Genomic DNA, 144,179 nt, shown 5'->3' with positions numbered 1-144,179 from the left:
GGGAATGCCAGAATTGTTTCCTTTCAGAAAGGTTCTTCCTGTATATATTGTTCCTTTCTCTCTTCCTATTCCTCATCTGGGTAGGTTGATGATGAACATTTGCTTTCGGTTTCGGTGTCTCCTTGGCTGGTTCCTTTTGAACTGCAGGAGTTTTACTTTGAGCTGAGGAAGTAGAGGGAATGTCTTCCTTTGCCGAACGATCATCCTTTCGAGGAATATGTTTTGTACCACTGGTATATGGCTCATCAAAATTGTCCGGCTTATTCAAGGGTTCAGGTATGTATCTTCCTTTGCTCTTCCAGGAGGTTCTTTCAGATAAACCAATAGTTTCATTTGCATTATCTATTGGAGCTTCCCAGAAGTACTCATTGCAGCCATCAGCATTGTCTTCGTTTACAATAGCTGTGAGTTCAGCTGTTTGATGTTCGGTAACTCCTGTCACCTTGTATACTTGATTCGGAGTGGTCCTAACCTTTTGATACACAACCGCTTTCTCAACTAATAATGGGGACTTCTGATGGGACAACCGAGCAAACTCTACTGAATTTTCAAAAATAAGATTCTTGTGGTTTTCAGGTTCGTTTTTAATGAATTCTGAGCAGTCAACCGTGTCCTTTACAGAAATTTCACTCATGTTTTCGTCTTCGTTAAGCTCAGATGCATTTTCAACATCAATTTTGTTTTCTGAGCTTACGTTGGCGTTTAAAGAGTCAAATTTTTGCATGGTTTCGGTTCTCAGTTTAAGTCTGTCATTTTCATCCAAAAGATTTTTAAGCATGTCCTTGTGGTCTTTGGATTTAATGAAGGACTCAATTTTGTCCAGTCCATACATGTAGGTCGGATTGACATCATCAGACGATATCACACTCTCACAATTGTAGGCTTCGGCATCGATTTCATCCTCCTTAAACTCTAGGAAGGGCAAAATCATGCGATGGATCTTTTGTCATATTTCACAATCCAAGTGAAGCTGAGTAATATTAGAGTACAAACGTTTAGCAATTAAACAAAAAACATTCCGCTGTTTTAACAATTTTAAATTGTCTCTTTGCAAATAAATGTTTTCGTCTTTAACTTTAACTAATTCTGACTCCTTTAACTCGATCCACATTCTCCGCTCCTCACTTTTCAACGCCACCCTGCTCAATTGATCAGTTAGGTTAGAATTGGTGACTCGAGTTTGAGTTAAGCTACTATCTAGATGAGAAATTCTTGTATTAACGTTTTTTTAGTTCTTTCTCATATGAGGATGATGGTACTTTGCATGAAATAAAAACAGATTGTACCTTCTTTATCAGTTCATCGAGCTCATTGAATTGCTGGCTGAGAGGTTTGGCCGTAAAGCACATGTCCTCCTTTACCTTCGGTCCATCGCTTCCTCCATCGGTGTTGTATCCCCACATTTGAGATACATCAGTTACCATGAAGCATCTTCCTCCACTTCTTTCCTCCTTAGCCACATAAGCCTGTCCATGGGTAGGCTTCCTCACTTCATCGTCTTCTGAGTCGGTAGACCAAACTTCCGTACTACCGAACTCATCACCTTTAACCGAACCCTGCACAATAAGAGCATTAATAGAAGGGTTAGCGGTAGACTTCTTCTTTCTCAACTCGTCCAATCTTTTCTGCAACACAGCTTCCTCATCATTTCCATCATCCTTTTCAGCCATCTTCTTAAGGACACAGTCCTTGGCATAGCGGTTTTTCCCACCACAGTAGAAATAGCTTACTCCGGAATCGCCATCCACCTTCGGTTCCTTCTTGTGCTCCTCAGCCTTCGGTTCATTGTTCACCTTTTCAGAGCTGTAACTCCCCTGCCAGTTTCGGTTTTTGTTGCTGGGGAATCTCTTCTTTATGAACCTCTTGGGATTGGACACCATCATGGCATAATCCTCAGACGTGAGATCATATTCCTCCAGGTTGAGGTCTTCATCCTCCATCGCAGCTTTACTTTTAGATAGGAGGGCCAACGAACCAAGACTAGTAACGACATTCTTTTCTTGCACCACAATCTTCTCTTGGGACTTAAGAATACCCACCAGTTTCGCCAAAGAGTATGATTTAAACTGCTCATGAGCTTTGACTGTGGAAACTACTGCTCTCCATTCAGACCTCAATCCGTTCAAGAAAGTAACCTTCTGTTCGATAAGCTTCCTTTCAATATCGTGTTTAATCATCTTGCTGAGAAGATGATTAAAACGATCAAACGTCTGGGTCACCGTTTCTTCGGCTCCTTGCCTGAATTCTCCAAACTCAGATAAAAGCAAAGTTTGAATAGAATGTTCAAGATCCTCGTCTGTAGAATACAGTTCACGAAGTCTATCCCAAACTTCCTTTGCCGTCGTGCATGAGCTAACCAACCTGAATGTGTCGGACTGAAGGGCGAATCTGATCAACCTTAATGCCTTGATATTGCACTGGAATTTATCCTTTTCATCTTGTGCAATATCCTTTACGTCCTTTAGCAGATCATTGTACTACTTTTGTGTCTTGATGATTCTGGACGATGCAGAATGAGAAAACGGTCCACTGGTGATGGCTTCCCATATGAGATACCCATTATCCTCCGATCCAATCACGTAGTCTTCAAAGTGATGTGCCCATACTTCATAGTCATGGGTGTATAAGATTGGAATCTTTGTCGTCGAACCGATGCTATTGGAAATATTAATGAGGATTGATTGCGTTGCGTCCATTATGATCGTAAAACCTGTTCAAAGATCAGACTTGTAATAAAGCAGATTAGGGCAAAACAATAAATATCAAGATACGTCAATAAAGAGATGACGGCTCAATAAATATTGATAATTGCGGAAAAACCCTAATGGAAATCTTTTTCACAGAAAAGATGTGTATCGATTACACAGCCTCCTGCTCTGATACCAATTGATGAGATTAAACTAACCTTTAATCTATAAAGATCGATTAGATCTTGAACAAGTATATAAACATAAACAATATGAATCGTAATAAAAAGAATAAGCCAAGATGGAATCAAACGTGTCGAATGATTTAAACAAAATCCTCAGAAGAGCTCGATTATGAACATCAACTGTAGAGGATTGGAAGGTTACAGGAACGATCAAAGAAACCTGTTATCGTCTAGATGTATCGCTATTTTCAGATCTCTAAAAACCTTGACCTAATATGCATGCAAGCGTAAACTTATATACAAAACATAAAAGGTTCACGGTTGGACAGGCCCAAACCGGAATACAAAGTAACATAATCTGTCGAGCCCAAAAGACGCAATCTTCAAAATAATTTTCAGCCCATCAATACGTCGTGCTCATATCTAGTTTGGTTCCAAGGGCTTTGTGAAGGGATTGCCAGAATCTGGAGGTAAACCTACTATCTCGATCAGAGATAATGGATACAGGTACACCGTGTAGACGTACTACCTCCTGGATGTAGATTCGCGCGAGTCTCTCCATCTTGTATGATTCTTTGATCGGGATGAAGTGAGCGGATTTTGTCAAACGATCGACAATTACCCAAATGGTATCGTACCCACTAGAACACTTGGGTAGTTTGGTGATGAAGTCCATGGTAATCATCTCCCATTTCCACTCGGGGATCTCGGGTTGTTGGAGCAGACCTGAAGGTTTCTGATGTTCGACTTTGACTTTGGTGCAAGTTAGACACTTGCCCACAAATGTAGCTATCTCAGCTTTCATGTTTGGCCACCAGTATTGTTTCTTGAGATCCAGGTACATCTTGTCTGAACCCGGGTGAACAGAGTATTTGGTTCTGTGTGCTTCCTCCATGACTATTTCCGTGAATCCACCGGATTTGGGAATCCAGATTCGATTCATGAAACAGTGAACTCCGTCACCTCTGATCTCAAGTTTCTTTTCCATCCCTCTCAAGGTTTCATCTGACACATTTTCAGGTTTGAGGGCTGTATACTGAGCTTCTCGGATTTGCATGGGTAGATTGGAATGAATGGTCATCGTCTGGTTCTTCACTTTGTGACCTGCACTATCCTTTCGGCTAAGGGAATCTGCTACCACATTGGCCTTGCCGGGGTGGTAACGGATTTCACACTCATAATCACTGAGTAATTCTACCCATCGCCGTTGCCTCATGTTTAAGTCTTTTTGATTAAAGATGTGTTGCAAACTCTTGTGATCAGTGAAGATTGTGCACTTGGTTCCGTAGAGATAATGTCTCCAAATCTTCAATGCGAAGATCACTGCTCCTAGTTCCACGTCATGTGTGGTATAGTTGACCTCGTGTGCTTTCAGCTGTCTAGAGGCATAGGCAATCACCTTTCCTCTTTGCATAAGCACACAGCCTAAACCTTGATTAGACGCATCGCAGAAGACAACGAAATCCTCTGTCCCTTCGGGCAGAGACAGAATAGGCGCGCTGCATAAGGCTTTCTTTAATGTTTGGAATGCGGTTTCTTGTTTATCACTCCAACAAAAGGGTACACATTTCTGTGTCAGAGTGGTTAAAGGTTTGGCGATTTTGGAAAAGTTCTGAATGAATCGTCGATAGTAGCCGGCGAGACCCAAGAATTGACGAATTTCTGTGGGTGTTTTCGGTGTCGATCAATTCTCTATCGCTTTAATCTTGGAAGGATCTACATGAATACCCTCCTCGCTTACTACGTGACCGAGGAAAGTTACCTTCCGTATCCAGAATTCACATTTGGAAAATTTCGCGTATAGCTTTTCGGATCTAAGGGTTTCCAACACTAGCCTCAAGTGTTGCTTGTGGTCTTCTTCGCTTTTGGAGTATACGAGGATGTCGTCAATGAACACGATAACGAATTTGTCTAAGAAGGGACGACACACCCGGTTCATCAAGTCCATGAACACAGCTGGTGCATTGGTTAGACCAAAGGGCATCACTACGAACTCGTAGTGTCCATACCGAGTCCTAAAAGCTGTCTTGGGAACATCATTCTCCTGGACTCGTAACTGATGGTACCCTGACCGAAGGTCTATTTTTGAAAAATAGCTGGCTCCCTGGAGTTGATCGAAGAGGTCATCTATTCGTGGAAGAGGATATCGGTTCTTAACGGTTAACTTGTTCAGTTCATGATAATCGATACACATCCGAAAGGATCCATCTTTCTTTTTGACAAACAGAATCGGAGCTCCCCAGGGTGAGGAACTCGGTCTAATGAATCCTTTACTGAGCAACTCATTGAGTTGACTGGATAACTCCTGCATTTCTGCCGGAGCTAAGCGATACGGGGATTTTGCTACGGGAGTAGCTCCAGGAATTAGGTCAATACGGAACTCGACCTGTCGTTCGGGAGGAATTCCTGGAAGTTCTTCGGGAAACACATCGGGAAAGTTACAGACTTCGGGGATGCTCGCGAGGTCTCTAACTTCTTGTTTCTCGTTGATCACATGAGCTAAGAATGCAACACACTCCTTTCGAAGGAGCTTTCGAGCTTTGATGCAAGAAATGATATGAAGGTTGGAACTGGGTTTATCGCCATAGATTACGAGAGTTTGATTCGAAGGAAGATTGAGACGGATAGCTTTTTCGTAACAAAGAATGTCAACATGATTGGGGCTCAACCAATCCATGCCAATGATAACATCAAAGCTCTTAATGGAAACGGGCATGAGATCTATAAGAAATGAGTGATCGTTTAAGGTAAGCGTACAACCTACGAATACATCGTCAGCGCTTTCTTTCTCACCGTTAGCCATCTTGATGGTAAACGTTTCAGTTAGTGGTCGAGGATTTGGTTTTAGATTATGTTTGAATGCATGACTAACAAAACTCCTTTCAGCACCGGAATCGAAAAGAATACTAGCATATGAGTTGTCGAGAAGGAACGTACCCGAAACAACAGTGGGATCAGCAACTGCTTCCTCCCGTCCCATGGTTAGAACCCTTCCAGTGTTATCGGCAGTTGACTTCTTGGGACAGTTCCTTTTAAAGTGTCCAACTTCTCCACAGTTGTAGCAGGCTTGACTAACACCTGCTCCCGATGATTGGTTGGCTGATTGGGTAGGAGTTCTGCAGTATCGAACTGTGTGCCCTTTCTTACCACAGTTGGTGCAAGACAATTCTCGACAGGGACCAGGATGATGATGGTATTTACACTTATCACACAGAGGGAGGTTACTAGCATATTTACTGGTAGGAGTTGAGGCTGTGGATCCCATGACAGAAACAGTAGCAACAGGGGTAGTAGTAGCAGCATGGATTGCTACCGTCTGTTGTTTCTTGGATGATCCATGAGAAGATTGACCCTTCTTCTTCTTCCAGAATTTCCTCTTTTCACCACTCCTTTGAGTCGGCCCAGAAGTGGTAGTGATTTCCTTAACATCGTCGTTGTGATCAATCAGAATTTGTGCTAAGGTCTTGGCACTATCGTAGGTATCCGGACGAGCAGCCAAAACGTGACTCTTTATTGGTTGAGATAACCCCCAAACGAACCTTTCGATCTTTTTGTTTTCAGGAGTGACTAATCCCGGGCAGAGAAGTGCGAGACCATCAAATCGGGAAGTATATGCAGCAATGTCGGAACCTTTCATCTTCAGGTTCCAGAGCTCGTGCTCTAATTTCTGCATTTCACCACGGGGGCAGTACTCGGCAATGAGAAGTTCTTTCATGGCCTCCCAGCCCATGGCATTGGCTACGGGTAAGGTTAGAGATTTGACTCGGCCATTCCACCAAGTCAAGGCTTTATCAACGAAGGTACAGGCCGCAAATTTAACTTTATCGAACTCCTTACAAGCACATATTTCAATGATGGACTCTATTTTCTCGAACCATCGAGATAAGGAAATGACACCTCCAGCGCCATTAAAGGATTTTGGTTTTGCGTTCATGAAATCCTTGTAGGAACCCCCTCTTTGGTGTCCCTGGCTACTTTCAGGGTTTTGAGATTGAGGACCACCACTTGAACCACTAGGGTTCATTTGTGACATAGCTGCTACCATTGCAGCTGTCATCATCGTCTGGAGTGATGCTAGGTCAAACTGGGGAGGCGGTGGCGGCGAGGAAGGATTGTTGTTGTTCTTTGAGCTAGGTCTCTTTCGGGGAGGCATCTTGATCTAATAAGATCAAGAAAGAGAGGATGGTAAGTCCTCTATATTGAATCAATAGACATGACAGTTATATGATTCGAGTAAGCGATAAAGCAGGAAAAAGTTATCGAACAGATAATTTATCGCTAAGAGTAATCACAGATAGCCACTCGAATAAGGATTACTGCAGAGGATTTGGAATTGAGAAATACTCCTATAGTATTTCCTGAATTGTTTACGACAATGATTCGATGTTTGGGGATATTAGGGTAAGTTTTAGGCATGCTGCATACCACAGTCACTCCCAAGCACATGTTGGCCGTGTCTCGAATGAATATAGTTGGCCAGGCCATATTGACCCTAGACACGACTACATAACTGCCCAGGTTTAACCATAGCACACAACACCCAATTACTTATGTTCGGTTCTACTTGTGGCTACGGATGTCGAAGGTTCGGTATACTTGTATACTTTTGAAAATACTTGTAGTTTGAAGATACTTTTAATTCAGAGCACTTAGGCCCTTTAGTGTTTATAGTTTTATACCATGTAAGGTTTGGTATACTTCATTCTCTATAAACAAGGGCTCTGATACCAATCTCTCACACCCCGAAAACCGAAGGCGGAATACATTCCCGGGGTTGACTACCACGTTGAGTATCAAATCCAATGCACATAGTAAGTAAAGTAAAACAACCAATACATTACATAATAAAAGTTTTACAGTTGTTTCAAAAGTAATGTTTGTACAATTTTGATACATAGTATATATAGGAAAAATGAAATTGGGTCTTCATGTATTCCATCTTCTGATCAAAAAGGAATCTTCGGGTACCTATTCTAACGCTGACCTGAGAACACAAGCGGTTTGAAAATCAACATAAAGCTGGTGAGTTCATAAGCGGTTTTTGTTTGTGAAAATGTTTCGAGTTTCCTTTCTGTTTCTGAAATGTTATATGCACCAAGAAAATCCCATATTTTCTTAATAGTTAGTTATTGTTTCCCAATTGTAAAGTATAGTAAGTTTGTACACTGAAAACATGTTTATTCATGTGAAAATGTATAGTTGGTTATCTGACTGGTTAAATTGTTCTGTTTACTTATCATGTGTTACCAGGAAAGTCCCATACTTTCCTTATTGTATGTTACAAATTGTAAGAGATGTAATGTTATCCAGTTTGTTACTCTTTCTAGTTATGTATGTGTTACCCAGGAAAGCCCCATGCTTTCCTGCATATAGGTTTCTAATGTAAACGATGTTAAAGATGTAAAAGACGTAATCGTGATTAGGTTCTATGTTTTCCCCAGGAAAGTCTCGTACCTTCCTGAATGTTAGTTACAGTAAGTGAAAGATGTAAAAGATGTAAACGATGTATAAAGTAATTACTTATTACTGTAAGTAAATCTCTGTTATCCTAATTGCGAGTTCCATAACCATACAATAGACTGAAATCTGTGGCAATAAGTAGTCCTTGTGGCAATTAGTCGTCCACATACTTATGACTTTCGTCACCCTTGAACCATTTCGGTTTGGCTGTAGCTAGCAGCCAGGTGTGGGGTAGTCAGCCCCGTATAGATCCATACACTCAAGTCACGCTCTCTAAATACCAGAGATTCTGGTTATGGGTGTAGTCCTCCACTCGCGTAATCTGGGTGGAGTGTTCTCCGAGGACGTGTCTCCAAGCATACATGAATAACAAATTTACTAGTAATAATATGATAGTCCTCCACTCGTGTATGTGTGTGGAGTGTTACCGAGGACAAAACAGTGTACAGTTATTATGTTCAAATGTTTTAATGTCATGCTTTTAACTGATAAAATGTGGAAAAGCCATTTGTGAAATATATGTAAAACATACTAGTTTAAATACCTATTTCACAAATATATGTTACGTGATCTGTATGTTCAATCTATTATCAGTTGTAGTAATCAGTTATAAAATCATAAGAATATGAAACACACATTTGAAAACATGTTTTAAGTACAAGAATTCCCTTGTACTTTGCTTGTGTTCCCCCCTGAAAACAGTGAAAAAGGGTAGGGGTATGAACTCACCGGACTCGGAAACGTGTCGGCTTTGAATGCTAGACGTTGGTTTGGGGTTTGATTACTCGCGATGTCCCTATGTAAAATGAAATAATGTCCATATATATGAAATTAGGGATACATTCACTAATCATATGGAACATTATACTCCAATGAGGTTAAACACCTCAAAACGAGCGTTTGGAGTGACCCGGGTGACATCTTCGGACTTGTAATGGCACTAGGGACTTGGGACTTGAGTTTACTCCCCAAGAGTAAACATTTTAAAGAGTTTACAACTATGGAACACACACATACATGAGTTTATGGCCGTAAACTCATGTGGGTGTGGTTTTGATGGTTTAAGGGCTCAAATGGACATAGGGATTGCTAGAATGGATTATCTAAAATGCCTTGGAACACTTTGAATGAATTTATACCATTTAAAACATGAGTTTACGGCCACACTCATAGAGTTTACGACCGTAAACTCACCCTTGGCTAAGAATGGTTAATTTGAACTATTTAGGGCAATCACATGTGATTCAAACTAATTTTCTAAGCATTGTTATGAATTTAGATTACCATTTTACAAACTTATAGGAGTTTACGGCCTAGGAGGAGTTCTTTGGCCGTAAACTCACTTATGTAGGGTATATGTTGTGCTTAAGGTCTCCAAACCATTTTTAGATGAATCTAGGATTTACCACAAAGCCATTGGTTGAGTTTGAAAACATTTTGACATGTTTAAGGGCACTAAATCATCATTTAAGAGGATTTTACGGCCCAAGAGTATGTCTTGGCTGTAAACTCATTTTTATTACTCAAAAATCAAGTTTAAAGTGTTCCAAGTCTAGATTAGCAAGCCCAAAGGTCATATCTAAGTCCCAACTATGATTTGGAAGGGTTAATTGGCTCAAAAACCCTTTGAATATGAGTTTACAGCCCAAGAATGATCCTTGGCCGGAAACTCCTTCAAACCTCATAAAATTCATGTTTTAATTGTTTAGAGTCCATATCTTGAAGTCCCTTGGCCATATCTAAAGTCCAAATGAGTTTAGGAAGGTGTTTAAGGGCTAAAAACCCTTCAAATTGGTGTTTACGGCCTAGGCATGATCCTGGGCCGTAAACTCACATATGTTGTCCTATTTTGTGATTAAATGTCGAATTTGGAAGCCAAACATGCTATAGATTAAGGCTAGGAAGGTACCTTAGAGATTTGAAGCCTTAAATTTGAGTTTTGATCTCTTAAACTTGGATGAGGAGAGAGGTGTGTAGTGTTTAGTGGTAATTTGACCAAAGGCTTCAAATGAAGTCTTAAACACGTTTATGTAGTGTTTAAGTTTTGGACACGATGGAATTCTACCCGATACCGATGTTAGACAAGGCTTTTGGTCGTACCCGATTGAGTTACCGTAACCCGATACGGTAATTTCTAGAAATATTCCGATCAATAAAGTTGGGTGTTAAAATGATTTCTAAATGTATTAAGACACCCATTAAGATATTTTAAATGTGTACTAAAGAATGACTTAATTAAACGGAAGATCGGAAATCGAAATTGGAAACGACGATTGGTTGCGCGAATTGTACTACGAAAGAGTTACAATAAATGATATGGAAATTTCGGGTTGTTACACCCTTATGAGCCTGACAAACCCAAGTTGTGACTACACACCTGATGACGTCCAAGGTCATTAGGTGCGTAGTCGCAACTTGGGTCTGTCTACCATGATTGTTCACGGCGTGAAAATTGAAAAATCAACCATATAAATAAAAACCAAAGGGCAGCCTACCATGGTTGCTAATTCCTTCACTCTCTTACTCCCACATACCCTATCTAGCCCTCTTAAAGCACCCCCGAAGCCCCAGTATCATCCTGATACCAAAAATAAGTCCCGAAGCACCGAAGATCCCAAGAAGAAAAGAGTTTCCAAGCCAAAGCTCTGCCCGCAAGAAACCCGACGTGTGAAGATATCTCAAATACATCGAAGAGTAACTATTTGAAGAGTTGTAGTGTTGTCTGATAAACATCTTATCAGGTGAGTGCTTAGTCTCTTTCATATACATGATTTTAATACAAGTATTGATTAATGTATTAGATATATAATATGAGTAAGTGTGTAGCTTCTTTCTGATAATACACATATATGAATTATACTCTATGAATATGTGCTATGTGATTATATACTATTTGTTATGTGGTATGAGTATTCAATGAATATGTTATACAGGTTTTCATTTGTATATAAACAAGTATATTTTATCTACAAATATGTTGGGTAGAACATGAGTAGATAGTGATGTGTAATGAAATAAAAATGATGAGAGGCCTCGATGCGATTGTGATCTAGTCGTCCAGTAGAATATGGATGACAACAATGGATTTTTCTAGACAGTTTAGTCGAACGCTGGAAGGCTCATAACCTATAGGTGTAATGAAATTGGGTGTTCATTTGTTGTATTCTATCCCCCTCATGGTTGCCTTAGGACATTCATTGTTGAGGAAACCCCTTTGCAGTAGTGTCCGTCCTGATTAAAATCCTAGATTAGGTCCCTTGTAATAATTATTGTCATAGGGACGTAAAGTGGGGATAACGAGAACGGGTAATCGGGTTATTGTTGGTTGGTGAAATTAAATATAATTATTTATTGTGGGTTGAAAACCCTATATGCTCACCAGGCTCCCAAGCCTGACCGAATCAGTTTCTTTGTATTACAGGTAGTGGCACGAGAACATAAGTTGGAGAACTTGTGAATATATTTTTTTTATAGACCAGTAGTTGTATGTAACTGTGTAAGGTCTATGTTTTATTGTTTATGCTTTTGTGTCTGTATCAGAACATGATATCTCGAGTTTTGATATATGATGAAAATACATTTCTTGAAGAAAGGCTTTGATAAACTTTATTTTATCATATTGTGTTTTGGGGACAAAATTCCAAAACTCTTTACATCAATAGACTTACTTTGAAATTATTTTAAAAGCATAAATGAAACCGGTCTTTTATGACCGTGATTTATGGAATGTCACATAATTATGTGATGTGTTAAGTTACGAATTGATATGTAGGTGTAAACCAAAATTTAATACATAAAAAAAGTTGTAATTAATATTTGAATTGGTAATTCACGTATTTTTCCAAACATGAACATTTAAACGTCCATTTGGTCCACAATCTTCAGAGGAATTGTTTTTACCTTCTACACTTTCCACTACAAATCCAATCATGGTTGGTTGTGTTGGTGATGGGATGATTCTGGGATAGTTGTTGTTGATGGGGTATATTTTGGGGTATGTGTTGGGATAGATGTATATGTTAAATACGTGGTAGTTGCTTTACTTAAGGAGGGTGTGGTAGTTATTGTAGTTGTGGCGAATGGTAGCGTAGATGCAGGTTTTGAGGTTGTGGTAGTAGATATAGGTGTTGATGATGTGGTAGTGGGTCTTGGTATTGAGGATGGTTTAGATGATGTAGGTGTTAAAGTTTTGGTTATTGATGTTCGTGTTGACGATTGTATTGTTCCAGTTTCTGAAGTTTTAAATGTTTTTTTCTAAGGAGGATGTGGATATTGTATGTGATGTTGAGGAAGTAGTAGTCATGGGTGATGTTAATGATATAGATTTAGGGGTTTTGTTGGTAGATGTTATAGGTTCTTTGGATGTGGTTGTTGGTATTAGGAAGTCTATTTCTTCATCTTGTAACTGTTCGTTTATGAATTTTGCAACAGAAATCCAGTCGCATTTCATAACTTGTGGTGCAATGAATTTAGTTGGCTTCACACCGGATGCTCCTTTTGCTTTTGAGGTCGACATCTTTCTAACACAAACAATAAAAATAAATTATATATGAAGGCATTACTTTTCATGCAAACTATTGAATACAATCAAAACCAATTTACATGAAGATGATCAGAGAACAAAAAATGATCGATCATCACGACAATAATAAATTAAATAAATATAAATTTTAGATGAGTTACAACCTGTATCACCAAAGTCAGTGCACAAACGTATAATGAACAAAGATTTCGATCAATAAGCCACCAGAGATGATGATTACAGAAAATGTAAACACTCTTTCAAATCGGTAAACTTAATTACCGTAATATGTAGCATAAACGTGTGTAGGTTAGAAGGAAATGAATTGTGAAAAACTTTTAACCTTCGCTAATAAAAAATTTAAACTGTGCTAACTACCGCTAAATATTTAGTAATTGAAATTTATTTAAAGTAGTTACAGATTGATAGATAGGGTATATACATATAAATAACGTCAAGAAAGAACATAGAGTAACGTTTTGTTCATAGTATAATTTTAACTTAAAATTATGTACAAGGACTAAACATTAATAAACTATACATCTTTATGCTTTCTGTTTAAACTGAAATTTCTATACAAAAGACATACTGGTAATGTCAATATATATGATAGTGGCTTATGGTGTCTATGGATGACATATGGGCCATTGGTCGAAATGGTAGTGGCTTATTGTGTCTATGGATGACATATGGTTGATGGGTCCACATGGTAATGGCTTATGGTGTCCACGGATGACATATGGATGATATATGGGCCATTGGTCCACATGATAATGGCTTATGGTGTCCATGGATGACATATGGTTGATTGGTCCACATGGTATAATGGCTTACGGTGTCCATGGTTGACATAAGGATGACATATGGGCAATTTTTCCACATGGTAGTTGCTTATGGTGTCCATGGATGACATATGGGTCATTGGTCAACATGGTAGTCGCTTATGGTGTGATGGTGTCACCCATGGATGACATACGGGTCATTGGTCAACATGGTAGTTGCTTATGGTGTGATGATAAACACCATGGATGACATACGAGTCATTAGTCAGCATGGTAGGTGCAAATGGTGTGATGGTATCACCCATGGATGAAATACGGGTCATTGGTCAATATGGTAGTTGATTATGGTGTCCATGGATGACATATGAGTCATTGGTCAACATGGTAGTTGCTTATGGTGTGATGGTATCACCCATGGATGAAATACTGGTCATTAGTAAACATGGTAGTTGATTATGGTGTCTATGGTCATTAGTCCACATGGTAGTTGCTTATGGTGTGATGGTATCACACATGGATAACATATAGGTCATTGGTCAACATGGTAGTTGCTTATGGTGTGATGGTATCACCTATTGATGAAATACGGGTTATTGGTCAACATGGTAGTTGCTTATGGTGTGATGGTCTCACCCATGGAAGAAATACGGGTCATTGGTCAACATGGTAATTGCTTATGGTATCCATGGTTGACATATGGGCCATTGGTCAATATGGTATTTGCTTATGGTGTCCGTGGATGAAATACGGGTCATTGGTCAACATGGTAGTTGATTATGCTGTCGATGAATGACATATGGGCCATTGGTCAACATGGTAGATGCTTATGGTGTGATGGTATCACACGTTGATGACATATGGGTCATTAGTCAACATATATTATTTGTGTCGGCTGTGTATTAAAATTTAAAATTTTTAAATACTTAATTTTGTAGGAAATATTGATTTTTTTAAATAATTTTATTAATAATTTTGGGTCCCTGATTAATCGCCGCTGAGTCTGATTAATCATTTATCGCCAGTAAATCGTCGAGCGATCGACGAGCGATTTTTACAACCTTGATTAATGTAGAAATTGATTTTTCTTTTAAATATGACTTTTTACAAAACTACCCTTACTATTTAAATACGAGTCATTGTATGTATTAGGACAATTTGGTCATTTTACAATGGAACATCTTCTAGGCGCCAAAATGTTTTCCGACGAAACACATTGTTTCAGTTCTTCACTCTTATTTCAGTCACTTTGAAACAAACCCAATTTAAAAATTACGATAGACAAAAAACCCTAAAATCAATTTCGCAGAATCGTTAACTTAGTGAATGTTTATTATTATGGAAGCCAATACTTCTTCTAAGATTCAATCAAGAAATTAAACGAAATAGCTAACAGACATGCCATTTGAAGTGATGGAGAAAATAATAGTCGACTTGGCAAAAATTTCAGCAGTCGAGGCTACCAGGATGAAGAGTGTGTAAGTTTTGCCTTTGATAATTCTATTTCACAATTCACAAGTGTATTTAAGTTGTCTTTACATTATGGAGTGAATATTGTGTTTCGTTTGCAGTTGCAGATTCTTCAATGAGGCAGGAAAAACGGATGAAGTGTATAAAAATATGGAGGTAGATGGATTACAATTTCGTGTTTGGTCTGATCCAAATATTCTTCAACCAGAAACATGAATTTGTCAATAAATGCATAGAGATGAGAAACCCAAATATTCTATTCAGTAATGGATTGGTACGTTGTTATATATATGCATAGAAGTAATTAATCTGTTACTTGTTTTGCATAACTTTAACTAGAAATTATGTGTTTAATGTTTTTTTTTCTAGATAAAGTTATTTTTCTTAGAAGTTGAACATGAAGGGAAAACGATGCTTGAAGAAGCATCTGCATTGGGACATCTGGATTCAACATTTGTAGTGGGAATGTTGCTGATGGCTGAAGGGAGACATAGGAAGCAGAATGCTTTGGAAATGTGATAAGTCTACTTTATGAATGTACTAAATTGTCATAAATTTGTTGAATTGATGTATAATTGTCCAAGAATGGCACTACTTTGATGAGTTGTTGGAATTCATATGCAGGTCAATATATTGTACTAAAAATGTGTAGAACCCGCAAGAAAACTGAGCAAAAGGAAGCTAACGAGCATCGGAGACGAATTGCTAAAGGAATGAAGAAAAATGCTACTGAGAAATTTGAGCACTCTTTAATGTTTTGATCATATATCAAGATCTATAGCTCTGATTGACATGAAGGAATAAGTTTCAGAAACTAGACAAAATTTTCTAAAACTTTCATGTTTTGTGTTTTTACTGATTCTACAGTTTTCATCACCAAAATGGAGCGACAAATATGAGGGACGTCCTAGAACGCGTCTATGACGCACCCTAGGATGCCTAACCGTTTTAGGCCATTTTCAAGTGCAAATAAAGGATGGCAGAAAGCCTGTAAAACACCAAGAAGGATGCCCAGACATCCTACAAGACGTCTAAGATGCCTACTATGACATCGATGCAGAAAACAGCTCCGAAAATCAGTTTTTCAGCACCTATTTAAAGGATATTTAACCCTAATCGAAATGGGACTTCTCCCCTGCGATTTAGCCCAGTTTTGGAGGGTTCCATATTCAAACCTTCTCCAAACACTTTTTTGATCACTCCAATATGGATTCGAGATGAGAAATCATCAAGTTCATCAGGATTCAACATTAGAAGATTGTTCAACCAAGGATCTTCATCATCTCCACTACAACTTTAGAATTTCCTTAGTTATCCCTTAAGGTTTTATTGTCTCAAGCTTTGATAATGATTAGGTTATAATTGTTTCATGATTTAAAGTTTGTTATTAGATATCATTATGCATTTTATTTATTTCATCCAAGTTATTTGTTTTATGAAATCAATGGAAGACTAAACCATTAGGGTTATTTCCGAGGATGTTAGGACTTTTGGATGAACACACTTGATTATTACTTGATTCTAGTTAATTTCAATTGTTGTTTTATGCTTCATGTGATGATCTTTTGTAATGATAATTGAAATTGGGCTTTATGAATTTGTTTGATGTCATACATAAGATAGTCCATTGTTAATTCATCATTTGTTCCAAGTTCAAGTAGTTTATGAATAAAGAGAAGTGATTGCATCAACATATATTATTCCAACTTATGATATTGAAACTTAATATGGTAATTGGTAATTGTAAAACACTTTATTGCTAATTCAATAATTGTTCCTAATCCATTTAGACATAAGGAGTAAGACAACTAGTTGAATGAACATATTCTGTGCCCAAAGTTATGTGTTACAAGATAATAAACCCCAATTGCATTTAAGTAAGTGAACTAGGATTATAGGGAAGAAAGTATGTGAATCTAAACTGTCCATAACTGAGCCAGGAGTACCTTGCCTTTCTCATTGAGAGTTTCGTTTTTATTAATAAATTTCCAAGTTTTTGTTTGATCTTTGTTTAAATCTTTTTCGTCATAATTGCTAGTATTAGTTTTTCGTTAACTATTTTAACACAAAGTTTGACCACAGCCTCCTCGTGGATTCCACTCTTACATACCCTAGCTATCTAGTGTGTGAGAGGTTTATTTTTGACCGAGACAATGACCTCGATCAAAATTTGGCGCCGTTGCCGGGGAGATTGTGCGCTTAAACTATTGTGTTGAAGTAGTCATTACATTTTCTTTTTATTTTTTAGTTTTCTTTTTAATTCAGAATCTTCACTCTTTTACTAGTTTTTGTGTAGGGAAAGTCATGAATGGAGGAAAATATTTACATCAATCAAGACATATGGTGGGGGAGCGAAAATTGGAGCGAATATCAATACAATAAGGATCAATACAATGAATATTGTAATAATGATCCATATAATGATGATTGTTGGTGGACTGGTGATTCGGCTCAAAACCAACACCATGAATCACTTTATTTCTCGAAGGACCAAGAATCAGATGAATCTTCATTCAGCAAGAAGTTGGATCAAATGTTGTATATGTTAAATGAAATCTTCATCAAAGAAGAAGACAACTCCAAATCAATTTCGGCTATTGAAAAACAATTAGAACATATAGCGGAGAAATTAAATGAACAACCTTCAGACAATATTTCAGACACTACCCAAGTAAATGAGGTAAGTTTTCTCTGCAATGAAAACGTTGTGCATAATCCTACACCACCCAAACTTGAGGTTGTAGTGGAGGATGATGTACCTTTAAATGATAATGATACCCAAAGGATGTTCGAAATTAAAGAAGCTGTAATTGAATTTGAAAAGTCTAATGAAGAGTTTCATGAGTTGGAAGAGTCCAAAGTTGGGGAGGGGTTTGTGGAGGCTAATACCACCCCCTACCCAACAATTTTGAAAAAACCTGAAATACAACTTCTTGTTGTGATAGTTTCTTAAAAAATTTCCAAATACAAACACACAAATGTAACCATCTATGCTCCGATTCATTGTCGGGAATATGCAATTAATATGATATTTGGAAAACATACATTGAGACTCCTATTATTTGGATCTACTAATGATCCTCCAATCAGTGGTGACCTGTTTGTCATCAATACTATTGATGATTATATCTACGAGCATACCGGAAATATGCTCTATGACACCATCCACGATTTGGAGAAACCTTTACCTTGTCACAGATTAATAGAGTTGAATGAGATCGGATGTTGATGTGCACGAAAGTACCCATTAATTTTAATATTTATAACCTAACAAACTTAGACTAACTATGCACTTATAGGCAGTGTACCTAGTCAGATTATAGTATAGCTTAGGTAAGTCGGGTGTCGATCACAAGGAACGGTGGATTAATTTAATATATTTGATTATAGGTTACAGGTCACTCGAAAAGAATAAAAGAAATAAATTAATAAATCTCAAACTAATAATTAATTAACAACTCTCGATAAACTAACAGGAAAAACAAATCTCTTCAGGTACTTTGGTTTAGACAAACTCCACCTTAAAAACATAGACAATTGCATACACAAATTCATTTATTCATGTTCACCGATTCCTAAAATGATTAGATTCGCGTTCACTATAACTAATCCTTTAGCAAACAAGTCAATTCAAACAGTGATCAATTGGTTAAACTAACATGCTTCCTAGTGTTCAGTTCGTATCAAGCAAGACTTGCAAATATAGTTAATCAAATTAGACATTCAATTAACCTCTTGTTGATGGTCATCAAAAAAGGCTCACACATTAACTTACTTATTCCCATGTTAATCCTAGTTTCACATTCGTTATTCCTAGACTTATAATCTCGATGGTCATCAAAATCATAAGAGACAAGCAATCAAGCATATGTTCATACAACTCAATTCACTTAACAATTAACAGCAAATAATTATCATTAATACGTAAGGATCTTCTAACAAGCTTGGCAAGATAAATTAAACATAAACAAATAATTCAATATAGCAATTAGTCTAATAATCAAAGCTTCATTCAATCATAAACGCAAAGTAAAAGGTTTTTACACCCAAATCAGAAACTAAATACAGAATAGTAACACAATGGAATGCTAAACATGGTCACGTTAACAACCCATATGATTACCGACACGTATCCGCTCTCCAACCCTTCCGATCTCCGCTCCCGTTAGCTTAACGGCCTTCCGGCCACCTCCTAGACCCTCAAAACGGCAACTATGAAGTTTTCTTGTTGCACAAGTCGAAGTGGAATATCATAAATTATGAAAATGGTGGAATGATATGGGGTATTTATAGTTGATGGAGATGGAATTATATGGAATATTAGAGTTGGAATGGAATAAGGAAATTAATGTGGCTTAGGGATTAAGCAAATAAAGATAAGGAAAGCGGTGCTTGGGGAATAAGTAACTTGGAGGGAATTTCCGTCCAGCTTTTATGCTTCATGTTCAAGGCCGATTTTGGATAAGATAAGTGTCGAGTTAGCCAAAAGTCCCTCTCACATAAGTCGTAGGAAATTTCGTCTAGTTTTCAGAACATTTTGAATCTCGTCAATTGGACTTGTGACTCATCAGATATATCCGAAACACAGAAGAGGGGTCAATCTGCCATTAATATCCTTTTTGCATCTTTTCAGCTCCATTCTCTTTCTTTTGCATTCCTTCTCCCATTTTAACTGTAATTAAATATTTCAAAGCATATTAAGTTTATTTTAGTTCTAAATAATAATAATAAATGCGAAAATATTAAGATATGTTATACATAAATATATATAAAAATATACATATCAAAATACCCCACACTTAGCCTTTGCTTGCCCCCAAGCAAATTTACTTTTATTTTACCAATATTGCACTAAACAATCCATTTAAAACTCAGCCATTATGCCAAGACCTCAACGCATGCATTTGTGTCTAAAATTTTCCTAAAGTACCCCCCTATACTTTAAATACTCACAATCTTCATAAACACTTGCCTACTTTTTCCGAACAATGCTCATTTTATGCAACCCTCCGAATCCATCCATAGAAAACCTCCTAACCTCAAGGTATTTTTAGTTGAGCAACCTAAGCATACATAATCTAGAATTACAATTTATGATACCACTATGGAGCTTTTTAGGAATTCTTTACTTTCTTAACAATTTGATCTTTGATTTCTTTGAATTCACCACCTTATTTGATTTGATTTCTTGGTATCTTCAACTTTTTGAATTTCTTGGAATTTTGGAATTTTGATCTTCACTTTATTTGCTCCAAAATTCTTCAAACCTTTTCGTAATTCTCTCTTTTTTTACATGTACCTCTCTTTTTTCACTCAAAACCTACATGCTTAAGCAGAGGCGCTCAACCTCAACCTTTATTGGTTAATGATAATAATTTTTCTGGATACATTTCAGGTTTAGGCTGCTAAACATATTGTATCCTTCAAACCAAGCGGGGTTATGTTTTTGTTCCATGATTTCACTAAAATAAAGGGAAGCCACAAATGCACTATAACGTATATTGGCTCAACTAAACATTTGAGTTCTTAGCGGATCATCTCATACAATATTAGCAAAATTTTAAATTATCACTAGATTTTTCTAAATTTAACTATTATTTCAAGTTTGCTTTTAAATTTTTAAATTTCCCTAAATCTGGCAATTTCCAACTATTATTTCATTTTTATAATTTACTTTTACCGACCCCCTACCCCACACTTATTTCATACAATGCCCTCATTGTATGCTAAAACAAATTAAGAACATAAAAAGGGAGAAAAAGGAACAGACTCCCCTGGGTAGTTGTGGCGAGATCGAATGGGGCTGCTACAGGTTGCTTCAAATATTGCTGAAAAACTGAAAACTGGAACTGTTGCTTCTGAATGTGCCGTAAAATACAAAAGAACATTGACTTATGAAATATGGTGCGAACGATTGAAAACTAAAGCAATGTATAGTGACCATGACGTGGGAAAGTGTCAACCACATCGTGTCGTCGAGTGAGGAAAAATCCATATCGCGAATAATAGCATGGCCAGGACGTGGTAAGTGGTGGTCACGTCGTGGTATGTAGAATAGCAGTCTCCTCTCGCGATGAAAAACTCCCCCACGATATAGGAAAGTGTCAACCATGTCATGGCAGCCGGGATGATACTTCTACATCGCGTCAAAATAAAACTCCATGGTGTGGGAACAGCTCATCCATGCCATGGGAATCAATGTATAGTTAGAAACGCCACTCTTCGAAATAATAATCCCTCCAAATATCAACACGCACCCCACACTTATTGAAAGTCATGGCTCTCAAGTGTCAACTTCAAACCCTCACACAGTTTTTTCTCTCGTGACAAATCAACATTCGACCCCAATTATTGAAATTTCTGAAAGCATCTGGAGGGTAAAAGTTTTGCAAAGATCTGAAACATCAAGAGCATCAACATGGAAAACAAATTTTAAACAAACTAAAAATAAAAATTAAAACTCACTAAAATAACTAAAAAAACCAAAATAACTAAAAAGGATATCACGATCACATGTCTTCGCCAAAATCAAACTACAATTGTTGATTAAATCCCTTGCATGCAAGAGGTGGTTTGCGAAAACAAAAACTTTCGGGACCTGTCAGACTATTTCCTTTGTTTTCTTTGCACCATTAACTAATAAGTAGAACAAGAGTTGACCCAACTAGTCAAGAGTAGCAAGAGTTCAGTCTTCCACTTAACCACCTCGATACGCCTTGCTATACTACGCCTCGTGGATTGAGTTGGACAAATCACCAAAGTAGTAGACTAAACAAGTCAAGAATTCCCTAATCGCTTGCAATCACGAAACCCATCCAAAAGGTAAAGCCAATCGATGTGTATGATCACAAATTCCTGCAAATAACAACAAGAACCTTCCCGACAAGCGAAATGATATCAATGAAAATAAAACTAAAAAAATAAAATAAAATAACTAACTAAAAATAAATAACGAATAATCAAATAAACTAAATTAATTGAAAGCCGTTCCCCGACAACGACGCCAAAAACTTGATGTGCACGAAAGTACCCATTAATTTTAATATTTATAACCTAACAAACTTAGACTAACTATGTACTTATAGGCAGTGTACCTAGTCAGATTATAGTATAGCTTAGGTAAGTCGGGTGTCGATCACAGGGAACGGTGGATTAATTTAATATTTGATTATAGGTTACAGGTCACTCGAAAAGAATAAAAGAAATAAATTAATAAATCTCAAACTAATAATTAATTAACAACTCTCGATAAACTAACAGGAAAAACAAATCTCTTCAGGTACTTTGGTTTAGACAAATTCCACCTTAAAAACATAGACAATTGCATACACAAATTCATTTATTCATGTTCACCGATTCCTAAAATGATTAGATTCGCGTTCACTATAACTAATCCTTTAGCAAACAAGTCAATTCAAACAGTGATCAATTGGTTAAACTAACATGCTTCCTAGTGTTCAGTTCGTATCAAGCAAGACTTGCAAATATAGTTAATCAAATTAGACATTCAATTAACCTCTTGTTGATGGTCATCAAACAAGGCTCACACATTAACTTACTTATTCCCATGTTAATCCTAGTTTCACATTCGTTATTCCTAGACTTATAATCTCGATGGTCATCAAAATCATAAGAGACAAGCAATCAAGCATATGTTCATACAACTCAATTCACTTAACAATTAACAGCAAATAATTATCATTAATACGTAAGGATCTTCTAACAAGCTTGGCAAGATAAATTAAACATAAACAAATAATTCAATATAGCAATTAGTCTAATAATCAAAGCTTCATTCAATCATAAACGCAAAGTAAAAGGTTTTTACACCCAAATCAGAAACTAAATACAGAATAGTAACACAATGGAATGCTAAACATGGTCACGTTAACAACCCATATGATTACCGACACGTATCCGCTCTCCAACCCTTCCGATCTCCGCTCCCGTTAGCTTAACGGCCTTCCGGCCACCTCCTAGACCCTCAAAACGGCAACTATGAAGTTTTCTTGTTGCACAAGTCGAAGTGGAATATCATAAATTATGAAAATGGTGGAATGATATGGGGTATTTATAGTTGATGGAGATGGAATTATATGGAATATTAGAGTTGGAATGGAATAAGGAAATTAATGTGGCTTAGGGATTAAGCAAATAAAGATAAGGAAAGCGGTGCTTGGGGAATAAGTAACTTGGAGGGAATTTCCGTCCAGCTTTTATGCTTCATGTTCAAGGCCGATTTTGGATAAGATAAGTGTCGAGTTAGCCAAAAGTCCCTCTCACATAAGTCGTAGGAAATTTCGTCTAGTTTTCAGAACATTTTGAATCTCGTCAATTGGACTTGTGACTCATCAGATATATCCGAAACACAGAAGAGGGGTCAATCTGCCATTAATATCCTTTTTGCATCTTTTCAGCTCCATTCTCTTTCTTTTGCATTCCTTCTCCCATTTTAACTGTAATTAAATATTTCAAAGCATATTAAGTTTATTTTAGTTCTAAATAATAATAATAAATGCGAAAATATTAAGATATGTTATACATAAATATATATATAAAAATATACATATCAGATGTCAACAAGTGAAGAAAACATGCTTGCCTACAAATCAAAGATGAAGATGTTTCATGATACCAAACATCAAGTCAAGAAGTCCACTAATAAAAGTTATGCTTTGCTGTTCAAATCAAGGTTTTAGCGTCATCATGAAAAGATTAAACGCAAAATTGTTGATCTACACATGGCCAAAAAAGGCTTGCAACATGATCTAGTTCCTCAATATAAGGTGAGCAACCTCATGATTGGCTTTCAAGGAAGTCAACGAACATATGATCCTCCATAGTCATTGGTCGAGGTAACTTGTCCCGCTAATGACATTAAACTTGGCAGTTTTGGAACTTTGTGGGTGTGTTCATTGCAAACCCTCACGAGACGTCACTCCTCCATTAAGGGTAACCTAGGGGCTTAAAAGGCTTGTTGAACGTGCCAAGTGCAATCGTGGACCTGAAGAAATTTAGGGGGTAGTTAGATTAGTTTATTTTATATTTGATTTTATTTGTGTGCTTGTAGTTTTTTTTCTATTATTATTTTAGAAATTTATCTTTTGATGCATCGATGACGATGCACGAATTAAATTTGGGGAGGGGTGTACACATGAAAAAGACAGAGGATTGAAGAAAAGGTGATTTTTTTAAAGAAAAAAAAATCATAATTCTTCGATGTTTATTCGGGAATAACGAAACATTATGCAAATACCTCCAACTAGTGAAGTTTTTTGGAAATCAAAACCGTCTCTACTATTAGTACCATCAAGTGTGTCGTCCTCCATATTTTTAATTTCTTTTACATTAACTTTGAGGAATTTTTTGGATAATCAACTTAGGATGAATGTACTGCTATCTTAAAGTCTATCTTAAATTATCTTATCCTGAAGTTGGTCACTATGAAATATGTGACGAGTTAGTAGCTTCTTTATAACTTGAATGTAACTCATGAAGATGGAATATGATAGGAGTTTCTTACATCGAGTCGTAATGTCTATTTAATATTGATTTTATGGGTTGCTCATCCGGTTTGGAAATATTTATATTGATTTAAAATTTTTTATGTGAAATACACAAGTGTTTGAAAAATGAAGGTTTTTGGCTTGAGACTACGATCTTTCAATTGAGGACCCAACCGAACAATATGTGTCATCATGCTTGGAGTACTTGGTCTTACTTACTCCTGCGCTTTTGGGGTTAGGAGGGGACTATGATTGTTTTCACACAAAAAAGCATCATAAAACATTGAAGAACTTCCAAGTATATATACATATTGAAGCTCAAGTCAAATACAAAAATGATCAAATCCGATGAAGCCATCAAAGAACTTGAAAAATGCACAATCAAGATAAATATGAAGAAAAGTTCAAGTTGAAGATATTTTGTGAAGTAATATGTGACCCCTTGATAGCGGGAGTGTATGGGTTGGTCCATTAAGTGTTACCGACCACGCTAACTATGTTAGTGAACCTTGAAAACGAGACTTTGGCAACGAGTTCAACTGATTACTCATGAGGTTGATTATTGGAAAGGGTTCAAATTAAAAGTGGATGGTTTCAAACAACACAGTAAAATAAGCATAACATGTGTTTTGAGTTTAAAAGTTTGGACAAGAAAATAATAATCACCAAAATCAATATGTTGTGCTATCGAAAATATTGTGATAAAATGTATGGAATACGTGATTCCATTGAGTTTTTCTTAGGATGAGAGATTAAGCCTACGCTGATATTTCAGACCAATCTCGGGACGAGTTTGGAATAAAGTTGGGGAGGTTTGATAAGTCTATTTTATGAATGTACTAAATTGTCATAAATCTGCTGAATTGATGTATAATTGTCGAAGAATGGCACTACTTTGGTGAGTTGTTGGAATTCATATGCAAGTCAATATATTGTACTGTCACACCCCGCTAAAGCGAAAACGCAAGGTATGACAGCGATAACGGTTTCATTGCAAAAGATAAAGATACATCACCATAGCAGTATTTAAAGTTTACAACCCATCGCTGCAAAAGAAACAAAATACAAGTTTTTCAAATTAACATTGTTCAAAATATAACTTCATAATAGCTTCAATACGATGCAACATGCTCTATGATGATGAATCTTTACATCCACTTACTAATTATTTCCTGAAAAAGCATGTAAAACGAGCGTCAACTATGAAAATAGTTGGTGAGTTCACAAGTTTATAAAATCGAGCAAACAATGAGGCTTTTCGTAAATACAGGTACATTGCTTCAATGATAAACAAGTTGATTGCTATTAATGAATACAAGTTTATTGCTATAACGAGAAATGAGTTTATATGTGTATGAGCAAACAATGAGTCTCAACCAAACCTATGACTGAAGCCCTATCGAGATCTATGCTTATCGTTCCATAGATGAAATTATTTTCGTTTTGTGATTTATTATGTCCTAAACAAAAGAAAATCGGAAATCGTATTAAATAGTAACAAAAATTGATTAAATTTGGTGAGGATTCATTATTCACCATAAGGATCATCCATGAATTTATTCAGGATTTATTGACCTCTGGAAGTATTTTATGTGATTTATGCCCTTGGTTTTAGTAATAATTTTAATAAATCAAGGAAATAATAAAAGCTCTTGACATTTTCCAGATTATCTCATGCATGTGAGGGATTTCAAAAGGAAAAATGTTAAAAATGTATTCAGAATAGAAATGAGGGTAATGAATCTAAACAAATTAAGAAAGGTTGCATGCAATGATGCATGAAATGTAGATGTAGCTGAAGTTCATGAATTTGTGTAGCCCATTCAGTGAGTTTTTAAGCCACGAAATTTCAGCCATCACTTACTAGATATGTTAAGTTTCTAAGGTATTTTTCCTCAGATTTATGGTTGGGTTTAAGGCCATTGATCATGCAAGGCAAAAATGGTGATCATAGAAAAAGAGCTGTTTGCGCAACCATTTTGTAAAAATTGATAAAAATCGGATATTTAATATTTTATAGTGAGACCAATTGGGTTTGAAAGTTAGATCGTGAAACTATTCAATACAAAAAGAATATCATGATTTGGTTAATAAATGACCGAGTTATGGCCGTTCAAACTCGAACAAAGTAATCTAACAGATTGCATGTTTGTTTTTGTGCATTATTAGGGTATTTTGACAAGAACATCATGCATGCCTTTGGTAAGATCCGATTTCTAACACATGCATGGAGTGAATGAACATCCAAGATGTACTAGAAATGGTTTAAATGCTTTTGGTCATGCAAGAACACAAAAGAAATGGAGAAGAAGATGAAACATTCGGTTTTTATGTCACATGATCATATGTGCATCTTTTGACTCCTTGCATGGGTTTGATCCCGGATTTTCACCATCTCAAACACATGCATTGTGTTATGGTTAGAATCTACAAACCACAAGGGAAAAATAAAGATTTCTAGCCATGGAAAGGTATAGAACCCGAAAAGAAGAGAATACTAAGAAGAAAAATAAGCTTAACCATGAAACTATGGAAGAAGATGATGTTGTTTACCTTGGTTATGATCTTGAGAGAAGTAAGAACACTTCAAGGTCTTCAAAATCTCGAAATTTTGCAGAGGAATGAGAGGATTTCGTGAGTTAGAGAGAGAGAGAGAGAGGAAGCGAGTGAAGTGTGTGAAGAGAGTGAACAAAGAAGAGGTGGAGTGAGGGAATAAGTTTAATCATTGAGTTTTGGGGAAGAGAGAGTGCATGGGGAGAGGGGATGGCCGGATTTTTTGAGTGGGTTAGGCCTCCTCTCTCCTAATTCAAATTTTATAAAATTATCTCCTTTATTTTTTTTTATAAAAACACTAACTTTTATAAAAGTGCTTAATAAGCAAATTTGATTTATTTAAAAATCTTGTTTTCAACAATTAAATTATGATTAATACTTAATAATTTAATTTCTATTTCATTGATTATAATTCACAATTTGATTAATAAAAATTTGATTTTAGGAATTTTATATTCAAATTTTATAAAGTTTTTAAGCTTTATAATTTATAAGTTTGGATTTGTGGCTCTTTAGGGTTTTTGGAATATTGTTTGATGTTCATCAACATGTTGAAGTATAATTAGAATGTTTTAATTTATTTTTAGGGTTTTATACCTTATTTCAATTATAACAAAGCTTGAAGCTTTATTCTAATGATAGTGTTGGCATTTCCTATTGTAGCTAAGCAACTTACTAGAATTGTAAGTATCAAGTATATTAGTCCTAGATCTTAGTTGGATCCTAGTTTATGCAAGAATTTTAACCTAATTTATACTACTAGGTCATGGCATGTTGTGCATGAATGGTTTTTATAAAGATGCATGAGTCCGAGAATGACCTGAATTGACAGTTGTCACATGTACTAAAAGTGTGCAGAACCCGCAAGAAAAATGAGCAAAATGAAGCTAATGAGCATCAAAGATGAATTGATAAAGGAATGAAGAAAAATGTTGCTGAGAAATTTGACCACTCTTTAATGTTTTGGTCATATCTCAAGATCTACAGCTCTGATTGACATGAAGGAATAAGAAACTAGAAAAAATTTGCTACAACTCTCATCTTTTGCGTTTTTACTGATTCTACTGTTTTCATCACCAAAATGGAGCGACAAAGATGAGGGACGCCCTAGAATGCATCTAAGATGCCCCCTAGGACGCCTAACCGTTTTAGGCCATTTTCAAGTGAAAATCAAGGATGACAAAAAGCCTGTAAAACGCCAAGAAGGACGCCCTACCAGATGTCTAAGACACCTACTATGACGTCGATGCGGAAAACAGCTCCGAAAATCAGTTTTTCAACACCTATTTAAAGGAGATTTAACCCTAATTGAAATAGGACTTCTCGCCTGTGATTTTACACAGTTTTGGAGGGTTCCAAACATATTCAAACCTTCTCCAAACACGTTTCTGATCATCAATTTCTGAATCGGAGACTACAAATCACCAAGTTCATCATCATTCAACAATTGAAGTCATTTAACTGGTGGATCTTCATCAAACTCTAGATTTGGTTACTTCTTCTCCAAGGTTCAATCATTCCATGATTGATTGATCATTATATTTTATTAGTTTTATGATTTCAAGTTGGTTTATGAATTTTATTATGAATTACATTGTTTTTACTCAAGTTTTATGTTTTGTAAATTCCATGGAAGGCTAAACCACCTAGGTTACTTTCGGGAATGTTGTAGGATGCTAAGATGAACATACTTTGATTATTACTTCTATTCCAATCAACTTTGGTTATTATATGTTCTTAAATTTATGATTTCTATTAATAATAATTGAATTTGGGTTTTATTCATGTGTTTAATTTTACAATTAAGATAGTTTATTGTCAATTCACTAATCGTGTTGGATTAATATAGCTTAGGAACTAAGACGATCGGTTGAATCAACATATATTATTCCAAACTTGTGATTTTAAATGCTAAACATTGTAATTGGTAATCATAAGACACAATATTGTCAAGCCACTCATTCTTCCTAATCCATTTAGACATAAGGAGTAAGACAATTAGTAGGAATAACGTATTGTGTGCCCAAAGTTATTTATTGCATGTTGATTGAGCTTAGTTATGTTTTCATAATTAACTTGGAAATTAAGGGAAGATAAACATGTGAGTCTTAATCATCCGACAATAAACCTGAAGTAACCTTATTTTTCTCATTGGTACTCATTTGCAATATAAAGTTTCTAGTTTCTTTTATTAAAATCTTAGTTTAAATATTTTTTCTGACAATTGAAAGTATTAGTTCCTTTCTGTTTACTACTATAACATAAGGTTTGACCACAAACTCCTCGTGGATTCTGTGACAACTGCCAATTCAGGTCATTCATGAACTCATGCATCTTTATAATAACCATTCATGCACAACATGCCATGACCTAGTAGTATAAATTAGGTCAAAAATCTTGCATAAACTAGGATCCAACTAAGGTCTAGGACTAATATACTTGATACTTACAATTCTAGTAAGTTGTTTAGCTACAATAGGAAATGCCAATACTATAATTAGAATAAAGCTTCAAGCTTTGTTATAATTGAAATAGGGTATAAAACTCTAAAAATAAATTAAAACATTCTAATTATACTTCAACATGTTGTTGAATATCAAACAATATTCCAAAAACCCTAAAGAGCCAAAAATCCAAAGTTATAAATTATAAAGCTTAAAAACTTTATAAAATTTGGCTATAAACTTCCTAATATCAAATTTTATTAATCAAATTATGAATTATACCAATGAACTAGAAATATAAATTACAAGTATTAATCATAAATTATTTGTTGAAAACAAGATTTTTAAATAAATCAAATTGCTTAATAAACATTTTATAAAAATGAATGTTTTTATATAAAATATAGGAGGGAAGTTTATAAAGTTTAAAATTTAGGAGAGAGGAGGCCAAAATTCATGCAAAAACCTGCCATCACCTCTCCCCATGCCCTCTCTCTTCCCCAAAACACAATCATTAAGCTTAAACCCTTACTCCACCTCTTCCCTCTTCACTCTCTCACTTCACTCTCTTCACACACTTCACTCTCTTCTTCCCTCTCTCTAAACTCACGAAAATCCTCTCATTTCTCTGCAAAATTTCGAGATTGTGAAGCCCTTGAAGTGTTCTTACTTCTCTCAAGGTCAAAACCAAGGTAAACAACAACATCTTCTTCCATAGTTTCATGGTTAAACCTCTTTTTCTTCTTTGTCTTCTCTACTTTTCGGATTCTATGCCTTTCCATGGCTAGAAATCTTTATTCTCCCCTTGTGGTTTGTAGATTCTCACCATAACACAATGCATGTGTTAGATATGGTGAAAATCCGGGATCAAACCCATGCAAGGAGTGGAAAAGATGCACATATGATCATGTGACATCAAAACCTAATATTTCATGTTCTTCTCCATTTTTTTTGTGTTCATGCATGAACAAAAGCATTTAAACCATTTCTAGTACATCTTGGATGCTCATTCATTCCATGCATGTGTTAGAAATCGGGCCTTACCAAAGACATGCATGATGTTCTTGTTGAAATACCCTAATAATGCACACAAGCAAACATGCAATCTGCCAGATTACTTTGTTCGACTTTGAACAGTCATAACTCAGTCATTTCTTAACCAAATCATGATATTCTTTTTGTATTGGTTAGTTCCACGAGTTAACTTTCAAACCCAACTGGTCTCACTGTAAAATATTAAATATCCGATTTTTAGCAGATTTTACAAAAAGGTTGCGCATACAGCTCTTTTTCTGTGATCACTATTTTTATCTTGCTTAAACAATGGCCTTAAACCCAACCATAAATCTGAGGAAAAATACCTTAGAAACTTAACATATCTAGTGAATTATGGTTGAAATTTCGTGGCTTAAAACCTCACTGAATGGGCTACACAAATTCATGAACTTCAGCCACATTTACACTTCATGCATTATTGCATGCAACTTTTCTTAAATTGTTTGAAATCATTACCCTCATTTCTCTTCTGAATACATTTTTTTACATTTTTCCTTTTGAAAGCCCTTGCATGCATGAGATAATCTGGAAAATTTCAAGAGCTTTTGTTATTTCTTTGATTTATTAGAATTATTGCTAAAACCTAGGGCATAAATCATATAAAATACTTCCAGAGGTCAATAAATCCTAAATAAATTCATGGATGATCCTTATGGGGAATAATGACCCCTCACCAAATTTCAACAATTTTTGTTACTGTTTCATATGATTTCTAATTTTCTTTTATTTAGGACATGATAAATTACAAAACCACTTTATAGGATGTGAAAATTGTATCTAACAATTTTCGCATACCTTACCTGTGATGGGTGACTCCAGAAAATAATTTCAAGATTTTCCATCATGTTTTACTATTTTTCCCAATTTTTGGTAATTATAGTGGTCTAAAAATGGGAGAAATAGTTCTGATTATCCAAAATTCATGAAAATTTACCAGGATATAATATTATAGAGTAGGAGGTTACATGAAAATTTTGAATATTTTTCTCTACTGTAAACTATTTTTCTCTTATTTTCTAAAGTTAATTGCACTAAAATACACTTAAATATACATAAATACCCAAAACCAGTTTATACATTATGAAAACCACTTTTGATATTTTTCCCAGGATATTTATACTGTAAATGATGTTAAAAAAATTTATGGTGATTTATTTTAACTGTTTAATATTATTTCTTTAATTAATGACTTTTTAAAGGAATAAAGCAAGAAAAAAAAGAAATACCCACTGAAAAATATCTTTTATATTTTTCCCAGCTTATTTATGTATAATAACAATTAAATAAAAAGTTTGGGTAATTTTGGAAACTGTTTTCTATTTATTTCAATTTTTATTGAAATAAATGCTCAAAAATCATAAAATATAATTAAACAGCTTGGAAATCCATTTTTATAATTTTCCCAGCTTAGTATTGTGTAATAACAGTTAAATAAAAAGTTTGAGAATTTTATCCCTCGAATGCTATTTTCGTGAATTTATGTTGTAATAAGGACTTAAAAATTTGGAAAGTTTATATTCCAAGGTTGTAATTAATCGCCCGATATATAGAATTTCATTACTTCAGAAAAAGTGTAACTAATTGATATAAAATCCAATACTAAAACATAAATTGGCATTTCCCTATATGTAGAGTTTAGTATATTAGCATTAGATATCGACATGGAAACTCACTAGTGCGTGTGTTTGATGTCGTAGGATCCCGGTAGTAAGACGTTGGTGCATCCCGAAGTACCGCTTGTGTCTACACAAAACATCGTGAGTATTCACGCACTCCCCTATTTTCGGTTTTTATGTTTTGGGGTGGAAAAGCATGTCCAGAAAAACTACTGTTTGCATGTTGTATTTAAATTGAATTGTATCAAACATGATTGCTATTGTATTGCTATGTTTCTTTATGTATGTCTATGCAACACGGAACATGAGAACTTATCGTACTAAGGCCCTTCCCTTATCTTTAACCATTAACTCTTTGAGCCAATGGTCGTTATGGATAGCGCTATTAGGAATTGACAACTCCTCACTCGCCTGAATCATTGGAGTGCATGATACCATATTCATCTATGGAACGATAAGCATAGATCTCGATAGGGCTTCAGTCATAGGTTTGGTTGAGACTCATTGTTTGCTCATACACATACAAACTCGTTTCTCGTTATAGCAATAAACTTTTATTCATTAATAGCAATCAACTTGTTTATCATTGAAGCAATGTACTTGTATTTACGAAAAGCCTTATTGTACGCTCGATTTTTATAAACTTGTGATACTCACCAACTATTTTCATAGTTGACGCTCGTTTTACATGCTTTTTCAGGAAGTAATTAGTAACTGGATGTAAAGATTCATCATCATAGAGCATGCTGCATCGTGTTGAAGCTATTATGAAGCTATATTTTGAACAATGTTATTTTGAAAAACTTGTATTTTGTTTCTTTTGAAGCTATGGGTTGTAAACTTTTAAATACTGCTATGGTGATGTATCTTTATCTTTTGCATTGAAACCGTTATCGTTGTCATACCTTGCGTTTCCGCTTTAGCGGGGTGTGACAGATTCGACCCTTACTTACCCTAGCTATCTAGTGTGTGAGAGGTTTATTTTTTACCGAGACAACGACAATGCTTACCGCAGAGCAAAAGGTAAGTGGAATCTTAGAGCAACTTGTTCTAAGGTTCATCTCCACTTAAATACGGAGGGGAGGAAACATGTACCCTTCCATGGCATCCATAGATCTTATGCATTCCATAAGTCTGTAGTTAGTGTGTCAAACGCTTTTGTGAAAGGATACAAATGGGTGTTTATGTGTGAAATTTGTTTATGGGATGCTTGTTTCGTTAGGTTTTCTAGGGAGTTTGGTATAATTTATGAGTAGTTTGTTCATATGTATTTTCATATTATGATAATTAATGCTACGTAGATTCTTTTGGTTTAATATACAGATATATAGTAATTTACTTGATAAGTAATTATTTGATGATGTTACTTGATTAGTAAATATGGCGTGTTGTTAATAAGAGACTAAAAGAGTTAAAGTTTTGAATTATGTTTGAATGGTGTTTAAATAATGTTTGAATAATGTATTTTGGACTTTTAATATTAGTGTTTATATTGTATTGTGATTATAGTTGTTTGTAGAAAATATTTGTTCTTTCCTAGTATTAAATACATATAAAATACAATTGTAAAGGCATAAACAAACATGTATTTTATTTTGGACTTGGTAATTTGGTTTAATAACAACTAGTGGAGAACCCATGCTTTGATGAAATAAACATCAACTAATGAATGTATATTTGATGAAATAAAACTTTATTTGTTTATTATTTACTGTGTATTTTAATTTTTTTAAGTTCAAAGAAGATGTATGAAGCAGGGGTTGATCCTCAAGTTTACAGAACAACATGCATTGACATGCTTGAAGGAATGGGTCCCAAAAATCTGAAAGATGATTTATTTATACGCACATGTGCATTGCATAATAACATTGAAGCCATGTTCAGACAAGGAATTATATGTGTAGTTTCAGTAATTATATGTAATCTATACAATTTATTAATATTTAGTATCATTGATGTTATATATTGATATTGTTATTCTGTCAACAAGATGAGTGCTTTTATTATGACAATTTTGATTTAGGAATGACTTTGTTGAGACAAGCAGCAGATGAAGATCATCTTGAGGCAATTTATTTGCTTGGAATGATCTACATTTCAAGAGGACCTCATCAATGTGATGAAGGTATGTATATATGGTATATTTGTAAATTAAATTATATATATAGTTAATTAAGGCATGTTTGTAGTTTGGGGTTAGTATTTAGTTGTGTTGTGCTGTATAATATTTAGTGTTTTATTGAAAAGGATACATTGGATTAATTGATGGATATTTTAATGTGTAGTATTACAATTACTTGATGCCTATTTTGGCTGGGCAGTTCTGGATGATGGGGAGTACACGGGTGTTGTTGATAGTGCCAAAGAGTTGTTATAGGTTGTTGATGTTGTTCATAGACTTACAACAAATAACATCACATTCCAATGTGAAGACCCACGTCATTCTGTTAAAGGTGCATTGGCAATAAGCCATGAAGAGGATGAGCATTGACAAAGATATTGCACGGTTTGTCGTTGGTATATAGAGTATGGTAGGTTTTGTATATTTCTTAAAAATATTAATGGTTGATAATAGAATGGATATTGAATATTAGTGTTCTTATTGTATTGTATATGAAATTGTATAGTACTACTTTAATTATATTTTGGTTTTGTGTTTACATCGTTCTGTTAAAAGGGCATTTTAGTCATTTTTGCTTGCTATGTTGTTTGATTAAGATGAAGTATACGTAAAACCATTGTTATTTTTGTGATTAAGTATAGTTAATGTAATTAAAAATAAGTTTGTAATGAATTCATTATTAAGGAAAATAATCTACATAGATTATATATACTTTAACATGTCCGATTAATGTAAATAAAAATAACTTTGTAATGAATTCGTTGTTAATTATTCATTATATACTATGTTTTCAAGAAATTATATACAACTTGATTAACCAATTGGCTTAACCGTGCCCTTTTCTAGCATAAACTTAAGTTTGAGTCTGTTTGCCAGCAATATCTACTTTATAATTCATTTTTTACCTTTATAGCCATTAGTTTATGCCACATATTACCAATTCAAAAGCATTTTATTCAAACCATATATTACAAATTCCAATGATCATAATAATAATTCATCCAGAGTATAACAAAATTAATTAAGCATACAACATCCCAACAAATTTCGTCACAAATTAGCTATGTGTTTTGTTCCATAGCAAAACAAGCAAACGAAATCATATTCCATAGCAGAATTCCCTAGCAAATACCTACGAAGGCTACTTCCGTAGCAATTCAACTATGGAATTGGTTTACGTCACAAACTCCGTTGCATAGTAACCATGATGATGAATTCCATAGCAACAGTACAACGAAAAGTGATTTGGTAACAAATGTCGTTGGAAAATTGCTACGCATTTTTGTTCCATAGAACTATCGGTAGCATAATACCAACGGATATGGAGTTGGCAGCATTTTCCCTATCAACCCCCACTCTTGCTACCAGAAATAAAATTCGTAGACAATTTGGTAGCAACATTGCTATGGAACGACATTCCATAGCACGATCCATTGCAGATTAACAACAAAAAAACGTTCCATAGCGATCCTCCTTAGAAAAATCGCGTTTTTCTTATAGTGAATCTAGATGATGCATATGAAATAAAAGGTAGAAGGAGATTAAAATTAATGGGAGAAATGGACTCAAAATCCAAGTTTATGAAGGTAGATCTAGACCATCCCTACGACCCTATCCATTATCACTCGATTTCAATTTGTTAGAGATGAGGAAGGGCGACAATAACGTGAAGATGTGTAACACCTAACCTATGTAGGAATTTATGTGTGTATGTTGAGTTAAAAGAGTTGGATTTTTAGTGCATTTGCCTAGTCCACGATATATGTTAGGATGCAAAGTTCCCATTAGATGTGATGTATGCTTACCCTCTTCGGATGTGTAATAGGTTTACCATTTCCTATAAATAGGAAGTGTGTGGCTCTCATTTTAAGTAAGAACCCATTTTATGTGGATTTAGTTTAGCGAGAGCGAGTGCTTGAAATTTTCAAGTAATTGATCCATGATGATATTTTTGATTTGGTGAATCATTAATCAAACTCCACGTTGTAATTTTCTTTCTTTGAGATGGTTTTTGGTTATAGAAATCGAATTAGTTTTTTTGATCTTGATTCAAATTTGATTTTCCCTCTCTAAAATTCATGTGATTTTCGCTTTCTCTCTTTATAATTCATGTCGAAATCATTTTCTCTCTCTAGAATTTCGATCAATTTTTCTTTGTCTCTCTAGAAGTTCATTCAAATTCACTTTCCTTTTATAGAGATTTCTTTCAAATTCACTTTCTCTCTCAAGAAATGTCCAAGTTCTTGTGATCTTTTTGTTAATTGATCAAATATAGTGTTTTTGGATTATGATTCTTGGATTGTGATGATTGTAGATGTCAAGTACAAAGTCAATGAAGAACAATATTATGGATTATTTTTGAATGGTGGATTGATTACATGGAACTCTTTAATTTCTTATGGGAATAAGAAAGATGATTCTGGAAAATTGATATTTCAACCTCTTTGTAAGAATGAAATTTTGATTAGAATAACAATGAATATGTTAGTTTGGGATGGAAATAAAAAGGAGGGAAGAGAAAAAGAATTGTTTAGAAAGCAATATGTTTCTCTAATTGAAGATCCAAGTGGTCTTCAAGCTCTTGAATTTGTTGATGTTGGTCTTGAAGAAGTTCATCACGTTTATGATGTTCAAGACAAGGGAATTCAATGTGATTCTCATGAAGTTGTGAAATTGTTTTTGTTCAATTGGAGTTCAATTCGATGATTTTTGTGTTCTTGTGATTCATTGAAGGAATGATGTCTTATAGAAAGTCTTCAATCCAAGATGTTCAAATATATCAAACTCCAGAAGATTTCATTTAAAATTGTAGAGTTGAAGTTGTCAAGAATGATGATGTTTTATATTTTAAATGTTAAAGATCCAAAAAGAAGAAGAAGAAGAAGATCAAAAAAAAAAAAAAAAAAAACAAAGGTTTTTAAGCAAAAAATTTCAAATGTTCGTTTGATGTTGAAATTTATGATGAAAATTTCGGTTCCAAAGAAAAAAAATCGTAAAATAATATTGTGGAATTGAATTCCAAACCAAAATTTTTTGAGGATTCTCAAATTCTACATGATGATGTAGTTAGATTTTGGAGAAATGAGATGGAATTCCATGGATGGTACAATGTGCATCCTGGGTGGTACAATGTGCAATTTGGAAATTTTCTAATTCCAACTTGGAAACCTTTATCTCCATGTTTGATTCATGTATTACAAATGGGAAAAGGATTTTCAGGGGGATTTCATAAATTCTCAAATTGATTCCGAAAAATTCTTGTTGAATTCAATACCTCGTTTATTGAAGAACCGATGTTGAAATGAAGATGATGATAAAACGAATTCTTATGGTATCATTATTATTCATCATGAGTTGAATAACTGATCCATTTAATTTTCGAGCCCCATCTTCGATTTATTATTGTTCATTGATCCATTAATTTAAGCCAAATATATAATTTTCTAATCATTGATCAACCTCAAGCCCAGTAAAAAATAATCGATTATTGTTCATTAGTTAAGCCCAAATAGAACTCGGTTTCTTCATTTATTTGTTGTTCTCGTTACTGTTCATCGCACATATATTACGTTCTTCAATAGAAATAAAATTTCAAGTTGAACTTTATATGTTTTGGTGTTGATTCTCGATTGGAAAGATGAACTAGAATGAAATTTGATTGTAATGTTACACTTGATAATTGAAGTCGATTCAATTAAAGAAGTCAAACTAAAAGTTAAAATCAAATTTTTTTATTGTGATTCAGTGACTAGAATTCAAAGTTGTTAGTTGAATGCTTGAATCAAAACCAGATGATGAGAGTTTTATTCAAAATAAAGGTTATGATTAAAAAGATTGTGGAATCAAAAGTTGATTTTTGGGATTCTAAGTTTGGAGTCGAAAGAGAATGTAGTTGTATTTGGTTCTCGCAATCAATGTCAAGTTTGTATGATGATCTAAAGTGTACTTAGGTTGACTCACAAGAGAATATTTCGAATTGAGAGTTGTGGTCATGATTTTGGGGTGTTGGTCATTCGACTATTACAATAACTAGTTTGAAGTCGATAGTCTATTTTGATGTTGATGTTGAGTTTGGATGACTAGAAAATGGAGTTTTAAGAATGAGATTTTTGATAGGAAGATGAAGTAATTGATGAGAATGGTTGATATTAGAATTGATACAGTAAAACTCGATCGATTTGGATTGAGAAAGCTTGGGAATGAAAGTCAACATTTAATAGTCGAAAGTTTAAATCTTAGTTCGATTGTTAAGGAAAGTGAGCACAAGTCGAAAGTGATTTAAACTTGGATTTCGGTTGATCTTAGTTTAAACCAAAACTTATATTGTTAAGGAAAGTGAGCTCAAGTAGAAACTTGGATTGTTAAGGAAAGTGAGGTCAAGTCAAAAGTTTAAATCTTAGTTCGATTGTTAAGGAATCCAAAGTTTTTTTTTGAAAGTGAAAGTGCATGGCTAGAAAAAATCAAGAGTTGATGTATCGATTTTGTAGAGAATGCGAGTTCGACTGTTATAGGATTTTACATGCGATCGAAAGCTAAAGTTTCGAATCGAGAGTAGGATTCTCGATATTGTGGTTTTAGTAGTTTGATTGTTACAGAAAATTGATTGGAATCAAAATCGAGTTCAATTTAATTTTGATTGGAAGTTGTTGTAGTCGAAAGTGAATTGCTTGGATTTGAAAGCTCAATGATGCTAGTAAGTCAAAATTGAAAATGGGTTAAGTCAAATATATTTAGGGATGAAGATTTGAAAGCCACATAGCTTGTGAGTCAAAAGCAAATGGGTTGGGAATCAAATTAAGTCTAGATTGAATTGGGAAGAAGGAATTTAAAAGCTTCGCATTTAGTCCCTAATCTTTCAACATTTTGACAATGTATACCCAGTTTTGAGTCAGGGGTATATTTCTTTGAAGTCGCAAGATTTTTCGAATTCAGTCTCTAAAGTTTATGTGAAAATAAACTTTATACCCACTTTCTCATTTGGGGTAAAGTTTCACATTTGAAGCTGATTATTCGTATTTGGTCCCTGAAGTACTTGCGAAAATGGTTGTTTGTACCCATTTTTCGAAATTCTTGCAACATTATCCAAAAGTTAAAATTTTCACAACTCTTGAGAAACTTTCTTGGATTTTGGTGATTGTTTTTGGTGCAAGTTGTTTTGTGGTTTATGAACAATGTGTGTTCATTTTCAAATCCTAGAATTCAAATATTTGAAAACATCGGTGTATTTTTTGGATTTTCTTCGATTGAAGAATTTCTTTTTTGTTACACATCGAGGGGTAGTTTTGTATGGTTTATTCCTCAAGTGTTTCTCATAGCTTTGTGGATTTTATAATCATTTGTTGATTATGAAAATCGGGAGAAATTTGAAATGGGACTTCGAAGATTATTGAATATTCTTTTTCAGAGCGAATTTGAAGATCGGTGTTAATTCGAGGGCTTCTTCGGTGTCAAGATAATCGCGATGAATAGTCTGCGGGAGTTGATTTTGATCGCTTGAAGCTTGTTTGGATTTTAAAGTCGGGACATTCAGTCATAACTTTGAGGGGGGAATGTTAGGGTAAAAAGTTCTCATTGGATGTGATGTAGGATTACCCTCTTAGCATGTGCTCTTTTACAGCTTTGATCATCTTAATCGTGTTCTTAATTAATCTCTAACTCACATCAGTGTGGTGATTGGCTTACCAGGGCATGGTAATGTCTCGTCACCATGTTGTGGCGCTATTATGGGATCAAAAACCTAGGCCTCGGATCTTGATCCATATTTAATGAATGATGGGGCTAGGGTTTTGTCCAACCCACCCTCCATCTCTTGTAACGACGAGATTTTCAAAACAAAATTTTCATTTTTCAACAACAAAATTTTAAATATAAAACATTCTCAAAAAGTATTCCACAACTGTTATCAAATCAAACATATCCCAAGATCACAAATCAAATCTCCTCTTTGTGTGTACGGTTCACGCTGACGCCTTTCCATGGTCCTCGCTAGTACCTGAAACACATAACACAACAATTGTAAGCATAAATGCTTAGTGAGTTCCCCAAAATACCACATACAATACATACACCACTCGAGGCTACTGTACGACCCTTCGGCCGATGTGTCTCAGCAGGACCCTCCAGTCCCGTAGCTCGTTGGACCCTCTGGTCCGGTTATAGCTCGTTGGGCCCTCCGGCCTTGTCTGAATCCTTGGACCCTCCGGTCCGGTCTATACAATTATATATCATACTTACGTCACATAGCACATAATCTCATACATGGCACACAATCTGTGACAACCTGAAGTTGTTCCATCGCCACAACCTGTTCCGTCCGTAAAACTCGTCTTAAGCGAATTATTCCGATTTCGTTTTTTGATTAGGTCAATTAAGTTAAGACTTTTATTTTGACCTTATAAGTATCCAAACATGTTAGAAAAACATGAAAACATCCCAAACTAGTAATTCGAAAAATTTTAGTTTCGATCATATCGGATGACGACAACTTAATCCGGTGCGACCAAAAGCCTTGGTTAACGTCAGTATCGGGTAGAATTCTACCATGTATCAAATCCAAACCATATTTAAAGTTGTTTAAGCCTCATTTGAAGCTTTACATTCTCTCTCTAACCTCTCTCCTCAATCCAAGATCTAGGTCCAAAAATCACTCATTTCAAGCTTCAAATCACCAAGGTAACTATCCTAGCTTCTAGTATAACATCCTTAGCTTTCAATTTCGAGTTCAAATCATGATTTAGGACCATAAACATGTGTTTATGGCCATGGAACACTATTGGGCCGTGAACACATATAAAATGGGTTTTTGAGCCTTAAAACCCTTCCAAACCACCATTGGAGCTTAAATATGGCTAAATGACTTATTGGATGGGACTTAGACCACATTAAACTCAAATTTTGGGGAGTAAACATGAGTTTACTTCCCAAGAACATGCTTGGGCCGTAAACACCCTTTCATGGGTAGTAAACTCCTTTTTAGGTATTAAAATGCCATTTACACACCTCCTAAGCCTTCAACTAATAACTAGAAGCAACCACAAACGAATTAGAAGCCTTAAACTTGATGAAAAACCTTCCCTTAGGTGTTCACGGCTGTAAACCCTCTAGGAATGGGTTCTTGGGCCGTAAAATCCTATCAATGGACTAAATGGTGGCCTAAATTCACCCCTTGGCTTGTAAAAATGAGTAGAATCACATGTGATTAACCTATGACCTTCAAAGCACATAAGAATTGAGTGGGTGATAGTTTACTGATGTAAACTCATAGTTTACTGTTGTAAACTCATCAAATGGTCCATATGATTGATTAAGTCCCTTTCAAATGCCTTATAACCAAACCTAGCATCATCCCTTAAATGATATAAGGCTATTTAGCAATTAAGAACACCATCCATGAGTTTACGACTGTAAAATCATGGGGATGTGGTGTTTAGGGCCGAAAACTCTTCTAAGAGTTTACTCTTGAAGAGTAAACTTCAAATCTATGCCCTATACGTCCATAAAAGTCACCCGGGTCACTCCAAACACTTAATTTGAAGTGTTTTCGCGTCTTGGAGTGTATAATCACACCAAATTAGTGAATTAAAGTCTAATTAGATACATTTGTGTATCAACCCATATTACATAGGAACCTCACGTGTTATCAAGCCCCGAACCGACACATAGCATCCAAACCGACACGTTTTCTCGTCTGGTGAGTTCATACCCCTACCTTTTTTCAATGTTTTTCACTGTTTTCAGGTGGAATACAACAAGGAATACTAGTACTCAAAACTTGTTTTATATGTGTTGTGCTTCATATTGCATATTCTTTTAACACTGACAGTCATAACAGATAACCGTTTGAACTTGCAGGTCACATTATCGTATTATTTGTGAAAAACGTTATAAATTGTTGTACTTTATATTTTTCACAAATGGTTTTCCACATTATAGTAGTTAAAAACATAACCTTTGAACTTTGAACATGAAACTTAGTATATTGTTTTGTCCTCGGTAACACTCCACAGAGATACGCGAGTGGAGGATAGTCTTTGTAGATAGAACTTAAACAGGATATTCCGCATTATTGCTTGTAGATTTGTTATTCCTATAAATTGGAGACACGTCCTCAGAGAACACTCCACAGAGATACGCCAGTTGAGGACCGCCCCTGTAACCAGAATCTCTTAGATAGGGAGCGTGACTTGGGTGTATAGATATATGCGGGGCTGACTACCCCACGCCTGGCTGCTAGCTACAACTGAACCAAAAGGTTCAAGGGTGACAAAAGTTATAGATGATACTGGCCTTCCTTTGCCATATCTATTCTATAGTATAGTTATAGAAGTCGCAATTTGGATAACAGAGATTTACTTTTTAGTAATAATGGATATAGATAACAGAGATTTACTTTTACCCGTCTTAAGGCTCAAATACTCTAAAGTTGACCAAACCATAAAAGTCATCACAAGTCAACGGTCAACCCTTTGACCAGACTCGTCGAGTGCACAATTATGACTCGACGAGCTCAATCATGAACTCACGTCCTCTAAAACCCCAATGACCCACTGAGTCACTTTCCCAACTCAGCGAGTTACCATCTACATGATTTATGGGGGAAAAACCATCCTACTCGCCGATTCTGCTCTTGGACTCGGCGAGTTCAAGCCATGCTCAAACTCAAATGACCTCCTAAGGTCAGATACTTTCCTCTAACCCATAGATTTGGCCTCCTTAAGCAAAATAAACATGGAAAGTTTGGATCTTGATGCCCATGCAAAGACCTAATGGCTCTTAATTGAAGAAATGACCACAATATGCCATCACAAACTCTTATCTCCTAAAGACACTCATAAAGATCAAGGAGTTAAGGTCTTTGGACCACTTTGGATCCAGATCCAAAGTCTCAACACAAGAAGGGACCAATTGCACCACAATCCATACTCTAAAAGGGCTAGAAACCCTAACTCTCAAAGGTTAACACTAAACTGAAGAAGGATCGAAATATATACCTTAGAACAAAGTCCCTAGCCTATGAAATTCAGAATATATAACCCTATTTAGTTCCCTCTTGCATTGGACACCTTCTTCTTGCAAAAACACGCACACAAAGATCAAAAATGACCCTTCTTCCTCACAAACGCTCTAGGTCTCTTAGGGTTCCTCTCAGGGGTATGGTAGCTACAAATGGTGGCTATAATCCTCTTTAAATAGGTCCCAAACCCCTCAGGGATTAGGTTTTATTAAATAGCGTGGACTCGCCGAGTCAACGAATGGACTCGCCGAGTCCGCCATTAAATCAGTTCGACCATCCGCGATCCTACTTGGCGAGTCTGAGCGACTACTCGCCGAGTATACCTCCAAAAACTAAATATAAATGCATGGAAACAACTTCGGATGCTACTCCTACATCTATGAATCCGGCTCCCAAGTCAGCTCGGAGCCTTTTCGATGTTGCCACTGGACCTGCACCAGGGGGACTTCCTTGCTCCTCAGAACCTTGATCTTCCGATCCAAGATTGCGATCGGCTTCTCAGCATAATTCAGACTCGCATCCACCTATATATCCTCTAATGGTACCATTGCCAACTCATCGGCTATACACTTCCTCAGCTGCGACACATGGAAGGTATCATGAATCTGATCCAACTTCACAGGTAACTCCAAACGATATGCTACTCTGCCCACCCTCGCGATCACCCAAAACGGACAAATATACCGGGGGCCCATCTTGCCCCTCTTCTTAAAACGGATCACTACTTTCCAAGGAGAAACCTTCAGGAGCACAAGATCCCTGACCTGAAACTCGAGCTCCGATCGATGCCTATCCGCGTAACTCTTCCGGCGACTCTGAGCTGTCAATAACCTCTGTCTTACCAGTTGTATCTGCTATGTTGTCTGAAGCATTATTTTTGTACTACCCATCACACGTTGCCCTACCTCACCCCAGCAAATGGGGGTCCGACACCTCCTTCCATACAACAACTGAAAGGGTGGCATACCAATGCTCGAATGATGGTTGTTGTTATTGGAAAACTCACGCAAGGTCAAATACGTGTCCTAACTCCCGCCGAAATCCAGTACACATGCCCGGCGCATGTCCTCGAGCGTCTGAATCGTCCACTCGTTTTGTCCGTCAGTCTGTGGGTGGTACGTGGTACTAAAATGCAGCCTCGTACTCAATTCCTCATGAAATTTCTTCTAGAATCTAGAAGTGAAATGCACATCTCGATCTGAGACGATCGAGATCGTTACTCCATGTCGTGATAGCACCTCCGTAGCGTACAACTATGCCAGCCTCTCCGCGGAAGAGCTCTCACTGATGGCAAGGAAATGAGTGCTCTTCATCAACCTGTCCACAATCACCCAAATTGCATCGACACCCCTAGTAGTCCTTAGAAATTTGGTGATAAAATCCATGGTAATATGTTCCTACTTCTAATCGGGAATCTATAACGGCTGCAACTTACCATGCGGATGCTGGTGCTCGGCCTTAACCTTGCGACAGGTCAAGCACCTTTCTACGAACCATGTAACATCCCTCTTCCTACAGGGCCACCGATACTCCTTATTCAGGTCCAAATACATCTTAACGGCCCCGGGGTGGATCGAGAACTTCGATCTATGCGCCTCCTCCATCAAGATGGTACACGTTCTGCCCACAAACAGTACCCAAACTCAACCCTAAGAGGTCATAAGTCCTCGACTATCGGTAATGAACTCCGATACCTACCCGATCACTCGCTCCCTTTTGCGGTACTCTGGTTCCACGGCCTCCGCCTAGGCCCCTCGAATGGTGTCCCAGACCGGAGTCATCACTGTCAATCTCATGTAAACATCTCATATTGGGGCGCCCTCCGCCCTACGACTCAGGGCATCGGCTACAACATTAGCCTTGTCCGGGTGGTACAGGATATCGTAGTCGTAATCCTTTACCACATCCAACCATCTCCTCTGGCGCATAGTCAGGCTAGGCTGATCCTTCAGGTACTTCAAGCTTTTGTGATCCATGTATATGGTACAACGAACCCCATACAGATAGTGACACCAGATATTGAGGGCGAACACCACTGCCACCAACTCCAGATCGTGGGTGGGATACCTTGACTCATGAGGTTTTAGTTGCCTCGATGCATATGCTATCAAATGCCCCCTTTTCATAAGCACTGCTCCCAACCATGATATCGATGCATCACAGTACACCACAAAATCCTCCATCCTTTCCGGGAGTGCGAGCACCGGAGCTTCGCACAATCTCTGGCGAAGTGTCTCAAATGACGTGTGCTGCTCTGGACCCCATGAAAAAGAAACACCCTTCCAGGTCGACTTGGTGAGTGGCACTGCGATCTTAGAGAAATCTCTGATAAATCTCCAATAATAACCAGCCAACCCAAGGAAACTCCTGATCTCAGTAGGTGACCTCGACACCTCTCAAGTCATCATCGCCTCGATCTTTTCCGGATCGAACAATATCCCCTTCTGGTTAACGAGGTGCCCTAGGAACTGGACCTCCCGTAACCAAAAATCACACTTGGAGAATTTGGCGTAAAGCCTCTCCGATCTTAGAACTTTGAGGATCTCCCTCAAATGCTCCTCATGCTGCTCTCTGGATCTCGAATACACAAAGATATCATCGATGAATATGATCACCGAACGATCCAACATCGACATGCACACCCTGTTCATGAGATCCATGAACGCTGCTGGTGCATTGGTGAGTCTGAAAGGCATCACCACGAACTCGTAATGCCCGTAACGAGTCCTGAATGTTGTCTTCTGGATATCTTTATCCCGAACCCTCATCTGGTGATATCCTGACCTTATGTCTATCTTGGAAAACCAAGACGCTCCATGCAATTGATCGAATAGATCGTCGATCCATGGTAACAGATAACGGTTCCTGACCCTCAACTTGTTCAACTCCCGGTAATCAATCCTTCTTCTTGACAAAAAGGAACGACGCTCCCCAAGGTGAGCTACTCGGTCTGACAAACCCCTTTCCCAGCAACCCCTGAAGCTGCTAGGATAACTCCTGCATCTTGGGTGGTGCAAGGCGATAGGGTGCCTTGGCAATAGGTGCCACCCCTGGCACCAAGTTGATGCGATACTCCACCTGCCTCTTGGGAGGCACACCCGGCAACCCCTCGGGGAAAACATCAGGGAACTCCCGCACAATCGGGACCACATTAATCGAACTTGGCCTCCAAGCGGCCACTCGCGTGTCCATCACATAGGCCACAAATCCCCTACAGCCCTGCTGTAAACTTTGCCTCGCCCTAGCAGCCAAACAAAATGCTAACTCAGGATGGGTACCCTCACCGTACACTGTAAGTACTCCCCCACTAGGGTCTCGAATCGTCACCAGCTGATGGTCGTAGTCTATAATAGCTCCAAATTGGCTCAACCAATCCATGCCCACTATGACACATATGTCCCCCATCGCAATCGAGACTAGATCGATCAGGAACCCTACACCGAAGATCTCAAGTCTACATCCTCGAATCACCTCCGTGGCATACACTGCTCGCTCATTAGCTATAGAAACTCATGGAGGTCGACACAAAGCCTCTCGAAAAATACTGATATGACGACTAAAAGCTAACGACAGAAAAGATCGACTCGCTCCCAAATCAAATAGCACTAAGGCAGGTAAGGAATTCACAAGACAGGTACCTACGCATAACATAATATAAGCATAATATCTCAGACTCAAATAAATAGAGAGAAGAATACAAACCAGCCACAACGTCGGGTGCTGCGTGGACCTCCTCCGCTGTCAACTGGAAGGCTCTCCCACGAGCCTTTGGTGCCTCGGGGTTCACTGGCCGAACCTTGGTACCCCTAGTAGCAGGTGCAGATCCCTACACTGATCCCTGATGTAGCTAAGGGCATTCGGCCTTCCGATGGCCGATCTAGTTGCAATGGAAGAAAACAGAAAATCCCTTGGGGCAATCCCTCGTGATATGCCCTTCCTTCCCGCACTTGTACCATACTCCTACCTTGCACGACCCCTCGTGACTCTTGCCACACTTCCCACAAGTGCGGCCCTTCGCATTCCCAGATCTCGAATCAGCGGGCCTGGCCTGCTTGGCTGTTGGCTGAGACTGAGCCGGCCGCTGATCCATCCTCTGTGACTCGGCCTCCTCCCTGGCCTGAGTCTCCAACTTAATCTCCCTCTTCCGGGCATTTTCCTGGAGCTCAGCAAATGTCTGGTAAGTCAAGTTCGCCATGAACTCCCGAATATGTCTCCTTAGAACACTCAGATACGGGCTCATGCGAGCCTGCTCGGTAGACACCTGCTCAGGGTAAAACATCGCCCTCTCATAAAACTTTCGCGTAATCACCGTAACTGAATTCGTACCCTGCTTGAGGATCAAAAACTCCTGAGCCAGTCGTTCCCTTTCCACAGGGGGAACCTACTCATCTCGAAACATGGTCGTGTACTTTTCCCAGGTCACCTTAGAAATCTCTGCCAGAGTGAAGCTCGCCGTCACGAACTTCCACCAATCCTTCGCCCCCATGCGAAGATGGTTCAAAGCGAACCGTATCCTCAAGTGTTCTAGACAAGAACACATGTAGAAACATACCTCGATATCAAAGATCCACCTCATCGCAGTAATTGGGTCCTGCATCCCATCCAACTCTGGTGGCTTCGTGTTGCTGAACTCCCGAAACAACAACGAATCACCTCCCTGAGGTCTGGCAACAGCAACAGCAACAGTAGCTGCAGCAGCAACAGCCTCAATCACTGCTGCATACCTCTCGTCAATGGTCTTAATCAATGTGGTCTTAATGTCTCCGAACATCTTTAGAATCTCGGCCCGGATGGCAGCAGCCACATCTTCATGAATCAATCGACGGATCTCCTCGTCGCTGACACCACTGCTCCCAGGCATGTGTCGTGTCCCAACCATGATGTCTCTGAAAATACAAAATATAAATATCAGAGACTCAATCGAGCACTCGATAACGCAACCCTACTCGTCCTCCAATATCCAAAGGATTCTTACTTGGACTGCTCACTGATCCGGTGTCTTTAGTAGTACGGGCCATATACTACTGACCACACCGCATCAGCATCCACCCCAAGTTCTCCTCCTTGGATCCCGGATCGCAAGTACTATACTCTCGCTATGCATTGGCTACCCTCTGATAGACCTCTCATGAGCTCCTAACTTCTACCTACTCACTCTCAAGGCATCTCATAGCAGCAGTAATCTCCTAGGCTAAGGCATCACAAATCAGGCCACTCTAGTCCTAATATGAGTACATAGCCTACTCTAGCATGCACAACATAACAAATCTCATAACAAATAATGTAAGGGTATTTTGGAGATTCACCGTCCGGGCGTTGGAGAACCGTACACACTGCTTTGCTCTGGTTGTTTCAAAACCTATTACTCTTTTTAGGAAAATCAGTTCTTATTGGTTGAAAATTTCTCAAATCCTCAGTTTGAGTTCAGATACGCCCGAAGGTGCATCCGAGTCCCTCAAACAAAGGCTCTGATACCAACTTGTAACCACCAGATTTTCAAAACAAATTTTTCATTTTTCAACAACCAAGTTTTAAATATAAAACATTCTCAAAAGTATTCCACAATTGTTATCAAATCAATCATATCCCAAGATCACAAATCAAATCTCCTCTCTGTGTGTACGGTTCACACTAGTACCTTTCCACGGTCCTCGCTAGTACCTCAAACACATAACACAACAACTATAAGCATAAATACTTAGTGAGTTCCCGAAAATACCACATGCAACATATACACCACTCGAGGCTACTATACGACCCTCCAACCGATGTGTCTCAGCGGGACCGTCTAGTCCCGTAGCTCGTTGGACCCACTGGTCTGGTCATATCTCGTTGGGCCCTCTGGCCCGGTTTGAATAGTGGGACCCTCCGGTTTGGTCTCTACAATTATATGTCATACTTACGTCACATAGCACATAATCTCATACATGGCACACAATCTCATACATAGCACATAAGACCTTCCGGTCAACTTATAATACCACTATAGGTAACGTATAGTGAGAAGACTCACCTCGTGTAACTTGGTAACTCGGAAATCTCGGACTCCGTGAAATAGGATCTAGCCTCAGCCTAATGATACGAAAATAAACAATCGGCATCAACACATTTCCCAAGGCTAGACCATTCCCTCTCTTAGCACTCTCAGAAGGGTAAAAGACCATTTTACCCTTCTTAAGGCTCAAATACTCTAAAGTTGACCAAACCCTAAAAGTCAACAAAATCCATTGGTCAACCCTTTGACCAGACTCGCCGAGTGCACAATTGTGACTCGGCGAGTTCAATCATGAACTCACGTCCTCAAAATCCCCAATGACTCATTGAGTCACTTCCCCAACTCAGCGAGTTACCATCTGCGTGATTTATTGGGGAAACACCATTCTACTCGCCGAGTCTATTCTTGGACTCGGTGAGTTCTAGCCATGCACACACTCAAATGACCTCCTAAGGCCAGATCAGCTCCTCTAACCCATAGATCTGGCCTCCTTAAGCAAAATAAACACGTAAAGTTTGGATCTTGATGCCCATGCAAAGACCTAATGGCTCTTATTTGAAGAAATGGCCCCAATATGCCATCCTAAACTCTTATCTCCTAAAGAAACTCATAAATATCAAGGAGTTAAGGTCTTTGGACAACTTTGGATCCAGATCCAAAGTCTCAGCAGAAGAAGGGACCAATTGCATCACAATCCATACTCTAATGGGACTAGAAACCCTAACTCTCAAAGGTTAACACCAAACTGAAGAAGGATCAAAATACATACCTCAAACCGAAGTCCCTAGCCTCTTAAATCCACACAATATCACCCTCTTTAGTTCCCTCTTTCCTTGGACACCTTCTTCTTGCAAAAACACCCACACAAAGATAAAAAATGACCTCTTCTTCCTCACAAATGCTCTGGATCTCTTAGCATTCCTCTCAGGGGTCTGGTAGCCGCAAATGGTGGCTATAGGCCCTTTTAAATAGGTCCTAAACCCCCGGGATTAAGGTATCATTAAACAACATAGACTCGCCGATTCCACGAATGGACTCGCCGAGTCCGCCATTAAATCAGTCCAACCATCCGCGGTCCTACTCGGCGAGTCTGAGCGCCTACTCGCCGAGTCTCCCTCCAAAAAGTCAATATAAATGCATGAAATAAGATACTTGGGAATCCGGATGTTACATCTCTCTAAATACTATTCCTTAAAACCCTAGCCTCCTTTTCATGCTCTAAACTTTTTGCACGTTTTATGGTATTCTTGAAAGAATATTATCACCCTTATAGACCATGAGATAGTTTCTAAGAAAATATCCAACATCCTGTGCATCTTTTGGACCTTTATAAGTGTTTAAGTTTCTAGATTGATGATTTAAACTTTGTAGATCTAGCATTTCATGGCATTTTGAGTCCCTTTTATTGTTTTGGTTGGAGTTTAGTGAAGAACTCCACATAAAACTTGCAAATTTATCAACCTTCAGAGTCTCCAGAGAGTTTTATCATTTATATCTAGAAATAAATAGTGATTTTGGGCCATCCAAATTTTAAAGCACACATATTTTACCATTTTCACCTAAGCTGGTGTAGAACTTGTATGGAGTGTTTATGTTCATAAAGTAATAATTTTTATGAATTATTTTTGTGTATGAAAGCCTTTTGGAAAGTTTGAGTCTTAGTCTTAATGGATTATGAACATAATACATATTTTAGTTTTCCAAGAGGATCATGACATGGTTAGGGGATGATGATGACACAGTGGACGAAGGATTTGCGATAGAACTGTCTGCTCGTCACCATGTTATGCCTATGGGTTGCCGATGGCGTGGCGTCTGGCATGTTGACTTTGACCCTTGACTTTTGAGTATGTTTAAATTTAGGTCAAACTTTATAATGTTAGGCCTTTAGGGTAAGGATTGATCTTTAATAAAATGTATAGGAGGTTGCAGTATCAATTTTTGTGTGTAATGAGATTTATAGGTTTCTGCTTAGACTGTGCGGTGAGTTTTCTCACTATACATTATAATATAGTATGAATCCTCCTTATGATAGCTTGTTGGTATGCTGTAGTGATATGTTAGATATGTAGATTTGTTAATACTTAGTTATTTTTTGTTTGGTAATTATTGAAAGATCTATATGCCCAAGTAACATTATAGAATGATATTGATAAATAATATATGATTCTAAATGGTCACACTAAGAATAGCTGATACAATTAATTATTTATCAGAAATTGATTTTTATAAATATTCATAAATACGTATAATTAATTGGGATTTATTTATTTCATGAAAATATTAATTTTCAATAACAAGTAACATAATATACCATAAGGTATGATTTTTTAAGTAATATATATATATATATATATATATATATATATATATATATATATATATATATATATATATATATATATAAACCTTAGTTTTCTTTTTTGTTGCAAAAATCATAGCTAGGCATTAGATAAAAGGGTATGACTATTTGGTTTGTTTAATCAAAAGTATCTCAAGACTCAAAAAGCATGGGGGACACATAGGATTTAGGTGCATGAGTGCTTTAATGGTTAATGAGTTATGTTTAATGTTATAACTGTATGAAGGCTTTTGATGCTTCATTTGGATGTATGTATTGTCGTGAATGCTCTTACATGCTCTTATTTTCTCTCTTGATAAGAATAATTAGAAGATATCATGTGATGTTATTATAAATAAACAAATAGGAATTTAATAGAGTTAGATAATGGATTTACCTAATGTAGAGTCATACATTTTGACTCTACCATCCTTATGGTCCTTCAGGTAGATACGACAGTTTTGCAACTAATGCCCCTTCTCTTGGCAATAGAAACAAACAGACTCTTTTGGGATGGCACACGGGACAATCTCAGACTTACTCTTTCCCTTTCCATTAGGAAGAGAAGACGTTTCTATACTTCCAATGTTTCCATTGTCAATGTCCATGGAAGTTTGGAAGGTAGATCTTCTAGTCACATTTGCTTTAGTAGTGAGTCAAATCGTTGTGTGATTCAGCAACAATTAGCAAATAGGTAAGATCGATAAGGATCACGTCATGGTCTGTCATATATTAATCTTTAATTAACTCACTATGTGACTTAGGAATTGATTGAAGAACCAAGTAAACATCCAACTTCCTTCACACAATGAATCCTAACATTCCCAGCCTATCAATGTGTTACTTCATCTCCAAGACATGTGCACACACAAACCTTCCATCTTGGTGTTTAGTTCCCAAGAGGGTTTGAGTGACCTTGAACTTTTTAAGTCGATGAACATGTGGGTTAGGAAGAACTATTAGAGGAGGTGGAAGAAGTGAAGTATGATTTCTGGGAACATCATCTTCATGAGGAAAGCTTTTTCCATATGATTCGGGAAGACCATAGTTGTCAGAACTAGACATCTACAAGGGAGAAATTCAAGTTAGTTGATTTATGTCCTTCATATAACACCCAAAATCAAATATTAAGGCTAGTAACCAACATAATATTCTACAATTCGGAAGAGGGATGTCGTAATCCAATTATAAAATATTTGATGGTAGGTAAATGACGATTTAACAATTTCCACGATGAAAAATGAAAAAGAGCATTAGGTCTTAAATGAATTAAAATTCCTAGATTCTTTGAGATTCATTGAACTTTTTCAATGGCATGTTTAATCTCGATTACGACCTTCAAGTTTGTGACTGGGATGCCGAGGATCTCAAACAAGATGTGAGTAACCATGCAAATTAGCTTGGTACTCTCGAAGTCATTTATAACCTAATCAATGTGTTGGTTAACCACACACTCTCCATTGATCTATGACAAACTCCAAGCTACCCATTTCCATCCTTCATTAGTCCCATATTAGTATGTCGGTTAACCACACACGCTCCACTAACGACTAATAAGGTGCAACGTGCAATTTCATGGGTTAGCATCAAATTCACATTTTTCCTAAGTATCTAAGATTGGGAATTTAAAAAAGGTTTAGTTACTTAATATTTCATCATACACTCAATGAGGATTTAAATGTCCTATCAAACCTGTTCGGCTAACAACCCTCCACTAGTCAAGAGTGCGGTGGGTAAGAGTGAATACCCATTCAATAGCCATTTTATAGGTAATTTCCTTAAACACCCCTTATAGACTAGCTTTTTTAATCTATTAATAAATTATACTCTGAATTTAATTAAACTTAAACCATATCATTATGGAGTTATTAATTCTTTTTTAATTAAACACTTTAATCAATTTAATAAAGTCTATAAGGTGTAATTGAACTATTCAAAGAAAAACAGGAAGGCTCTAAATATAAATATTCAAAATTAAAAACTATTTAATTAATTTTTAAGTTATGAATCCAACAGTTGCACATTTTGATACCTTTCAATTACTAGATGTTTTAGAATTCAATGTTTCAAATTAAAATCTTTTAACTAAATATTTCAAATTCCAAAACTTAATTCAAAAACTCTTGAATTCCAAACTTGATGACAAGTTTTGTAACTCCTTAAAAAACTTTTGAGTTCCAAAACATGATGTCAGGTTTTTATAACTCTCTTTAGTCATAAAAAGAACTTTCCAAGCTCCATAACTTGAGGGCAAGTTATGAAAATCTTCAAAGTCATTTAGTTCTAATTTTAAACTAAAAAATAATCATATAGTTTTATCTCTTACTAATTTGAACTAATTCAATTCATATGGAAATATAATTTCAAATTCTACAAATAATTAGTTGTTCACAAAATCAAGTAATTATCTTAGAATTTGACAGTCATCATGTTATTCGATGGGAACAATCATTACCATATCAGTAAAGTCAAATCTTATGAGCCAAAACATTTTTTGGTAATGATCCTAATCGAAAATAGGGCAAAGAAACTCGAAAAATCTATCATCTATATAACAGAAAACTACCCATGGCTCTGATACCACTGTTGGGTTTTAAGTACTATAACACTCCTATGTCGCACCTACAACCCTACTGTTGGATCTAAGTTTTCTCTAGTTATACAGGCAACAAAAAATTATCCAAAGCATGAAACCTATCTAGCCTACAAATTTGGTACATGAATCATAAAACTAGTGTAACAGCCCGGAAATTTAGGTATTGTTATAATTATGTTTTTGGGGTGTTTTAAGAGGGGACTCGGCGAGTTGGAGCCAGACTCGCCGAGTAGGACCACAGACTTGGTCCCGGGTTCGCGACTGCACTCGACGAGTCCAGATATGGACTCGGCGAGTCTGCGCTGTTCAGCAAAAACCCTAACCGTTTAGTTTTGGGACGTATAAAAAAAAGACTTATAGGCCGTCATTGTTCGTTTTAGCCCTCTGAGAAGAACCCTAAATCGGTTGTGTGCATCTAGAGCAAGATTGAAGGCCATTAGTGATCATGAAGAAGTTGTTGTGCAAGGAAGAGAAGGGTTTGGCTAAAGGAACAGCAAGGGAATCACGTTCTGAGGATTGGGGACACAGAGAGTACATTATTCAGGTAATAATTCGGACTATATTCTGCTATGTTGATGTGTATATGGAATTAGGGTTTATGGAACCCTTTTGTGGCTAGATTGGATGTTACCCTTGTTCCCCAAACGATTGGTAGCCCTGTATCAGGACCTTTAGAGGTCCAGAATGTCCCATGCCTGTATATTTCGGGAATCAATGGAGGTTTTGGATTGGAATCCTTATGCCTTAGGTCAAAATGTAAATTATAAGCCTTGGGGTGTAGCATGAGCACCTAAATGAAGGCCTTGTGTGATGGACCAGCCTAGGAGGACCAGACCTATGAATGGTCGGGACAATTCTGATCTTAGGAAGCAGTTTGATCGACTGCATGGCATGGACTCGCCGAGTTCAATGAACAGACTCGGCGAGTAGCTTGGAGAATAACTGGGACTCGTCGAGCTGTTCTTCAGACTCGGCGAGTGGAGTCGGGGTGGCCCCGCAATTCTTCCACGAGGAACTTGTCGAGTCAAGAGAGATACTCGACGAGTAGAAAGGGAACATCAGGGAATTGGTGAGGACGTCTAGACTCGCCGAGTCGCCATTACACTCGTCGAGTCCGGTCAAGTTGACCGTTGACCGTTGACCGTTGACCGTTGACCAGAGTTGACCTACATGTGATTTCTTAGGGTCAGTTGTCTTGAAAGATAAAAGTGTTAATAAGGGATATATGATATTATAGGGAGTCTGTAGCTCGGCGGATCGAGCACGAGTGATTTCGGGATTTGCTAGCTTTCAATATTCACGAGGTGAGTCTTCTCACTGTACTGTACCCAGAAGGGTTTGACTGTATGACCGGAAGGTCGTATATGATATGTGATATATGTGTTATATATGGTAAGTTAAATGTGTTATGTGCTGTGTATGTTTATGGGCCGGAAGGCAATATGTTATGGGTCGGAAGGCAATATGTTATCGGCCGGAAGGCAAATATGTTATGGGCCAGAAGGCGATTATGTTACGGGCCGGAAGGCATTGTGTTGTGGACCGGAAGGTCAGGGCCTGGAAAGGCGTATATGTGTAAGTAGTATACTGGGGAACTCACTAAGCATTTATGCTTACAGTTGTTATGTATGTGTTTCAGGTACTAGCGAGGACCGTGGGAAGGCGCCGGCGTGATGCGTACACACTGTTTGATATTTTGAGATCTTGGGAATTTTATGATTGTATTTTGACATAAAACTTGGAATAATTATATTTAGTTTGAATAAAATCCCTTTATTTGAAATGAAAATTTTGTTTGAAATTTGCGTTGTTACAATTGGTATCAGAGCCTTGGTTTGAGGGATTCGGGTGTACCTTCGGGTGTAACTGAACTCAAACCGAGGATTCGAGGAAAATTTTTAAAAATAAAGGCATAAACTTTTATAAATGATAATGTGGTAAACAAGAAAGAAGCAGTGTGTACGATCAGCCAGCGCCCGAACGGTAAAGATCTCCAGAATACCTTACAATGTTATGTTATGCAGTGAATTATGAATTGTTATGCATGCTAGAAGACTAGGTATTCATGATAGGACTAGAGTGGCCTGATTTGTGATGCCTTAGTCTAGGGAGTTCGCCGATATGAGATATTTCATAGCGTGCAGGTAGATAGTGCATATCAAAAGTAGAGTACTCACTATTCGGGGTTTGGGGAGGAAGATTTGGGACGAATGCTGATACGGTGTGGTTGGTAATATTGGGCCCGTACTACCGAAGACACCGGGTCGGTGGGAGACCCAAGTAAGAATCCCTGGATATCGGAGACTGAGTAGGGTTGCGTTATCGAGTACAATTGTACTTGATGGAGTCTCTAATAATTTTATGTTGTATTTCAGAGACATCATGGTTAGAACACGCCACGGGGCGAGTTCGAGCAGTGTGAGCGATGAGGATATTCATCAGATGATTCAGGAGGAGGTAGCTACAGCGATCCGGGCTGAGATCCCGGAGATGTTTGGGTCTATTAAGACCACCCTGATGGAGACGTTCGAAGAGCGGTACGCTGCACTGACTGAAGCTATAGCCGCTGCCGCAGCCGTAGCCGCTGCCTGGCCACAAGGGGGCGACTCATTGCTATTTCGGGAATTCAGCAACACGAAACCCCCTGAGTTCGATGGGACACAGGATCCAATTGCTGCGATGAGGTGGATCGCCGATATTGAAGGGTGCTTCTACACTTGCTCATGCCCGGAGCACCTGAGGGTACGGTTCGCTTTGAACCAGCTCCGTCTGGGAGCGAAGGATTGGTGGAAGTTCGTGACGGCGAACTTCACTTTGGCGGAGATTACAGCAGTGACATGGGAGAGGTTTACTGCCATGTTCAGGGACGAGTACGTTCCCCCAGTGGAGAGGGAACAATTGATTCAGGAGTTCTTGACCCTTAAGCAGGATACTGATTCGGTTGCGGTGGTCACGCGGAAGTTTCATGAGAGGGCGATGTTCTGCCCCGAGCTGGTGTCTACAGAGCAGTCACGGATGAGCCGGTACTTGGGTGTTTTGAGGAGGGATATTCGGGAGTTTGTGTCGAACTCCACCTATCGTACTTTCACTGAGCTTCAGGCGAATGCCAGGAAGCGCGAGATCGAGTTGGAGACCCAGGCCAGGGAGGAGGCCGAGTCTCGGCAGGTGGACCGGCAGTCGGCTCAGTCTCAGCCGGCAGCCAAGCGGACCAAGTCCGCCGATTTGAGGACGGGAGGTCCGAAGGGCCGCACTTGCGGAAAGTGCGGCAAGGGTCACGATGGGGCGTGTCGAGCTGGTGGTTGCTACAAGTGTGGCAAGGAAGGACACATTGCCAGGGATTGTCCTAAGGGGTTTATGGTTTGTTTTCATTGCAACCAAATAGGCCATCGGAAGGCCGAGTGCCCTCAGCTTCGTCAGGGATCTACACCTACTACCAGGACTACTGAGACTCGACCAACGAAGGTCGAGGCCCCGAGGGCTCGCGGGAGAGCCTTTCAGCTGACTGCGGAGGAGGTCCGCGCTGCGCCCGATGTTGTGGCAGGTATGCTGTAATTCACGTATTTATTTAAAGTCGAAATATTATGCTTATATTAATATATGTGTAGGTACTTTTCTTGTGAACTCTATGCCTGCTCTAGTGTTATTTGACTCGGGTGCGAGTAGGTCCTTTGTATCTTTAGCTTTTAGTCAGCATATCAACATTAGTCGTGAGCCGTTAAGTCGGCCTCTGAGCGTTTCTATAGCGGCCGAGAGGGTGGTTTGTGCCACGGAGGTTCTTCGGGGATGCGTACTAGAGATTTTCGGGGTTGAGTTTCCGATTGACCTAATTCCTATTGCGATGGGTGATGTCTGTGTCATCGTAGGCATGGACTGGTTGAGTCGATTCAGCACTGTCATCGACTGTGAGCGTCAGCTGGTGACTATACGAGACCCTAGTGGGGGAGTTCTTACGGTGTACGGCGAGGGTACCCGTTCGGGATCAGCTTTTTGTTCGGCCGCTAGGGCGAGGCAATGTTTACAGCAGGGATGTAAGGGTTTTGTGGCGTATGTGATGGATGCGCGGGAGGCTTCCAAGAGACCGAGGTCAGTGGAGGAGGTCCCAGTGGTGCGTGAGTTTCCAGATGTATTTCCCGAGGAGCTGCCGGGAGTACCTCCTGCGAGGCAAGTAGAGTTTGGTATCGACCTGATTCCGGGGGCCGCGCCTATTGCGAAGGTGACTTATCGTCTCGCACCTCCAGAGATGCAAGAGTTGTCCTCGCAACTCCAGGAGTTGCTGGGGAAGGGGTTTATTCGGCCGAGCAGCTCGCCGTGGGGAGCATCGATTCTGTTCGTCAAGAAGAAGGATGGTTCACATCGGATGTGCATTGATTATCGGGAGTTGAACAAAGTGACGGTCAAGAACCGTTACCCATTACCGAGGATCGATGATTTATTCGATCAGTTGCAAGGGGCATCTTGGTTTTCCAAGATCGATCTGAGGTCAGGGTACCATCAGGTAGGAGTGCGGGATGAGGACGTCCAGAAGACAACATTTAGGACGCGATATGGGCATTACGAGTTTGTGGTGATGCCTTTCGGGCTCACCAATGCCCCGGCGGTGTTCATGGACCTCATGAACAGGGTATGTAGGCCGATGTTGGATCGGTCTGTGATTGTATTTATCGACGACATCCTAGTGTATTCGCGATCTAGAGAGCAGCATAAGGGACATTTGCGGAAGGTTCTTGAGGTACTGAGGTCGGAGAAGCTATATGCAAAGTTCTCCAAATGTGACTTCTGGTTGCGGGAGGTCCAATTTCTTGGACATGTTGTTAATCAGGTAGGGATATTGGTCGATCCGGCCAAGGTTGAGGCAGTGATGAGTTGGGAGGTACCGAAGTCACCTTCTGAAATCAGGAGCTTCCTTGGGTTGGCGGGGTACTACCGGAGGTTTATTAAGGACTTCTCCAAGATCGCAGTGCCGCTCACCAGGTTGACCCGGAAGGGTGTTGCATTCTCATGGGGACCCGAGCAACAGACTTCCTTCGAGACACTTCGCCAGAGACTGTGCGAAGCCCCGGTATTAGCTCTCTCGGATGGGATGGAAGATTTTGTCGTATATTGCGACGCATCGATTTCGGGACTGGGTGCAGTGTTGATGCAGAGAGGTCATGTGATAGCTTATGCATCGAGGCAGCTAAAGCCTCATGAGGCGAGATATCCCACACATGATTTAGAGATGGGGGCAGTAGTGTTCGCTCTCAAGATTTGGCGTCACTACCTGTATGGGGTTCGATGTACGATATACACGGACCATAAGAGTTTGAAGTATTTGATGGATCAGCCCAACCTAAATATGCGTCAGAGGAGGTGGTTGGATGTGATCAAGGATTATGATTGTGAAATCCTGTACCACCCGGGCAAGGCTAATGTGGTAGCCAATGCATTGAGCCGCAGGGCGGAGAGCACTCCATTGCGAGATGTATGTCTAAGACTGACGGTGATGACTCCGGTATTGGATGCTATTCGTGGGGCACAGGCCGAGGCTGTGAGATCCGAGATGCAGAAGAAAGAGCGAGTCGTTGGGTTAATTTCAGAGTTCGTTAAGGATGGACGAGGACTCCTGACGTTTCAGGGTCGGATTTGGGTACTGTTCGTGGGCGGTACGCGTGCTACGTTGATGGAAGAGGCTCACAGATCGAAATTCTCGATCCATCCCGGTGCTACGAAGATGTATTTGGACTTGAGGAAGGAATACTGGTGGCCCTTTATGAAGAGAGACGTCGCCTGGTTCGTTGAGAGGTGCTTGACCTGCCGTAGAGTTAAGGCCGAGCACCAGAGACCGCACGACAAGTTACAGCCATTGGAGATTCCTGAGTGGAAGTGGGAACAGATTACCATGGATTTCATCACTAAATTGCCGAAAACTGCCATGGGAGTCGATGCAATTTGGGTGATTGTGGATAGATTGACGAAGAGTGCACACTTCCTTGCCATCAGCGAGAGTTCATCAGCGGAGAAGTTGGCGGAGTTATATGTGAGACAAGTGGTATCTCGGCATGGAGTGCCGATCTCGATTGTTTCGGACCGCGATGTACGTTTCACTTCCAGGTTCTGGAAGAAATTCCATGAGGAGCTGGGTACTAAGCTGCATTTTAGTACCGCATACCATCCCCAGACCGACGGTCAGAGCGAGCGGACGATTCAGACATTGGAGGACATGCTTCGAGCGTGTGTGTTAGACTTCGGGGGTAGCTGGGATGCGTATTTACCTTTGGCGGAGTTTTCCTACAACAACAGCCATCATTCGAGCATTGGTATGCCACCTTTTGAGTTGTTGTATGGTAGGAGGTGTCGGACCCCCATTTGCTAGGGAGAGGTGGGACAGAGAGTGATGGGCAGTACAGAGATCATACTTCAGATGACAAAGCATATTCAGCAGGTTAGGCAGAGGTTATTGACAGCCCAGAGCCGACAGAAGAGTTATGCGGACAGGCGTCGGTCCGAGCTTGAATTTCAGGTTGGCGACTTCGTTCTCCTGAAGGTTTCTCCTTGGAAAGGAGTGATCCGGTTCAGGAAGAGGGGCAAGTTGGGGCCCCGGTTTAAAGGTCCATTTCGCGTGATCGCAAGGATAGGTCGGGTGGCTTATCTTTTGGAGTTGCCAGCGGAGTTGGGGCAGATCCACGACACTTTTCATGTGTCCCAGTTGAGGAAGTGCATAGCCGATGAGTCAGCAGTGGTTCCATTAGAGGATATTCAGGCGGATGCGAGCCTGAATTACGTCGAGAGACCAGTGGCCATCAGGGATCGGAAGATCAAGGTTCTGAGGAACAAGGAGGTACCTCTGGTGTTGGTTCAGTGGCAACACCGGAAAGGATCGGAGATGACTTGGGAGCCGGAGCGTGAGATGCGGGAGCAGCATCCGGAGTTATTTGCAGAGTGAGACTTCGAGGGCGAAGTCTAGTCCTAGTGGGGGAGAGTTGTAACAACCCGAAAATTCAGGTATTGTTATAATTATGTTTTTGGGGTGTTTTAAGAGGGGACTCGGCGAGTTGGAGCCAGACTCGCCGAGTAGGACCGCAGACTTGGTCGCGGGTTCGCGACTGGACTCGACGAGTCCAGATATGGACTCGGCGAGTCTGCGCTGTTTAGCGAAAACCCTAACCATTCAGTTTTGGGACGTATAAAAAAAAGACTTATAGGCCGTCATTGTTCGTTTTAGCCCTCTGAGAAGAACCCTAAATCGGTTGTGTGCATCTAGAGCAAGATTGAAGGCCATTAGTGATCTTGAAGAAGTTGTTGTGCAAGGAAGAGAAGGGTTTGGCTAAAGGAACAGCAAGGGAATCACGTTCTGAGGATTGGGGACACAGAGAGTACATTATTCAGGTAATAATTCGGACTATATTCTGCTATGTTGATGTGTATATGCAATTAGGGTTTATGGAACCCTTTTGTGGCTAGATTGGATGTTACCCTTGTTCCCCAAACGATTGGTAGCCCTGTATTAGGACCTTTAGAGGTCCAGAATGTCCCATGCCTGTATATTTCGGGAATCAATGGAGGATTTGGATTGGAATCCTTATGCCTTAGGTCAAAATGTAAATTATAAGCCTTGGGGTGTAGAATGAGCACCTAAATGAAGGCCTTGTGTGATGGACCAGCCTAGGAGGACCAGACCTATGAATGGTCGGGACAATTCTGATCTTAGGAAGCAGTTTGATCGACTGCATGGCATGGACTCGCCGAGTTCAATGAACAGACTCGGCGAGTAGCTTCGAGAATAACTGGGACTCGTCGAGCTGTTCTTCAGACTCGGCGAGTGGAGTCGGGGTGGCCCCGCGATTCTTCCACGAGGAACTCGTCGAGTCAAGAGAGATACTCGACGAGTAGAAAGGGAACATCAGGTAATTGGTGAGGACGTCTAGACTCGCCGAGTCGCCATTACACTCGCCGAGTCCGGTCAAGTTGACCGTTGACCGTTGACCGTTGACCGTTGACCAGAGTTGACCTACATGTGATTTCTTAGGGTCAGTTGTCTTGAAAGATAAAAGTGTTAATAAGGGATATATGATATTATAGGGAGTTTGTAGCTCGGCGGATCGAGCACGAGTGATTTCGGGATTTGCTAGCTTTCGATATTCACGAGGTGAGTCTTCTCATTGTACTGTACCCGGAAGGGTTTGACTGTGTGACCGGAAGGTCGTATATGATAAGTGATATATGTGATATATGTGGTAAGTTAAATGTGTTATGTGCTGTGTATGTTTATGGGCCGGAAGGCAATATGTTATGGGCCGGAAGGCAATATGTTATCGGCCGGAAGGCAAATATGTTATAGGCCGGAAGGCGATTATGTTACGGGCCGGAAGGCGTTGTGTTGTGGACCGGAAGGTCAGGGCCTGGAAAGGCGTATATGTGTAAGTAGTATACTGGGGAACTCACTAAGCATTTATGCTTACAGTTGTTATGTATGTGTTTCAGGTACTAGCGAGGACCGTGGGAAGGCGCCGGCGTGATGCGTACACACTGTTTGATATTTTGAGATCTTGGGAATTTTATGATTGTATTTTGACACAAAACTTGGAATAATTATATTTAGTTTGAATAAAATCCCTTTCTTTGAAATGAAAAATTTGTTTGAAAGTTTGCGTTGTTACAACTAGTTTGAAAAATCATCTTATTTGTAGCTTGTAGTTGTTGGCCTTTCAAGAGCTTAGCACCTCAAGTGTGATGCCTCAAACAAGTCATTAACACCATGGACAAATGGAGGAAATTGAGAGACAAGCTAGAACCACCAAAATCAGCTAGGGTTCTCTTAGAACCCTTAGGTCCTTGAATTTGGAGCTAAGGGGATACTTTTATATTGTGGAATTTCTAGAGTCTCAACTTGTAAACCCTAATCCACTTCCTTGGGCCTTTAATCCAATAATCCATATGATAAGCCCTTTAGAATAAATCTTCATGGACTTCACAAAGCTTTAGTCCACATAATCAACATGGATCATTAGCCCAAACTATAAGTATCACTAATTTACTTAATCAGTCCCCTTAATTTAATTAATCTGTTTTAATCACTAAATTAAGTCCAAATTAATTCTTGACCAATATTAATTAAATAATATGATTTCTCAATTAATATATTATACTTATAATATAGTAATAAATCACAAATAACCTCTTTTTTCAAATATGCATCCTATCAAATTATTTTGGTGAAGGCAACCCGAAATGGACCATGTTACTCTCGTGTTAATTACATACTAATTATAGTTATGGGCATAGACGCCTAATCCAACAAAAATAACTTCCATTTAGTTATTGGATCTCGACTCACACAACGATTCCAATCTAAGGTAGAAGACCTATTTTACCCTTTCCTAAAATTGGACCAAGGCCAAAGCACAATCTAAATATTGAAAAAGCCCAAATTTCAAAATAATCAACAAAGGCCCAAATATGGCATAATTTTCCAAAGTGGGCCTAAACCCCTTCATGGGCCTTCAAACAAAGTTCCAACGAATTATCATTAGCTTAAAATAATATTCTGATGGCCCAAAAAGGCCCTAATCGTCTAGAGTTCAAAAATGGTCCGACACCGTGAGCCCAAGCATTCTGAAGCCCATGTGCTGAGTATGCAGGGCGTACTCGCTTTGGGGATTGTACGCGCAACGTACCAGCTTGTACACCCAGTGTACTCCCAGCTTGGCCAACGTTTTGTTGGATAAGGTGTCTAATTCCATAATTATTTTTGGTATGTACTTGACCTAAAAGTAGCATGCTCCATTTGGGTTGCATTTCACCAGAACAATTTGAAAGGATGGGCTTTTGAGAAGAGGTTATTTATGATTTATTAATATATTATATGTTCAAATATATTAATTGAAATCATATTATTTAATTAGTATTGGTTGATAATTAATTTGGAATTGACTTAGTGATCAAAAGAGACAAATTAAATGTAAGGGGATTGATTTGGTAAATCAATGATTCTTATTGTGTGGGCCAATGGTTATTTAGGATGGGATAAACCAACATGGTAGTCCATGGAGTTTTAACCCATGCATCCTAAGTAATATGAAAGGTCATGTCCATTTTGGTTTACAAGGATGTAACCATAGACTTTGACACACTATATAAAAAGTCCCTTAGCTCCTAAAATGGCAACTAGTGATCTTTAGAAGAGCCATAGCTGATTTTTGTGTGCAAGTTATTCTCTCTCAAATTCCTCCATTGTTGGTGATGTTTTGTGAAGCATTTGAGGAATCATATTTGGGGTGCTAGGCTCTTAAAGGTCCAAGTTAACAAGCTACAAGAAAAGTTATCATCTAACTAGTTTTTGTTATTCAACTACCCATATTTTGTATGCTAGTTAGGATAATGCTTTGGAAAATCAAATTCCATGTATAATTAGAGAAAACATACATCCAAAGCATTTAGGGTTGTATGTGCCCCTTAAGGTTGTTAGAGTGCTCAAAAACCATCAGTAGTATCAGAGCCTATGATTCTTTTCTATTATACCTTATGTTTATTTGTTTTCTAAGTTGAAAAAATCGAATTTATGCATTCTGACCGGTGAACTTGTCGATTCCACTAGGTGAGTCGACGAGTCCACTCAAATGTAGACTAACTTGACGAGTCCAGTTCATGTACTCGGTGAGTTGGTACTGCAGTGTGTAGAATTTCGAGTTTTTGCCAAAAATTGGATTAGGATAATTACCCCAAACTGTTTTTTGAACCATGAAATCTTTTTTTTTTTTGATAAGGTAATGATCTTGCTTGTACAATTAAAATATAATTGTCATAATTTCAAGTTTTATATTAGTATATATGATTAGGCTAATTTCTTGAAGTTTGATGATATGAATTATCTTGTTCTTATGAGTTTAACTAGATTATGTATGTATTATTTGATTATTTTGTTAATTAAAATAGTGATCTAAATGCCTTTTATAGACTCTATAACTTGTCCTCAAGTTATGGAAAATGATAAGTCTTTTCTTTAAAAATTCATTAAACTCATAAGTTATGGAAATGAAAAGTTTTGAATATTTTCAAAACTTGTCCTCAAGTTTTTGGAATTTGTAAAGTCACACTTATGAATACTTTAACTCCAAACCCTAGAATTTTGGAAGTTTAAAATTCAACCCTTATACTATTATAATATTAGAAGTGTAATAATTATATATATATATATATATATATATATATATATATATATATATATATATATATATATATATATAAGACAAGTCAGTCTTACCATTAGTAGGCCTCATTCACGAAGACGGTCTATAAGTGGGTATAAGTTTACTGCCTATAAAATGGTTGTTTAATGGGTGTCCACTCTCACCCACTGCTTCATTGACTGGTGGATGGTCGTTGGCCTAACGGGTAGGATAGGACACTAATGCTCATTAAAAGTATAATGATAATTATAAAGTAACTAAATGTTTTACTAAATTCCCAATCTTAGTTACTTTTAGAAAATGTGAAATTGATGCTAATCCATGAAATTGCAATTTTCACCTTGCCAAATCGTTAATGGAGCATGTGTGGTTAACCAACACATTAACTTGGGCTACTAATTATGGCAAAGGGTAGCTTGATGTTTTTCATAGATCGTTGGAGCATGTCTAGTTAACCGGAACATCGATTAGGTGATAAATGACATTAAGTGTACAAAATTAATTTGAATGGTTATTCACACCTTGTTTGTAATCCTCGGTTTCCCAATCATAAACTTGAAGGGCATAATCAAGATTTAAACATTGCATTGAAAAGTTCAATGAATCTCAAAAGAATCTAGGAATTTCAATCCACTTAAAACTTAATAATCTATTTCGTTTTTCATGGTGCAAATTGGTAAATCGTCATTTAGCTACCTTCAAGTATTTTGCAAATTGGATTACGACATCCCACTTCTAAATTGTAAAATATTGTGTTGGGTCCTAGCCTAAATATTTCATTTGGGTGTTATATTAGGGACTCTTATCTAATCTAAACTTTGTCTTTCTTTCTTTTCAGATGTCTTCCAACACTACTTCTGGCTTAAACCCTAGTAGCTCATTCTCTCTCATGAATTTGTGTGGGAGAGTCATCTTTGATGGCACTAACTTCAATGACTGGATAAGGAACTTCAGGATGGTCACTCTCTATAAGGACAAGGAATATTTCCTAGAAAAGGAGCTTAAGGAAATCAATGAGTCTTCTGCTACTTCTCCTAAGGAGATCGTTGATTTTAGGACTGATGAGAAGGATGCGACCAAGGTGTCTTGTATCATGTTGGCTACTATGACAGTTGAAATTTAGATGCACCAAGACCTGATGGAAAGATACCATCATAATGCTCGTCAACAGAGGTATAAAATCATGTCTTCCATGATAACAACTAAGTTGAAGGATGGAGAGTCCATCACGACCCACTTACAGAAAAAAAAAACAAAGGTTTGTGGACCGTTTGCTAAAGTTGAATGTGAACTTGGATGAGGATTTGGCTATAGATATCATTCTACTCTCCTTACCTCCATGTTATGATCAGTTCTGCATGACCTATCATATGAACTAGGAGGAGGTCACACTTAGCAAACTTTAAGGGCTTTTGAGGACTACTGAAATTAGTCTCAAAGCCAAATCAGTTGTTACTACTCCTACTACTATCCCTATTTTAGCAATTGGGCATGGCAAAGGGAAGAAGAGGAAGACCCCTTCCAAGGGTCACAAGGGAAAGTCTCTTGATAGATCCTCTTCAAGTGGAACCAAAGGTGGTTCTGCTACTCCTTCAACCAACTCAAAGGAAGGAGAGTGCTTCTATTGTCATGATAAAGGGCACTGGAAGCGAAGCTACCCCAAGTACTTACAAAATGTTAAGGATGTGAAGGTTAAACCCACCCATGCTGGTATTTACACTGTTGTATCTAAAAACTCATCACATGCTAATTCTTGGGTCCTTGATACAGGTTATGGATTTCACATTTGTTCTAATATGAAGGGCCTAAAAATAAGTATGGATGTGGAGCATGGGAATATAAACTTGATCATGGGGAATAGGAAAGTCTCACATGTCACCAAGATTGGAATTTACTATTTATTGTTTAGTAGTGGGTTAGAAATATATTTGAATAATTGTTGTTACTCGTCTGGTATGGCGAGAAATTTTATTTCCTTTCATGGTTTGTAGAAACAAGGTTTTAGTTTTTCACTTGATAATGAAATTGGTGTTATTAATCCTTTTTATAATGGTGCATTATATTTTAATGCATTACCTTGTAATGGTGTATATGAAACTGTGATGGTTGTAGATAACTTAGGAAATAATATGTTACATATTGATTCTTCCAATAGTTTGGATAAGCCATCCTTGTGGTATTGTCATCTTGGACATGTCAACAAGAAGCGCATAGGCCAACTCCAAAATGATGGAGTTTTGGATTCATTCGACTTAAATTCAGATGACATATGTGAATCTTGTTTGTTTGGAAAGAGGACCAAGTCACCCTTCATCGGTTCTTATGAGAGGGGTGAGGGTTTGTTGGATCTCATACACACCGATATGTGTGGGCCCTTCAGAATCACCACAAGGGATACTACCCGCTTCTATTTGTCTTTTACTAATGATTATAGTAGATATGGCTATGTCTACTTAATCAAGCATAAGTCAGAAACTTTTGAAAAATTTAAAGAGTTTAAACAAGAAGTGGAGAATCAGCTGGCCAGGAAGATAAAGATGCTCCGATCCGATCGGGGTGGTGAGTATCTTAGTATCGACTTCCATGACTATCTTAGGAATGTGAAATTTTTTCAGAGCTGATGCCACCTAGGACAGTACAACTTAATGGTGTGGCTGAAAGGCACAATCTAACCTTGTTGTACATGGTTCATTCCATGATGAGTCGAGATGCATTACCTATCTCATTCTGGGGGTATGCCTTAGAGACTGCCGCCCATATCCTTAATCTAGTCCCAACTAAGAAGGTTTCCAAAATAACTCACGATATGTAGAGAGGGAAACTTCCCTTGTTAGCACACATCAAGGTTTGGGGTTGCGAGGCTTTCGTGAGACGTGAGACTCACGATAAGCTTAAACCTCACAGTGAGTGTTGTAATTTTAACGGGTACCTGCAAAAGTCCTTTGGATATCACTTCTACAGATTGAGTGACAATGTTGTCTTTGTTACAAGGAGAGCAGTCTTTCGTGAGAGAGAGTCAATATGCCAAGGGTACAGTGGGAGGCAAATTGACCTTGAAGAGCATCAAGAGTCAAGTGATCAAGGAACCACAAATACTAGCGATCAACCTGAGTAGGAAACTCCTGTTGAGCCGATTGACTAGTTAGTACCTCTAAGGCGTTCCAGTAGAGTTAGAGTTCCACTTGAGTTTTATGGTTTCCATATTACTGCAGAAGGTCATACATTTTATTGATGATAGCACACTGGGTAAATTTGGATGAACCTAAAAACTACAAGGAAACCATGCCATACCCCGAGTCTGCTAAATGGAAAGAGGCGATGGATAGCGAGATTCAGTCCATGTATGACAATCAAGTTTGGAACTTGGTTGACAATGTAGTGGGTCGTAAGATAGTCGGGTGTAAATGGATCTTCAAGAAGAAGACTAGCATGGATGGGAAAGTACACACATATAAGGTGCGGCTGGTTCGGAAGGGCTTTACTCAAACTCCAGGAGTTGATTATGATGAAACCTTATCGCCAGTAGTGAAGATTAAGTCTATTAGGGTTATGCTAGCCATAGATGCATTTCATGATTATGAAATATGGAAAATGGATGAGAATGTTTACATGAGTCGGCCAGAAGATTTTGTCAATGCAAAGTACCCTAATAGATTGTGTAAGCTTGAGAAATCCATTTATGGATTGAAAAAAGCATCTCACGGATGGAATCTTTTTTTCGATTAGAAAGTCAAAGCGTTTGGATTTTTAAGAAGCGAGGATGAGTCTTGTGTATATGTCAAGGCTAGTTGGAGTATAGTTAGCTTTCTGGTGTTTTATGTGGATGACATACTTCACATAGGAAATGACATCCCAACCCTACAGGAGGTTAAGTCCTAGCTAGGGAAGTGTTTCGCTATGAAGGACCTCGGAGAAGCTTCCTATCTTCTTTGGATAAGGATATTGAGAGACAAGAGTAAGAGACTAATTGGACTTTGTGAAAGTACCTACTTGGAAAAGGTGTTGAAAAGGTTCAACATGATGGATTCCAAGAAAGGTGACTTACCAATCCAAAGCAATGCCGAACTGAGTAAGACTCAGAGTTTGAGTACAGAGGCTGAGATAGCTGAGATGAGTCAAATACCATATGATTCCACTGTTGACTCAATCATGTATGCTATGACTTGTACTTTCCCTGATGTGGCCTTTGCTTTGAGCATGGTCAACAGATATCAAGGGAATCCTGGCAAGGCTCACTGGAATGCGGTAAAGAACATTCTCAACTACATGCGGAGGACTAAGGATTGGGTCCTTACCCTCGGTGGGAGTGATGACATGAGAGTGGTGGAGTATAGTGATGCTAGCTTTCAGACTGACAGAGATAATTTTTGCTCTTAGTCGGGCTGGGTATTTACCCTGAATGGAGAAGCAATCACTTGGAAAAGTTCCAAACAGGAGACTGTAGCTTATTCAATGTGAGAATTAGAGTACATAGCAACAAGTAAAGCGGAGAAGGAGGCGATATAACTGAAGAAGTTCATTGGAGACCTTAGATTTATACTAGCTATAAAGGATCCTATGGAGATTTTCTGTGACAGCGAGAGTGTGGTTGCCTTAGCTAAGGAACCAATGGATCATGGCAGATCTAGGCACATCGACAGAAAATATCACTTCATAAGACATCGTATACAATAAGGACTCCTCGTAGCAAAGAGGGAATCATCATAGGACAACCCTGCTCATCCCCTCACGAAGGGGCTAAGTAAGGTTAAGCATTTACAGCATGCGAGGCACATCGGGCTAAAGGACGATATTAGTTTTAATGATTAGATAGTTTTGAAACTTGTAATAGATAAACTGTAATTGACATTTGATGATTAAATAAAGGTGTTTTATTTATAAGTAAAGTTACTCTCTTGTGTCAATTATTTACTATTGTTTCACTTTGTATGTTTTGACTTCCAGAATAGTTAAATTATTCAAACTATCCAGAGTTGATCATATATTAAAAGTAGGTATTAAGGCAAGACTGTCATGAATCTGGCTTGTAGATTGTCTAAAGAGTATTGGACATAGAAAAGGTTTCCTAAAACATTCATGAGTGCTCATAAGGTCTGAGTATTGGATTAAACCCACGCTCACATGAATCACTTCATGGAATTTGACACGAGTGATTGTGAGATGATAATATCATATAGTCTTCAAACCAAGAGATATGAGTTGATTGTACATTGATAGTGCGAAACCGCATCAGTAACTTGATGCTGTAAGACATGTTATTGTGTACAATTTGACGAGTAGTTAGTACTGTTGGATAAGGTGTCTAAGTCCATAACTATTTCTGGTATGTACTTGACCCGACCCGGCATGGTCCATTTGGGTTGCATGGCACCATGCAATTGGATAGACTAAATGAGAGAAATAACACTTGGAGATTATTAATATATTATAAGTTCTAATATATTAATAATATTATTTGATTAGTTTGATCAAGAATTAATTTAGAATTAATTAAGTGATCAAAAGATAACTAATTAAATATATGGGTTGATTATGTAAATCATCCATATCTTGTATAGTGGGCTAAAAGGCTCCATGGACTATCAAGTTGGGTTCCACCCATAGGATGCTCCATGGATGCTCCATGTGAGTTAAAAACCCATGGGTCATGGAAATGAAGAGTCATGACACATTAGGGTTTAACCCTAGATGTGTCAACACTATATAAGTAACATGTTCTCCACCCAAAATTGGCTACACTAATTAACAAGAGGGCTTGGCCGATTTTGAGAAGTGAGTATTCTCTCATAAGTTCATCCAAGAGCATTTGGTGTTGTGTGAAGCATTTGAGGCATCACACTTGGGGTGCTAGGCTCACAAGGTTTCAAGGAACACAAACAACAACAAGGTAAGTTATTCTATCTATACTTTATGTTAAAATTGTTCCCCATGTATGCTAGATAGGAATATAACCTTGGAATTCAACTTTGCATGACAATTAGACAAACATAGATCCAAGGTTATTAGGGTTGCATGTACACTTAGGAAGTGTTAGAATGCTCAAAACCCATCAGTGGTATCAGAGCCTAGGCTTGTTTGCTCTTATTTGTGCTTAAAAGTTGAAAACAGAATCGGAAATTTTGCTGTCTGCGAATGGACTCATCGAGTCTATAGGGGGGACTCGTCGAGTCCATGAGTATCTTCAACCAACTCGGCGAGTCAGTTTATGCACTCGGCGAGTAGGGTCGAATGAGTGCAGAATTTCGATTCAGTTGCTGGAAAATGAATTAGAAACATTACCCTAAACTGTTTTGGTAATTGAAAACTTGTTTTTGGTGGTGTAATGTCTTTGCTAATTCATTTACAACAACTAGTTATCAAAAATTACAAAGTTTTATGTAATTTTTGATTGTGTTCATATTCATGTTCTTGTTCTTATGATGTTTTAGATGATCATAGGAATTATTTGTAACCTATTTGGTAGTTTAATTCTTGATCATAATGTGTTTTAATGGAGTCCATAACTTATCCTTAAGTTATGGAAAACCAAGAGTCACACTTGAGTTAAAACCATTAAGAAAACACAAGAGTTCGAAAAATGAAGAGTCTTCATTTTATTACTCTATTAAACTCATAAGTTACAAGAAATGAAAAGTTTTGAAAGTTACAAAACTTGCCCTCAAGTTTTGGAAGAAGTAAAGTTAAGTTAAAACTTTAAGTTCCAACCCCTAGAATTTTAAAAGTTAAAATTCAACCCTTATACTTATATTATGACGGTTTAATAATTATATATATATGTATAAGAATAAAGTCGTCTTACCGCTAGTACGCCTCATTCACGAAGCCGGTCTATAAGGTGGGTATAAGGTTGTTGCCTATAAAATGGTGACTTAATGGGTGAATATTCTCACCCACCGCTTGCTTGACTGGTGGAGGGTCGTTAGCCGAACGGGTAAGACAAGGACTTATAAATTCTCATTCAAAGTATGATGAATATAATAAAGTAACTAAATGTTTATTAAATTCCCAATCTTAGTTACTTTAGGAAAAATGTGAATAAGGTGCTAATCCATGAAATTACACTTTACACTTTGTCTAAGTCGTTGGTGGAGCGTGTGTGGTTAACCGGCACACTAACTTGGACTTAACAAGGTAGGTAAAGGGTGACTTAAGGTTTATTATAGTATCGGTGGAGCGTGTGTGGTTTACGGGCACATCGATTGAGTGATAAACCTTAAGGGTACCAAGTGATTTGCATGGTTACTTCACACCTCGTTTTGTGATCCTCGGCATCCCAGTCACAAAACCTGGAGGGCACTCCCGAGATTGAAACATGCCTTTGAAAAGTTCATTGGATCTCAAAGAATCTAGGAATTTCTAAAACCAATAAAAACTAAATATCTAATATTTCGGTTTTCATGGTGGAAATTGGTGAATCGTCATTCACCTACCTTTCAAATATGGTATAGCTTAGATTACGGCATACCTCTTCTAAGTTATATTATATTGTGATTGGATCCTAGCCTTAATATTACATTTGGGTGTTTTATTAAGGACTCTCTTAAATCTAAACTAAACTTGTTCTTCTCTTTCAGATGTCTTCAAACAATGCTTCTGGCTCGAATCCTAATGGCTCCTTTACTCTTATGAGTTTGTGTGGGAAAGTCACCTTTGATGGATCCAACTTCAATAAATGGATCAGAAACATCAGGATGATTACCCGCTACGAGGACAAAGAATATGTCCTTGACAAGGAGCTTAAGGAAATTGACGAGTCCACTGCAACTCCCCAGGAGATCGCTGGCTTTCATACTCATGAAAGAGATGCAACCAAGGTGGCTTGCATCATGTTGGCCACCATGAAAGCTGAACTCCAAAAGTCTTATGAAGATTTCTACCCTTATGAAATGCACCAAGATTTGATGGAAAGATACCATCAAAGTGCACGACAAGAGAGGTACGAAGTCATCTGCTCCATGATAACAACCATGATGAAGGACGGAGAGTCCGTCACGAGCCACATGCAGAAAATGCAAAGGTATGTGGATCGTTTGCTGAAGCTCAATGTGAACTTCCCTGAGGAGCTTGCAATAGATATCATTTTGCACTCCTTACCATCGTGTTATGATCAATTCCACATGACATATCACATGAACAAGGAAGAGGTCACCCTCAGAAAACTTCAGGGACTTCTCAAGACCGCAGAAACAGGTCTTAAGGGGAAGTCCGTTGCTATCACTCCTACTCCAGACTCAACTCCGGTCTTGGCAATCGGGCAAAGTTGAGGGAGGAAGAGAAAGAGATCTTCGAAGGGTACCAAGGCTCGGACCCTTGATGGCTCTTCTTCAAGTGGAACCAAGAAAGGTTTCATTACTCCTTCTTCTGACCCAAAAGAGGCTGAATGCTTCTATTGCCATGAAAAAGCTCATTGGAAGCGGAACTGCCCAAAGTACCAGCAGGATGTGAAGGATGGGAAAGTCAAACCCAACCATGCAGGTATTTACACTATCATTTCTAATAACTCACCCCATTCGAAATCTTGGGTCCTTGATACCGGTTGCGGTATTCATATTTGTTGTGACTTGCAGGGACTAGGAAGAAGTGAGAATGTGAAGCAAGGAAGAATAAACTTAATCATGGGGAATAGGAAAGTTACACCTGTCACCAAGATTGGAGTTTATACTTTACCGCTAAGTAGTGGGTTAAATTTAGATTTGAATAAATGTTGTTATTCGCCAGAAATGGCAAGAAATATTATTTCCTTTCATGCATTGTACAAACAAGGTTTCACCTTTTAGTTTGATAATTAAGTTGGTTCGATTAATGCTTTCTTTAATAATGTACTTTATTTTAAAGCATTACCTTGTGATGGTGTGTATGAAGCTGTATCTATTGTAGATAACTTAGGAAATAATGTTTTGTGTATTGATTCTACTAATAATAATAACTTGGATAAAGCATCATTATGGCATTGTCGTCTTGGACATATAAGCAAGAAACGCATAGGCCAACTCCAAAAGGATGGAGTCTTGGAGTCGTTTGACCTAAAGTCAAATGATAGTTGCGAATCATGCTTACTTGGAAAAATGACAAAGTCACCCTTCACAGGCTCGTGTGAAAGGGGTGAAGGTTTGTTGGACCTTATACACACGGATGTGTGTGGACCATTCAAACATGCCACAAGGGATGCTAATCGTTATTATTTGACTTTTACCGATGATTACAGTAGATATGGATATGTCTACTTAATCAAGCATAAGTCAGAGACTTTCGAGAAGTTGAAGGAATTTAAACAGGAAGTCGAGAATCAATTGGGCAGGAACATTAAGATGCTTCGATCCGATCGAGGTGGTGAGTATCTTAGTTCAGAGTTCCTCGACTATCTAAAGGAATGTGGGATTGTCTCACAATTGACACCTCCCAGGACACCGCAGTTGAATGGTGTGGCTGAGAGGCGTAATCGAACCTTGTTGGACATGGTTCGTTCCATGATGAGTCGAGCTTCACTACCAATCTCATTCTGGGGGTATGCCTTAGAGACTGCCGCCCATATCCTTAATCTAGTCCCTACAAAGAAAGTTGCCAAAACTCCTCACGAGATGTGGACTGGTAAAGTACCTAAACTAGACCACATCAAGATTTGGGGCTGCGAGGCTTTCGTGAGACGCGAGACTCATGATAAGCTCGAACCCCGAAGCGAGAGGTGTATTTTCATCGGCTACCCACAACTATCCTTTGGTTACCTCTTCTACAGACCTAGTGACAATGTGGTCTTTGTAGCAAGAAGAGGAGTCTTTCGAGAAAGAGAGTTTATAAGCCAAGGAGACAGTGGGAGGCAAGTTGATCTTGAAGAAATTCAAGAGTCAAGTGGTGAAGGAACTTTAAACTCTAGCCCTCAACTTGAGGAGGAAACTCCTGTTGAGCCAATTGACGAATATGTACCTCTGAGGCGTTCCACGAGAGTTAGGAGTGCACCTGAGCATTACTATGGATTCCATATTACTGCAGAAGGTGAGACACTTATTAGTGATGAGACACTAGTAAGTCAAGATGACCCTAACAGCTACGAGGAAGCCATGGCAGGCCCCGAGTCTGCTAAATGGAAAGAGGCTATGGATAGCGAGATACAATCCATGTATGACAATCAAGTTTGGAACTTGGTTGAGAATGTACCAGGTCGAAAGACTGTAGGGTGCAAATGGGTCTTCAAAAAGAAGACCGACATGGATGGTAAAGTACACACTTATAAGGCTAGACTGGTTGCAAAGGGCTTCTCTCAAATTCCTGGAGTGGACTATGATGAGACCTTTTCTCCGGTAGCCAAGATTAAGTCTATTCGGGTTCTGTTAGCCATAGCCGCATTTCATGACTATGAAATTTGGCAAATGGATGTCAAAACCGCTTTCCTTAATGGAAAGTTGGCTGAAGATGTTTACATGAGTCAGCCAGAGGGTTTTTTCAGTAACGAGTACCCTAATAGAGTGTGTAAGCTTGAGAAATCCATTTATGGATTAAAGCAAGCACCTCGCAGATGGAATCTTTGCTTTGATGAAAAGGTCAAGGAATTTGGCTTTTCTAGGAGTGAAGATGAATCTTGTGTATATGTCAAGGCTAGTGGGAGTATAGTTAGCTTTTTGGTATTGTATGTGGATGACATACTACTCATAGGAAACGACATTCCAACCCTGCAGGAAGTAAAGTCCTGGCTTGGAAAGTGTTTCGCTATGAAGGACCTTGGTGAAGCTGCCTATATTTTGGGGATAAGGATCTTGAGAGATCGGAGTAAAAGACTAATTGGACTTAGTCAAAGTACCTACTTGGAGAAGGTTCTGAAGAGATTCAGAATGCAAGACTCCAAGAAAGGAGAGTTGCCCATCCAGAGTAGCGCCAAGTTGGGTAAGACACAAAGCCCTAGCACTGAGGCTGAGATAGCAGAAATGAGTCGAGTACCTTATGCTTCGGCTGTAGGTTCGATCATGTATGCTATGACGTGTACTCGACCTGATGTAGCGTTTGCCTTAAGCATGGTTAGCAGGTTTCAGGGGAACCCTGGCAAGGCACACTGGACTGCGGTAAAGAATATTCTCAAGTACCTACGAAGGACTAAGGACTGGGTCCTTACCCTCGGTGGGAGTGATGACTTGAGAGTTGTAGGGTATAGTGATGCTAGCTTCCAGACTGATAGGGATAACTTCCGCTCTTAGTCGGGCTGGGTCTTTACTCTAAATGGAGGAGCAATTTCTTGGAAGAGTTCCAAGCAAGAGACAGTGGCAGATTCTACTTGTGAATCAGAGTATATTGCAGCTAGCGAGGCGGCAAAGGAGGCTTTATGGCTGAGGAACTTCATTGGAGACCTTGGAGTTGTACCAGCTATTAAAGAGCCAATGGAAATTTTCTGTGATAGTGAAAGTGCTGCTGCCTTAGCCAAGGAACCAAGGGATCACGGGAGATCCAGACACATCGACAGAAAATACCATTTCATCAGACATCGGATCGAAGAAGGACTCCTCGTGGCAAAGAGGGTATCATCAGATGAGAATCCGGCAGATCCCCTCACGAAGGGACTGACTCGGATTAAGCATCTCCAGCATGCTCGGAGCATAGGGCTGAAGGATGATATTAGATTTAGTAGTTAGATAATCTCGAAATTTGTAAAGTGTAATTGACATTTGATGATGAATAAAAGTGTTTTATTTATGAGTAAAGTGTTACTATCTCTTGTCGATCGTTTACTATATTTCTTTTGCATGTTTTGACTTCCAGAATAATTTTGTTTGGTATAACATATTATTCAAACCTCCACAGTCGGTCATATGTCAGAAGTAGGTATGAATCAAGACTGTCATGTTTGGTTGTAGAGGTCTGGGACAAGGCTACAACAATCATGAGTGCTCATAAGTTCTGAGCATTGGACTCAACCCACGCTCACTGGAATCACTTCATGGAATTCTATCTCGAGTGACCGTGAGACGGTAATATCATAAAAATCTTTAAACCTAGAGATATGATTTGTTACTTACAAGTTGGTTATGCATTGATTGTACGAAAAACACATTGGTAACTCGATGTTATAAAATCGCGCTCTTATGTGTAATTCAATGAGTAGTAGAACAAACATATGAGTCGAAGTTTATCTGTTCCTTCTTGGATTAGAAGCTGATATCTGGGCCCCTCGATGATTTTGTTTTGACCTATGTACCGGGCCCGGTCAGAACTAAATTGATGTGTTCAATGAAGTTCTTTGTCAAACAAATCGGAAATCGGGAAACAAATGTTGGACAATAAGTAAGACATTGTTCCATGTATTTGTCCGACTGATATCTAGAACAGAGGATTATATGATCACTTATCTTAAATGGCGTACCATCATCTTCTCAGTTTCGAGAAACCTTGAAAAGATCTACGATTGCCGATCGGTTCCTGAAGTCATACTTGCAGTAATAGTTATTAGACTTATCCAAGTGGGAGAGTGTTGGATAAGGTGTCTAAGTCCATAACTATTTCTGGTATGTACTTGACCCGACCCGGCATGGTCCATTTGGGTTGCATGGCACCATGCAATTGGATAGACTAAATGAGAGAAATAACACTTGGAGATTATTAATATATTATAAGTTCTAATATATTAATAATATTATTTGATTAGTTTGATCAAGAATTAATTTAGAATTAATTAAGTGATCAAAAGATAACTAATTAAATATATGGGTTGATTATGTAAATCATCCATATCTTGTATAGTGGGCTAAAAGGCTCCATGGACTATCAAGTTGGGTTCCACCCATAGGATGCTCCATGGATGCTCCATGGGAGTTACAAACCCATGGGTCATGGAAATGAAGAGTCATGACACATTAGGGTTTAACCCTAGATGTGTCAACACTATATAAGTAACATGTTCTCCACCCAAAATTGGCTACAATAAGAAACAAGAGGGCTTGGCCGATTTTGAGAAGTGAGTATTCTCTCATAAGTTCATCCAAGAGCATTTGGTGTTGTGTGAAGCATTTGAGGCATCACACTTGGGGTGCTAGGCTCACAAGGTTTCAAGGAACACAAACAACAACAAGGTAAGTTATTCTATCTATACTTTATGTTAAAATTGTTCCCCATGTATGCTAGATAGGAATATAACCTTGGAATTCAACTTTGCATGACAATTAGACAAACATAGATCCAAGGTTATTAGGGTTGCATGTACACTTAGGAAGTGTTAGAATTCTCAAAACCCATCAAGTACACACATATGAGTCAAAGTATATACGTTCCTTTTAGTCATTGGAGGATTAAAAGAAATATCTTGGGCCCCTCAATGATTTTGTTTTAACTTATGTGTCATGCCCTGTAGCATGGTCCATTTGGGTTGCATTTCACTAGCTGATATTTTGAGAACAGAGGATTGAATGATCCCTTATCTAAATGGTGTGTCACAGTTCAACAAAGGCTTTTAAGAGATACGATTACTAGTCGGTTTTTAAAGTCGTACTTGCAGCTATAGTTATTAGACTTATCCAAGTGGGAGACTGTTGGATACGTGTCTAAGTCCGTAACCATATTTGGTATGTACTTGACCCAAAAGTAGCAAGGTCCATTTGGGTTGCATTTCACCAGAACAATTTGAAATGATGGACTTTTGAGAAGAGGTTATTTATGATTTATTAATATATTATAAGTTCTAATATACTAATATGTAATCATATTATTTAATTAGTATTGGTCAAGAATTAATTTGGAATTAATTTAGTGATCAAAAGAGACTAATTAAATGTAAGGGGATTGATTTGGTAAATCAATGATTCTTATAGTGTGGGCGTATGGTTATTTAGGATGGGCTAAACCATCATAGAAATCCATGCATAGTCCATGGAGGTTTAACCCATGGATCCTAAGTAATAGGAAAGGTCATGTCCATTAATATTTACATAGATGTAACTCTAGACTTTGACACACTATATAAGAAGTCCCTTAGCTCCTAAAATGGGCATTAGGGATCTTTAGAAGAGCCATAGATGATTTTTATGTGCAATTTATTCTCTTTCAAAGGCCTCCATTGTTGGTGGTGTTTTGTGAAGCATTTGACGCATCACATTTGGGGTGCTAGGCTCTTAAAGGTCCAAGTTAACCAGCAACAATAAAAGGTATGTTATCTAACTAGTTTTTGTTATTCAAGTACCCATAGTTTGTATGATAGTTAAGATAATGCTATGGAAAATCAAATTGCATGTATAATTAGAGAAACCATAGATCCAAAGTATTTAGGGTGGTATGTGCACCTTAAGGTTGTTATCACTTTCTTCATTCAACACTTATTCGGTTAAGACTTCGACCCAAACCTTATATCTGACTTCCCTAAGGTGGTTTATCACATAAAGTTGCCAACTTTACATGCATTCAGGGCTTAATGGGGCCCTGTAGCTCAAAAGATCTTAATAAATGATTTGACACATGCATGAGACCAAAACCACCATAAAGTTTGCACCTTTATGCTTAAGAAACACTTAATATGCCTAGATCTACAAGGATAAGCTCCATAAACGACCTTAGCTCACAAAACCAACCAAGAAGAGACCAAAATAGCCAAAAGAAAGCCAAGGAATAGATCTATGAAATAAGATGACAAGCTTTGAACTTTATACCTCAAAAACCACGAAATGTAAGTGCTAAAGTTGGATCTCTAAGCTCCCCTCCAAGGAATGAGTCTTCAAGTTTCTTCTTCTACCTTTTCAAGATGCAGAAAACCCTCTAAAGATCAAAACAAGAGCACCACACAAGGCAAACGCATGAATTAGGGTTTCCAAAGGGTGGAGGCTAGTCTAAAATGTCTAGGAGGTGAGTTAATGAGGCTTAACTAGGTAAAAAACCCTAAAGTTTAGGGTTTTCCCCTGGCCAGCGTATGCCCAATATATCCCACATATGCCCGACATACGTGGTTAGTACCCATGACCAATCTCCAACTAGTACGCCAATCATACTCTACAGTACGCCCTGCGTACTAGCCATAAGGACCATAATACAATGTTTTAAAAATAAGAAGGGTTAAATGAAAACATACCAATTGCAAGTGTTACAATTCTCCCCCACTTGAATCAGACTTTGTCCTCGAAATCCATTGCTCAAATAATTATGGGTAGAGCTCCCTCATTTCATATATCGGCTCCCATGTCCACTTTGAACCCTTGCAATGCTGCCATTACACCTTCACGAAGTCCATAACATTGTTCCTCAAGGTTTTCATCTTCCGATCAAAAATTGTCACTGGTCTCTCAATATAATTCAGGCGATCATCTACCAGAATATCCACTAACAGTAACACTATGGAATCATCCACTAAGCACGTTTGCGGTTGATAGACATGAAACGTGTTATGAATCTAACTGAGCTCATCTAGACCCGATCCAAAACCCTGAAAGGACCAATATACCTAGGGCCCAACTTGCCCCTCTTCCTGAATCGTATGACACATTTCCAGGGTGACACCTTCAGCAAAACCATATCCTTAACCTGGAACTCTAAGTTTAATCAGTGCCTGTCGGCATAACTCTTTTGCCAACTTTGAGTTATCTGGAGCCTAATTCTAATCTACTGAATCAACTTAGTTATCTTATGTACCACCTTGGTACTCCCCATAACCTGCTGACTGACCTCACCCCAAAACATCGGGGTCCTACATTTCCTCCTATAGAGTATCTCGAAATGAGGTCGATCATTGTTGGTGTGATAACTGTTGTTATATGAATATTCCACTAAAGGAAGATATGTATCCCTACTCCCACCAAAATTCAAAACATGCGCCTGCAGCATGAAAGATTATATACTCCATTCTTTCTAAAACTACATCATATTTCTGAAAGATCCAAACTTTCATACTTCACAATATTGTTGCTCCAAAACATGCTACATGTATATTCATAAAATAATATTTTGCATTGATAGTTTATTTACATAGATTGGATACAAACTGACTATTAATATTTTTACAAAGTTTTATATATATTACGTACATTATGCCATATACATATCAATATGACAGAAGCAAAGAGGGATAAGCATTACAATATAAGATTATGCCATATACATATCAATATGAGGAAGCAAAGAGGTACAAGGAACAAGATAGGCAAATGAGTATCATATGACAGGCTTTCCATAACAACCAATAATCAGATTCAAAGATTTGAAATCAATAAGACATAACTATTTTCCAACACTCGATATACATTAATAAGACTTCAGCCCACGTGGCATAAAAATATAATTTTAGAATATCATTTCACTAGAATACAAAGGATTTCAGCCATGTCTTTGCATTCTGCTATGGCAAAGTGATGCTTATGTCATACACTTCATGGCCAAAGGCTACATACAAATACCCAAGTGATGCTTATGTCATACACTTCGTGGCCTAAGGTATAGCTCATTATCATAATAACATGGGAAAGCACATTCAATATATAACACATAACATACAACTGTCCCTATATTGAAACTCACCGTGAACTAATTGGGGGTTAAAATAGTAATTTGGGCAGCACTTCGTTATAATAGATAGCTTTCTTTACTAAAAACCGGGTGCTTTATTGAAAATAGGGCCCTACGAGGGTTGAGCTTCAAACCGAAAAGATAAATTTCTCGGGCACTTTGGGACGTGTTTCAGGTGTTGGGATTGATCCCAGGGCTTTGAAGGAAGTTGAAATAGTAAAAATACAAGTTTAGATGTGAAAAATGCCAAATTTCCAAAGTTACCCGGGAGCTCTCGCACCTCCTATATATAGGTGCGAGCCTCAGATCTTCGGCCAGAGGGAGGAGAAACATGCTTTAGCCGTTAATCCTAGACACGCGTCAGATGCGAGGTCTGCACACGCTGTTGATGCGAGACCGAGACACGGGGAAGCCAGGTGGCAGCTTCTGGTTGGCCGAGCCTTCGGTGTGAGGTGGGTGCAACACACGTTGACATGTATAAACTGCTGCTTCGAATGAGTCATCGGCATCGAACACGGGGTGAGCTCGCACGTGAGGGTGACATGGTCGAACCTTATCCATGCGAAATTTCTCGGAAATTGTGATTTTCTTGAATTTTGTGTCCCAAACTTCTAAAATCCATAATATTTGCATACGAGCTACGTTTTTGACGTTCTTTATATGCACACGTAGGTGAAATTATGCTCTACCACTTTCATTTAGACTTCATCGGCTAACTTTGATTTTATTTTTAATATTATTATTTTTAACAGACTGAGATGAGAAAATCCGTTAAAATTCATAACTTCTTCATCGGACATCCGTTTTCGTCAGTCTTTTTATCGTTGTACTACTATTGACGAGACCTTTCATTCTCTTTTGGGTTGCGTCGACTAAAAATTATTTGATCTTTTTTTCGAGTTTTTAGGCGTTCATTTAGATCACCAAGAATAAAAAGTAGTTTATCAGTTTAACAAATACTACGACTTTCATTTAGATCACCGAGAATAAAAAGTAGTTTATCGAAAACTCACTTTTTACGTCATTCGGCGACGTATTGGTTTTGTCGCGGATCTTTGATTGTTCTTAACTTCTTCGTTGTAAATCGGATTTCGATGAGGTTTTCGCCTAAATGTTTCTAACGAGATTCATTACAACTTTCAATAATAAAAGTTTACTTATTTCAAATTTTATATTTTCGTGAACTTTCAATATTTGACATCTGATTGGAATCTCATAAGACTTCCAATATTTTTCGAGTGATTCTAAACATAGCTTTACTTCATTTCTAGTAAAAACTATACATTAGAACTCAATACTCAATATCACATAATATTTCATAATTTTATTCATTACAAAACATGATTTCAAAACGTGTATGTTACACAACATATCTTCTAGGGTCTGAATAGTCTACTCGCTCTGACCATCAATTTGCGGATAAAATTTTGTGCTGAAGTGGAGACGACAACCTAACTCGTCATGGAACGTCTTCCAAAACTAGGAAGTAAATAGGACATCTCTGTCAAAAACCACCAAAACCGGCACCCCATGACACACCACAACCTCCCTTATATAAATCTCAACCAATTTCTCTATAGAAATACTTTGTTGTATCGGAATGAAATACGTGCTTTTGGTCAACCGATCCACAATGAACCAAATTGAATCCACTCCACATACAGTTTGGAGTAACTTCATGATGAAATCCATGGTATTCTCCCATTAACATATGGGGATCTCTAACAGCTACATCTTGTTATGAGGTTGCTAATTGTAAGCCTTGACTTTTCTGCAAGTCAAGAACCACTCCACCTACCAAGCCATGTCTCGCATCATGTAGGGCCACCAATAATCAGGATGAAGATCCCTATACATCTTCGACGCCCCGGGATTAATGGAGAACCTAGACTTGTATATCTCCTCCATCAGAACCTAACACACACCACCCCTAATATGGAATCCAAACTTGTCGACGCAGATTCAACAACCCACAACTATCATAATCAAAGGAAGCCACTCGACCAATAAGGCGCTCACTCTTCTCATGCTCTTCCTTTAAAGCTTCAACCTAAGCCTCGTGAATCTGCTCCAAAAGTGGAGCAACCAAGGTCATCTTCAAACATATATCCATGATCAGAGTTGTGACTAACTTGTGGCTGAGAACATCAACCACCATATTTTCCTTCCCTGGGTGATACACAATGTCACAATCATTATCCTTCACCACATCTAACCACCGGTGTTGCCTCATGTTCATATTTTGTTGATCCATCAGGTACTTCAGGCTCTTGTTATCCGTATAAATAGTACAATAGATCTCATAAAGGTATTGTCGCCAAATCCTGAGGGCAAAAACCACAGCACCTAGCTCCAAATCATTATTTAGATAATTTTCCTCATAAGGCTTTAGTTGCCTCGAAACGTATGGGAACATGCAACCCCTATGCATTAATATTGCTCCCAAACTCGTGATCAATGCATCATTATAAACCAAAAAATCCTCAACACCCTCTGACAGGTTCAGAATCGGTGCCTCGCGCAACCGTTGTCTCAAGGTCTCAAAATCTACCTGTTGCTCAGGCCTCCAGCAAAATGTAACTGTTTTCTTTGTCAACAGGTCAATGGAATAACTATCTTGGAGAAATCATGGATAAACCTCTGATAATAACCCACGAGACCAAGGAAACTCCAAATCTTAGATGGGGACCTCGGAACCTCCCACTAAATTACAGCCTCGAACTTGGCCGGATCGACCAAAATACAACTGTAGTTGACTAGATGCCCCAAAAACTGCAACTTATGCAACCATAACTCACACTTGGATAACTTTGTGAAAAGCCTCTCTCTCCTCAACGTCTCCAGGACTTCCCTTAAGTGCTCCTTGTGCTAATCCTGGGTCATGGAATAGACCAAGATATAGTCAATAAATACAATCACATATTGATCCATCATCGGCATGCACACACGGTTCATGAGATGCATGAATGCGGCTAGAGCATTAGTGAGCCCAAAAGGCATCACTACGAACTCGTAATGGCCATAATGAATCCGAAAGTTGTTTTTTGTGTATCCTCCTCTCTAACCCTCATCTGATGATAACCTGATCGCAAATCAATCTTGGAAAACCAAGATGCACCCTGAAGCTGGTCAAAAAGATCATTAATCCTTGAGAGTGGATAATGGTTCTTCATCGTTACCATTTTCATCTCCCGGTAGTCAATGCACATACAATGATACCTATCCTTCTTCTTCACTAAAAGGATTGGTTCTCTCCATGGAGAACTTCTCAGTCACATGAATCCCTTGTCTAAAAGCTCTTGCAGTTATGTAGACAACTCCTGCATCCCGAGTGGAGCCAACCAATACGGTTCTTTGGCTATTAGAGCCGCACCTAGAACCAGATCAGTCTTGAACTCAACCTGCCTCTTCGTAGGTACCACATGCAAATCCTCTGAAACAAATTAGGATAATCCCTCACAATCGACACATCATCCATGGTCACCTTACCCTTATCCCGAGTATCCATATCATATGCAACATATCCTGAGCAACCATGTTGACTATAGTGTCTGGTCCTCTCTATTGAACACAATAACGGCCTACTTTGAGTTCTCTCTCCCAGAACCACTAACACTCTACCACATGGGGTTCGAATCTGGACTAACCACTCTTGACAATTGATCCCCACCCTATTGGGGCTCAGCCAATCCATACCACAATAACCTTTTTCCCATGCAAAGAAATGGAAACCAAATCTATCGAGTACTCCTCACCGAATAACTAAAGAGTACTACCTCGATGAACCCTGACAACCCGAACAGATCTATCATCTGTGATATCAACATCTAATGGACAATCCAACTCCCACGGAGCTCCATCAAACCTCTTGCTAAGCGTAAGCGATATAAAGGATCAGGTAGCCCCCAAATCAAATACCAAAATAGAAATACCATTCACGAGGAATGATCCTAAAATAAAACACACAAACATAAGCAATAAATTTAATATAAATAGAGAGATAAAGAGATAATGCATAACCTTCAACACATCATGTGCCACGCGAGCCTCCTCGACCATCAACTAAAAAGCCTTGATCTTCACCATAGGTGCATCCGCCTGGCCCTGGCAACAGTCAATGATCGAAAGAGTTGCAGGAGAGGGTACTGAAACTGGTCCTACCACAGCTAAACTCAAACAATGGGCCTACTTATGGCCCCTCTGATTGCAATGACAGCAAATCAGATTAGATATTGGGGTGGTGGTGGTAGTAGCAGTGAAATCTCTGTTAATATGACATGTATGGCCGCACTTGAAGTAGCAAGAACCACCCACCCTGCATGCCCCATCATGCATCCGGTCACACTTGCCACATCGGCCCCGGACCTACTAGCCCTTCCCTCTTGCATCAACAACCTTAGGCCTCTTGCCCAAACCCCCTGATACCTGAGCCTCATCCGACTTCCTCTTCCTCTCAATCTCGAGATCAATCTCCCTCTGCCTAGCCCTCACTATCATATCCTTTAGTGTCTTACAACTGGATAAGCTCACAAACTACCTAATATTGCTCCTCAACATCTCCTGATACCTTGCCTTCTTCATATCCTCATCAAACACATACTATGGAGCAAAAAGTGCCCTTTTCTCGTAACATCATGGTGATCTCAACCACAGTCTCAATAGTCTGGAGGAGATCCTGAATCTCTCATGCCAACTGATCCACCTCAATTACCAATGCAAAGTCATCCCTAAACCTGGTAAAAAAAATCATCCCATGTAATCGTACCAACAACCTAGTCACCAAATGCACATCCCACCTCCTCCCATTAATCATGTGCCCTGTCCTTCAGAAGACAGGAAGAAAATATGATATTCGGCCCCTCGGGGAAATTGTTGGTGCGGAACACATTAGCAACATCCGCTAACTACCTCCTTCTTGCTATTGGGTCCTTCGACCCATGATAGTCGGAGCTACACATGCCCAAAACTCCCTCAAGGTCAAAGAATACGATCCCACCAAGTCCACCATATCAAAAAAAAATGAACTCAACCGCTCATCCAAAATCACCAGAATACGCTCCTTGACCATACCAAAGATCACAGGGGTGATGGGTTTTGAGCATAACAAACAATCCTATGTGTTCATGCAAACCTAAATTTCATCTACGTTTTCTCTAATTGAACATACAATATGAACAACAATGTAGAAACCATAGAACATTAGTATATAATCAAAAATACACAATTAGCACTATCAAAACATACCTTGATTGTTATATAGAAATCACAATGCAAATCCTTAGTATTGTAGAGACTTTGAGAACAAGTGTCACAATTGTCATGCCTCTACTGGCTCACACCCAACACTAGCAACGGAAGAAGATTATTGAGAAGGATGGAGGCTTCAAATTTTTAGTTGGATCTCTCCTGGAGCAACTGGCCAAAAATATTCGGGTTTTATCCTTATTTATAGTGTAGACAGGAGATCCTACATAAGCCCAAGTCCAATATTATCTTAAACCGGGTAATTATCCACTTTCCTGAATATCCATTAGAGACTATTCCAGAAACTCTAAGGCATATGAAAACTGTTCATAGCCTATGGAGGGTTCTAGATTGCCTATTGCTCAACCATTGAGCAATTACAAGCTAGTCCTTATACTTTTGACTTAATTATTTTAATCCCAAAATTAATTCCAATTAATTTCTGATTAAATATTGGTTAAATATTGCGATTTCTAATTAATATATTACTATAATAATATATTAATAAATTACTTATTTCAATTTATTAATCAAATTAATAAATCAATCTATTTCTCCAAAATCATCCTACCCAGTTGCTAGTCTTAAGGGAAACCCAAATGGACTATGCTACCATTAATTCAAGTATATACCAATTATCATTATAGGTATAGACACCTAATCCAAAAGTCTCTCACTTGGTTAATTCTAACAACTATAACTTTCAGTATATTTTTCTGAATTGATTAGCAAATTATAACTCTCAAAGCCCCTCTCAAACTCTAACCTAGTCAGTTACGTGCCCTAAGATAAGTGATAATATAATCCTCTATTCAGCAAGATATCATGTATACGAAAAACAGAATCAATATCATTGTCCAAAACTTTTGTTTCCCGATTTATTATTTGTAATGACAAAGAACTACTAATCAAATACATCAATTTAGTCATGGCCGGGTCCGACACTATAAGTAAACACCAAATCATCGAGGAGCCCAAAGATATCGCTTTTTCCCCCTAAGTGCAAAAAGGAACATATAAACTTTGACTTATATACGTGCACTATTTACTTGTCAAATTACACACAATAATACATTTTATAACATTTAGTTACTAATGCATTTATGTATTATCAATTCACAACCAACTCGTAAAGACCAACTCATATATCTCCATTTAAAGATTATAAGATATTATCATCTTAGAATTACTCATGATAAATTCTATGGAGTAATTCTATGAGCTTGGGTTAATCCAATACATAAATTCTTCATTTCAAAGTACTCATGAACATTGCAACAATATTCTTGATATGTCTAAAACTCTTTAGATAATCTACAATCCAGTTCATGACAGTCTTGATTCACACCTACTTCCAAAAGTATGATCGACTGTGGATATTTGAATAATCCAATTATTTCGAAAGTAAAACAAGAAAAATGAAACATAATAATAAACAGTTCACAAAAGATAGTAAACAATAATCATAAATAATTCTCCATTACTTAATCATCAAGAGTCAGTTACATTTATTTTGTTACAAGTTTCTAAACAACTACTTGACTACTAAAACTAATATCATCCTTCAGACCAATTCTCCTAGCATGTTGAACATGCTTAATCCTACTTAGACCTTATGTGAGGGGATTTGCTGAATTCTCTTTGGATGATACCCTCTTCACGACGAGTTGACCTTATTCTACTCTATGTCTACATAAATAGTATTTTTGTCGATATGTCTCGATCAGCCATGAATTCTTGGTTCCTTTGTCAAGGCAACCGCTCCTTCATTATCACAGAAAATCTCCATTGGTTCCTTTATGTCTAGCACAACTCCAAGGTCTCCCATGAAGTTCTTCAACCTTATATCCTTCTTCAATGCTTCGCTTGCTGCTATCTACTCTGATTCACAGGTAGAATCAACCACCATCTCTTGTTTAGAACTTTTCCAAGTCACTACTCATCCATTAATGGTAAACACCCAGCTAGAATGACAATGGAAGTTGTCTGTATCTGTCTGAAAACTGGCATCATTATACCTAGTTACTCATAAGTTATCACTGCCACCAAGCACAAAAACCTAGTCCTTCGTTCTTCACAGATGCATAAGAATATTCTTGACCACTATCTAATGAGCTCTACCCGGATTTACCTGATTATAACTAACCATGGTCAAAGCAAAAGTCACATGAGGTCGAGTACATATCATAGCATACATGATCGATCCAACGATAGAAGCATATGGAACTTAACTCATTTATGCTATTTCTACATCAGTACTCAGACTCTAAGTCTTATTCAGTTTGGTATTACTCTAGATAGGTAGCTCTCCTTTCTTGGAATTTTCCATACTCAGATGTTTTACTACTTTATCCAAGTACATACTTTGACTAAGTCAAATTGGCCTTTTACTCCTGTCTCTCAAAATCCTTATCCCTAAAATATAAACAACCTGTCCTAGATCCTTCATAGTGAAACACTTTACAAGCCAGGACTTAACTTCTTGCAAAGTCGAAATGTCATTTCCTATAAGAAGTATGTCATCAACATACAAAACGAGGAAGGTTACTATACTCCCACTAGCTTTGAAATATACACAAGATTCATCTTCACTTCTAGAGAAGCCAACCTCTTTAACTTTTGTATCAAAACAAAGATTTCATCTGCGCTTGTTTCAATCCATATATTGACTTCTCAATCTTACACACTCTATTGGGATACTTTGCATCCAAAAAATCCTCTAGCTAACTCATGTAAACATCCCCATCCAACTTCCCATTAAGGAAGGAGGTTTTGACATCCATCTGACAAATTTCATAATCATGAAACTATTGGGTTTTGAGCATTCTAACACTCCTATGGTGTACATGCAACCCTAAATACCTTGGATCTATGTTTTCTCTATTATACATGAAAATATCAATTTTCAGGGTATTGTTCTAACTAGCATAATATAAAGTACATATAATATAAAATCTAGTAGAATTACATACCTCCATGTTGGTGCTTGATTCCATGTAGCTCGAGAGCCTAGTGCCGCAAATGTGACACCTCAAATGGTTCACACAACATCAAGTGCACTTGGAATAACCATGAGAGAAAGTAGAACACTTCATGAATCGGTTTTCCCTCCACACACACCTAGTGGCTGATTTATCACATCAATAAGATGCTTATATAGTTGTTACAATGAGGGTAAACTCTAATTTTCATGGCTTTCCATTTCCTTGGATCCATGGGTTCAAATACACCATGGAGCATCCTATGTGTTTTAGCCCAACTTGATAATCCATGGATCATTAGACCACTATATAAGTTATATATGATTTACACAATCAAACCATATATTTAATTAGTCTTCTTTTGATCACTTAATTAATTCTAGATTAATTCTTGATCAATTCTAATTAAATAATCTCTATTAATATAATAGAACTTATAATATATTAATAAACCTTAAGTGTTATTTCTCTCATTTTAGTCTATCCAAGTGCATGATGACATGCAACCCAAATGGACCATGCCGGGTTGGGTCAAGTCTTACCAGTTATAGTTATGGACTTAGACATTAATCTAATAGTCTCTCACTTGGATAAGTCTAAAACTATTATTGCAAGTATGACTTCATAACCCGACTAGCAATCATAGCTCTCAAAAGCCGTTGTCAAACTCTAAACAAATCAATGACGCATCCATTAGATAAGTGATCATATATTCCTCCATTCTAGATATCATATGGACTGAGACATGGATTATAACCATTTTCCATGTCCATTTGTTGTTTCCTGATTTCCGATTTATGACGACCGACTAATTGAACAAATCAAACCAGTCCAGGCTCGGTTGAGCACTTAGGTTTTGTCATCACTAAATCATCGAGGGGCCCACAGATATCGCTTTTATCCCGAAGGTAAAAGGAATGGATAAACTTCGACTCATATGTTTGTACTAGCTACTTGTTGAATCATACACAAAGGCATGTTTTATAACATCGAGTTACCAATGCTTGCAATCAATGTATAACCAACTCATAGTCAACAACTCATATCTCTAGGTTTGAAGAATATAAGATATTATCATCTCATGATTCAATCGTGATAAAATCCATGAAGTGATTCAAATGAGCGTGAGTTGAATCCAATACTCGGAACTTATGAGGAATCATGAATGTTGTAGCAACTCTTGCTATGTCTAATGCATATTAGACAAATCATACAAGCCAAATTCATGACAGTCTTGGTTCATATCTACTTCCAACATTTGACTGACTGTGGATGGTTAGAATAACTTAGTCATTCAGGAAGAACGACCTAGTTATTCTGGAAGTCAAAACATGCAAAGTGAAACAGAAAATAATACTAATCCTATATGGCCCCAACACTTTGAGTGTAAATAAAACATCTTTTATCTAAGCACTATATTGATTACTCCTTATTCATCTTTCGATTAATCAACTTAATACTTGAATTGAAACAATAGTCATGCCATGCTCCAAGCATGCACACTATGTTTACCTATGGTCCATTCTTTTGTGAAATAGATCAATTGAACATGACTCCAATGATGCTAATTTCACAATCCCAATTCCTCTTGTAAATGTAAGAACACCAAATTCTTGTCATTTACCGTAATCTTGTTAGATTCTAAACTTATATGCAATAATCCTCTTATAATGAATATACACACAAGTTACAAAGACTTGGCAACAGACATTACAAGGTGTTCCAATGGAAAGCAATTCCATGGAAATGAAGTCTCAAATTCAAAGTACATTCCTTTGAACATCCTTTTTGCATTAAGTTCTTTAATCTTACACTTATTCAAAGAATAACTTCCACCTATGTAAACAATTCCATATTCCTATTTCGACCATCACTTTTGAACAAGATTTTCCTCTTTTCAAAATATGTCAATATGGTCCGTACTTTATACTTCCAATTGTCCATGAGTAACCAATCTTTGGTAAACCTCAAATTGTCCTCGACAATTGCTTAATCATTTTAGTCATATCCAGTTCTAATCCCTTTTCCTCTCTTAATTCCCTAAGCATTAGGAAAATTTAGAAAGGATAACTATTATAGCTCATATAATAGATCCTATACCCAAAGTATATGGGACACGATTCATGCTATAAAATTTTTATTTGTCATATTCTCACAATTCGAACTATGAAGAGGTATGCCGTAATCATAATCGAATTTTGAGAATGCAACATATATAGAATTTCCTTAATGTTGAACCATTCCAACATAACATTCTTATATATCCTTGACTAAAGTAGATTAAAATCTCAATCTAAGTTTGTAGAATTGGAATGAAGTATAAAGTCCTCTCCCTTAATTATAGGGAAACAACTTTTCAAAGCGAATTGAAACTTTTGTTTTCTATAATTAACATTGCTAACTTGCAACATAATCATCATGCTCCCATTAGCGTAATGATTATTATCTTACTAGCATAACACTTTTGCTCCCACTAGCTTTGACATGTACTTAGAAATCAGCTGGACTTCTTGAAAAACAATACTTTATGGACTTTCTTACCAAATTTCAAATTTCTGATATAAGATGCTTTGATAAGACTTTATCAAAATCATACACCTTTCCTTAGATAGCTCACTTGTGTGTCTAAATAATTATGAAGAAGGATGCCATAATCATAATGTTTAGACCTTTTTCCATTCTCATAATTGCTATCAACTTAAAATCTACTTAATGAAAGAGTTTCCTCACCATCATTTTCATGAATCCGAGAGAAACCTTATGACACTTAGATTTTGTGGTGTAAGTTTTCCTATCGATGTGAATTTGTCATAACCATAATCACAAGACAAGGTTAGAGGCAAATCCAAACACATATGGATTGAACTTGTTCGATCTTAATTTCTTGCCACCCGGCAGCACAAGGGCCTACCATTGCTTCCAGGTTGTTATGCAAACAATTGAGAACTCATAGAACTCACAAGCATACTAAAATTTTAACTGGAATAGACACAGAAATAAGAATATGTCAACACGATAGGTTACAAACCTCAAGTCGTGGGCTAGTGATTAACAAACATCTTGATTAGTTCTTGAACCTATCTTAAGATCTTTTAGACTCCCACTAACCTCTTGACATATAAGACTCTCTTGCCAAACATTCAAGAGATAGCGCAAATTCTTTTACAAACACTTCACACAATTGGCCTTAGTTGGTCTTTTTTTTATCCAAAACATCACAACTTACCAATTTCAAATGTACAAGAGTAAGAAAACATTCTACTCTACATTTGACAAGTGTTTTAAACCTTTCTTAAGATTATGTCACTCAAGGCTCAATCTTGGAGTATGACTCTAAGATTTGATTTTGGAACGAAGTATGATATATCTTTTGATTTAACCATTTCAAAAATTCATGATTCCTCTCCTTAGCCAACAAAACCACTAAGGTCTCCTTAGAGGATCAACTGTGATGTGGTTCCATAATCACTAAGATAGTCATAAAACAAGATACACAAGCACTCTACGATCTCTTCAGATTGGAGAAACATTTATCTTTCTGCCTTATTTGATTCTTCTTATTCATTCTGCCAATCATTGAAACTTTTCCAATGTTTCAGAATTACACTTAACCTTGTAAATAATCATATTTACTAAACTTTTAGTAAATCATAACGAATAATCTTATCAACCTTTTTGTGGTGGAACTGACTAGTGCACAACCAAATCTACCCGATCCTTTAGTCCTTCTCTTGACTCACATGCGAATGTGAACAAGGAATTTGTCTTAATTCACCAAAGATGAAAAACCTCATTCATCACACAATACATCTTACATGATTCCAAGTTTCTATTCAACTGAAACTTGGGTGATGAGAATATTTCCTTAATTGATAAATAAATAATATCAAAAAAATTTCTTTTATTTTAAAACTTTGCGGAAAAACTTATCCTTACAATGAAAATTCATATGAAAACTTTGTTGTTATCTATTCCTAAGCAATATCTCATAACTCTTATGCAGTGGCTCAAAATTCTGTCATCGAACCATGCGATCAGAATCAGCACACTTCCTTTTTAAGCTTTATTTGATTCTTCAGAAACATCAAAATGTAATTACATTACATCATGCATTAAGAATCTCCAAAAGAGACTTAATAGAGTTAGATAATGGACTTTACCTGAAGTAAAGTCAAACTTTTGACTTTACCATCCTCATGAGGTTTAATGTAAATTCGGCAGCTTTGCAACCAATGTCCCTTCTTTTGGCAAAAGAATCATATTGACTCTTTGGAAATGGTACATGAGACTATCACAGACTTATCCTTTCTCTTTACCATTGGGTCAAACGACTTGACCATGGACGATCCCTTTCAATTGGGAAGAGAAAGTGTTTCTGGACTTCAAATGTTACCATTTTCAATGTCCAAATATGTTTGGGAAGTAGATCTTCCAATCTAATCTGCTTTACCAATGCTCTAAATCATTGTTGATTCAAAATCATCAAGAAAATATGTAAGATCATTAAGGTTCATGTCGTGATCTATCATCAGGGAGTAACTGAAGAACCAAGTCAACAACGAGCTACCTTGAGACTTCGACACCCGACTCTCCCGGCTTGTCAATATGTTACTTAATCTCCAAGACCTAAGCACATATAGACATTGTTTGCGAATAGGTATTGAGTGACTTAGAACTTATCAAGTCTTGAAACTTGTGGGATAGGGAGATTTATTAAAGGAAGTGGAGGAAATGAAATATGATTTCTAGTCCCATTAGTGCTTAATAAAGGGATTAGTCTTTCACCTTGATTGCCTTTTGGGATATCATCTTCATTAGGAAGCTTGTTCCTAAAGATTTGGGAAGACCATAGTTGTCTAAACTAGACATCTATAAGGGAGAAATTCAAGTTAGTTGATTTAAAGTCCTTAATATAACACCCAATATGAAATATTAAGGTTAGGACCCAACAACCTATTTAACTGGAAGAGGGATGTCGTAATCCGAGTTATAAAATAGTTGAAGGTAGGTAAATGATGATTTACCAATTTCCACCATGAAAAACGAAAAATAATTAAGTTTTAATTAGATTTGAAACTCCTAGATCTTTTAATATACATTGAACTTTCAATGGCATGTTTGAATCTCGCTTGTGCCCTCTCAAGTTTGTGACGGGGATGCCGAGGATCACAAACAAGGTGTGAATAACCATGCAAATTGACTTGGTACCCTTAACTTTATCACCTAATCGATGTGCCGGTTAACCACACACGCTCCACCGATCTATAATAAAGTCAAGTTACCCTTTGCCACTCTTACTAGTCCTTATTAGCATGCCGGTTAACCACACACGCTCTACTAACGACTTGGTAAGGTACAAAGTGTAATTTCATGGGCTAGCACCTTTTCACATTTTCCTAAGCAACTAAGATTGGGAATTTATAAGTGTTTAGTTACTTAGTATTTTTCATTATACTTTTAATGAAGGGAGAATTATAGTCCTTTCTTACCCGTTCGGCTAACGACCCTCCACCAGTCAAGGAAGCGGTGGGTGAGAATCGACACCCATTAAACTACCGCTTTATAGGAAGTAACCTTATACCCCCCCTTATAGACCGGCTTTCTGAATGAGACCTACTAATGGTAAGATTGACTTTATCTTATACACATCTATATAATTAAAATTATAATAATAGTATAAGGGTGTATTTTAAACATTTAAAATACTTGGTGGTTTAATCCATTAATTAAAATATACTCTTAATTTAATTAAGCTTAAACCATGTCTTTATGGAATTATTAACTCTTTTAATTAAACACTTTAATTAATTTAATGAAGTCCATAAAGTTTGAATTTTAGCTTTTAAAATCCTAAGGTTCAATTTGCAATTAAAGTATTAGAGTGTAAGTATGTACAAATTCCAAAACTTGAGGGCACGTTTTGAAACTATTCAAAAACCTTTCATTTCATAACTTATGAGTTTAATGGTTCATTAAAAAGAAGACTCTTCATTTTAATGTAACCCCTTATTCTTTAATAACATTTTTAATGAAGTGACTTTTCAACATCCATAACTTGAAGACAAGTTACGGAGTCATTAGGCAATTTAATGGAAAAACTCTTCATTTTTATGTAACCTACAACACTTTTATGATTTTTAAGATTCATAAATATGACTTTTCACATAACTTGAACACAAGTTACAAAAACATATTTTATGAATTTCTTTTAGATTAATATGGATTGCAATCAACAAAACATAATTTTTTTTATCAATCTAAACTAAATCATAAATCAAGGAAACATAAAAAAATATTTGGTAATCCATAACTTGAGGGCAAGTTATGGAGTCCATCCATTGAGATCAAAGAATAACAACACACAATTTGCTCATAATTCCTATGATCTACCAAAACTCATAAGCATGAACATTCATAATCAACATTTTTCAAGAATTACATAAACACATATAAACTTGAAACTTTGATTATAGCATTGAAATTGGTTTAACATAATCATTACTACATTAAAAACAAGTTTTATAAGAGCAAAACAGTCAAAGGTAATGATTCTAGACCAATTCCAGCACCAAAACTCGAAGATATGCTGTTTGGGGTTCCAACTCGTCGAGTGCATGAACAAACTCGGCGAGTTGGATGCATTTTGTCTTGGACTCGTCGAGTCCATCAGTTCACTCGGCGAGTCCACTGTCCCAGCAGCAAAAACTTTGATTTTAAGCAATTTGCATCATGTATAAGTGAAAACAAGCCTAGGCTCTGATACCACTGTTGGGTTTTGAGCATTCTAACACTCCTATGGTGTACATGCAACCATAAATACCTTGGATCTATGTTTTCTCTATTATACATGCAAATATTAATTTCCAAGGTATTGTTCTAACTAGCATAATATAAAGTACATATAATATAAAATCTAGTAGAATTACATACCTCCATGTTGGTGCTTGATTCCATGTAGCTCGAGAGCCTAGTGCCCCAAATGTGACACCTAAAATGGTTCACACAACATCAAGTGCACTTGGAATAACCATGAGAGAAAGTAGAACACTTCATGAATCCGTTTACCCTCCACACACACCTAGTGGCCGATTTCTCACATCAATAAGATGCTTATATAGTTGTTACAATTAGGGTAAACCCTAATTGTCAAGGCTTTCCATTTCCTTGGATCCACGGGTTCAAATACACCATGGAGCATCCTATGTGTTTTAGCCCAACTTGATAATCCACGGAGCATTAGACCACTATATAAGTTATGGATGATTTACACAATCAACCCATATATTTAATTACTCTTCTTTTGATAACTTAATTAATTCTAGATTAATTCTTGATTAATACTAATTAAATAATCTCTATTAATATATTAGAACTTATAATATATTAATAAACCTTAAGTGTTATTTCTCTCATTTTAGTCTATCCAAGTGCATGATGCCATGCAACCCAAATGGACCATGCCGGGTCGGGTCAAGTCTTACCAATTATAGTTGTGGACTTAGACATTAATCCAACAAAAACACAGCTATGGCTAGCATTATCCTAATAGATTTAATCTTGGCTACTGGTGAGAAAGTCTCATTATAGTTAAACCATGGGGTTTGAGTAAAGCCCTTCACAACTAGTCGATCCTTGGAAGTGTGTACATTTCTATCCATGCGAGTCTTCTTCTTGAAGATCCATTTGCACCCAACTGTCTTACAACCTGGTACATTGTCAACTAAATTTCTAACTTGGTTGTCATACTTGGACTTGATCTTGCTGCCCATTGCCTCTTTCCACTTGACAACCTCATGGCCCGCCATTGCTCCTTGTAGTTAGAAGGTTCATCCAAATTTACCAATATACTATCACTGATAAATGTATCACCATCTATAGTAATATGGAAACCACAAAACTCAGGTGGCATTCCGTGACAACCCCAAATATATTGCCGTTACAAATCCCATCTTCACTAACGGAATGTGTCACTATATGTTATTTTCTGTAATGTTTGGAGTCGTCAATAAACAAATATCTAGTTATTTATATGTTCCGATATTATCATAAGTAATTATAAACTTGTAAATGTTAACCCCGTTTAACTAAATAGAGTTATATCACTTTTCAACCACTTCACCCGGGTAAAAAGTTTTAACCCCGTTAAACTTTAGCATCGGGTAGCCGTGTACCGGGTGCAATACCCGAGACATATATAAGCATATGAACACCACTTTTAAGCCTTTTTACCACTCATTCACTCTCTCTCACTACTTTCTCTCTCTAGACCCGAACCCGACTCCAAAACCGCAAATTTCGGTTTCCAAACGTAAGGGTTTCTTCCCTATATTGTCCAAATCATAGTTCATAACATTTTGAGGCCAAAAATCATAAGATTTAGGGGATTAAATGGAGTTTATGGCCTAGGAAGCCCCTTAGGCCGTAAACACCTAAAATCTTGCCAAAAGCCTCATTTTTCCTTCCTTTAAGCTTATATACTAATTAAGGGATATACCTAGGAGAGTTTAGACATGAAATCATAAGAAATTGAAGCCTAAAAAGGAGTTTATGGCCCAAGCTTAATCTTAGGCCGTAAACACCCAAAAACCCTTGATAAATGTCCCAAAAACTCATCTAGGGCATGGAGTAAATTAGCTATGAACCTTGGAAATGTTTATGGCCATTAAACAACAAAACTTAGGTACAAAAGAGGAGTTTACGGCCAAGAATAGTCTTGGGCTGTAAACACCCAAAAATGTTGCCACAAAGTCCCTAAAACTTCACCTAAGGTCATCTAGTATTTGTTTTCAAAACTATTTTGGATAAACAAACAACTTTTTAAATGTTTCTTTTGGAAAACACTTTATTTAACAAATCTTCTTATAAAATGTAACCACACTGATATATTTATATAAATAAGACTTGAAGGACTTAGGACCGATAGCTCACCTTATTTCCTGTTCTTGTTTGATTGTGGGCTTAGGGTAGTGGTTATCCGTCCGACTGTCGTTGATTTCTTAGTTATATATCTTGTATATTAGTATGGATTACAAGTATTTCTTATTTCATTAGATGCCTAAATCAATAACCTGACCAGAATCATACACACTAAGTTAACTATAATAGGTATAGTTAAGGCCTCTATTACTCTTTTTAACTACTACTCTACACCACTATAATACTCTCTATTATGAAACTATACACTAATAAGAGAATACAATATGAGTTATACAAAAGACTACTACACTATAATACAAGAGAAAGTACTAATCATGAGATAACACATTAAAACACTATGAGATACCCTATTCGCTACGCACTACGCCCGAAGTTTTCCGATAGGAAGATGACGCTATATGTATAGATCTATACGGGGCAGGCGCTATTACATCCCGACTGTTAACTTCAGTCCGAGCCGCACAGGTCCAGGGATGCCTCTACTCCACTACACTTTGCATGACCGGGAATGTCATGGGGTCCGCTATTACTCACACTATTGGTAACATACAAGAAATACACTATAACCACACTAAAATATTAAACTAAAGGTAAAGTTAATATCCCGAAGTAAACAAGTATCTAATACTAAAGGAAGTTGCACCATTATTATTGACTTCAAGTATTACTTACCACATTGCATTACTTACTGGTGAGTCACTATTATACTTTCACGATAAATGGTTTTCAAAGGTGAAAATGACACATTTCTTAAAGGTTTTCACTTACTATACATTTCTGGAAAATATAGGATTTTCTAGGTTTTACTACTACTTATGACTGTGAATTTCAACTTTTCATACTATCGGTTCAAATGCTTTTTATACAAGAACTCACACTAAACTCTTATGAACTCACCAGCTTTATGCTGATATTCGTTTTCAAAATAACTTGTATCCTCAGGTCAAGGATAGACAGGTGCAGGTGCAACATTTTGGAGAAGGTGGAGCATACAACATCCATCTCTTATTTTTGTATTACTTTTGGTGTTTGTTGAACATTACAAAACACACTTGTAAATACACTCACTATGTAAATGAAATGGTTGTATGTTTCTTGTTTTTACTATTATGCAATTGTGATGATACTATACACTACGTCCTCCACCCTGAAACGTATTCCGCCGTTATCGATTTTGGGGTGTGACAGATTGGTATCAGATCATTGTTTATAGTGAATCAAGTATATCAACCTATAAAAGATATACGAACTATAAACACTTTGGGACTAAAATACTCTGACCAAGAATATATACTGTTAAGTATCTAAAGGATTTAACTAACTATATATGCATATACACACATCACTATAAAACACGGAAGTCAGTATCATCCTAGAACAAAACAAAAGTATTAAGATTGTTGGATAGCACAATTGGGCTTAGAGACATATAGTCATATTTAGGGGGATGTATCCTGATCAACTACGTTTTCCTGGGAGTGACTAGCATGTGCCTAAACTTGTTTGTGGTATTACAACAAGTCTAAAACTTACCAACACTACCACAATAACGTTAGCATAAGAATACTATAGGAGTATTCTATACCTCTAAAACATACATGTGTGGGAACTAAAAAGGATCGTTACTGATGGAGCAATAGTTGCTAAATGGATACTTTCCGGTTACATGTGATTAGGGCGTTATAGACTTAGAATCTGTGATCTTTGCTTTACTTCCTGTTCCTTGTTTGGTTGTTGATTTAGAGTTAGGGTCACTTATTCGACGGACTATCCTGCCCCAGTCACATGTAATTAGTATGCATTATGCAAGTATTGGTCTAACTCGTGACGATCATCTTATAAGTAATTTAGGTTAGTGAGCCTATTAATCTTCTTTTCCCTTTTCTCGCATAGATATCATGGCTGGCTTCCACCCTCCAGGCGACCCGTACTACCCAAACCGGGGCAATGGAGGATGGCTTAGCGAAGACTCGGACGACGATCACCCAATCCCTCTGGATGACCACCGAGCAGAAGACTTTTCAGATAACTCCGACTCCGAGCCAGAAGTTAATAACCTACCTCCCGGAGCTCCGAACCCCAACCCCCGTCCGAAATTTCAGGGTCCCACTCCTATGTGGGTCATATCCTTGCACAGATGGAGCGAGGAGCAGGGTCATCCCATGCCATACAATGGAGACCGAAGCTTCTACAACATAAGCGAAGGAGGATCAGCAGATCGGGTTCTGCCTATCATGATCCGAAGGATTGCCAGGAATGTCGAGCAAGGTCAAGCTGCTATAAGTCGAGTTGTAAAAGTGGATGCCAACTCGAATCTCAACACGGTTCGCATCCGTCAACTCGAAGAAGCCATGGACAGGACGAGGAGGACCAACGTTAGGGAACTCCAAGCACGACAAAGGATTCATGATCGACACCTTCAAGAAGTTATGCGTCAACTAGCGGATCTGAGGATTCGTCCAACAAGTAATCATCGCCAGTAGAAGACGTCTAGTTATCTCACCCTTTTGTCTAAAGGAGTAGCCTTTTTCTCTCTCTATGTTCCGTAGATCTCCCGTCTATAAACATTCCTAACTTAAAAGTACTCTAGTTAAACCTCTAACCTGCCAACATTTTCTCTATGGTTTGATGTAAGACCTACTGTTAGGTCAATTTTCATGAACATGTATTACATCATTAATACCAGTATATTGGCAACTAACTACTCTATTGCTATGACTCTCATTCTGATCTTGAATTATGTGATTCAATCCATGAGACACTTTATTCATATTCGCAATAGGCTCTTACTATTGCTATCATTTCTATGATCTTCCAGTAAAGGATGCCTCCACGAAAGCATCGAAGCAGAGGAAGACCATCAACTCAAACCCCTCCTCCACCACCTCCTCCTCCGCAGATCGACCCGGTGTTGTTCCAAACAGCGGTGACCGCGGCTGTGAAAGCAGCCATGGCCCAAATGAACTCTGGGGATGCGAGCGGTGGTAACTCCAGGTTCGGTGAAGTCCATCAAAGGGTGTTGGGATGCACTTATAAGGATTTCATGAACTGTAAACCTACCTTCTTCGACGGTACTGGAGGAATTCTAGCATTATCTCAATGGTTCGAAAGAACTGAAGCTGTATTTGAAATGTGCTCTTGGCCCGAGAAGAGTAAAATCAAATTCGCTACAGCTACCCTCACTAACAGGGCCTTGACATGGTGGAACGGCCATGTCAGTTCACTCTCCTTGGTCACAGCCAATGCCATGGGCTGGGACACTCTAAAAGACCTCATGAGAAGGGAGTACTGCCCTAGGGGCGAAGTTCAGAAACTTGAGGAAGAACTCTGGAACCTCAAGATGAAAGGGACTGACATAACAGCATACACGGCCAGGTTTTGCGACTTGGCGGCTATGTGTCCCAACATGATCCCGTCCGAAACCAAGAAGATTGAACGGTAGATCTGGGGTTTAGTTCCCCCGTATCGGGGAAATGTTCTAGCCTCACGCCCTACCACTTTTAACAACGCCAAGGAATTGGCCTAGAGTCTGATCAACAATGAAATCTCCTCCACTCCAGCAACAGCAACAACAACAACCACTGCACCACCCGCTTCATCTGATAGGAAGAGGAAGCGATGGGATAAGAAGAAGGGCAAGAAAACTCAAACCTCCTCAAAGGACCAGCAAATCGTGGTGGTCCATGCTGCCACCATCCCATCCACTCCAGCCGCACCAACCCTGACAAAAGCTTATAGTGGGAATCTGCCCAAGTGTCCCAAGTGCCCTTTCCACCACAACGGCCCCTGCCGTAAATTGCAGTGTTCCAATTGCGGCCGAAAAGGCCATACTGTCCGATTCTGCAAACCCCTCCCAAACCTATTTCCCAAGTTTCGGGTTCGAGAGTGACCCCGACATGTTATGGCTGCGGCAAAGATGGTCATTTCAAGAAGAACTGTCCGAAGGCTACAAATGCTGGGGGAGCTGGAAGGTTACTCGCTATCGATCACAATGAAGCATTAGCGGATCCCACGGTAGTCACGGGTACGTTTCTTCTCAACAATTCCTATGCCTGTGTCTTATTTGATAGTGGTGCAGAACGAAGCTTCGTAAATCATAACTTTAAACACTTACTCAAACAAACCCCTCAACCACTAAAAGAAAGATTCATCGTAGAAATGGCTAATGGGAAAATAGAAAGCTCTAGCGGAATCTACATAGGTTGCACTCTCATGTTAGACGATCACTTATTTCCAATCGATCTTATACCAGTCTCAATCAAAATTTTCGATGTTATTGTTGGTATGGATTGGTTGAGTCTTCATCGCACCGATATCCTATGCTCCGACAAAGCCATTCGCTTGAACCTTCCGAATCACGAAACCCTATTGATATATGGAGATAAGCCGAGTACGAGTCTTCGTATCATCTCCAGTATTCAGGCTCAGAAATACTTACGCAAGGAATATCGCGCCTTTCTTGCCCACGTCGTCGACACTAACCAGAAATCAAAAGATCCAAAAGACATTCCCGTAATATGCAATTTCCCTGATGTCTTCCCGGAAGATCTTCCCGGCCTACCTCCCAAACGTCAGGTTGAGTTCAGAATCGACCTAGTCCCAGGAGCTACCCCCGTAGCTAAGTCGCCCTACCGTCTAGCGCCCGCCGAAATGCAAGAACTATCCGGTCAACTCAACGAACTGCTCAGCAAGGGTTTTATAAGACCGAGCTTTCACCTTTGGGCGCTCCAGTCTTGTTCGTGAAGAAGAAGGATGGATCGTTTCGGATGTGCATCGATTATAGGGAACTCAATAAACTCACGGTCAAAAATCGCTACCCTCTCCCTCGTATCGACGATCTATTCGACCAACTACAAGGAGCAAGTTACTTCTCCAAGATTGATCATAGATCTGGGTATCATTAGTTACGGGTGCTTGAGGAAGATGTTCCGAAGACAGCCTTCCAAACCCGCTACGGGCATTTTGAGTTCGTAGTGATGCCCTTTGGACTGACTAACGCCCCTGCAGTATTCATGGACTTGATGAATATGGTGTGCTGTCCATACCTGGATCAGTTCGTGTAACACCGTAAATTTCAAGGCAATATTTTCGTTTAAAATAATCATTTTAATATTAAAACACTTATTTAAAATCTCCTTCATAATCGAATTACAAGACGTAGTTCCATTTTCAATTAAATAGAGAACCAGGATCCTCCAAAATACAACTCTTTCTTTGGTGTGTACAATCGAGCCGGTGCCATCCCGTGTTACTGAAAAAACCTGAAACAACATAACATAAAACACTGTAAGCACGAAGCTTAGTGAGTTCCCCAATATACACCTTACGCACATACGCCTTTCCAGGCCCTGACCTTCCGGTCCACAGCACAATGCCTTCCGGCCCATGAGATAATCGCCTTCCGGCCCATAACGTGTTGCCTTCCGGGCCATAGCACATTGCCTTCCGGCCCATAACATATTGCCTTCCGGCCCATATAAACATACACAGCACGCATAACAATTAACTTCACACATATAACACATATTACACATAACATATCCGACCTTCCAATCACATAACATATTGCCTTCCGGCCTATAACATATTGCCTTCCGGCCCGTAAACATACACAACACATGATACCTTTAACTTACCACATATAGCACATATATCATATACCATATCCGACCTTCCGGTCACACAGTCAAACCCTTCCGGGTACAGTATAGTGAGAAGACTCACCTCGTGGATACTGAAAGCAAGCAACTCCTGAAATCCCTCGTACTCGATCCGCCGAGCTACAAACTCCCTGTAATATCGTACGTCCCTTATTAACACTTTTATCTTTCAAGACAACTGACCCTAAGAAATCACACATAGGTCAACTCTGGTCAACAGTCCACGGTCAACTCGACCGGACTCGGCAAGTACCCTGGCGACTCGGCGAGTCTAGTCATCCTCCAGTCCTCTAAAGTTTCCCTTCTACTCGTCGAGTATCCTCCTTGACCCGGCGAGTTACTACTGGAAGAATCGCGGGGCCACCCCGACTCCACTCGCCGAGTCTGAGGAACAACTCGGCGAGTCCCAGTTATTCTTCAAGCTACTCGCCGAGTCTGCTCATCTGACTCGGCGAGTCCATGCCATGCAATCGCTCAAACTGCTTCCTAAGGTCATAACTGCTCCGACCATTCATAGATCTGGCCTTCCTCGACTGGTCCTTTACATAAGGTCTTCATTTAGGTGCTCATGCTACACCCCAAGACTTATGGTTTACATGTTGACCTAAGGCATAAGGATTTCAATCCAAAACCTTCACCAATTCCCGAAATGCCCAGACATGGAATAATCTGGACCTCCAAAGGTCCCAACACAGGGTTACAATCGCTTGGGGGACCTGGGTAACACTCAATCTATCCACAAAAGGGCTCCATAAACCCTAATCCTCTAAATATATCAACATAGTAGAGTATACCCGAATTCATACCTAGATAATGTATTCTCTGTGTCCCCAATCTTCAGCATGTGACTCCCTTGCTGTTCCTTTAGCCAAAACCTTCCCTTCCTTGCACAACAACTCCTTCACAATCACCCATGGCCTCTAACCTTGCTCCAGATGCACACAATCGGTTTAGGGCTCCTCTCAGACGGCTAAAAGGGAACAATGATGGCCAATGATCCCCTTTATACGTCCCAAACCTGAACGGTTAGGGTTTTCGCTAAACAGCGCAGACTCGCCGAGTCCCTATCTGGACTCGTCGAGTCCAGTCGTGAACCCGCGACCCGATCTGCGGTCCTACTCGGCGAGTCTGGCTCCAACTCGCCGAGTCCCCCCTTTAAAACACCCCAAAAATGAAATTTTAACAATACTTGAGATTTCGGGTTGTTACAATTCTCCCCCTCTAGAATCAGACTTCGCCCTCGAAGTCTCACTCTGAAAATAGTCTCGGATGCTGCTCCCGCATCTCACGTTCCGGCTCCCCAGTCACTTCCGATCCCCTCCGAGGTTGCCACTGAACCAATACCAGAGGTACCTCCTTACTCCTCAGAACCTTGATCTTCCGATCCCTGATGGTCACTGGCCTCTCAGCGTAACTCAGGCACCGTATCCACCTAATTGTTCTCTAGTGGAACCACTGCTGACTCATCGGCTATACACTTCTTCAATTGCGACACATGAAAAGTGTCATGGATCTATCCCAATTCCGTTGGCAGCTCCAAACGGTAGGCCACCCGTCCTACCCTCGCATTTTCACGAAAAGGCCCAACATACCGGGGCCCCAACTTGCCCCTCTTCCTGAACAGAATCACTCCTTTCCAAGGAGAGGCCTTCAGGAGTACGAAGTCGCCGACCTGAAACTCTTGCTCGAAACGGCGTCTGTCTGCATAACTTTTCTGTCAGCTCTAGGCGATCAATAACCTCTGTTTAACCTGCTGAATCTGCTCTGTCGACTGAAGCACTATCTCTGTACTGTCCACCACTCCCTGTAACCGAGAATTACCCAAGATGCAACTCTGCTCCAAATCTCAACGATCACTCGGCCCATCAGGGTTAGGAAACCATGAATCACTGGATCCCCGATACAAAGCCCACTTTATCCATTTCGAAACGACTGCGAGATCCATTATCACTCTCAGAGCAACTCTCACGAGTTCTCCTCTTGCAAACACATACACATGCTGCACTAGCCCCAACATACCTTTCTCTTCCCTTACCTAGGGAAATCCGCTTGACAACCTTGCCACTACTCCATGCATCACATGCTTTGGATCTGCTCGCAAAGACTCTCGGGTCCATGCATTACCCTTCCTCAGTGAATGAGGGTCCAACATTACTTCCTATGCAACAGCTCAAAGGGTGGCATCCAATGCACTAATGATGGCTGTTGATATGGGACAACTCAACCAATGATAAATACGTACCGCGGCTTCCTTTGAAATCTAATACACATGCCCGAAGCATGTCTTCGAGCGTCCGTATCGTTCACCCTCTCTAAAGTGTCCTCAGATGTCATCATGATAAGCTCCTTTCCCATATTCCTCTTCAAGACTGGGTACCAGATCAGCTTTTGGCTCCACAGCTGCGCCCCCAACGGTCACCCATATCGTGAGACAAATATCCCACTAACTTCCTCCTCGTGACCACTATCCCAGCCCGGTGACACGCAAGTCACGAAATCCTCTTTTCCTCATGAGAGAAAAATACAATCCAACCGAGGATCGTCTCAACTCTAATCTCTGATTTCTGCTGCGCACCTTCCTTGCGCATTTCCCCGCATCTCCCGACAGAGACGGAGACCCCCATCTTGCCCCCGACTCAACATCCAAGCTCCAAAGACTCAATACCAGGGCTACCCAAACTCAAAACTCTTCCACCTCATACACTGTTCGAAAACATTCCAACATCGAAATTGTCTTGCCATCTAGTGAGTACTTCAGCTCCCCGCAGTATCACAACGCCCTCTGTCTTGTAAGTACCGCGACTCGAATATTCATCATAGACTATGGAGGCAATCATCATAACAAACGCCCATCTTCCAAAAATCCACTCTCCCAAATAATCTCCCTGGATGCCCATACTCGAAGGCTCCCACTAGATCCGCAGATACTTGATATGCCACACGTCGATTCAGTTCAAGATTCACGAATAACTCCGAAATAAATATATCATACCCGAATATCTCAGAATACCCCAACAGAACATCACAAGATCCTGCCACCACCACTGATCTCCTGCCCCGAGCATCATATAGACACAATAATACATTTCTTCTGATACCCATAATTAGATCTATAATTTTCCCACCTTACAACTTCAGTGCATCTAATTTCTCGATTGGAATACGAGAAAACACTGACATTACGGAATATGCTGATAATTCTCCGAAACCCTTTGTCCCGACACTCAAAATCCAAACAAGGATACGCATACCGACCCATTCATTCTCTGTCTACTTGCAACAACACCAAACACCTGTCATGGATACATTCGTTCTCCTCCTCAAGTACTTCCCGCATTAACTCACTCTGACCCTTTTTCCTCGACCACCGACACCTCTGGTCTCATGATTTCTTACAGCATATCTCTATACTCCACTTATAACTACTCTTGACAAATCTTTGCTTTCTTACATACTGCACCCGGTTCTCCCCCACTTAGGGTTCGAACCATCACCAATTAGCACACAACCAACCCATGACTATTTTTTACCAGCAAAATCGCACCTGCTCCAGGAAGTGCTACGCAACGCCCGATAATTTCCCCCCTTAAGGAAGTAAATCAACCCTCTATACTATGTACCTCTGCTTAACTCTCCAAGAACTTCTCCTCACGACTGCCTCTAATCGTTCCAAATCTCAACTGTTCCATAACATCCCTGGCTCATAGACTGCACTGCAAAATCATCGTTCCTCTTACCTCAATTCATCAACCCATGTTCCAACACCGGAATTGTCCCAAGGACAGGGACCCACTCCCAACATAGACGAAAACTCGCTGCACTGCAAAACTCGACTGAACTCCCCACTGCTACCACTATAACACAACCTACTATTCTCAATTAGATGTGGTGTGGTTCTCGACTACCTCAGTCCTAACTGACTGTCTGATCATGATAAGTCACTGCCTCGCGGCACACCTGCTACTTGATACTCTGAGGGAAATCATTATCGATAACAACTTGCGGGGTGTACTCCCAAACTCAAAACTGGAACATCAGGCCTCTCGTGTCTTGCACACGAACATAAATGGCACTACCCACCTAGAAGGTGACCTCTCCTCTATTGACTGGTTGCTCGACTCAAACCGAAATTTCCCTCTGCCTTTAACTCCCTATCAAAATACTCTGATAGGCACTCGCCTTTCCTCTCGAGGGACGCCTCTCCATACTCAATCATGGTCTACAGGCCTAAAACCCATAGCGTCCGATCTCTACCTCATCGATCATGACCGGATAGCAAGACAATCACAAGCGTCATTCACTACGAACCATGGTGCTCATCCCATGACATCCCTTCTCAATCTGCTCCGGTGTATGGTACTCGAACCATAGCATTACTCCTCAGTCTGCTCCGATGTATGGTACTCGAACCATAACATCACTCCTCAATCTGTTCCTTAGGACCTTCAGAATGCTCCCTGTATCAAGTATGGGTCCTCTGCTTTCAGTAGTACAGGCCCATACTACCTACCACATCTACCCATACTTTCCACACGGACCATCCCAGAGCTCCTAAGTAGCTGCTCGACCTGCTCTTTCACCAATCCCATCGCGCGTGCTCGCTCCTCAGCGAAATCCTCTACTCTACCAGCGCACTCATCTGGCTAGGTTTACTCCCTAGTCCCTTCCGCCTTCCTCCCACTTCTTTGCTGTCAGCTGCTGAATATCGTCATACTCACTCAGTAGCTGACTCCCATCATCGAGAGTTCTACAAAGCACAAAGCAAGCAACATTCGAGCATCGAAGAATACATAGGACTCTCTATCTGTGATAGCTCCACCTTCTCGGCTCATCCTCGGAAGTACCGCTGAACTCTTTAGCTCTACCCCTCGTGCGTTCTAACTGGATACTCTCACTCTTGACATACTCAAAAGCATAACGCACATGTAACAACAAATCCTAGGCTAAGGCATCACAATCAGGCCACTCTAGTCCTAAGATATGAAATACCTAGCCTGTCTCTAGCATACAATAACATCTCATAAAGTGCATCATAGATATTTCATAACACAAAAGTAAGGGTATTTTGGGAAATCACCGTTTGGCTCTGGCTGATTGTACACACTGCTCTTTCTTGCTTTCTCTTTGAACTCTTATTCAATTTTAGAAAACTATTTATTTGAAAACTTTTTCTTACATCCTCAGTTTGAGTCCAGATTTACCCGAAGGCGCATCCGAATCCCTCAAACCAAGGCTCTGATACCAATTTGTAACACCGTAAATATCAAGGCAAAATTTTCGTTTAAAATAATCATTTTAATATTAAAACACTTATTTAAAATCTCCTTCATAAACGAATTACAAGACGTAGTTCCATTTTCAATTAAATAGAGAACCAGGATCCTCCAAAATACAACTCTTTCTTTGGTGTGTACAATCGAGCCGGTGCCATCCCGTGTTACTGAAAGAACCTGAAACAACATAACATAAAACACTGTAAGCACGAAGCTTAGTGAGTTCCCCAATATACACCTTACGCACATACGCCTTTCCAGGCCCTGACCTTCCGGTCCACAGCACAATGCCTTCCGGCCCATGAGATAATCGCCTTCCGGCCCATAACGTGTTGCCTTCCGGCCCATAGCACATTGCCTTCCGGCCCATAACATATTGCCTTCCGGCCCATATAAACATACACAGCACGCATAACAATTAACATCACACATATAACACATATTACACATAACATATCCGACCTTCCAATCACATAACATTTTGCCTTCCGGCCTATAACATATTGCCTTCCGGCCCGTAAACATACACAACACATGATACCTTTAACTTACCACATATAGCACATATATCATATACCATATCCGACCTTCCGGTCACACAGTCAAACCCTTCCGGGTACAGTATAGTGAGAAGACTCACCTCATGGATACTGAAAGCTAGCAACTCCTGAAATCCCTCGTACTCGATCCGCCGAGCTACAGACTCCCTGTAATATCGTACGTCCCTTATTAACACTTTTATCTTTCAAGACAACTGACCCTAAGAAATCACACATAGGTCAACTCTGGTCAACAGTCCACGGTCAACTCGACCGGACTCGGCGAGTACCCTGGCGACTCGGCGAGTCTAGTCATCCTCCAGTCCTCTAAAATTTCCCTTCTACTCGTCGAGTATCCTCCTTGACCCGACGAGTTACTACTGGAAGAATCGCGGGGCCACCCCGACTCCACTCGCCGAGTCTGAGGAACAACTCGGCGAGTCCCAGTTATTCTTCAAGCTACTCGCCGAGTCTGCTCATCTGACTCGGCGAGTCCATGCCATGCAATCGCTCAAACTGCTTCCTAAGGTCATAACTGCTCCGACCATTCATAGATCTGGCCTTCCTCGACTGGTCCTTTACATAAGGTCTTCATTTAGGTGCTCATGCTACACCCCAAGACTTATGGTTTACATGTTGACCTAAGGCATAAGGATTTCAATCCAAAACCTTCACCAATTCCCGAAATGCCCAGACATGGAATAATCTGGACCTCCAAAGGTCCCAACACAGGGTTACAATCGCTTGGGGGACCTGGGTAACACTCAATCTATCCACAAAAGGGCTCCATAAACCCTAATCCTCTAAATATATCAACATAGCAGAGTATACCCGAATTCATACCTGGATAATGTATTCTCTGTGTCCCCAATCTTCAACATGTGACTCCCTTGCTGTTCCTTTAGCCAAAACCTTCCCTTCCTTGCACAACAACTCCTTCACAATCACCCATGGCCTCTAACCTTGCTCCAGATGCACACAATCGGTTTAGGGCTCCTCTCAGACGACTAAAAGGGAACAATGACGGCCAATGATCCCCTATATACGTCCCAAACCTGAACGGTTAGGGTTTTTGCTAAACAGCGCAGACTCGCCGAGTCCCTATCTGGACTCGTCGAGTCCAGTCGCGAACCCGCGACCCGATCTACGGTCCTACTCGGCGAGTCTGGCTCCAACTCGCCGAGTCCCCCCTTTAAAACACCCCAAAAATGAAATTTTAACAATACTTGAGATTTCGGGCTGTTACAGTTCATCATCGTCTTCATTGACGATATCCTCTTCTACTCTCGGAGCCAGGAAGAACACAGGGATCATTTACGATGAGTCCTGGAAACGTTGCGATCCGAAAAGTTATATGCGAAGTTCTCTATGTGCGAGTTTTGGATCCGAAGAGTTGAATTCTTAGGTCACGTGGTTAGTGAAGAAGGAATTCACGTGGATCCCTCCAAAATTAAAGCTATTAAGAACTGGTCCGCACCAAAGACGCCTACAGAAATTCATTAATTTCTAGGCCTCGCTGGTTACTACCGCAGATTCATCCAAAACTTCTCTCGGATTGCAAAGCCTCTCACTATGTTGACACAGAAGGGTGTATCATTCGACTGGGAAGAGAAACAAGAGAAGGCATTCTAGACCCTGAAGCAAGCCCTATGCACCGCACTAGTATTATCCCTTCCCGAAGGGATAGAAGATTTTGTTGTATATTGTGATGCATCCAATCAGGGGCTCGGTTGTGTCTTGATGCAACGAGGTAAGGTTATCGCCTATGCCTCGAGGCAGCTAAAGACCCATGAGGCGAACTACACTACTCACGACCTCAAGTTAGGAGCGGTAGTCTTCGCACTAAAAATCTGGAGACACTACTTGTATGGGACGAAGAGCGTGGTGTACACCGACCATAAAAGCCTCCAACACATACTGAACCAAAAAGAACTCAACATGAGGCAACGTCGATGGGTCTAGTTATTCAACGATTACGATGTGAGATTAGATATCACCCGGGAAAAGCCAACGTAGTAGCAGATGCACTAAGTAGGAAGGAGTATTCTGGTAGAAGGACCAAGTCGTTGACGATGACTATCCATTCGCATCTATCCACACAGATCAAAGAGGCTCAGCTGGAAGCCTTAAAGCCTGAGAACGTGAAGGGAGAATCCCTGCGTAGAATGGATAAAAATCTGGGGGTTAAGGGTGACGGAGCCTACTACTTCATGAACCGAATATGGACCCCACGCCATGGGGGTTTCAGAGACTTGGTTATGAGGGAAGCACACAACACTCGCTACTCCGTCCACCTGGGTTCAGATAAGATGTATCTGGATCTCAAAAAGCTATATTGGTGGCCGAACATGAAAGCGGAGATCGCTACCTTTGTAAGTAAGTGCCTTACTTGCGTGACGGTCAAGGTTGAATATCAAAAGCCATCAGGACTCCTCCAACAACCTGAGATACCAGAATGGAAGTGGGAGCGGATCACAATGGACTTTATAACCAAACTGCCCAAGACAGTGGGTGGATTAGATACCATTTGGGTCATCGTTGACAGGTTGACCAAGTCCGCACACTTCCTACCCATCAAAGAAACAGACAAGATGGAGAAACTCACTAGAATATACCTCAAAGAAATAGTACGACTGCATGGCGTCCCTATATCTATTATCTGAGACAGAGATAGTAGATTCACCTCTAGGTTTTGGCAATCATTGCAAAAGGCACTAGGGACGAGGCTGGATATGAGTACAGCCTACCATCCGCAGACCGACAGACAAAGTGAGAGGACGATCCAAACCTTAGAAGATATGTTGTGAGCTTGTGTGATTGACTTCGGCAAATCATGGGACACACACTTACCTCTTGTGGAGTTTTCTTACAATAATAGTTATCATACGAGCATCAAGGCAGCTCCATTCGAAGCCCTCTATGGCCGGAAGTGCAGATCCCCTTTGTGCTGGGCTGAGGTGGGTGACACTCAGCTAGCTAAAGGAAGAGTTCCTGACAGCACCCTCACTGGTCTGGAGATCATTCGAGAAACGACCGAGAAAATTGTACAGATACGTGAACGACTAAAAGCCGCTAGGGATCGACAGAAAAGCTACGCCGACAAACGAAGAAAACCCTTGGAATTCCAGGTGGGAGATCGAGTCCTGTTGAAGGTCTCGCCTTGGAAGGGCACAATGTGCTTTGGAAAGCGTGGAAAGCTGAACCCAAGGTACATAGGGCCTTTTGAGATTCTCGCCAGAATCGGCCCCGTAGCTTATAAACTCAACCTACCTCACAAGCTAACCAACATACACCCTACTTTCCACGTCTCAAACTTGAAGAAATGCCTGTCAGACGAGACTCTCGTAATTCCCCTCGACCAGATTGAAGTCAATGAGAGCCTCAACTTCGTGGAAGAGCCGGCGGAGATTATGGATCGGGAAGTAAAACGAACGAAACAAAGCCGTATCCCAATTGTGAAAGTTCGGTGGAACGCCAAACGAGGACCGGAATTCACTTGGGAGCGCGAAGACCAAATGAAACTCAAATATCCCCATATCTTCGCTTGGTAGCACTATAATTCTTATCTGTATGAATTCTAAATTTTGGGACGAAATTCCCCTAACGGGGGGATGATGTGACAACCCAAAATATATTGTCGTTACAAATCCCATCTTCACTAACGGAATGCGTCACTATATGTTATTTTCTGTAATGTTTGGAGTCATCAATAAACAAATATCTAGTTATTTTATATGTCTCGATATTATCATAAGTAATTATAAACTTGTAAATGTTAACCCCGTTTAACTACATAGAGTTATATTACTTTTCAACCACTTCACCCGGGTAAAAAGTTTTAACCCCGTTAAACTTTAGCATCGGGTAGTCGTGTACCGGGTGCAATACCCGAGACATATATAAGCAAATGAACACCACCTTTAAGCCTTTTTACCACTCATTCACTCTCTCTCACTACTTTCTCTCTCTAGACCCGAACCCGACTCCAAAACCGCGAATTCTGGCTTCCAAACGTAAGGGTTTCTTCCCTATCTTGTCCAAATCATAGTTCATAACATTTTGAGGCCAAAAATCATAAGATTTAGGGGATTAAATGGAGTTTACGGCCTAGGAAGCCCCTTAGGCCGTAAACACCTAAAATCTTGCCAAAAGCCTCATTTTTCCGTCCTTTAAGCTTATATACTAATTAAGGATATACCTAGGAGAGTTTAGACATGAAATCATAAGAAATTAAAGCCTAAAAAGGAGTTTACAGCCCAAGCTTATGCTTAGGCTGTAAACACCCAAAAACCCTTGATAAATGTCCCAAAGACTCAACTAGGGCATGGAGTAAATTAGCTATGAACCTTGGTAATGTTTATGGCCATTAAACAACACAACTTAGGGACAAAAGAGGAGTTTACGGCCAAGAATAGTCTTGGGCCGTAAACACCCAAAAATGTTGCCAAAAAGTCCCTAAAACTTAACCTAAGGTCATCTAGTATTTATCTAAGGTGAAGGGAAGTGTGTTGTACCATTAAGCATCTCATTTTGAAGCCAAAAGAAGAGTTTACAGCCAAGACTATACTTGGTTCGTAAACTCCCCATTTTTATGCCAAAATGCCCCAAAAACTCCACATAAGGCCTTCATAAATTTATCTAAGATGTAGGAGTGTGTTTTGGACCATTTAAACATACATTTTGAAGAACAAAATGGAGTTTACGGCTTAAGCACAAACCTTCGCCGTAAACTCCCCAAAATGTCCCTAAATGAGGGTTTAAACCCTCCAAATTAGTTCAAAACACTTGATAGTAATTTAGGGAAATGATTAAAGGCCTCATTTTGCAATTTGAGAGGACCACAAGAGTTTACGACCAAGCCTAGGGGGCTTACGGCCGTAAACTCCCAAGGAGTGGCCTTTGGGCCGTAAACTCCAAGGGAGTGAACTCATGGACTTCCCCGTAAACCCCTCTTGGCCTTGTACCACTCCCGGGAACCCCTTCTAGGCCCTAAAACCCCGAATTGATACTAGAATGCCTAAATACTTAAATGGAAAGCATAAAATGATTAATTTCTTTTAAAATACATATTTCAAATGACACTAGGGTCCTTAAAGGTGCACAAGTCATTATTTGGAACAAAACGCTCAACCGACACTTTTACCCGATTTACCCGATTCACCCAATTTACGCGAATTCAGGTGAGTTCATACCCCTTTAATGAACCTTTCAAATGTTTTATATGTTTTAGGGGGGATACAAGTTGATTATACATGTTTATGGAAAGTTATACAAGACAATTATTCATGTTATGAAAATTAATCACATGTGATTCACTACCCGTAGTTCAAATCACATGTGATTTATCACTATGCCTTATAAATAAATTATTTGTTTTCAAAACTATTTTGGATAAACACACAAGTTTTTAAATGTTTCTTTTGAACAACACTTTTATTTAACAAATCTTCTTATCAAAATGTAACCACACTGATATATTTATATAAATAAGACTTGAAGGACTTAGGACCGATAGCTCGCCTTATTTCCTGTTCTTGTTTGATTGTGGGCTTAGGGTAGTGGTTATCCGTCCGACTGTCGTTGATTTCTTAGTTATATATCTTGTATATTAGTATGGATTACGAGTATTTCTTATTTCATTATATGCCTAAATCAATAACCTGACCAGAATCATACACACTAAGTTAACTGTAATAGGTATAGTTAAGGCCTCTATTACTCTTTTTAACTACTACTCTACACCACTATAATACTCTCTATTATGAAACTATACACTAATAAGAGAATACAGTACAAGTTATACAAAAGACTACTACACTATAATACAAGAGAAAGTACTAATCATGAGATAACACATTAACCCACTATGAGATACTCTATTCGCTACGCACTACGCCCAACGTTTTCCGATAGGAAGACGACACTATATGTATAGATCTATACGGGGCAGACGTTATTACATCCCGACTGTTAACTTCAGTCCGAGCCGCACAAGTCCAGGGATGCCTCTACTCCACTACACTGTGCATGACCGGGAAGGTCATGGGGTCCGCTATTACTCACACTATTGGTAACATACAAGAAATACACTATAACCACACTAAAATATTAAACTAAAGGTAAAGTTAATATCCCGAAGTAAACAAGTATCTAATACTAAAGGAAGTTGCACCATTATTATTGACTTCAAGTATTACTTACCACATTGCATTACTTACTGGTGAGTCACTATTATACTTTCACGATAAATGGTTTTCAAAGGTGAAAATGACACATTTCTTAAAGGTTTTCACTTACTATACATTTCTGGAAAATATAGGATTTTCTAGGTTTTACTACTACTTATGACTGTGAATTTCAACTTTTCATACTATCGGTTCAAATGCTTTTTATACAAGAACTCACACTAAACTCTTATGAACTCACCAGCTTTATGCTGATATTCGTTTTCAAAATAACTTGTATCCTCAGGTCAAAGATAGACAGGTGCAGGTGCAACATTTTGGAGAAGGTGGAGCATACAAGATCCATCTCTTATTTTTGTATTACTTTTGGTGTTTGTTGAACATTACAAAACACACTTGTAAATACACTCACTATGTAAATGAAATGATTGTATGTTTGTTATTTTTACTATTATGCAATTGTGATGATACTGTACACTACGTCCTCCACCCCAAAACGTATTCCGCCGTTATCGGTTTTGGGGTGTGACACATTCTAACTCTACTTGAATGCCTAAGACATAATGCCTCGTCAATTGGTTCAACTATAATTTCTTCCTCAGGTTGAGCCCTAGCATTTTTAGAGGTTTACGCGTCGTTCGACTCTTGGATCTCTTCAAGATTAATTTTACTCCCACAGTCCTTTTTGCATATAAGCTCTCTCTCTCTCTCTCTCTATCTATCTATCTATCTATCTCTCTCTCTCTCTCTCTCTCTCTCTCTCTCTCTCTCTTGAAAAACTCCCTTTTATGCTAAAAAGACCATGTTGTCACTAGCTCTTTAGAACAAGCACTACAAGAAAATGCCAAAATAGCAACGGATGGTTGCTACGAATGTATTTTTGGTTTTATTCTACAACAGTTGATGCTATGGAATGTCGTTCCATAGCTAATTTTCTACGAAATTAATTTTCCATAGAAAAGATAGGAATTTCTATGGAAAGAGTTACCGACTCGAAATCCGTTGGTATATGGTTACCGATATCTCTATGGAAAAGCCATTCGAAGCAATTTTGCAACTAAATTTTTAACGAAAATCATTTCTGTTGTAATTTTTCTACAGAATTGAACATCATGGTTAATCTGCAACGAAATTTTTAAACGGAATAAAATTCCATAGTTGCTTTGTTATGGAAGTAACATTCATAGCTATTTACCTATTAAATTATACTACATAATTTTATTTCCGTTGTTTTTTTTGCTATGAAAAAAAAAGCCTAACTAAGTTCTTATGAATTTTGTTACCAAATTAAATTCCAAATCAATTTTGCTAAGGAGTTCAGATTCATAACTATTTATCTATAGAAATTTGCAATGACAATAAAACTCGTGGAAGTTTGACTACAGAGCCCATATCCGTTGCAACTTTTGTTACATATTTGGTTGGGAATTAATTTTTTCTAGCTATTTAGCAACATATATTAGCTACGAAAACCAATTTTGTAGATGATTTACTAAGGAGTAAAGGTCCATTGTTATTGGGCTTTAGTGGCACTTTTCGGTAGTGTCACTGCAGTTATATTGGACTTTAGTGGTACTTTTCTACTATGTCCCTATAACACTTATGGTTTTAGTGGTATTATTTTCATGTGCCTATTTAACTACAAAAATAAATATTATTTTTATACTTTTAGTGACACATTTTTTAACACACAAAAAGATTATATTAACAAATTAAGTCTAATTTTTTTTCATTTCAAATGCAAGATAAGATAATAATAAGACAATTAAGATAAAACATGGAAAACAATTTCAATTCAAACTTGATTAGCAATAATAGTCTTAATATTTAAAACACAAATGTCATGCAGGCCTGCTCCATGAGCACACACAATAACATACACATCTTGAGTGGCTCTGACTTGCTCTCTCCTACATATATGTGCAAATAATCCATTAATTGCATTCACTTTACACTCCGTATGACTCAGATACCAAATCTTCATCGCATTAAACACATGTTGTTCTTTACTAAGTCTAGACTAAACCTTGCCAGCATGTTGATGATGATCTAAATAATCCTCACAACATAGAAAAAGAACATTAAGATTTCTTGAGTTATGTTTGTCATTTGTAAAGGAAGTGCAAAAGCAACTCTTATCAACACACTTACACTCATAAAAAATCTAAAGTTCAATATTTAACATTTATACATAAAATTGAAGTAAACATACTTGCTAACAAGCTTCTGGTCTACGTGGGGATTTTTATCGAACAGTTGGTGTTCATCCGAAAATGAATGTATTCATCCGAAAATGAACGTAATAAGTAGAGTAAAAACTCTATAGCCTTTCCTAATGAGTGTTTTCAAAGTTACTAACAACAAATTACAAGAAATTATGTTAAAATAAAAACTCTAAAAGTGGCATACCAACAACAATTTACACTTAAAACCTGAAAATTTGAGAATGGGGTGTATATAGACCATAGAATTTGCCAATGGATAGCATTCAGTGGGGATAGAGAAGGAAAAGGAAGAGATCAAAGGAAAAGTTCTAGTGCATAGTGGAGAGATTATAGATAAGCACAACGGATGAGAAAAGAAACGAGAGATGATGGAGGGTATGGACAGAGGCAGAGTAACTAAAACAAAATTGTTAAGTTTTAGGAAAGACAAATGAGAGAGGTAACAACGGAGACACTCAGTTAAAAGTCTCAAATTAGGTGTGGATTTTTGGTGGCTAATATTGGCGGGAGTTTTATATTTAGTGAAAATTTGGTGGGTAGTTTATTTCAATGAAAAAAAACTAGAGTTTTTTTCGAAAGAATAAAAAATAAAATAAAATTATAGTTATAATATTACGTTGTATATATATATATATACATATATATATATATATATATATATATATATATACACATATATATATATATATATAAATTTATCAGACCTCCTCATTAATATGATGCTGGTTATCAATAAATTTATTCTCTATTTTAAATTGAAAATTTAAAATTTATATTATTGTTTTCATTATATCAAAAATAAAAAATATCTAATATATATTAAAAATTAATTTTATATATTTATTTGAATCAATCATTATAATTTCACATAACTAATAAAAGTATCTCTTACATTTATAATTTATTTAAAATAACCGATTAATAATTTTGAGTTTTTACTCTAAAAGCTAACTAATTTTATAATCGTGGTTCCCACGGGTTATAAACTAATATATATATATATATATATATATATATATATATATATATATATATATATTCGAAAGAATAAAAATAAAATAAAATTATAGTTATAAATATATTATATTGTAAAAAATAAATAAGATAAGAGTATAAAATATAAAATAAGGTATAAACTTTAATTTAGTTTTATTTTTAATATTTTTTGTTAATATAATGTAATGATGTAAATTTTCAAAACAATTTTTCACATTTAAAACACACTTTCATTCATAATGGTTGTAAAAGTATCATTTGTATCACATATCAATCCATAATATTACATCCCAAGATCAAAACATATCCAAATCGATCGGTGTGTGTACGAGTCAAGCCGGCACCTTCCCGCGATCGTCACTAGTACCTGAAACACATAACGCAGCACTGTAAGCATAAATGCTTAGTGAGTTCCCCAAAATACCACATACCACACATACGCCTTTCCAAGCCATACTTTATGGGATCTTCCGATCCAGATATCTCAGGGGACTTCCGTCCCGAACTCCGATAAACCTTCCGGTCCTACCCATATCGACCTTCCGGTCCGTACCCTCTTGACCTTCCGGTCCATATCGTCTTGACCTTCCGGTCCTTAGGATACATAACATACATAGCACATAATCTCATATAGCACATACATCATATCATACAAGACCTTCGGGTCACACATAGGTACCCTTCCGGGTACAGTATAGTGAGAAGACTCACCTTGGTATGTCGGATAATCTCGAACTCTGTGAATCGGGTCTAGCCTCCGCCTAATCATAACAAACACTTCACATTAATACATTTCCCCAAGGCTATACTCCTTCCTTTCCTATCATTCTCAGAGGGTAAAAGACCATTTTACCCCTCTCATGGCTTAAATACCCTAAAGTTGACCAAACCCTAAAAGTCAACAAAAGTCAACCCTCCGGGTTACGCTGGGTGTACCCGGTGCCTTCACAGAATCGGGGTGCACGACCCTTTACGCTGTGCGTACTGGGATTACGCCCAGTGTAAGTCCCAGTTCAGCTACTGCATGATTTTGGTCTTAAATGGTTAAGCCACTTCTCCAACATCGAGATCTGACTCCCTCAAAACCTCTTATTCCATAAAGTCGGAACCTTTAAGCCTTTGTATGGCTGTAAAGGCCCTTACATCCTCAAAACACCTTTCCTCTTGCCATATTAAGTCCATATCTCATGTATGACTCAATATCCATGGCTAAGATTGGATTTTTATGAACTTTCATCACATAATACACTGGGAAAGGCCATATCTAAGCTTATGGAGACCCTTTGCACAAAAAGTCTCCACCTTTGAACCAAAAACCCTAAAAACGGGTCTATAAAACAAAACTCATGAAATGCAAGGAAAACTTTGAGCTTTTTACCTCAAAAAGGAGCTCCAACCTCTATAGAATTGGGATCTACTCTTGTTCTCCAACTTCTAGCTCCAACAATGGCTTCCTCTTCTCCTTCTTCACCTTAAGAAGGCACCTTCAAGCTTAAGAACACACACACAAGCTCAAAACGGGTTTTCTACTCTCTTAGGGCTCACTCAATGAAGTATGGTCACTGGGGTAAAGGACTTAACGTTCCTTTTATAATGCACAAGCCATAATTAGGTTTTGCATCTAGGCACATTACACCCAACATAACCATGGGTACGCTCAACGTACCCAAGCGAGTTTGCATCTAAAATAAGCGCGCGAATACGCGCGGTGTACACCTCATTACGCCCAGCATACTCATAAGTCAATGTTCAACTTAAAGGACTTATCTTGAAATCTTGAAAAAGTAGAAGGGTTATAAAGCTTACCTGAGTTTCGAGATGTTACATATAAGTATTTTGTTGTTGGAGGGATGACTTAACTTTTGTGATCTTAAACAAAATATAGCACGACAAAGGGGAAATACTCGAAATATTATGATATAAATATGTAATTATAAAAAAGCTAACAAAATGTATATTATTATTAACATATAATCCATAAATTATGAAATGTATTACCAACAATTTGCAACAAGTCAATAAAAATATGACAAAATTACAAAAATGGTCCATGTCGTTTGCCAAAAATCACAAAGTCAATCCTTACTATTTTTTCAGATACAAATGGTCCTTTTGGTTTGTAAAATTGCAAAGATGACTCTTTTTACTAACACCGTTAGTATTCAGCTGTTAGGATCTGTAAGGGTATTTTTTTCTTTTCAAGTATAAAAAGACTGAATTCGTGACATTTGAAAAACCACATGGGCCATTTTTGAAGTTTGCTTGAAAAAATAAATATATTGGCTAAAGGTAAGATGGAAGGCTCGAACTCAAGATCTCAACCCCCATGACATTCCAAAAGCCTTAAGCACTTGAGTTAAATGCCTACTTGGTTATGTCTTCCTAAAACTAATTTATATTATAATGAAAACGTTAATACAGAAAAAATAAATAAATTAAAAAAATACATTTTTTTATAATTTTTTTTAATAAAACAAAAATGTATTTTAGTCGTATTATAAAAAAAAATGTTTTTTACAAACAATTTGAATGTATTTTTATGTATTTATTTTACGTAAAATATATTTTTTATGTATTTAAAACATATGTTTTCGTATGTGGTTTTTTTATGTCAAGAGTAGTATTAATTATTATTATTTCAAAAAGGTATATTACTATTTCTTTTCATCTTCATTTTAATCATACGATTTAGAACTTGTGATTAAGATGAAATGTGTATTTTAAATAAGATAAATAAGCGAATAGATTTTTTATATTTAGAACTTGGTCCAATCGGTTTTCTGAAAACCTTTTTGGTTATATTTATTTAAAAAAAAAAAAGATGAAATATGTATTTGAAATACGATGAAATACGTATTCAGCTCAAGTGGTTAATTCTTTTGGAATGTAATGGGGGTGGAGGTCTTGAGTTCGAGCCTTCCCCCTACCTTTAGCCAATTCATTCATATTTTCAAACAAACTTCAAAAATAGCCCCTGTGGTTTTTCAAATGTCACGAATTGAGTCCTTTTATACTTGAAAAAACAAAAATGCCCTTACAGATTCAGTCCCTAATGGCTGAATACTAATGGTATTAGTAAAAAGGGCCATCTTTGCAAGTTTTACAAACCACAAGGACCATTTGTATCAAAACAAATTAGCAGGGACTGACTTTGTAATTTTTGGCAAACCACATTACCATTTTGTAATTTTTTCTTAAAATATTAATGTAAGGTGTAAGTATTGGTATGGATGAGCGTAGGGGTGTAGGTAGGAGTGTGGTGAAGTTGGTGGTTGTATGTATGCCTTGACGATTATGTTTTATGGTTTATGATTTATTATGTTTTAGGGTTTAAGGTAATGGAATTAAGTCATATGGGTTAGGGTTTAAGGGTTATGTCATTAAGCCATATGTGTTAGGGTTTAATTGTTATCACATTAAGTCACATGGGTTAGGGTAAAAGGATTATGTCATTACGTCATATCGGTTAGGGTTTAAGGGTTGTGGAATTACGTGATATGGGTTAGGGTTTAAGTGTAATGGCATTAACTCATACTGGTTAGAGTTTAAGGGTAATGACATTATGTCATGTGGTTTAGGGTTTAAGGGCAATGACATTAAGTTATATGGGTTAAGGTTTAAGTGTAATGTCATTAAGTCATATGGGTTAGGGATTAAGGGTAATGGCATTAAGTAATATGGGTTAGGGTTTAAGGGTTATGTCATTAAGTCATATGGGTTAGGTTTTAAGGGTTATCGAAATAAATCATATGAGTTAGGGTTTAATGATTATGTCATTAACTCATATGGGTTAGCTTTTAAGGCTTATGGAATTAAGACATATAAGTTACGGTTTAAGGGTTATAACATTAAGTAATGCGGGTTAGGGTTTAAGGGTTATGAAATTAAGTCATATGGGTTAGTGTTTAAGGGTAATGACATTAAGTTATAGGGGTTAGGGTTTAAGATTCATACCATTAAGTCATATGGCTTAGGTTTTAAGGGTATGGGTTAGTGTTTACGGGTAATGGCGTTATGCCATGTGGTTTAGGGTTTAACAGTTATGAAATTAAGTCATATAAGTTATGGTTTAATGATTATAACATTAAATCATACACATTAGGGTTTAAGGTTTATGTAATTAAGTCATATGGGTTAGGGTTTAAGTGTTATTACATTAAGTCACACGGTTTAATGATTATGTCATTAACTCATATGGGTTAGCATTTAAGGCTTATGGAATTAAGACATATAAGTTACGGTTTAAGGGTTATAACATTAAGTAATGTGGGTTAGGGTTTAAGGGTTATGAAATTAAGTCATATGGGTTAGTGTTTAAGGGTAATAACATTAAGTCATAGGAGTTAGGGTTTAAGATTCATACCATTAAGTCATATGGCTTAGGTTTTAAGGGTATGGGTTAGTGTTTACGGGTAATGGCGTTATGCCATGTGGTTTAGGGTTTAACAGTTATGAAATTAAGTCATATAAGTTATGGTTTAATGATTATAACATTAAATCATACACGCTAGGGTTTAAGGTTTATGTCATTAAGTCATATGGGTTAGGGTTTAAGTGTTATAACATTAAGTCACATGGGTTAGGGTTTATGGGTTACGACATTAAGTCATATGGGTTATGATTTAAGGGTTATGGAATTAAGTTGTATGAGTTAGGGTTTCATGATTATAACATTAAGTCATATGGTTTAGGGTTTAAAGGTTTTGGCATTAAGTCATATGTGTTGGGGTTTATGGTGTGAAAACCCAAATTCTATTCCATTATATAAATTCCATTTCCACTAACGGAATACGTCATTTTATAAAAGTTCTGTAATTTGGAGTCGTCAAATAAATAAATATTTATTAATTTACTTATATTACATGTGATCATTATCTTAGTAAAATAAATATAACTCGTTACGGTTATTTCCATTTAACGAAATAAAGTTATATAAATTTTCAACCATTTAACCCGGGTAAAAAGTTTAAACCCCGTCAAACTTTAGCATCGGGTAGTCGTATACCGGGTGCAATACCCGAGGCCTATATAAGGAAGCTGGAACACTTCCTTGTACTCTTTTACCACTCAAGCATCACTCACTCACTAATTTCCCTCTCTAGCTCGTTCCCGACTCCAAAAACCGCAAATTTCGCCTCCAAAACGTAAGATCTTCTACTCTAACTCGTTCTAAACATCATTTATTATTGCATTAGCTCAAAAATCACACAATATGGCCATCAAAAGGGAGTTTACAGCCTAAGAATCTCCTTAGGCCATAAACACCAAAAAGGGTGCAAAAAGTCCCGATTTTCCTTCTTTTGAGCTTAGATGCTAGATAGGGAATTTACCTAGGGGTGTTTAATCATCAAAACAATAATTTTTAGGGCATAAAAGAGGGTTTACGGCCCAAGCACATGCTTAGGCCATAAACACCCTTTATTCATGCAAAAATGCCCCAAACACACTTCCAAATCATGTTAGACTTGAGATATGACCTAGGGAACTTCCATTTCGAGTTTGGGACAATTGAACAACATCATTTGAGGGGTAAACTAGAGTTTACGGCCCAAGCATATGCTTAGACTGTAAACTCCCCCAAGCCATGTCAAAGGATAGTTTAAGTCCCCTACAAGGCCCTATACCTTCACTAGAAATTGTTGGAATTGAAACAAGGACCTTAAAATCAAAGATTTGGGGGTACACAAGAGTTCGCGGCCTAAGCCATGAAGCTTACGGCCGTAAACTCCCAAGGAGTAGCCTTTAGGCCTTAAACTCCAAGGGAGTAAACTCTTGGACCCTTAGATACCCCCCTTTGGCCTTGTAAAATTCCTTAGAACCACTTATATTTGCATATGAGACTAGAAAGCATTCAAAATACCCCTCCCATGAGTTTATGGCCTTAAACTCATAGGGGATATGGCCTCCCAACCATAAACTCACTTAGGGTGGGTTTTAGGAGAGTAAACTCCAAAGTGAGGTCATACACTCCTTCCGTACAACTCATTGACCTTCTAGCACTCAACCATAAGACCTTTAATCAAGTTAGGATGTTTAAATGTTTTAAATAGAGTATAAGTCACTAATTACTTGTAAAACATATACCCCATATGTTACTAGGGTCTTATAGGGTGTACAAGTCCTTACTTAACACCAAATGCTCATCCGACACATTCACCCGATTTACTCGTTTCAGGTGAGTTCATACCCCTTAATGAACCTTTTCAACTATTTTTACATGTTTTAGGTGGGGGGGGATACAAGTCAAATGTACAATTTATGGAAATCAATCACATGTGATTTACACTTCATTGTATAAATCACATGTGATTTATCACTATGCTTTATTAAAGAATTTTACATTTTAAAACTAATTTGAGAACAAAACTATTTTCAATATCTAAATCCATTGTCTTGTTAAATTGTTATTTAAATTATTTTCAAACTATGTTTAAGTTACTTTTCTTATAAAAATGTATCTACATTAATATATATATATATATATATATATATATATATATATATATATATATATATATATATATATATATATATATAATTAAGACTTGAAGGACTTAGGACCGATAGCTCGCCTTATCTCCTGTTCTTGTTTGATGTGGTCTTAGGGTATCTGTTATCCGTCCTACTGTCATTGACTTCTTAGTTATATATCATGTATATTGGTGTTAGATATAAAAGTCTCCATCATATTCAATACCTTTGTTATACAAATGTCGAGAACCATACACACTAAGTTAACTATAATAGGTATAGTTCGGGCCGATCAGGCTCAGGGATGGCACTACTTCACTACACTACGTATCACCGGGAAGATCATCGGACTCTCTAAGACTAAAGTCTATGCTTACATCCCGAAGTAAGTAAATATCTATTACTGATGGAAGTTTGCATGACTACTATTGACAACAGGCATAACTTTTCATTATCTACACTACATACTAGAAATTTACTACTATACTTTCACAACCAAACAGTTTTCAATGATAAAACTTGCACGCAACGTAAAGGATTTCACTTACAATGTACTTTCTGGAAAATATAGGATTTTCTAGGGTTTTCCACTACTTATAAACATAAATTACAGCTTTTCATACTATAAGATTTAAAACATTTTATACATCAACCACACTAAATTCTTATGAACTCACCAACTTTATGCTGATACTCATTTTCAAAATAACTTGTATCCTCAGGTCAAAGATAGACAGGTACAGGTGCAGCATTTTAGAGAAGATGGAGCATACAAGATTCCATCTCTTATTTTTGTTATAATTTTGGTGTCTGTTGAAACTTTACAGAACACGCTTGTATTTAAACTCACTATGTAAATGAAATGGTTGTTGTTTCTTGTTTTTACTATTATGTAATTGTGATGATACTGTACATGACGTCCTCCACCCCAAAACGTATTCCGCCGTTATTAGTTTTGGGGTGTGACAGATTGGTATCAGAGCATTGTTTATAGTGAATCAAGTATATCAACCCATAAAAGATATACGAACTATAAACACTTCGGGACTAAAACACTCTAACCAAGAATATATACTTTTAAGTACTAAAATATTTAATTAAGTATATACATATACATTCACCCATACAAAGGGGTCAGTATCATTATAGAACAGAACAGAAGTATTAAAGATTGTTGAACAAAACAATTTAGCTTAGAGACATATAGTCACATCTGGGTGGATGTATAATGATCAACTATATCTCTCTAGGAGTGAGTAGCATGTGCCTAAGAATGGTTGTGGTTTTGCAACAAGTCTAAAAACTTACCAACACTACCACTAGTTCGTTAGAGTAAGAATACTATAGGAGTATTTTGTGCCTCTAAGAGATACTTATGTGAGAACTAAAAGGGTCGTTACTGGTAGGACAATAGTTTCTAGTGGATATACCACGGTTACATGTGACTAGGGCACAATAGACTCAGAATCTGTGGCCATTGCTGCATTTCCTGTTCTTGTTTGATTGGGGATCTGAAGTTAGTGTTGCTTATTTGAAGGACTATCTTGCTTCGGTTACGCGTAATTGGTATGCACTACGCAAGTATTAGGTCGGCTAATGACGATCCATCTTATAAGTATCCTAGATTAGTACATTTATCAACCTTTCTTTCCCCCTTTTTCGCGTAGATAGCATGGCTGGCGTCCACCATCCCGACGATCCGTACTATCCAAACCAGGGCAATGGAGGATGGCTCGATGAAGAGTTAGACGATGATCACCCGATCCCTTTGGATGATCACCATGCTGAAGGTTTCTCGGATAGCTCCAGCCCCGAGCCAGAAGTTAACAACTTACCCCCTGAAGCTCCAAACCCTAACCCTCGTCCGACATTTCAGGGTCCCACTCCTATGTGGTCCATATCCTTGCACCGATGGAGCGAGGAGTAGGGCCAGCCTTTACCTTACATTAGAGACCGAAGCTTCTAAAAAGTAAGCAAGGGAGGATCAGTGGACCGAGTACTGCCGATCATGGTCCGAAGGATCGCCAGGACTGTCGAGCAGGGTCAGGCAGCCATAGGCCGAGTTGTAGAAGTGGATGCTAACTCGAATCGCAACGCTGTTCGCATCTGCCAACTTGAAGAAGCTATGGACATGAGAAGGAGGACCAACGAGGGTCTGCAACAACAGCTAGCTGCATCCCGAGCCAAACTTAGGGAACTCCGAGCACGTCAAAGGGCTCATGAACGACATCTTCAGGAGGTTATGCATCAACTAGCTGATCTGAGGGTTCGCACAACGAGTGCCCGTCGCCCATAGAAAATGTCTAATCATCTCACTCTTTTGTTAAGGGCTAGCCTTTCCTTTCTATGCTCCGTAGAGCACTTGTCTGTAAACATTTCTAACTTTGAAAGTACTCTAATTAGGCCTCTAGACTGCCAACATTTTTCCTTATGGTTTGATGTAAGACCTATTGCTAGGTCACTTTTCACGAACTTGTATTACATCATTAATACCAGTAAATTGGCAGTTAACTACTCTATTGTTATGACTCTCTTTCTGATCTTTGGATTATGTTGAATTAGTTCATAAAACACTCTATTCATATTAGCAATGGACTCTTACTATTGCTAACATTTTTATGAATTTCCAGTGAAAGATGCCTCCACGCAAGCGTCCATGCAGAGGCAGACCAGCAACTCAAACCCCTCCTCCACTACCTCCTCCTCCGCAATTCGATCCAGTGTTGTTTCAAATGGCTGTGACCGCAGCTGTAACGGCAGCCATGGCTCAAATGGACTCTGGTGATGCGAGCAGTGGCAACTCTAGATTTGGTGAATTCCACCAAAGAGTGCAGGGATGTACTTATAAGGACTTCATGAACTGCAAACCCACTTTCTTCGATGGAACCGGAGGAATCCTAGCATTGTCTCAGTGGTTCGAGAGAACTAAGGCTATCTTTGAAATGTGCTCATGCCTAGAGGAGAGCAAAATAAAGTTCGCTAGTGCCACCCTCACTAACAGGTCCCTGACATGGTGAAACGGTCATGTCAGTGCACTCTCTTGGGTAGCAGCCAACGCCATGGGCTGGGACACACTAAAGGACCTCATGAGAGGAGAGTACTGCCCTAGGGGCGAAATTCAGAAACTTGAAGAGGAACTCTGGAACCTCAAGATGAAAGGGACCGACATAACAGCTTACACAGCTCGGTTCTGCGACTTGGCGGCGATGTGTCCAAACATGATACCTTCTAAAAGCAAAAAAACTGAATGATACATTTGGGGTTTAATGCCCCCGTATCAAGGAAACGTTCTAGCCTCACGCCCTACAACCTTTGACAGTGCCAAAGAATTGGCCCAAAGTTTAATCAATCACGAGGTTTCTTCCACTCCAGCAACAGCAACCACAACTGCCACTGCACCGCCCAAGACAACCGACAAAAAGAGGAAGCAATGGGATAGGAAAAAGGGCAAGAAGACTCAACCCTACTCCGAAGTTCAACAAATTGTGGCTATCCATGCTGCCACCACTCCAGCCACACCTGCACCAGTAAGAGCTTTCGTTGGGAACCTGCCCAAGTGTCCCAAGTGCTCCTTCCACCACCATGGCCCCTACCGTGAATTGCAGTGCTCCAACTGCGGCCGGAAGGGCCATACTGTTCGATTTTGCAAAGCCCCACCCAAACCTATCTCTCAAGTTCCCGGTTCGGCAGTGACCCAGACTTGTTATGGTTACGGTGAAGCTGGCCATTTCAAGAAAAACTGTCTGAAAGCTAGGAATGCAAGAGGAACCGGAAGACTACTCGCTATTGGCCACAATGAAGCAGTACGGACCCCACAATAGTCACGGGTACGTTCCTTCTCAACAACTCTTATGCTTGTGTCTTATTCCATAGTGGTGCAGAAAGAAGCTTCATAAACCAAAACTTTAAACACTTACTCAAACAATCCCCACAACCATTAAAAGAAACATTCATCATAGAAATGGCTAACAGAAAGACCAAAAGCTCTAATGAAATTTACATAGGTTGTACCCTCACGTTAGACAATCATTCATTCCGAATCGATCTCATACCGGTCTCGATCAAGAGTTTCGATGTCATTGTTGGCATGGACTGGTTGAGTCTTCAACGCGCTGATATTCTATGCTTCGACAAAGCCATACGCCTAAATCCACCAAATCGTGAAACTCTGTTAATCTACGGAGACAAACCCGGTACGAGTCTTCATATCATCTCAAGTAGTCAAGCCCAGAAGTACTCGCGAAAGGAATATCGCGCCTTTCTTGCACACATCATCGACTCAAGCCAGAAAGTGAAAGATCCAAAAGACATCCCTGTTGTATGCGATTTCCCTAACGTCTTTCGGGAAGACCTTCCAAGTTTACCTCCCAAGCGACAGGTCAAGTTCAAAATTGACCTGGTCCCAAGAGCTACTCCCATAGCTAAGTCGCCCTATCGTTTAGCGCCTACCGAGATGCAAGAACTATCCGGTCAACTTAACGAGCTGCTCAGCAAGGGCTTTATAAGACCGACCTTCTCACCCTAAGGAGCTCCGGTCTTGTTCGTGAAGAAGAAAGACAGATCATTCCGTATGTGCATCGATTATAGGGAGCTCAACCAACTCACGGTCAAAAACCGCTACCCTCTTCCTCGTATAGACGACCTATTCGACCAACTACAAGGGGTGAGTTACTTTTCCAAGATTGATCTTAGGTTCGGGTATCACCAGTTACGAGTCCTTGAGGAGGATGTTTCGAAGACAGCCTTCCGAACTCGTTACGGGCACTATGAGTTCGTAGTGATGCCCTTCGTACTGACTAACGCACCCGCAGTGTTCATGGACTTGATGAATAGGGTGTGTCATCCATACTTAGACCAGTTCGTCATCGTCTTTATTGATGATATACTTGTCTACTCTCGGAGTGAGGAAGAGCACATAAATCATCTAGGACAACTCTTGAAAACCCTGCGATCGGAGAAGTTATACGCAAAGTTCTCTAAGTGAGAATTTTGGATCCGAAGAGTTGAATTCTTAGGACACGTGGTTAGTGAGGAAGGAATCCATGTAGACCCGTCCAAAATTAAAGCCATCGAGAACTGGTCAGCACCAAAGATGCCTACGGAAATTTGTCAGTTTCTAGGCCTCGCTGGCTACTACCGTAGATTCATTCAGAACTTCTCTCGGATTGCAAAACCTCTTACTAAGTTAACACAGAAAGGAGTACCATTTGACTGGGAAGAGAAACAGGAGAAGGCATTCCAGACCCTGAAACGAGCCCTATGCACCGCACCGGTGTTATCCCTTCTCGAAGGTACAGAAGATTTTGTGGTATACTGCGACGCATCGAAACAAGGGCTCGGTTTTGTCTTGATGTAACGAGGTAAGTTCATCGCCTATGCCTCAAGACAGCTGAAGATACACGAGATCAACTACACCATGCACGACCTCGAGTTAGGGGCGGTTATTTTCGCAATGAAGATCTAGAGACATTACCTGTATGGAACGAAGAGCACAATATACACTGACCACAAAAGTCTCCAACACATACTGAACCAAAAAGAGCTCAATATGAGGCAACGACGGTGGGTCGAACTACTCAATGATTACGACTACGAGATTCGCTATCACCCGAGAAAAGCCAATGTAGTAGCAGACGCGCTGAGTAGAAAAGAGTATTCTGGCCGAAGATTTAAGTCACTAACAATGACTATCCATTCACATCTATCCGCACAGATTAAGGAGGCTCAGCTCGAAGCCTTAAAGCCTGAGAATGTGGCGGGTGAATCCCTACGTGGGATGGATAAGAACTTTGAGGTCAAGGGTGACGGAGCCTATTATCTCATGGACCAAATCTGGACTCCGCGCCATGGTGGTTTCAGAGACTTGGTCATGAAGGAAGCACACAACACTCGATACTCCGTTCACCCAGGTTCAGATAAGATGTATTTGGATCTCAAAAAGCTATACTGGTGGCCTAACATGAAAGCAGAGATTGCTACCTTCGTGAGTAAATGCCTTACTTACGCAAAGGTCAAGGTTGAATACCAAAAGCCATCAGGTCTCCTCCAACAACCAGAGATACCGGAATGGAAGTGGGAGAGGATTACCATGGCTTTCATAACCAAGCTACCCAAGACAACGGGTGGATTGGATACCATATGGGTCATCATCGATAGATTGACCAAATCCGTGCACTTCCTACCCATCAAGGAAACAGACAAGATGGAGAAACTCACAAGAACATACATTAAAGAGATAGTTCGGCTCCATGGTGTCCCTGTATCTATTATCTCGGATAGAGATAGTAGGTTTACTTCAAGATTTTGGCAAACACTTCAAAAAGCATTAGGGACGAGGCTGGACATGAGTACAACCTACCATCCGCAAACTGATGGACAAACTGAGGGCGATCCAAACCTTAGAGTTTATGCTGTGAGCCTGTGTGATTGACTTTGGTAAGGCGTGGGATACACACTTACCCCTTGTGTAGTTTTCCTACAACAACAGCTATCATATGAGCATCAAGTTAGCCACGTTTGAAGCCCTTTACGGTCGAAAGTGCAGATCCCCTCTGTGCTGGGCTGAGGTGGGTGACACTCAACTAGCTAAAGGACAATTTCATGGCAGCGCTCTCACGGGTCCGGAAATCATCCGGGAAACGACCGAGACGATTGTACAGATTCGCGAATGATTAAAATTCGCTGGGGACTCGCAGAAAAGCTACGCAGACAAACGACGAAACCCTTGGAATTCCAGGTGGGAGATCGAGTCCTGTTGAAATTATCACCCTGGAAGGGCACGATACGCTTTGGAAAGCGTGGAAAGCTGAACCCAAGGTACATAGGGCCTTTCGAGATTCTCGCTAGAATCGGCCCTGTAGCGTACAAACTCAACCTACCCCACGAGCTAAGTAACATACACTCTACCTTCCACGTCTCGAACCTGAAAAAGTGCTTATCTGACGAAACCCTAGTGATCCCACTAGACGAGATCGAAATCGACGAAAGCCTCAACTTTGTGGAGGAACCTGTGGAAATCATGGATCGAGAGGTTAAACGAACGAAACAAAGCCGCATCCTAGTTGTGAAGGTTCGATGGAACGCCAAACGAGGACCGGAGTTCACTTGGGAGCGCGAAGATCGAATGAAACTCAAATATCCCCATCTCTTCGCTTAGTAGTTCTATAATAACTTATTTGTTTGAACTCTAAATTTCGGGATGAAATTCCCTTAACGGGGGGATGATGTGACAACCCAAATTCTATTTCGTTATATAAATTCCGTTTCCGCTAACGGAATACGTCATTTTATAAAAGTTCCGTAATTTGGAATCGTCAAATAAATAAATATTTATTTATTTATTTATATTTTGTGTGATTATTGTCTTAGTAAAATAAATATAACTCGTTAAGGTTATTTCCATTTAACGAAATACTGTTATATTATTTTTCAACCATTTAACCCGGGTAAAAAATTTAAACCCCGTCAAACTTTAGCATCGGGTAGTCGTATACCGGGTACAATACCCGAGTCCTATATAAGGAAGGTGGAACACTTCCTTGAATTCTTTTACCACTCAAGCATCACTCTCTCACTACTTTCTCTCTCTAGCTCGTTCCCAACTCCAAAAACCGCAAATTTCGCCTCCAAAACATAAGATCTTCTACCCTAGCTCGTTCTAAACATCATTTATTGTTGCATTAGCTCAAAAATCACAAAATATGGCCATCAAAAGGGAGTTTACGGCCTAAGAATCTCCTTAGGCCGTAAACACCAAAAAGGGTGCCAAAAGTCCCGATTTTCCTTCTTTTGAGCTTAGATGCTAGATGGGGAATTTACCTAGAGGTGTTTAATCATCAAAACAATAATTTCTAGGCCATAAAAGAGGGTTTACGGCCCAAGCACATGATTAGGCCGTAAACACTCTTTCCATGCAAAAATGCCCCAAACACACTTCCAAATCATGTTAGACATGAGATATGACCTAGGGAGCTTCCATTTCGAGTTTGGAACAATTGAACAACATCATTTGAGGGGTAAACTAGAGTTTACAGCCCAAGCATATGCTTAAACTGTAAACTCCCCCAAACCATGTCCAAGGATAATTTAAGTCCCCTATAAGGCCCTATACCTTCACTAGAAATGCTTGGAACTGAAACAAGGACCTTAAAGTCAAAGACTTGGGGGTACACAAGAGTTCACTGCCTAAGCCATGAAGCTTACGGCCGTAAACTCCCAACGAGTAGCCTTTGGGCCGTAAACTCCAAGGGAGTAAACTCTTGGACCCTTAGACACCCCCCTTTGGCCTTGTAAAAATTCCCTAGAACCATTTTTATATGCATATGAGACTAGAAAGCATTCAAAATACCCCTCCCATGAGTTTATGGCCGTAAACTCATGGGGGATATGGCCTAGCAACCATAAACTCGCTTAGGGTGGGTTTTAGTAGAGTAAACTCCAAAGTGAGGTCATACACTCCTTCCGTACAACTCATTGACCTTCTAGCACTCAACCATAAGACCTTTAATCAAGTTAGGATGTTTAAATGTTTTAAATAGAATATAAGTCACTAATTACTTGTAAAACATATACCCCATATGTTACTAGGGTCTTAAAGGGTGTACAAGTCCCTACTTAACACCAAACGCTAATCCGACACGTTCACCCGACTTACTTGTTTTAGGTGAGTTCATACCACTTAATGAACCTTTTCAACTGTTTTTACATGTTTTAGGGGGCGGGGGGGGGGGGGGGGGGGAATACAAGTCAAATGTACAATTTATGGAAATCAATCACATGTGATTTACAATTCATTGTACAAATCACATGTGATTTATCACTATGCTTTATAAAAGAATTTTACATTTTAAAACTGCTGTGAGAACAAAACTATTTTCAATATCTAAATCCATTCTCTTGTTAAATTGTTATTTAAATTACTTTCAAACTGTGTTTAAGTTACTTTTCTTAAAAAAAATGTATCTACATTAATATATGTATATAAGTAAGACTTGAAGGACTTAGGACCGATAGCTCGCCTTATCTCCTGTTCTTGTTTGATGTGGTCTTAGGGTATCTGTTATCCGTCCGACTGTCATTGACTTCTTAGTTATATATCATGTATATTGGTGTTAGATATAAAAGTCTTCATCATATTCAATACCTTTGTTATACAAATGCCGAGAACCATACACACTATGTTAACTATAATAGTTATAGTTAAGACTACTACTACTACTCGTTACTCCTACTACTATACACGCTATAACCATTATTATTACAAGATGATACATGTATAAGAGAACGCTCTACGAACTATACGAAAGGCTACTACTACTCTATAATACAATAGAAAACACTAATCCAGAGTATAACACACTATCCCTCTATAAGACACTTTGTCGCGCTTACATCATGTGACCAGGGCTTTCCGAACAGAAGGCGACACTACATGTATAGATCTATACGGGGCAGACACTATTATATCCCGACTGTTAATTACAGTCCGGGCCGATCAGGCACCGGGATGGCACTACTTCACTACACTACGTATGACCGGGAAGGTCATCGGACTCTCTGTTTCTCACACTATTAGTCACATAAAAAGGAATACACTTATATCCACACCAAAACACTAAGACTAAAGTCTAAGCTAACATCCTGAAGTAAGTAAGTATCTATTACCAAGGATCTAAAAAGCTCGCCATGGCTCCGCCATGGCACACCATGACTCCAAGGATTCCACCTGCCGCCAAGCTTTGCCAAAACACCGCCTTAACTGATATATGTGTATAAAAATGAATAATAGTTGAAAATACATATAAAAATATTCCTTATACAGAAATTGACGCCTTAAATCACACCTTACAAGCATCATGACTCGCCAAAGCTCGAAAAAGCTTAAGGCTTGACATTGCTGCCAAGTCACGCCTTACGTTATTTAGAACATTGTCTATTACTAATAGAAGTTCGCACCACTACTATTGACAACAGGCATAACATTTCATTATCTACACTACATACTAGAAATTTACTACTATACTTTCACAACCAAACAGTTTTCAATGATAAAACTTGCACGCAACGTAAAGGATTTCACTTACAATGTACTTTCTGGAAAATATAGGATTTTCTAGGGTTTTCCACCACTTATAAACATAAATTACAGCTTTTCGTACTATAAGATTTAAAACATTTTATACATCAACCACACTAAATTCTTATGAACTCACCAGCTTTATGCTGATACTCGTTTTCAAAATGTCACACCCCCGAACCAGATGGCGGAAACGTCCGAGGGATGTTGTGACTCAATTGAATACCATCACAGTGAATATACATGAAACATAACATCATTCATCACCATGCGTTGAAACAGTACAACTGGTAGTGTTTATATTTAGTACAATGTTTCAAAACATTACATTCCCAAAAAGTAGATTGTTCGATACTAGTTAACCAAACAACAAGACATCATTGAGTACATTTTTCCCTTCGATTTACCTGTTACCTGAGAATACAAGTATTTTGAAAAACGTCAACATATGAAATGTTGGTGAGTTCATAAGTAATGTTTGAAACATAATGCTTTGTATTATTTTGAAAAACCACCAGAAAATCCGATATTTTTCTGAAAAGATTATTGTAAGTAAGAAAAAGTGTGAAGATCCGTAAGTATGCTTGTTTGTTTCTATAAATGTGAAAAATTGTTAGACTTAGTATGCATCTCGTAGGTGTAAGTGTTGAAATCCCTAGGAAAACCTGATGTTTTCCTAATACTTTTAATTACGAGTTTTATATTTTGTTATACCGTTGCGATGTGTGTATTCGGTGATTCCAGGTGACACTGGATTAAGTATAGGTGGTGAGTTGTTATAATCACACATTAATAAAAATGACTAGCTTACAACTATACAAACGAACCCTTAGGCGTCGTCTGTACTATTCACCTAATCCAACCACCCTGACTTCCCATAGCCCTACCACCTAGGAAGAAAAAAGGGTGCGAAGCCCCCATTAATTCCATGATTCATTCAAGGCTATCGTGAATGCGAAAGTCCCTTGGCTCGACTCGCATTTGACTTCTTGACTTTACTAGCAGTGCCAAAGGACCCTTGGGGCCCAACAGCACAAAAGCTATTGAAAGTCCTTTTACACGGTATTAGGTCGTATAAGACCCAATAACATGTAAGCGAGTTTCCTTCGGGCCTAAAGATCATGTCATTGGGCTAGCTAGGCCCAACAAGCACGATTTGAAACTTTCGGGCCCAAAGCTGGTGTATCGACGTCTGGTGAATTCCCACGTGTGTATTGACTTCTCGTAATTTCCGCGTGTGTATTGAAGTATCGTCGTGTATTGATTTTTGATTCCTTATTGATTTGAGACCGAATCAATTCGTTTGATAACGATTTTGGTGTTGACGGTGTATTATATTTCGCCGGTAGTCGTGGTACTAGTATTTTATCATAAAGGATATATTGTTTAAAACATTAGAATTTTTCTTTTTGCAGCCCCTTCTTGGATAAATTTACACTGTTAACCCTTTATATAAAAGAATTTCCATTTTAGTCCTTAAACCATTTTTCTTGACACTTTAGTATCAAACTTGTTGAAAAGGTATTTTTCAACTCAAATTTACTTGAAAAATAGTTTTAAATGAAGTTTTATCGGTTGAAACCTCTATTTTTGCAATTTTTACAATTTTGACCCAAAATGGAAATTTTTTGCATCTTTGGTCCCTTTTAAATCTGAAAAGTATTTTTAACCCTTGAAATGGACTTGGTACACTAGTAGTCCCTTGTTTTACAGAAAAGTGCAGTTTCGGCCGCTCTAAATTCAAAATCTCGCAATTTGGGCTTTATTGGGCCGAAAACTTCATTTTTGGCCCATTATGTTTGAAAATTCACATTTTAATCCTTCAAAACAGTAAATTTTAAGAAAATACATTTTTGAAACTATTTTGACTCATCTCAACCCTCAGAATTTGTATTTTGTCGTTTTGGCCCCTTTAGTTTTATATTTTTAGCATTTTGAGCCCAAAAATGGGTTTTAAGCCCAAAGATGTTCATATTAACCAACTTGGTTATTTTTATAGAATTGATTTGTGTGAAATAACATATGTTATACTTATTTCATTCAACACATTGTAGATCTCGGTTTTTAAGCTCTTTTTGACTAGATACCAACCTGTCACACCCCCGAACCAGACGGCGAAAACGTTCGAGGGCTGTTGTGACTCAATTGAATACCATCACAGTGAATATACATGAAACATAACATCATTCATCACCATGCATTGAAACAGTACAACTGGTAGTGTTTATATTTAGTACAATGTTTCAAAACATTACATTCCCAAAAAGTAGATTGTTCGATACTAGTTAATCAAACAACAAGACATCATTGAGTACATTTTTCCCTTCGATTTACCTGTTACCTGAGAATACAAGTATTTTGAAAAACGTCAACATATGAAATGTTGGTGAGTTCAGAAGTAATGTTTGAAACATAATGTTTTGTATTATTTTGAAAAACCACCAGAAAATCCGATATTTTTCTCAAAAGATTATTGTAAGTAAGAAAAAGTGTGAAGATCCGTAAGTATGCTTGTTTGTTTCTATAAATGTGAAAAAATGTTAGACTTAGTATGCATCTCGTAGGTGTAAGTGTTGAAATCCCTAGGAAAACCCGATGTTTTCCTAATACTTTTAATTACGAGTTTTATATTTTGTTATACCGTTGCGATGTGTGTATTCGATGATTCCAGGTGACACTGGATTAAGTATAGGTGGTGAGTTGTTATAATCACACATTAATAAAAATGACTAGCTTACAACTATACAAACGAACCCTTAGGCGTCGTCTGTACTACTCACCTAATCCAACCACCCTGACTTCCCATAGCCCCACCACCTAGGAAGAAAAGAGGGTGCGAAGCCCCCGTTAATTCCATGAGTCGTTCAAGGCTATCGTGAATGCGAAAGGCCCTTGGCTCGACTCGCATTTGACTTCTTGACTTTACTAGCAGTGCCAAAGGACCCTTGGGGCCCAACAGCACAAAAGCTATTAAAAGTCCTTTTACACTGTATTAGGTCGTATAAGACCCAATAACATGTAAGCGTGTTTCCTTCTGGCCTAAAGATCATGTCATTGGGCTAGCTAGGCCCAACAAGCACGATTTGAAACTTTTGGGCCCAAAGTTGGTGTATCCACGTCTGGTCAATTCCCATGTGTGTATTGACTTCCCGTAATTTCCGCGTGTGTATTGAAGTATCGTCGTGTATTGATTTTTGATTCGTTATTGATTCGAGACCGAATCAATTTGTTTGGTAACAATTTTGGTGTTGACGGTGTATTATATTTCTCCGATAATCGTGGTACTAGTATTTTATCATAAAGGATATATTGTTTAAAACATTAGAATTTTTCTTTTTGCAGCCCCTTCTTGGATAAATTTACACTGTTAACCCTTTATATAAAAGAATTTCCATTTTAGTCCTTAAACCATTTTTCTTGACACTTTAGTATCAAAACTTGTTGAAAAGGTATTTTTCAACTCAAATTTACTTGAAAAACAGTTTTAATCCCTCAAAATGAAGTTTTATCGGTTGAAACCTCTATTTTCGCAATTTTTACAATTTTGACCCAAAATGGAAATTTTTTGCATCTTTGGTCCCTTTTAAATTTGAAATGTATTTTTAACCCTTGAAATGGACTTGGTACACAAGTAGTCCCTTGTTTTACAGAAAAGTGCAGTTTCAGCCCCTCTAAATTCAAAATCTCGCAATTTGGGGTTTATTGGGCCGAAAAGTTCATTTTTGGCCCATTATGTTTGAAAATTCACATTTTAATCCTTCAAAAGTGTAAATTTTCAGAAAATACATTTTTGAAACTTTTTTGACTCATTTCAACCCTCAGAATTTGTATGTTGTCATTTTGGCCCCTTTAGTTTTATATTTTTAGCATTTTGAGCCCAAAAATGGGTTTTAAGCCCAAAGATGTTCATATTAACCAACTTAGTTATTTTTATAGAATTGATTTGTGTGAATTAACATATGGTATAATTACTTCATTCAACACATTGTAGATCTCGGTTTTTAAGCTTTTTTTGACTAGAACCAACACCACAATCACATAAGAACACATATATATAAGCATAGAAATCACACAAAGCATACATATACTCATAGATCTACACATTTGCTTGTATTCCCCCCCCCCCCGCCCCTCAAAACATATAAAAACCAAAAAATAGGGGGTATGAAGCTCACCTTGAGTTGTGGTTTTGATTTGAAGAAGAAAAGGAAGAAAGTGAGGTGATTTTCGGCCCAAGTAACACCTGGATGAAGATCTCGAATTTGAGGTGATTCTAAGATGCAATATCATGATTTCATATGAGCTAAGAAGAGGTTTTTGTATAGAACAAGGAGTCTAGAGTGTGGATTCAAGCATCAACTTACCTAGATGATGATTTTTATGAAGAATCCTCATTGCAAAGTCCTTGAATCTCGAAAATATAGGGGAGGTATGGGAGAGTTTTCTTGAGAGAAAAGTGAGTGAAAGGTGTGTGTGTGTGTGTGTGTGCTTGAACTCGGCCGAGAGCAAGAGAGAGAGGGAGAAAAGGAAGTGCTTGCATAGGGAGATGAGATTGCATGGATGTTTAAAGTGCAAAAGCTGAGATATCCTTCATACAATAATGAGGTGGCAAGCAAAGTCAACTCTCCCTTTTTACATGGGCTTGGGCCGAGAATTAGAGAGGAATAGGAAGGAATTTGGGCCTTCTATGCTTAAGCCTTTTTCATGGTTATGTTAAGTGATGTTTGGTCCAAATAACCATAAATATGATTCTTATGATCTATTAGGGCTACATTAGGTTAAATATGGCCCAAAATGGTTCATATAATTAATTTATTTCATTCTAGGCCCAATATGGCCCAAAATGTTGAAATCAACGGAAGTTGGTCCAATTAGAGCCCAATTTAAGAGTTGTAAGCCCAAGATGGTCAAATTGGAAGCTTATTGGTCCATTGAGCCCAATAAGGAAGTCCTAGTCCAAAATGGACCTAAACAAGAACTTCTAGGGTTTCCAATTGCTTATTGACCATTTGTAATGCTTGTATCGTGTATTTGATTGAAATTTTGTTGTCATAGAGTAAACATCATACATGCTCTTATGTTTTTGGATTCATAATTTGACTTAAGTATTGTAGTTACAAGGCACAAAAATTGCTGATTGTGACATCATCCCCCCGTTAGAGGGAATTTCGTCCTGAAATTCTTTTGAAAGCTAGATTTGAGAATGCTAGAATAGGTGAGGGTACTTTTTCTTCATTTGATCTTCGCGTTCCCACATGAAATCTGGCCCACGCTTCGCGTTCCACTGTACTTTCACGATCGGGATGCAACTTTGCTTAGTACGCTTCACCTCCTGTCTGTAATTTCGACCGGTTCTTCAACGAACATGATATTCTCGTTGATTTCAATCTCGTCAAGGGGAATGACGAGTGTTTCATCCGACATACACTTCTTTAGATTAGAGACATGGAACACGAGGTGTTCACTGTTTAGCTCTGCGGGTAGTTGCTGTTTATATGCCACTGGACCTATTCGGGCGACGATTTCGAAAGGTCCAATGTATCGTGGGTTAAGTTTTCCCCATTTTCCGAAACGAATGGCTCCTTTCCAAGGTGAGACTTTTAACAGTACTCGATCCTTGACCTGAAATTCTAAGGGCTTTCACCGTTTATCGGCGTAGCTCTTTTGTCAGTCACGCGATGCTTGTAATCGAGCTCTGATTTGAACGATCTTTTCCGTGGTTTCACGAATGATCTTCGCACCCGTTAGATCCTTGTCCGATGTGAGTGTTTTTGCTAGTTGGGTGTCGCCCACCTCAGCCCAACATAACGGTGATCTACACTTACACCCGTATAGTGCTTCGAAAGGAGCGACCTTGATGCTCGAATGGTAACTGTTGTTATACAAGAATTAGACTAAAGGTAAGTGGGTATCCCAAGACTTCCCAAAGTCTATCACACATGCGCGAAGCATGTCTTTGAGCGTTTGGATGGTTCGTTCACTTTGATCGTCCGTTTGTGGGTGGTAAGCGGTGCTCATGTCGAGATGGGTTCCGAGTGCTTTCTGAAGTGATTGCCAAAAACGTGAAGTGAATCTACTATCTCTATCTTAGATAATAGACATTGGTACTCCATGAAGTCTCACGATTTCTCAAATATATAAACGTGTCAGTCTCTCCATCTTGTAGGATTCTTTTATTGGCAGGAAATGGGTAGATTTCGTCAGTCGGTTGACTATTACCCATATGGTGTCGAGTCCATCAGGCGTCTTAGGTAGCTTGGTCACAAAATCCCTAGAAATCCCTTCCCATTTCCACTCAGGGATCACCGATTGCTGTAATAATCCTAAGGTCTTCTGGTACTCCACCTTTACCTTGGCACAAGTAAGGCACTTACCAACATAGGTGGCAATTTTCTCCTTCATGTTAGGCCACCAATAGTGTTGTTTAATATCCAAATACATCTTGTCTGAGCCGGGATGGATGGAGTATCGCGTCTTGTAGGCTTCCTTCATGACTATCTCCCTACATCATCCGAGTTTAGGGACCCAAATACGGTTCATGAAATAGTATACTCCGTCCTCTTTTACCTCTAGATTCTTCTCCATTCCGTGAAATGCTTCACTTTCTTTGTTTTCCGTCTTCATGGCCTCTGACTGGGCTACCCCAATCTGAGTGGTTAGGTGGGATTGGATGGTTATTGAGAGAGTTTTCGCACGACGATTATAGTACTCCTTCCGGCTCAATGCGTCAGCTACCACGTTGGCCTTGCCCGAGTGTTACTTGATTTCACACTCGTAATCGTTTAATAATTCAACCCATCTTCGTTACCACATATTCAGCTCTTTTTTATTCAAGATATGCTGGAGACTTTTGTGGTCCGTGAAGATGGTGCACTTAGTACCATAAAGGTAATGCCTCCAAATCTTTAGAGCAAAGACCACGGCTCCCAATTCCAGATCATGCGTTGTATAATTCACTTTGTGTATCTTTAGTTGACGGGATGCGTAAGCTATCACTCTTCCACGCTGCATGAGAACGCAACATAATCCCTGATTCGATGCGTTACAGTAGACAACGAAATCTTCTGTTCCCTCCGGTAGAGATAGTACCGGGGCACTACAGAGGGCTTGCTTCAGGGTTCGGAACGCAACCTCTTGTTTGTCTGTCCATTTGAATGGTACGCCCTTTTGTGTAAGTGGGGTAAGTGGCTTGGCGATCTTAGAGAAGTTTTGAATAAACCTCCTATAGTAGTCTGCTAGACCTAAGAATTGACGAATTTCCGTGGGTGTTATCGAGACTGCCCATCCTTCGACGGTTTTGACCTTGGAAGGATCCACATGAATTCCTTCCTGACTAACAACATGCCCTAGGAAGTTCACGCTACGGAGCCAGAACTCACACTTGGAGAGTTTTGCGTATAGCTTTTCTGATCGCAGAGTTTCTAGGATTTGTCGGAGATGTTGGCCATACTCTTCTTTGCTTCGGGAATAGACTAGGATGTTGTCAATGAAGATGATAACAAAGTTATTGAGGAATGGTCAAAAGATTCGGTTCATCAGATCCATAAATGTGGCAGGGGAATTTGTTAGACCGAAGGGCATTACGACAAATTCATAATGTCCGTAACGAGTTCGAAAAGCGGTTT

This window comes from Lactuca saligna, chromosome 5, assembly GCF_052625555.1.
Source record: "Lactuca saligna cultivar CGN05327 chromosome 5, ASM5262555v1, whole genome shotgun sequence".
In the NCBI taxonomy this organism is placed as follows: Eukaryota; Viridiplantae; Streptophyta; class Magnoliopsida; order Asterales; family Asteraceae; genus Lactuca; species Lactuca saligna.
Note: the sequence above shows the minus strand (reverse complement) of the source record.